The 144,179-nt window shown below is 38.6% G+C and overlaps 2 protein-coding genes and 1 long non-coding RNA gene across 7 annotated transcripts; 2 read left to right on the forward strand and 1 right to left on the reverse strand.

Annotated features, from left to right (window-relative positions):
* The first annotated feature begins 23,663 nt into the window (after nucleotides 1–23,663).
* Nucleotides 23,664–96,282, forward strand: SRFBP1 (serum response factor binding protein 1). Of its 3 annotated transcripts, XM_045081404.1 has the most exons (8): nucleotides 23,664–23,856; nucleotides 35,537–35,625; nucleotides 36,638–36,710; nucleotides 67,421–67,492; nucleotides 82,744–82,825; nucleotides 83,829–84,534; nucleotides 86,059–86,096; nucleotides 89,680–96,282. In XM_045081404.1, the coding sequence occupies exons 1-8, from the start codon at nucleotides 23,821–23,823 to the stop codon at nucleotides 89,862–89,864; spliced, it is 1,281 nt and encodes a 426-aa protein (XP_044937339.1). In that variant the 5' UTR covers nucleotides 23,664–23,820; the 3' UTR covers nucleotides 89,865–96,282. The 3 variants fall into 3 exon arrangements, with proteins under 3 accessions (XP_044937339.1, XP_044937340.1, XP_044937341.1); XM_045081405.1 differs by lacking the exon at nucleotides 67,421–67,492 and having other exon boundaries at nucleotides 89,680–90,226; XM_045081406.1 differs by lacking the exons at nucleotides 35,537–35,625; nucleotides 36,638–36,710 and having other exon boundaries at nucleotides 89,680–90,226.
* Nucleotides 96,283–98,810: 2,528 nt separating this feature from the next.
* Nucleotides 98,811–101,954, forward strand: LOC106006682. Its single transcript, XR_001180954.2, has 3 exons — nucleotides 98,811–100,280; nucleotides 100,359–100,493; nucleotides 101,893–101,954. It is a non-coding gene; the product is annotated as an uncharacterized LOC106006682 (long non-coding RNA).
* Nucleotides 101,955–120,830: 18,876 nt separating this feature from the next.
* LOX (lysyl oxidase) lies at nucleotides 120,831–137,769 on the reverse strand. 3 transcript variants are annotated; one of them, XM_045081407.1, is made up of 8 exons: nucleotides 137,751–137,769; nucleotides 136,626–137,525; nucleotides 136,175–136,283; nucleotides 134,671–134,808; nucleotides 133,128–133,284; nucleotides 129,156–129,251; nucleotides 128,683–128,798; nucleotides 120,831–124,460 (listed from the first exon to the last, which is right to left on the reverse strand). In XM_045081407.1, exons 2-8 carry the CDS (start codon nucleotides 137,248–137,250, stop codon nucleotides 124,454–124,456), a joined length of 1,248 nt encoding a protein of 415 aa, XP_044937342.1. In that variant the 5' UTR covers nucleotides 137,251–137,525; nucleotides 137,751–137,769; the 3' UTR covers nucleotides 120,831–124,453. The 3 variants fall into 3 exon arrangements, with proteins under 3 accessions (XP_044937342.1, XP_004761419.1, XP_004761420.1); XM_004761362.3 differs by lacking the exon at nucleotides 137,751–137,769 and having other exon boundaries at nucleotides 136,626–137,630; XM_004761363.3 differs by lacking the exons at nucleotides 120,831–124,460; nucleotides 137,751–137,769 and having other exon boundaries at nucleotides 128,679–128,798; nucleotides 136,626–137,631.
* Between the last annotated feature and the right edge of the window lie 6,410 nt (nucleotides 137,770–144,179).

Genomic DNA, 144,179 nt, shown 5'->3' on the forward strand with positions numbered 1-144,179 from the left:
AATCTTTATAAGGTGAAATTCATATCTAAAACTATAGCTTTAGAATGCAGAGTCAAGATGGCGGAGAAGTAGCAGGCTGAGACTACTTCAGCTAGCAGGAGATCAGCTAGATAGCTTATCGAAAGATTGCAAACACCAACAAATGCAAGGGCAGAATGAAGAGAAGAAGAACAGCAATTCTAGAAACAGAAAATCAACCACTTTCTTACAGGTGGGACTGGCAGAGAAGTGAATCCAAGGCAACCAGAAGATAGACACCAGGGGTAGGGGCCAGGTCCCAGCAAGCGGCAGAGCACAGAACACAAAATTGGGACTTTTAAAAGTCTGTTCCACTGAGGGACATCGCTCCAGAGGCTAAACCTGGGTGAAGCTCACGCAGAGTCAGCGTAGCCTCAGATCCCGCAGGGTCACAGAAGGATCAGGGGTGTCTGAGTGTCACAGAGCTTACAGGTGTTAGAATGGGGAAGCCGGCGACAGAGACAGAGCCGAGGAGTGAGCTCCCAGCTCGGATTTACCTTGAACCAGTCGCAGGCTTGGTGAGTTCAGAGCTCAGCTGGAGGCCACGGAGAGGGGAGTAATTGGACACTGTTCTCTGAGGGCGCACTAAGTAGTGGGGCCCCGAGCTCTTGGCTCCTCCAGGCCAGAGACCAGGAGGCCGCCATTTTTATTCCGATCCTCCGGAACTCTACGGAAAGTGCTCAGGAAACAAAAGCTCCCGAAAACAAACCCAAGCAGATTACTGTGCCCGGGCCCCTTTGCAAATCCGCCTGTGGCAAAGACACTTGAGAATCAATACAACAGGCCCCTCCCCTAGAAGAGCAACAAGAAATCTAGCCGGGACCAAGTTCACCTACCAAGGAGTACAGTTTCAATACCAAGGTGACCAACGGAATTCCAGAGGAGGAGAAAGCAAAGCACAGAACTCATGGCTTTCTCCCCATGATTATTTAGTCTTGTAGTTAATTTATTTTTTTCCTTTTTCAATTTTTTTTTCTCCTCTTCTGCCAAATTTTTTTTAACTTTTACCCTTTTCTTTTTTAACATCTTTTAACTAGTTTATCTAATTTTTTTCTTTTTTATAGATTTCCTTTATTCGTTTTCTTTTTTTAATTGCTTCTTTTCTTTCTTTCTTTTGTTTTTTTTTCTCTCTTTTTGAACCTCTTTTTACCCCCTTTCTCCCCCCTCATGATTTAGGATCTCTTCTGATTTGCTTAAAGAATATTTTCCTAGGGTTGTTGCCACCCTTTTAGTACTTTAGTTGCTCCTTAATACACTCTTCTCTGGGCAAAATGACATTCATTGCGGAAAAATTCACCACAAAAAAAAAGAACAAGAAGCAGTACCGAAGGCTAGGGACCTAAACAATACAGACATTGGTAATATGTCAGATCTAGAGTTCAGAATGACGATTCTCAAGGTTCTAGCCAGCCTCGAAAAAGGCCAAGAAGATATTAGAGAAACCCTCTCAGGAGAAATAAAAGCCCTTTCTGGAGAAATAAAAGAACTAAAATCTAATCAAGTTGAAATCAAAAAAGCTATTAATGAGGTGCAATCAAAAATGGATTCTCTCGCTCCTAGGATAAATGAGGCAGAAAAATTAGTGATATAGAAGACCAAATGACAGAGAATAAAGAAGCTGACCAAAAGAGGGACAAACAGCTACTGGACCACGAAGGGAGAATTCGAGAAATAAGTGACACCGTAAGACGAAACAACATTAGAATAATTGGGATTGCAGAAGAAGAAGAAAGAGAGAGGGGAGCAGAAGGTATACTGGAGAGAATTATTGCAGAGAATTTCCCCAATATGGCAAAGGGAAGAAGCATCAAAATCCAGGAGTTGCAGACAACGCCCCTCCAAATCAGTAAGAATAGGTTCACACTCCATCACCTAATAGTAAAATTTACAAGTCTTAGTGACAAAGAGAAAATACTGAAAGCAGCCCGGGAAAAGAAGTCTGTAACATACAATGATAAAAATATTAGATTGGCATCAGACTTATCCACAGAGACCTGGCATGATATATTCAGAGCACTAAACGAGAAAAACATGCAGCCAAGAATACTATATCCAGCTAGGCTATCACTGAAAATAGAAGGAGAGATAAAAAGCTTCCAGGACAAACAAAAACTGAAAGAATTTGCAAACACCAAACCAGCTGTACATGAAATATTGAAAGGGGTCCTCTAAGCAAATAGAGAGCCTAAAAGTAGTTGATCAGAAAGGAAAAGAGACAATATACATTAACAGTCACCTTACAGGCAATACAATGGCACTAAATTCATATCTCTCAATAGTTACCTTGAATGTTAATGGGCTAAATGCCCCAATCAAAAGACACAGGGTATCAGAATGGATAAAAAAACAAAACCCATCTATATGTTGCCTACAAGAAACTCATTTTAGACCCGAAGACACCTCCATATTTAAAGTAAGGGGGTGTAAAAGAATTGACCATGCTAATGGACATCAGAAGAAAGCAGGAGTGGCAATCCTCATATCAGATCAATTAGATTTTAAGCAAAAGACTATAATAAGAGATGAGGAAGGACACTATATCATACTCAAAGAATATGTCCAACAAGAAGATCTAACAATTTTAAATATCTATGCCCCCAACGTGGGAGCAGCCAACTATATAAACCGAAAGTAACAAAATCAAAGAAACACATTAATAATAATACAATAATACTAGGGGACTTTAACACTCCCCTCACTGAAATAGATCATCCAAGCAAAAGATCAGCAAGGAAATAAAGGCCTTAAATGACACACTGGACCAGATGGACATCACAGATATATTCACAACATTTCATCCCAAAGCAACAGAATACACATTCTTCTCTAGTGCACATGGAACATTCTCCAGAATAGATCACATCCTCGGTCCTAAATCAGGTTTGAGCCGGTATCAATAGATTGGGATCATTCCTTGCATATTTTCAGAGAACAATGCTCTGAAGCTGGAACTCAATCAAAGAGGAAATTTGGAAAGAACCCAAATACATGGAGACTAAACAGCACCCGTCTAAAGAATGAAAGGGTCAACCAGGAAATTAAAGAAGAATTGAGAAAATTCATGGAAACAAAAGATAATGAAAACACAACAGTTCAAAGTCTGTGGGACACAACAAAGGCAGTCCTGAGAGGAAAATATATAGCGGTTCAAGCCTTTCTCAAGAAACAAGAAATGTCTCAAGTACACAATCTAACCCTACAACTAAAGGAGCTGGAGAAAGAACAAGAAAGAAACCCTAAATCCAGCAGGAGAAATCAAAAAGATCAGAGCAGAAATCAATGAAACAGAAACCAAAAATACAATAGAACAAATCAACGAAACTAGGAGCTGGTTCTTTAAAAGAATTAATAAAATTGATAAACCCCTGGCCAGACTTATCAAAAAGAAAAGAGAAAGGACCCAAATAAATAAAATCATGAATGAAAGAGGAGAGATCACAACTAACACCAAAGAAATACAAACAATTATAAGAACATACTATGAGCAACTCTACGCCAACAAATTTGACAATCTGGAAGAAATGGATGCATTCTAAGAGACATATAAACTACCACAACTGAACTAGGAAGAAATAGAAAGCCTGAACAGACCCATAACCAGTAAGGAGATTGAAACAGTCATTAAAAATCTCCAAACAAACAAAAGCCCAGGGCCAGACGGCTTCCCGGAGGGAATTCTACCAAACATTTAAAGAAGAATTAATTCCTATTCTCCTGAAACTGTTCCAAAAAATAGAAATGGAAGGAAAACTTCCAAACTCATTTTATGAGGCCAGCATCACCTTGATCCCCAAACCAGACAAGGATCCCATCAAAAAAGAGAACTACAGACCAATATCCTTGATGAACACAGATGGGAAAATTCTCACCAAAATACTAGCCGATAGGATTCAACAGTACATTAAAAGGATCATTCACCACGACCAAGTGGGATTTATTCCAGGGCTGCAAGGTTGGTTCACCATCCACAAATCAATCAATGTGATACAACACATTAATAAAAGAAAGAACAAGAACCATATGATGCTCTCAATGGATGCTGAAAAAGCATTTGACAAAGTACAGCATCCCTTCCGGATCAAAACTCTTCAAAGTGTAGGGATAGAGGGCACATACATTAATATTATCAAAGCCATCTATGAAAAACCCACCGCAAATTTCATTCTCAATGGAGAAAAACTGAAAGCTTTTCCGCTAAGGTCAGGAACATGGGAGGGATGTCCATTATCATCACTTCTATTCAACATAGTACTAGAAGTCCTAGCCTCAGCAATCAGACAACAAAAGGAAATTAAAAGAATCCAAATCAGCAAAGAAGAAGTCGAACTATCACTCTTCGCAGATGACAGGATACTATATGTGGAAAACCCAAAAGACTCCACTCCAAAACTGCTAGAACTTGTACAGGAATTCAGTAAAATGTCAGGATATAAAATCAATGCACAGAAATCAGTTGCATTTCTCTACACCAACAACAACACAGAAGAAAGAGAAATTAAGGAGTCAATCCCATTTACAATTGCACCCAAAACCATAAGATACCTAGGAATAAACCTAGCCAAAGAGGCAAAGTATCTATACTCAGAAAACTATAAAGTACTCATGAAAGAAATTGAGGAAGACACAAAGAAATGGAAAAATGTTCCATGCTCCTGGATTGGAAGAATAAATATTGTGAAAATGTCTATACTACATAAAGCAATCTACACATTTAAAGCAATTCCTATGAAAGTACCATCCATCTTTTTCAAAGAAATGGAACAAATAATCCTAAAATTTATATGGAACCAGAAAAGACCTCGAATAGCCAAAGGAATATTGAAAAAGAAAGCTAAAGTTGGTAGCATCACAATTCCGGACGTCAAGCTCTATTACAAAGCTGTCATCATCAAGACAGCATGGTTCTGGCACAAAAACAGACACTAGATCAATGGAACAGAATAGAGAGCCCAGAAATAGACCCTCAACTCTAGGTTAACTAATCTTCAACAAAGCAGGAAAGAATGTCCAATGGAAAAAAGACAGCCTCTTCAATAAATGGTGTTGGGAAAATTGGACAGCCACATGCAGAAAAATGAAATTGGACCATTTCCTGACACCACACACGAAAATAGACTCAAAATGGATGAAGGACCTCAATGTGAGAAAGAAATCCATCAAAATCCCTGAGGAGAATACAGGCAGCAACCTCTTCGACCTCAGCCACAGCAACATCTTCCGAGGAACATCGCCAAAGGCAAGGGAAGCAAGGGCAAAAATGAACTATTGGGATTTTATCAAGATCAAAAGCTTTTGCACAGCAAAGGAAACAGTTAACAAAACCAAAAGACAACTGACAGAATGGGAGAAGATATTTGCAAACGACATATCAGATAAAGGGCTAGTGTCCAAAATCTATAAAGAAGTTAACAAACTCAACACCCAAAGAACAAATAATCCAATCAAGAAATGACCAGAAGACATAAACAGACATTTCTGCAAAGAAGACATCCAGATGGCCATAGACACATGAAAAAGTGCTCCATATCACTCAGCATTGGAAATACAAATCAAAACCACAATGAGATATCACCTCACACCAGTCAGAAAGGCTAAAATCAACAAGTCAGGAAATGACAGATGCTGGCGAGGATGCGGAGAAAGGGGAACCCTCCTACACTGTTGGTGGGAATGCAAGCTGGTGCAACTACTTACGAAAACAACATGGAGGTTCCTCAAAATGTTGAAAATAGATCTACCCTATGACCCAGCAATTGCACTACTGGGTATTTAACCCAAAGATACAAATGTGAACAGAAGGGGCACGTGCACCTGAATGTTTATAGCAGCAATGTCTACAATAGCCAAACTATGGAAAGAACCTAGATGTCCATCAACTGATGAATGGATCAAGAAGATTTGGTACATATACACAATGGAATACTATGCAGCCATCAAAAGAAATGAAATCTTGCCATTTACAACGACGTGGGTGTAACTAGAGGGTATCATGCTTAGCAAAATATGTCAAGCGGAGAAAGACAACTATCATATAATCTCCCTGATATGAGGAAATGGAGATGCAACATGGGGTGTTAAGGGGGTAGGAGAAGAATAAATGAAACAAGATGGGATCAGGAGGGAGACAAACCATAAGTGACTCTTAATCTCACAAAACAAACTGAGGGCTGTTGGAAGGATGGGGGTTGAGAGAAGGGGCGTGGGGTTATGGACATTGGGGAGGGTATGTGCTATGGTGAGTGCTTTGAAGTGTGTAAACCTGGTGATTCACAGACCTGCACACCTGGGGATAAAAATATATGTTTTTTTTAAAAATTAAAAATTAAAAAAAATAAAACTAGGGGCACCTGGGTGGCTCAGTGGGTTAAGCCGCTGCCTTTGACTGAGGTCATGATCTCAGGGTCCTGGGTTCGAGCCGCACATCAGACTCTGCTCAGCGGGGAGTCTGCTTCCTCCTCTCTCTCTGCCTGCCTCTCCGCCTGCTTGTGATCTCTGTCAAATAAATAAATAAAATCTTTAAACAAAATAAAATAAAACTATACCTTTAGACTTTTTTTTCTGACAAAAAAAATATTATACATGGCTGATTCATCATTCTTCTAAATTGGTAAGTTCATTTTTCCCATTTCTATTTAAATAACAGTATTTTACAGTAGTACAGTATTTTACAATAGTAGACAATGCTAGTATACTGTCAAAATTCTAGCCAACACTGAAATTTCTTAAATTATTTCTGTCACTACTAGGATTTGACATACTTTACGGAGAAAGACACATCTAGATTCTCACATGAAATATAATTTCTTTTCAGCCCTGTTCATGATTTCTAATTATGTAGTTTTCTTCTACCCATTCAACCTTGTTGCTCTATTTCCATTGATAGAACACTATTTATACTCTTTCTCCTTTGGGTTCTATATGATTTGAAACTTATGGAGGCGGTTTTTCTTTTAAGTATTTGATTATTTGATATCTTCTATTAATGACTGGACATATGCTAAGTAAGACACAATCCTCTTTTAGCTACAACCAATATAACAAAACTGAGGCAACCATAAAAATTTTAACATTTATAGTCTAGTTGTAGCCCTGCATTAGTGCTGCTGAATCTACGAGTTGAAAATAAAAAGGTAGTTTTTAACACAGCAGGCTGATGATGCTGACAAGCCATTGTTATCCATCTATCTAGGACTCCTGACAAGAGGTTGTTATTCATGATTGCTTAATTTAAGCACTATTAGAATTAACAGTCTTTTTATCATCCAAATAGCAAACATTGGAGCAACTCCATTTAAAACTGAGTTCTATTCTGAGAAAGATATACACAGCATTCAAATCAACATATAATCCAACATAAATAATCAACTACCTCCCTAACATCTGAAAAAATTAGGTCACCACAGAATAAATTATGGACCAAGCACCTCGGCAATTTTAAGAATTTCTCCCTTCCACATCTTTTTACTCAAGTCTGGTATAAATGGTTCAATGAAGATGAACTTTGGATTCTCCAACTCTTTTAAAGCAATTATCTTAGACCCTTTGACTTTACCATAGATCTTGATCTCTTTTTATCCTACAGCCTAGAGTCCCTAACATTCTGTCCTTTGCACCCAGTTTTCAGCCCAATAATCACTTCTGGAATTCCTGTTTATCACTTTTGTACTAACCTAAACACAAATGCTTCTCCCTCTCTTGACTCTTTTTATTCCAGTTTACTCTGGGAACACAGTGTGTCTGGCCACAATGCAGCGTAATCACGCCCTCCCCCAGCAACCTGACTGGCTTGTGAATCTCCACCTTAAAATAATTCATACCCCTTTTTCTACCCTATTTTTTCCTTATGATTCTCATTCTTATTGCTTTTTCTTCTAGCAAAAAAGAAAACTATTAAGGAGCAGTAACATTTCAATTTGTCTGAAATACACCTAGGAAAAGAGAGAAAGAAAGTAGCCGAGTAGCTTATATATGTACCTTCTATTATAACATGAATTACCCTTACTCATTCTCTGACCAACTGATCAACAAGGTAAGATTAAGAATCCAGTGAGGTAGACCCTTTTTTCTAAAGTTGGTGCTTATTTTCTTAAAAAAAGTATTAATACAAACAAAAAAACCCAGAAAACTCCTTAGTCAATTTTTTGATTATGCTAGTAAACCAATTCATTTTAAAAACTGATAAAGGCTATCAAGTATTTATCCTGTCTTTCTACATAACCATACCTTAACATAATCAAATAGTTCAAAAGGAAAAGTTGCTTTTTATAGAAGCAGGATACCTTCTAAATAAGTATCAAATAATGCAATTAAAATATCATCATTTTGGAATCATTAAGAAATAAAGCTAAATAATGATCAAAATAGGTACCAACATCACAGAGGAGTCAAATATTCATGTCTTCTCATGGGAGTACACAATATTACTAAAGAAGTATTTTTATTTATGAAAGAATCAGAGTTCTTTTAGCCTCCAGATCTATGCACCATGTCTTAAGAACCCATTGGGGTTGGAGGACAGATTAAATGACGCCATGGTATTTAGGAATGATTTCAGTTCTTAATAAATAAAATAATTTTGAAACTCAAATACTCATACCATAAAATACATCTTGTTGTTTGTTAAAAATATAACTAATACTGATACTGAGAACATTAAAAAAAATAATAGCAGTAAGGATGTTCATCTCCCAGGCTAGAGAGAATAAGAGGGTCTAGGATTACTTTCTACCATAAACAATTGCAAAACTGAGTAGAGTTCGTATATAATTGTCATACATTAGGTAACAGAGAACACTGGGTTGTAATCCCTGAAAGAAAGCAAACAAATTAATAGAGACCTATTTATGATATTTTTCTAACCTGGTATTTTATATTTAGAAACAATATTTTGAGGAATCAAAACCTAGGATACCCTGCAGCTGTAGAACACAAAAATACAACCATTTTTAAAGTACAGGAACAACAAGAAAAATGACTGGGAAGGAAAGTAATACATCAGTAGATAAGTCAACAGAATTTTTAAAAATATAATTACCATTATCATTATATTAGAGAAAATTAGGTTCACCCTAATGTTGCAGAACACCCAAATTTACAGTGGCTCAAATACACAAATTTTGTTTTTTATTTCTTTCACTCTGGAAAAGCCCAGATTTAGTAGAACAGTTCAATGAAGCAATCAGGAACCCAACCTTCCATATTTTGACCTCACCATTACTTTACATGGTCTTTATCTGTATATTTTTTATTATTGCTGGATCTCCTGCCATTGTGCCAAGATTCCAGCCAGTGGAAGAAGGAAGAATGGAAGGTATATTCCCTTGAACATAAGCTATTCCTACAATTACATTTATATCCCTTTGGTCAGATACTGGCAAAGCAGCCCACCTATTATAAAGGAGGCTAAAATAGAGTCTATATTCTGTGTAACTGAATATATTTTTAGCTGTCCAAGCTTAAAAAAAAAATCAATGATTCTTTTATACTACCAAATAGAAGAAACTCTCAATCTTTGTCACAATTATGGAATTATTAATCTGCTATACCTTAATCTAAAAGAGAAAGACTGAAACTAGGTAACAGTAATCCATATTTCAAAGAACGACAACAATGAAAAAGTGAGACCAACTGAAGAAAAGGTTTGGGGGAAGGCATTAGTGAATAAAAGGAAGTTAGTGGCCCAAGAGCTAACTCTCCACCTGCTGAACCCCTCAAGGACCTATTTTAATGTTTCACTGGACTAGATTTGTTCTTACAAACAAAAGAAGCAGAAATGAAAAGTAGAGAACACCTTAAATTACCCTTGACAGGTATTTCTTTTACATTAATTAGAACAGAATAAGGGTAAGTGGAAACCCACCACTTCATGCTAGAAATCTAAGATGGATAAAGAAGATGTGGCATTTATGTACAAGGAATACTATGCAACTATCAAAAGAAATGAAATCTTGCCATTTGCAACAACATGGATGGAACCTAGAGGGTACTATGCTGAGCAAAATAAGTCAATTAGAGAAAGGCAATTTTATGATCTCTCTGATATGAGGAATATGAAAGGCAGGGTAGGGGGTTTTGGGAGATAGGGAAGGAAAAAATGAAACAAGATGGGATCAGAGGGAGATAAACCATAGGAGACTCTTAATCTCACAAAACAAACTGAGGGTTGCTGGGGGTTGTGGGATTAGGGATAGAGTGGTTGGATTATGGACACTGGGGAGGGCATGTGCTATGCTGAGTGCTATGAAATATGTAAGTCTGACGATTCACAGACCTGTACCCCTGGGGCAAATAATACATTATATGTTAATAAAAATAGTTTAAAAAACAAATGTCAGATGGACTTCCACAGCATTTGATTTGCAAGGGTACCTGCTGTACATCTTTTCTTATGGAATTAAGACAGTCTATGTAGAGCATCCATCTACTACCTTAGTTTTACAGGTGGCAATCTTGAGAAAATGAAGTGACTTACCCCGGCCCACAGAGCTAAAACATTTTAATACTAGGACAACTGACCTTGAAAAGCATGGGTTTGAACTGTGAGGGTCTATTTACACACTGATTTTTTTTAATAACTATAGTACCCGTACTGTAAAAGTACTTCCTCTTCCCTACAATTTTCTGAACATTTTCTTTTCTCTAGTTTACTTTATTTTAGGGATACAGTATAAAATACACATAACATAAAAATATGTGTTGACTGTTTATGATATTAGTAAGGCTTCCAGTCAACAAGATACTAGTAGGTAAGTTTCTGGGGAGTGAGTTTTAGACATGGGGTTTGAATGTGTGGGGTTAACCCCCACCCCATGTTATTCAAGGACCAACTTTACTAGATATAGAAGCATTCTTATTTATTTATATGGATCTTAAACCTAGTTAAATAGTGTTTTGGCAGCAGCTAGTTATTCATTAAATTTTAGCTTGCCCAATCTTGGAAAGGTCTCAGTACATCAAATTATAATTCCCATTTTCAGATCTATGTAACACTGAGTCAAAAAGCCAGTTTAACTTAGATTCATTCTGTATTTCCTTAATTCTGCATTTTTATGAGAATTCATTTAATCCACTACTCAATCTACCTTTATGCTCACACAAATCCAACTTTTTGTTCTTCTTCTATTATTAATAATAGTCTTGGCTATTAAGAAAGCCTGCCTTTTTTTTCTACACAGAATGTTCTGAATGTAGCCTCATATTCAATCCCACCCTGCACTACTACATAACCCTGGGGCACAAAAATCTCAGACTAGTCTATATTAATAGCCTGGATATTCTGCTAGATGCTGGAGAATAAATAAGGAGCCAAACTACCCCTGGAAAGTGTCAGCCCTGACACTGAGGAGACAGATACTAGACCAGCACAGTAATGGTCATATGATTTTAAAACTTATTTAAAGGAAATAACAAGTCTAGTGAAAGCACACAATAAAGACTTTCAACAAATGCTTATTGAATAAATTTGGAGGCAAAGATCATATATGGTGACTGTGAGGACTGGTAGAAAGAGATGGTCAACTTAAGCTGTACCGCATTGTCCAGGATCTTAAATAGCAGGCTAGGTGCTTACACTTTGCACAAAAAAATGTGTAAGTAAAGTGAGCCATTAAAGATGGTAAGTAGAGGAACTACATAATCCTATTTACATTTTGGGAAGAAGACTATGATAACAGTGAGATGGTGACATGCTTAGCTAAAACTAGAATCAGGAAGATAGGTTTGCTAGTGATTGCAAGAGTTCAGGTAAGAGGTATTGAGGGCCTCAATTTAATAGTGAGACAAGAGGGGCAGGAATGAATTTGAAAGACATTTCATGGATACTTATAACATACTAGTAACTAATACTCTACTAAAATGTCAGGGATAAGAGAGATAAGAGATTATAGTTAACCAAATGTTTCTTGGTTGGATGACTAAGGCTATGGCATTAAATAAGGGAGAACAAAGAGAGATACTATAAAAAGATCAAAGAAAGAAAAAAGTAGCTCCTGGTATAGAAGACCTGATCTGAAACACACAGGTTGGCCTGAGTGTTACTAAAAGTCCATCTGATGCCCACAGCTAAACTATAATCTGCTCATGGACACTAAGGATCTCACCAAATATCAACATCGAACAAGGCAACCCTGAGACTATGACTAAGATAAAAAAATAACCACTGTGAAACCCACAAAATACCAAAGAGTTCCCTCCCTCAGCTACTACTTATTTACAAATTCCAGTTTATCCTCACTCTAATTGGCCTTCCTCTACATAATTCAAATTTACTGAGCTACCCAATCACAGATATTTCCCTGCTTTCTGAAAGTACCCAATCTATAGCTCTGTCCTTGCTTCCTTAGATCCTCTCCAAAATTACTAAAACTAAACCCAAGTGCAGTAAGTTACTTCTAACATTCTCTTAGTGAGACATACTGCATTTCACTATGTTGTGCATTGTCCCTTACTGAAACCAGTAATAGGCCCCAATTTTTTTTTTCAAAGATTTATTTATTTATTTATTTGACAGAGAGATATCACAAGCAGATGAAGAGGCAGGCAGAGAGAGAGAGAGAGAGAGGGAAGCAGGCTCCCTGCTGAGCAGAGATAGGCCCAAATTTTTAAACAACTAAGAGTACTTCAGTGGCCTTTGACTTGAGTGTACTTGGGCCTAATACTGAACAATAGAGAGGAAATTCTAGGGATATAAGAGAGAGTTGGAAATTCAGTTTTGGAGTTCACATGAAAGGAAGGAGCCAATATACATAAATGTATACTGGGGAGTTACCAACTTTTTTGCCAATATTTCCCAACTAGTATATACAGTTTCAGTAGATTTAATAAATGTAACATGATATGACTTGTGCTCCAAAGAGGTTGGAGAAAACTAGTTTAATCATGATTGCAAGGGTCTTTTAATTTAGAATTATCATAGGATTTACTTTATATTATAAATGTTACTTTACATTGTGAATCATACAAAATTTCTATTGTATTTCATTATAGAACCATTTTTCTAGCCAGACCGATTACTGTAGTTTTACACAGAATATAATTTGGAAAATGTTTCAAAAGAAAGTTGAAAAAGCAAAACTGAATTATTGGGACTTCATCAAGATAAAAAGCTTATGCACAGCAAAGGAAACATTCAACAAAACTAAAAGACTACCTATGAAGTGGGAGACAATATCTGCAAATGATATATCAGACAAAGGGCTAGTATCCAAGATCTATAAAGAACTTATTAAACTCAACCCTTACAAAACAAATAATCCAGTCAAGGAATGGGAAGAAGACATGAACAGACATTTCTCCAAAGAAGACATACAAATGGCTAACCAACACATTAAAAATGCTCCATATCACTTGTCGCCAGGGAAATACAAATCAAAACCACACTGAGATACCACCTTATACCAGGAAAAATGACTAAAATTAACAAGACAGGAAATAAGAGATGTTGGTAAGGATGAAGAGAAAGGGGAACCCTCTTACACTGTTGGTAGGAATGCAAGCTAGTACAACCACAATGGCAAAGAGTATGGTGGATCCTCAAGAAGTTAAAAATAGAGCTATCCTACAACCCAGCAATTATATTACTAGGTATTTACCCCAAAGATACAGATGTAGCAAAACAAAGGGGCATCTGCACCCCAATGTTCATAGCAGCAATGTCCACAATAGCCAAACTGCAGAAAAAGCTGAAATGTCCTTCGACAGATGAACGGATAAAGAAGATGTGGTGTATATATACAATGGAATATTACTCAGCCATCAGAAAGGATGAATACTTACCATTTACATGCAGGTAGATGGAACTGGAGGGTATTATGTTAATGGAAATAAGTCAGTTGTTGAAAGACAATTATCATATGGTTTCATTCACAGGTGGAACATAAGAAACAGTGCAGAAGACCATAAGGGAAGGGGCAGAAAACTGGATGAGAAGAAATCAGAGAGGGAGACAAACCATGAGAGACTGTTAACTATTGGAAACAAACTGAGGGTTGACAGGAAGGTGAGTAGGGGATGGGTGATAGCCATTAAGGAGGGCATAGGATGTGATGACCACTGGGTGTTATACACACCTGATGGATTGTTGAACACTGTATCTGAAACTAATGATGTGCTATGTATTGGCTAATTGAATTTAAAAAAAAAAAAAGAAAGCTGAAACATTAAGGGTAGATGAGCTCCCTCAATAAGTAAAAATACACCAAAAGGAGAAAAAAAACTAAGAATATCTTAGTTTAATATCTTAATATCTTAATCTTCTGTAAAACATAGCCATTATTAACAGTTAATTAAAATAAAGTTATCATTAAGCAAACTATATTAGAAACAAAGGTAAAAGATACTCAAAAAATACATACCCTTCCTAATTTTTTTTTTTTTACCACACCACACTATCATCTATGCTTCTGAGATCATGGTTGTCTGATCTTTATGGCAGATTCCATAAAACAGTGTGGTACTGTATGTCTTTTTTTGACTCCCCCCCCAACTCAGTGATATCTCCTTAGTGGCTTGAAGTAGGTAACAGTGGAGTAACACAATGAGTAACAGCAAATATCACAAATCAGGGCTTGACTGTTCTATTGACTGACTCTAACTTTATGACAATGAAGCAGAAAAAAATGCAGATTAGAAGTTTGCTGTGTCTACAAACACTCATTGTGGATAGCACAATGTTCTTTGGTATTCAAAAACCATATCCAATTCCGCAAAGAAGTGCTCGTCATTTCTGAGCAAATGAAGTTCCAGCATTTGTCTTTGGGTTTTCACTTTCATCTACTCATTAATGTAAATTAATATACCAATCAATATTCATGTCAAAATTACACACATTCATCAACTGAAACCATAATACTTTTTAATTATGTTAATGTATTACAAATGGAAAACTTATTACTAGAATATTGGTCTGTCAGGGCATCCAATGGTAACATTACTATTTGCATTTTCAAGCCTGGACCTCTGCATATTTGTCAAAAACGTCATAAAAAATTTACCTTCATCTATTCATGTTCACTAGGTAACATAGCCAGATTTGTCAACTTCTCTTTACTTCTAGCTCAAGAATGCCTCTAAATAATTTTATCATCTTTCTTACATATGAAGCAACATACATGCTACCACTGGGAAAAAACCTTAAACCTTAGAAAATATATGGTGGTGATTCCCATTCAAAAGAAATTTTAGAAACTGTAATACTATCCATGCCCTTTTTTCTCCAGGATGTATGCCAGTGGTTTCAGACAAAAATATTTTCACTAGAATATATTCACGTTTCAATTAATCATTTCTCTAATACTGGTTATGACTACACATTTTTTTTTCTTCTGCAAAAATCAGAGAAAATGGGGGAACGTGAGTGGCAGAGTCAGTTAAGTATCAGACTCGGTTTCAGCTCAGGTCGTGATCTCAGTGTCCTGAGATCAAGACCCTCTTCAGGCTCTGTGCTCAGTTTAGAGTCTGCTTGGGATTCTTCTACTCTCTCCCACTGCCCCTCCCACCTTTCTCTTTCTCTCTCTCAAATAAATAAATATTTTTAAAGCTCAGAGAAAATGGCTGAATGATAACCAAATGGGCATTATTTAAATCACTGGTTTAGAACAAGCATCGATTCTTATTGAAAACCACAAAGGCAATCATCTATAGTTACTACAGATTTTTTGGGGGGGTGGGCGTGTAGTGGCTACTAATACTGGCATCTTGCTGTTGTTTCTTTTGGCATTCTTCTTTGAAACTTTTTTTTCTATGTGAATGTCCATTTTCTTATTTTTTTCATTGTTGATGTTACATAGTATCTTTTCCACATTTCCTACGTGCCTCCCTTCAAGAAATGATTTTAAAGCTTAGTGTTTCACTGTACAATGTTCAAGGATGATTCTAGCTGTCTGCAAACTTTTTATCTGATAAACTTCATCAAAAACTTCACATCAGAAAAAAAAGAGAACTACATAAATCACATACAGCCATCATTATTTATTTTGAATAGCTGTAAATGCAGGAATATGAACTTTCACAGAGTAGCAAATCAACTCAGTTGAAAAGTGAGCTCCAAGGATTCCAAACAATCACAAACTTCACTGAGGAGGGGTCTCTGAGTCTATGTGTATCACAGGCCAATTATGTAATGAGCAGCCCTCCAATTTACCTCCATATAAAATACAATGTTGGGGCGCCTGGGTGGCTCAGTGGGTTAAAGCCTCTGCCTTCAGCTCAGGTCATGATCCCAGGGTCCTGGGATCGAGCCCCGCATTGTGCTCTCTGCTCGGCGGGGAGCCTGCTTCCTCCTCTCTCTCTCTGCCTGCCTCTCAGCCTACTTGTAATCTCTGCCTATCAAATAAATAAATAAAATCTTTAATAATAAATAAATAAAATAAAATACAATGTTTTTTAATGTTAATAATGCTAATTTTGGAGCTTACGCCTATATTTTTATGACTCAGTAGTAAAACTGAGGTAATTATTTGGAACTTAAGCTGACAAAATATTCATCTGGTGAGGAGAATTTTATCACCAATTTTTTTTTTTTAGAATTTCTAATGCAAGGTGATAACGGAAGCAGGTTAACTTTTAGTCAGGATTGCAACTGATTTCAAAATTCTCTCCAGAAAAATCCCTGCCCCCTCCTTCATTTCTTGCATCCAGAGGTGGCCTCTCCCATAACCTGGCCTTTGCTTGGTACTTCCTGTGCTCTCAGGCAGTTGTTACAGACATGAGTCTGGAGCAGTTCTCAACCCCAGCACTATCAGCATTTGGGCTGGATAATTTTCTGTTGAGTCAACCGTGTCCATACAGCTAAGGTCAGGTATGAAAAAGTCTGGTAGGAAGCAATACTACAGAGTAAACCTATCTGGTAAGGCTTCTAGATCAGACAAACAGAAATGTGAGGAGACAAAGTTGGAAGGGGGTCACTGGCTCAGCCAACATATTCAGACGAGTCAATCCTGGCAACAGAAAGGGGTGATACCTCATACCCTGAACACTCTAAGGTATATCTGAGTACCTGGGAGGTCACTGATGACCTTGACAAAGATAGTTTCAGTAGAGGGGTAACAGGAATTCAAAGAGCAGAGCCTTGAGGAATAGGTAAAAAGTGAAGAAGCAGAGATAGCACTTTCCAAATCTCAACTACGAGTTGGGGAAAATAACAGAGATTAAGGAAGCTCTAACCCTAATCCTTACCAGTAAAACAGCACTGATTTCCTTGAAAGAGAAGCTAAACGAGCAGCCAAATCTAACTCCCCACTCTATATACCTCATCTCTCTCGGGCCCCAATGGACACGTGACCCAAAACATTTGCTACAAATCCCTTGCTCCTTAATGGTCATGATCATATTAAATATATTTTCTCTGAACAGGCTTTTACATCATTCGCTTGATCCTGTCCCAAATTTCCACCTTATTGTTTAAATAGAACTGCTGCAAATTTTCCTTTAAAGGCATAAATCCTCAGATGTTTTGAGACCCACTTCTTCTAGTCTATTAAGTTCCAGAATGTTAGATTTTTGCCTTAAAAGATTTTGCTTCACTTTTTAAAACCTTTAGTAACTTAAGGGAACTATCATTTTTGGGGTGTGTCAGTGGGCAATATATTTATGAAACTTAAAAGCTTTGGGATGCCTGGCTGGCTCCATCAGTTAAGTCTCTGCCTTCGGCTCAGGTCATGATCCCAGGGTCCTAGGATGGAGTCCTACATCAGGCTCCCTGCTCAGTAGGGAGCCTGCTTCTCCTTCTGCCTGTGGTTCCCCCTGCTTGTATACACATTCTCTTTCTCTCCCTGTCTGACGAATAAATAAAGCCTTAAAAAGAAAAAAAAGACATTTAAAGGCTTTTAACTTCCACATCTAACAATGTTTTTAAAAACTTCAAGAATATGTGAAAAATCCTTTATATTACTTTATGAAATAAAATGTCTTTTATTACCTTGTTTTTATATGACAAATTTCCTTAGCTGAGAATTTTCTCCCGATCCTCTATTACTTTTTTAAGCATCAGCCTTCTTTCAAAAAAAGAACACAAAACTTATCTCCTCTAGGAAGTCTTCTCATTGATTTGTTCTCTTTCTTCCCTATGATACTCTTTCCACAGCACTTAATACAGTTGGCCTTGGTGTTAGAATTATTAAAGTCATTACTCTGTAAATCCCTGGTGAACATGGACAGGACAACATCTTAATCATTTATCTCCTACTGAAACCACTATAATGCTTTGCAAGGTAATGTTCAAAAATGTTGATTAAAATGAATCAAAGCCATATACTGAAAATTAATATACTGGGCTTTAATAACATTTTCTGGACTTAAATTAGTATAGGCTTTGTTGCATAATCTTGAGCTTATCTTGGGTTAACTGAAGAATAACTAAAAGAAACAAATCATATATAAGAAGGGATATATATTTTATAAAGTGCATTCATTCCTTAGTTACTGATCCATAAATAATTAGGTGAATGGGAAAGAATAGCACAGTAATCATAAATTATCAATGTAATTTATACTTTCATATCATGAAATTGTTATAAAATTGCCACCAGTGATTTTATGTCAAGAGACTTGGATTGCCCTCTTATTACCTCTATGACCTCAGGCATATTTGTTATTCCTAAGATATGACTCCCTCTTATGTACTATACCTATCTCACAAAGTTACTGTTAAGATCAAATGAGGTAATGGAAAATAATAGCAGTTTAAATTATTGAGAGGTAAATATTCACTAAGAACCTACACTGTGTTTTTGTTTAATCATCACAACAATCCTATGAGGTTGATTATCATTCCCATTTTTATAAAAAAAACTTGTCACAGAGCTTACATAATTTGCCCAAGGGTACATAGTTATTAAGAGGTAAATTAAAATTTATCAGATAGTCTGACTCCAGAGCCAAGCCTCTTAGCCAAAATACTACATTGCTAACTGTCAGCTCCATTCCTTCAGATTTTGTAAAACTTGGCTATATAACATTAACTATCTTTTTCAAATCTTTAATATCCAAAATTCCTAGAAGGGAAATTTTTCTTTAGCTTTCCTAAAGATATAATAACAAATCTAACCAAAACTCTCCACAAAAATTCAAATGAAATTTAGGCAAAAAAAAAAATCTGTCAGAGGATTAATTTAGTAAACATCTTAGCCTAATGACTTGCCAATTACTGTCTTCTACACAGTAACTAGTTACATTCTTCAGTATGTTATATATACCTCTCTCTATATATATATAGTTATTTTTTATTTATATATAAATTTATTTAAGATATAGACTCAATTCTTAAATAAATCCACTGGTAGTTCACCCAGAGGGTTGATTACTGCATAGTAATTCACTCCAAATCAAAAATTAAAAACTGAGGGGTTAGTCTTAGGCATTAAATAAATACAAAAATCTGATAGATCCAACAATTTTCATGCTATCATAAGCCAATTACTTAGACTGCTTTCTTGAGCCTTCCAAATTTCAACTGTAATGTGAAATTTGGAGAACAACACTGCCATCCAGGGATAGAAAACTGAAGGTGCAGAGCCGGAAAACGAAACACTTAACACGGTGGTTCTCTGTACTAAAACACTCAGCTGTATAGCTATCTGTTGTGAGGGAATTACTAACTGTTCAAGTACAAGAGATTACGAATGACACCACGGGCTTAAAAAAATGACAAGACTCCCCAAAGCTTCTCTTTCACCGACTCATTCAGTTAATAGAAAGGTGTAGAACTATAATCACTTTATTAATACCAGCCCATAACTTGCCTTTTAAAAGCACTTTACTGAGGTAAGAATTATATACAAAAAGCTATATACAATTAATATACTCAACCTAATAACTTTGGAGGGAACTATATATCAGGAAACCATAACCACAATCTAGGCCATTAGTATATCCATCACCTCCCAATTTTTTCCTGCTCTTTCCTACTGCATACTGCTTTTCTCTCTCTCTCTCTCTCTCTCTCTCTCTCTCTCTCCCGAGGATAAAAACACTCAACATAAGGGGCTCCAAGGTGGCTCAGTCCTTAAGCGTCTGCCTTTGGCTCAGGTCATGAACCCAGGGTCCTGGGATCTAGCCTCATGTCGGGCTCCCTGCTCCACGGGAAGTCAGCTTCTCTCTCTCTCACTCCCCCTGCTTGTGTTCCCTCTCTCTCTGTTAAATAAATAAATAAAATCTTAGAAAAAAAAACACACTCAACATAAGAGCTATCCTCTTGGCAAATTTTTAAGTACACAATATTGTTAACTATAAGCACTATGCTGTGCAGTGGATCTCTAGGATTTACTCAACCAAATAGCTGAAACTCCTTACCCTTTGACTAATACCTCCCCATTTTTCCCTCAATGGCAACCACCATTCTACTCCTTCCTTCTCTGAATTTGACTGCCTTAGATTCATGTAAGTGTTTAAGGTAGTATTTGTCTTTCTGTGTCTCATTATTTCACTTAGTGTAAGGTCCTAATATCAATTGATATCTTCATATCTAACAATAGAAATGGCAGTCATCAGGAATGTTAGATAAAGAAAAGATTATTTTTGAGATAATTTTCTTTTCTCAAAGAAAGTATCCTGAATTGTGGGTCCTCCCCTCAATCCTTATACTGAAGCTAAAATCCCCAATGTGATGGTATTTGGAGATAAAGTCTTAGAAAGGTAATTAAGATGAAGTCATAAAGGTAGAGCCTAAATCCAAAAGAATAATTATTTTTAAATGAAAATCAACGGACATCAGAGAGAGAGAGAGAAACCAGAGAATTCTCTCTTTAGGTGTATACACTGTAAAGGCCATCTGAGGACACAAGAAGAAGGCTATGTCTGCAAAGCAGGACGAGAACCTTCACCAGAAGCAAACATGATGGTACCTTGAACTTGGACTTCCACACTTCAGAACTATAAGAAAAAAATTTCTGTTGTTTGAGCCACCCAGTATGTGGTATTTTGTTTTGGCAGCCTGAGTAGCCAAATAGAGTGGGATCTGACAGACTCTTGAGAAACCTGAAACTAGAAAACTAAATTCCCATTCAACATGATGGATCCTTATTTTCACTAAAAGAACACTGTAATAAGGAGGAAAGAGGTGTTACTCTTAATGATAATAAACTTGTTGTTTCTTATATCTGACACCATTTAACTGATCCAGGTTAACCCTTAAGAAGGAAAAGGTAAAGGTGGTTTGATGCGTGGCTTTCGAGAGAAACCTATAGTTCCTTTCTTTTTTTTAAGATTTTATTTATTTATTTATTTATTTATTTGACAGAAAGAGATCACAAGTAGGTAGAGAGGCAGGCAGAGAGAGGGGGAAGCAGGCTCTATCCCAGGAACCTGAGTTCATGACCTGAGCTGAAGGCAGAGGCTTTAACCCACTGAGCCACCCAGGTGCCCCCCTATAGTTTCTTTAATACAAAAACATTGTTATTACTAGAGGAAATGTGAATAGCTTAATAAGAGCAGGTTAATAGAATCATCTTTGCAAAGAATCAAGATAACAAGATATCAGGGACAACGGAAAATTACTCTTCACTTTTAAAATAAGCATCTAAGTTTGCCAAGAGTTTATATTATAAAAGAACAGTCTTAACAGAAAAAAAAAAAAAAACCTAAAGTTAAGCTATTTTAAATAATATAAAAATGATCTGCTGATGAGAAATTAACTTCTGTTGGGAGCTACAGAAAGGATTCTTTAAAAGGATGGCTGGAACTTAACCTAATCTTAAAAAGTAGCCATTGAGAAAGCAGAGCTGGCAGTGGGAAAGGCCAAGAAGAGAGCCTGGGCTAAGAAAAGATAGAAAACAAACCCTGACCTGAGAAGATTGTGCAGGCTGGAGAAGTGAGGTATTGGATAAGAGGGGTGGTCCACAGAAAACACTACAGAGACTTTAAGAGCCACAGACAAATATCACATTAAGAACACAATTACTGAAGTATCATGGAATCATAACAACTTTCTCCCCAGTGAGAGGACACATTTTCCATAAAGCTCTCCGCTTATCTTTAAGGTGCCCTTTCCCACGTATCTATGAATGGAGTGTCTGCCACCTACCTGAGTTGAAGAAGCCATTACAATCCAGAAGCTCAGCTTTAAGAAGGAGAGGTAAATGAATAAGAAGACAATTACAATGCAGTGTATGGCTTGTTAGTGGCAAAACTACTTTTGTGCAACATTCTTCAAATAGGAAGTCAACTATCAAGGCATTTGTGCCCAAATCACACATTAAACTAAAAGAATACCAACCCAAATGCAAGTATGATTTAAAGTAATTTGACTACAGAATCATGACTTACGAAAATGGGCTTGAAATTATTCATTTTATCTGTGAATCTGAGTTTTGTATGTGAAGTCCAGAGAGACAATGAAACTTATTTCAAGGGTTCAGTCTCGGGTCATCTTTGGCCTTGCCTCCTACATCCTCCACTTGAGTACTCTGCCTTCTTATTTTCTTGTCTTTGCCCAGCAATTGCTGACATCTTGTTCCAAAACACGCATTCACACTGAGTCCTGGGGTGCAGGTCCCCGGTACCTGTAAGGGTCTGCAATAGACCCACCCATATCCCTGTGCTTGAGAGAACACATTAAACACCAAATAAAAACACATGGCATGTCAAGGGACACCACAGAAGAAACAAAACAAAACAAAACAAAACAAAAAATTCTTTCCTACTTTTCGAGTGAGGGGTCTTGCAGTTTCACTTTGCACTGGGCTCTGCAGATTTGAGTCACCAATCCCGCAGTCCTGTGGCAGTGGTTGGCCTCAGGTGGACAATTACTGGTGAGACACCTGGCTCCTGGCAAGTCAGTTTCCCCATCTGTAAAATAAGAATAGTTCCTATGTCCTTACATTTCTGTGAATATTTTGGAGAGAATTCATGCAGAGTTTCTGCCCCAGACTTTGATCCATTTTAACGATCAACACTACTGGTGTTCACTATTAATTAAAAGATTACCTAATGCAGATTTACTCCGGAATGTCTCCTCTCTCTACAGGCTAATACTTCAAAGCAGCTATTCCCAAAGGCAGTTGCAAATGTGCCTTAAACGTTTTTGCTTTAAAGGTTCTACTTTTTGATCTTGGTTTTCCCTTATTTTTTAAGATTTTATTTATTTATTTGACAGGGATCACAAGTAGATAGAGAGGGAAGCAGGCTCCCTGACCAGCAGAGAGCCTGTGGAGGGGCCAGATTCCAGGACTCTGAGATCATGACCTGAGCCAAAGGCAGAGGCTTACCCCCACTGAGCCACCCAGGAGGCCCCTTGGTTTTCCTTTAAATTTAAACATTGATTACCTAAATTTAAACCTTACTACATTGTGCAGAAAAAAATATGTTCGTGCTTCAGCTACAACGGAAGCCTAGAGAGAAAAAGCTGTATCCAACAAGGACTGCTTGTTAAAAGCACAGGAATCTTCACAAACGCTAGATTAAAAATTCAGAGCAAAATTTGGTCACTCAACTCTACTTTCCTAAAAGGGCTTTCACCTCCCCACTGGCACACAAAAACATGGTCCTTACAGAGCCGGGCCACGCCTACAAACGAGTATAATAAAATCAGCATCTTAAAGAACTTCTAACGTTGGCGACAGCTACGGGGCGCCCTCCGGGCCACCTGCCCGCGCCTGGTTTCCACAGGAACGCGCAGTTCCAGCCCGTAACACTCTCCTCCGGAAGTTGTTCTCATTCACTTCCGTTCCCGATCTCCTTATTGCTCAAGCATCGGCCCGAACGCGCCGCGATTGAGTTTTGGGCCGCAAATGCTGCCGTAGAGGGGCGTGGTGACGGAGCCGCGATTTCCAGTTCACGTGCCTGCTGCCGCGGGGTCTTCTCAGACGCACCATGGCTCAGCCGGGGACTCTCAACCTCAATAACGAGGTAGGCGCCGAGGCCCGGGGGAACCTGTGGGGCTGCCCTTCAGGACCGCCACAGTGGCTTCTGCGGGTCTTTCTGACAAGCCCGTGGTGTCCTGAGGGCGAGGGTGGGGAGTGCGGCTTGGGCAGCTTCTGGGTGGGCCCGGGCGGCTTTCCCGGAACTCGGAGCCTGGCCACAGTGACTTCGCCTCAGGGCTCCCAGGTGGCTGCAGCAAAACACCTGTGTCTGGTCCTCGGGCCGCGTGAATTTTTATGTGTGGGGTGTTGGGAAGATCATGTAATCTTAATATTCAGTGCCCTCGTCTGTAGAACGAAGCTCCTCAGAGTAGCTTCTTTGCAAGGTTGTTGTGAGATTTAAGTTGATTGGACTGTGGGAAGCGTTTGCACAGTGCCAGACCGCTAATAAGCTCTCTACGCGTTTCCTGCCTGTTGTTGGTTGCCGCAGGTGAAGCGGAGGGCTTGAGAGCTCTTGACGAAGGGACTGCTCCTCTTCAGTGCGGTCGTGTCGCTTCTAAGATGGACGCCCGCGTTTCTTACTCCAGCTACTCTCCCATTTCTTTCTTCCGTGGACGCAAAGTTTTTAGAAAGAGTTGTTCATACTTATCCCTCCCTAATGCCGCTTCTCTCCTTCTTTCTTAAATTCGGTCTGAAATCAGGTGTTTCCCCTTATCACTGCTAGCAAAATGTCGGTGTCACTAGGGTACCATTTCTGCCTCTGTCCCCTTTCCACTTTGTGGTCTGTTTACGGAAGTCGTTAGACACCTGAAGACTTAAAGTAAGCGGAAAAAGCAAGAATCAGATGAGGCCCTCGCAGCTACTGCAAAGGAAGTTCTTTATCTTCTTTATTCAGTGGCTTTTCAAGTGTTTGCCATGACCAGGACATACCGTTCATGTCGTACAGGTGTGTGGAGACCTACTTTCTGTTTCCAAGCAACTGTGCTCACTTACTTGCAGTCCGTGATTTAGTGGAGGAATAGAAAGCATTCCAGACAGGGGCTGGTATAAGGCAGGAAGAGGTGGTAGGAGGAAACCCGTTGGGTGGTATAGGGTTCGATAACTCTCCATTGATGAGAACTTCTGGGATTCAGTAGAAAATGAACTAAATGGTGTTCCTGCCTTGGTGCCAAGTTAAGTAGTCTGAATTTCACTTGAAAGTGGAGTACAGAATATAGAGAACGGGGGAATTGTGAAGTTTTTTAACATACATGCGTCAACACAGACTAAGTGTGTGCTACTTCCAGAAAACATTTGGTGGGCTTTTTCTCCTTAGTTTGCCTAGAACGTAAAATACAGCTTCTTTGGAGTGAATCCTTGGGCATTCTATGAAATACGAGGGAGCGTCCTATTCAGTTTTGAAATTGCCGTGAGAGTACTAATGAGAATCCTTTAGCCCTCTTCACTTAAGGTGTTTCCTTTTTCCACTTAGCTAATTCTCAGTCCTCTTTTTAAAGCAGTTAAAATTTGATCTTTAGGAATTCCTCACAAATTCACCTCAGTCTGGGTTGCATGTCTGTTCTTTGTGCGACCACTTTCTACTTTTTTTTTTTTTAAGATTTTATTAATTTTTTTTATTTGACAGAAATCACAAGTAGGCAGAAAGGCAGTGGGGGGAGGGGCAGGCTCCCTGCTGAGCAGAGAGCCCAATGCAGGCCTTGATCCAGGGACCCTGAGATCATGACTAGAGCTGAAGGCAGAGGCTTAACCCGCTGAGCCACCCAGGCGCCCCACTTTCTACTCGTGAAACCTTTGTCAACCTCTTTCTCTCTACCAATGTATGTATCTCTCTACCAGTGTATGTGCTTCATGATCATGTTTTCTGGCGACTAGATGAGCTTATCAAATTAGGAAGCGTATATATCCCATGTTAAAGTAAATCTTACACGTTCTCATATGAAGGTGGGGGGAAAGGACAGCAAAAGTGGAAATGATGGAAGGTGTTATAATGGGAGAAAAATGTCTACAAGGGGAAAAACAAATATAGATTTGTCTACATAAAAACTGTGAAACATCCCCAAATTTTAAAAAGACAGCCAATTAGAAAGAAATATATAGCAAATATGACAGATAAGTGGCAATGCCATTACTATAAAATAGTAATTGAGAGAAACTGCCTCTTAGAACATTGGTAAAAGAAATGAATTAACAACTTCTCCCTGGGAGAAATGTATCTGCAAAAAAGTTCACATTCACTGTTTTAATGGATCCATTACTTTCTCATTATTGTTCCATCCTAGTCCAAGCTACGCCGCTCATCAGCGCTACGCTGCTGGCCTTCCAACTACTGTCCTGACTCCTCTCTCTCTCTCTCCAGTCTGATGTCCACCCTGCAGCTGGAGTTCTGTCTTCAAAAGAGAAATCTAATCTTACGACTCCCTTGCTTACAGCCTTTTTGATGGTTTCCTGTTGCTTTTGGTAAAGACCAGTCTAAACAAGGCCAGTCTCATCTCCCCCTTAAGGTATACTCCTGCTTCCCGCCCTCCCTCCCCCTTTTGATGCTCACTGGCCTTCTCCACTAGGTAGCATAGCACTGTTACACCTCCTTTGCACAAGTTCTTCCTTATACCCAGAACCCCTTTTTCTTTCAGTCCATTTCATATTTATCCTTTACTTGTTATTTTCTCAGGGAAACTGGGTTTGGCTTTCATTTTACCCCTTCTACAAGCTTCTGTAACACCTTTTACTTATTTTTAGCACTTCAAAGAGTTGCTGAGAGTATGTGTGTGGTGTGTGGATGTGAGAGATTCCGTCTTTACTCCACCTGTCTTTAAACTTTTGCTCAGTATCATATCCTCAATACTGATGTGTTCAGTGAGAAACTTGAGAAACTTTAGCCATCATTTTATGATCCTTAATAACTTAAATTAGCTCTCCTTAACTGGGATTTAGGAATTCTGGGATCCTGTAACTACCTGATACTATCTGTAAATTGGTGTTTGTGTGTGTGCCTCTTGGGGGAAAAGAATCCATAGGTTTCATCAGATCCTCAGACATTTATAAACCTCTGATATTACCTTTGGAATATTGGTACTCATTATCTGTGCTGATTTTTAATTATGACTTTTTCTTTTAAATAGTTCTGTGGCCATCTACTTTATAGCACATTTAATTTCCCAAAATGTCTGTTTTGAACATAAAAAGCCTGCCTGCACAGGCACCTATTATATTGTGCTAAATTTCAGTATCTTTTACCTTTAATATTTTTATTCTTCTCGAAAAATTTCCAAGGAGAAAACCTGACATTTATAGATGACTTCCTGATTCTAAGTTCTTAAAGTAACATTTATTCTTGAGTATATAAAATCTTACCTTTCTAATTTTGCCTTTATTTTTCTTAAAAAAAAAAAAAAAGATCATGTTTACTTCAACCTTATGATTATTTATTGCATTTTCTTATTTTGACCAGTACTTTACATGGACTTTGAAGTGAGAATATTTAACTGACTTATAGCATGTTCCCTAGTCTCAAGCATGGGATCTTGTTTATAGGTAATAATGAGTAAATAGTGTTGGGTAAATGAAACTATGGACAGCTCATCTTGAGTTACTTTATGTTCACATGGTGGAGGGAAATCTCCTAACTGTACGGTCTCTTTTTCTCCCTTGCCGTTAGAATTAGGGAAAGGATGCAGAATTGGAAACAACAGCACCATAGCATCTAGTAAATAAAGAATTTGTTAAACCAGAGCTGAATTTGCTCCAGTCATGTTTCGTTAGGCAGCAGTGAAATGCAAAATCAGCACTGGGGAGTGAACCCGTCTAAACATGTACTTTAATTCTATAGGAGGGCCCAGGACCTTTATATGAAACAGACATTGCTAATAGCAAATTACGAAGAAGCCCACTCGCTTTCCACTTTCTATAAGATAGTAAAGGTAGAATCTAAAGTGCTGGAGAGGGTCACCTGGGTGGCTCAGTGGTTAAGCCTCTGCCTTCCGCTCAGGTCATGATCTCAGGGTCCTGGAATCGAGCCCCACATCGTGCTCTCTGCTCAGCAGGGAACCTGCTTCCCCCTCACTCTCTGCCTGCCTCTCTGACTACTTGTGATCTCTGTAAAATAAATAAACAAAATCTTAAAAAATAAATAAAGTGCCAGAGAACAAAATGATTTGCCTCCACATATTGTAAAAGATAAGAATGTCAAGAACTATATTTGTGTGTGCTTTTGAAGTTACATAGCTCCTATTTCATAGTTGAGTATGTAATACTTTTTAATATTTTTTTTCCCCAAAGTAATAAATCAGGGCCTATCCATAAGAAGAGAACCATTTTCTCTTTGATTGTGAAATTATTCTGGGAAGTTTTGCTAGGTGGCAGCATATGCTCAATAATGATTAAGTTGTAGTTAATCACCAAGCATTCTAGCATTTTTTTAAAAAGATTTTATTTATTTAGTTGACAAACAGAGATCACAAGTAGGCAGAGGCAGGCAGAGAGAGAGAGGGAGAGGCAGGCTTTTCGCCAAGCAGGGAGCCCAATGTGGGGCTTGATCCCAGGACCCTGAGATCATGACCTGAGCCCAAGGCAAAGGCTTAATTCCCTGAGCCACCCAGGTGCCCCACATTCTAGCATTTTTAAATTGCTGCTCATCAAAAGTAAAAAAATATAAGTCAGCAGTAAGTTATCGTCCAAATGGCCAAATTAGAATCCTTCTCTATAATTAATACCACAATAATTAATAATAAGTAATTATACAATAATTAATTTTGTCAACTGTGATGTAGTTCAATCATATAAAAAATAATACAACAAATGTCTTTATGATCTACTTCTTGTATTTATCAAGTGTCAATATTTTGCTATATTGTAATGCTTAATTCCACCCACCTTCTCTGTCTCGGAAGTAATTCTTACTCATTCAGTGTAATTTTCTCATCCACAATTTTTTGTAATTTAGAAACATATATCAGCATTTATTATGTTATGTATGCCCATAGTATTATGCTGTATATTTTTAAATGTGCATATGTTACTGTATTAATGACAGTGTTATACCACAAGTATCATTATAAAAGTTACTTTTCAGGGCACCAGGGTAGCTCAGTCCATTAAGCTTCAGACATTGGCTTAGGTCATGATCTTAGGGTGCTGCAGTTGAGCCCCACATTGGGCTCCATCTTCAGTGGGGAGTCTGCTTGTCCCTCACATCCCTTCTCCTGCATGTGTGCATGCTCTCTCTCTCAAGTAAGTCAATAAATGAAAGCTTTAAAAAAATCCTTAAAAGTTACTTTTCACCACACAATTTTAGGGTTTACTCATGATAATACATGCATATCTCCTGCATTGATTCTAGAATACCACATTGCTTGTGCTTTATTTATATGCATTATTGTATCTCTTGTGCAGTGTTTTATAAAACTCCGCAGTGAACAGTTTTATTCATAGTCCTTCCCTGTTGCTGGAGGTATAGCTTCTGGGTGGATTCCTAGAAGTAGGAATTTTGTTAGATGTTGCCAGAGTTTCCCAGAAGGAGTATACCAATTTGTATTTCTATCAGCAGTATGTGAAGAATGCCTGTTTTGTAACAGCCTCATGGACAGAATGTTGTCTTTTTTTTTTTTTTTTTAATCGGATTGATGAGTAATAAGCAACTAGAAATTTTAATGTACTCCAAGAAACTTAGGTACACTCAGGTTTTTTTTAAAAGCACTCTGAGCTAAAGGTCTTGGAAGAATTGTTTTCTAACAACTATGGAATTTTATTTAGAGATTAATTTAAATGCATGGCAGAGTCAATGAATTACCAAAAGTGGCTATCTCGTTGACTGGCTCTTAGATAGTTAACTGTCAGTTCAAAGTAGTATTTACTTTTGCCATTGGACCATAGTTTGCTCTCAGCTTCATAGATCAGAAACTTGCCATCCTTGTCACCCCCAAAACATAGCTCATTCTTTCAAAGTCAAATTCACATTAACCATAGCTTATAAGAGACTATAAAAATGAGGAAGCTAGTTTATTAAATATATCTAATGTAACACAGTAATGCTCACATTGTAAAATATTCTTTTACTGAATACTGATCTACCTTGACTACTTGAAATGTAGAACCATAGAAAGGGGTTTTAGTTATATAGTTTGTTGTTGGGCTGTGATACATTTGTCCTCATAATTGAGTTACTCCAGTACAAACTGGATTTCTCATCTCTGAACTGGGGAACAGTTCTTACTCAAAAGGCTTGAATCAGACACTGCCAGCTTTTGCTCTTGTGACTCCCTTTCCTGTGTTTATATTGACCCTTCCCTAGATACCCACATGGTCTTTTCCCAAGCAGGTATATTAGCTTTCCACTTAATTTAGATATGATCATATTTTTGTACTGTCTACCCAAGAGGTGATCCAGGTTACATTACTGGGTTGAGATTTTACCCTTACAGAGGGCATCTGCTTATGTAGGTTCTCAATGACCCCTCACTTTCAGCACATGTGTTGTGTGTCTGCGTGTCTTTTTTTTTCTGCTCTTATAGATTAAATGCATTATTTTGCTACTTGGAAGCCCTCAGCTTGGGTTTGGCAGTCTTACTAATGACTTGAGATTTGTCCTTCATTTTCTTCTTCAAACTCTTCCCTTTCACTTTTTTTTTTTTTCATTTTGTTTGTCAGAACATTTCATTCCGTTATTATACCTCTATTTTCTCCTTGCTGTCTTTTCTCTTTCCCTCCTGCCTTCCTTCCCAGACAGTATCCTACCCTTTTCACATTTCTAACAATGGTAGTTCTCTTTGCTTTTGGTTGGGAAACCAAAGCACATTGCCCTTAAGTAGTACATTGGCTTTCTGACAGTATTGAATGTTTTAGGCCTGTTTGTTGACTTGTGGGTTTTCTGTCAACCTACTTCCTAATTCCTAAGTGCAAATGAATTTTGAATCCTAACTGAGAGGCTCTTGATAGTTTGTCAGTTTTGCAAAAATAAAGTTAAAAGCTTGAAGAAAGGTAAGTGCTTGGGATGAGCAGTTGTGAGAAAAATAAAATATTTCCATTGTTACATAAAATGAATGTACTTATTTTTCTAATATATTAAACTTAATCAAATTTTCCTACTGCCTGCACACAAATACTGGAAAAGTCAAAAAGTTGAAAAGGATTTTTTTGGTTTTGGCATGGAACTACATACATAAAGCATTCCCTTTTCTTTTAGAATTCCCTTATGCAGTAATGACAAACATAGTACTTCTTAAATTGGAATTTTAAAATTGGAGTTTAGCTTTCCCATGATTGGAATGTAACTGAGGAACAGCTCTGCTAACTGCAGTTTATTAGTTCAGTTCAGTTGACAGCACTTAACAAATATCATATCATCATCTTATGTACCTGTGGACTACAGCAATTAGAAACAGTTGCTAATATATTTTAGTGCATACTTTATAACTCACTATTAATTTATCTCATAAGTGACCCTTAGGAAAAATATGTTATAAATCCCCATTTTGCTGCATATGAAGTGTAGCAATTTTGGTACGTGGGTGGCTCAGTCAGTTAAGGTCTGTCTTCGGCTCAGGTCATGATCTTGATGTCCTAGGATTGAACCCTATGTCTGGCTCCCTGCTCAGCAGAGATCCTGCTTCTCTCCCTGCTTGTGTGTGCGGGCTCTCTCTCTCTCTCTCTCTCTCAAATAAACAAATTTTTTAAAATGTTACAGTTTGTTTGTTTTTTTCCAGTTAAAATCTAGTCTGAATGGCTTTTTATTATGCAAGTATGAATTTTTTTTCTAAACCGAACTTCAAAATAAATTCCAAACAGGTTAGTATATCTGGTAGGAAAGAAACCTGATCACTCTGCACTTTGTTAATATATTAGGCATTTGAAAAAGTGAATGAACAAGTGAGTATTACAATCTTTCTGGTCATTTATTTAACAAATACTTATTGAAAACTCATACTGTACCATCACTATGTTAGGTGTTACGATGTAATGTTGAGTAAAACCAGACACTTGACCTTCATGGGAAGAAGACACATCAGATTGTATTCAGATTACAAATAAAATGTTTAACTTAAAATAACTGTCATGACAAGTTCTAGAAGCACTCCTAAGTACTTATAAAGGGGAATTTTAACACTGTCTGAAGACAAAAGATTTCACTGAGAAATGGCATTTGATCCAAAATCAGAAGGATGAGATGAAAGAGTGGTAAAGCGCATTCCTACCAGAGAGAATAGCAAGTGTAAAGACTTGGTGGTAGGTGGAAGCATGGTGGAGATAAAGGATTAAAAGTAGGCCCATGTGGCCATCCTAAGACAAACTGCAAACAAAGAGAATTAAGTAAAGGTCTATCATCAGATCTGTGTATTAAAAAATGTATTCTAGGGCGCCTTGTGGTTCAGTTACCAAAAGTGTCTGCTTTTGGCACAGATCATAATCCTGGAGTACTGGGATTGAGTCCTGAATTGGACTCCCTGCCTACTGGGGAATCTACTTCTCTCTCTCCCTCTGGTGCGTGTATGCACACTAACTCCCTTTCTCTCCCTTTCTGTCAAATAAATAAAATCATAGGAAAAAAGTATTCTGAGTTGTGAATAACTGGTTGGAGAGGGGCAAGAATGGATGTAGACAAACCAGTTACCAGTAACTCACCCACGAGAACGAGGAGGTCAAGATAGGGGGAAAAGTGGTACAATTTGGGATATAATTGGAGGTAAAATTGACACAACTTGGTAACAGATTGATTGTGAGGGATTTAGAAAAGAAAGCTACTTAAAATGAGCCCTAGGTTTATAATTGAACAAAAGGATTGTTCTTTTCCCTGAAATATAAAACAACAAAAAAGGAATCCACTTGGGAGTGAAGAACATGGGTTCACGTGTGTGTGGTAGATGATTTTAAGCCTGCTGAAAAGGAAATACCAAGTAGACAGTTGCACATTTAGGTCTGGAGCTAAAAGAGAGTCTTAGCTGAAAGCAAGAAATTATTGAGTCATCTTGTTTAGGTGGGAAATTACAATATACACAGGTAAGATCACTTAGGTCTAAAAAGTATGTTGTGAAAAGAAGAGTTGGCTCAGGACTGCCTTTGAACTTAAAACTAGCTAGGGGTGAAGGAGTCTTCAAAGAAGAGCAAGGTAGAGTGACTAGAGAGGATGGAGGAAATCCTGGAGAGTATTCTAAGTGTTCTTTAGAAGGAGAAAGTGGTCAACAGTGTCAGATGCTGCCGAGATTGCAAGTAAAGTGAAGCCTGAAAAATTCCTGTTGGATTTGAGGTACTTTTGGAAATCATTGATGTCTTGTGTAATAGCTTTTAGTGGACTGATGAGAATGGAAATCCAACGGGATTATGTGGTAAGTAGAAATGGAGTTAGGGACTTTGAGCCTCTCTGTAAGCTTGGCTCTGAGGCAGTTGTAGAGAGAGGGTACTCCTAGTGATCTTCATAGTGAGAATGTTTGTCTTGTCTCTAGTGAAAATGAATTAAGCACGATTAAAAATCAATAGAAACAACCATGTAAAAGATCGACAGTGCAAGAGTAAAGGGGTAGTGTGTAGTAAGGGTTCTAAGAAAGCAGAAAAAGTGAGATCCAGAATACAACTAGAAGATGAATGTCACACATTGGGTAGGAGAATAGGTTAATAGAGGAGAGGAGGTGATACAAGTAAATTTGCATTCATTGTAGTGGAAAGATGATGGTTCCCCTTTGATGTTCATTTTCTCCATAAAATTGGAAAGAGAAAAGAGGAAGGTCAGGTGTTTTAGAAGGCAGGCAGAGGTTTAAAATAGTCATTGTAGAAGGAATTGGAAAAAAAAAAAAAATAGAATAGTTTTCCTAAGAGTGTATAGAAGCCCATTTCGTGTTAGTTATAATGAATTTAGTGTAGATAGAATGTCTCAAGTATTTCCCAGCTCTTGTGGGCTGCAATAAAGAACTCAGCATGAGGGGTTCCTGGGTGGCTCAGTTCGTTGGGTGGCTGATACTTGGTTTCAGCTCAGGTCATGATGTCAGGATCCTGGGATTGAGCCCCTCATCTGGCTCTGTGCTTAGCACAGAGTGTGCTTGAGGATCCTCTCTCTCCTCCTGCCCCTCCCCCTGCTGGCTTTCTCTCTAAAATAAATAAACGAATCTTTGGGGAGGGGGCAAAAAAAAAACCCCTCAGGATGATTATTTCATCCAGGATTAGCTAGAGTAATTGCTAACGGGAAGGATAGGACGGTTTAAGGTATTAGCAAGTATTGATCATGTACATAAACTGAATAAAAGGAAAATGGAAAAGAACATGACCAATCATTTGAGAGAGAGTATGGGGTCAGTGAACTATTGGCCCCAGTGAAGTAAAAAATGGTGGTGGTATATTAAGTTGAACAAGGAAATAGGCATTTTGATCTCAATGTAGACTATTTAAATTAATGGTTATAAAAATGGATCCCTTATAAGTGATAACAAGGACCACAGTGTTACCTTGGACGTGGGTGCTGAGACTGAATAGATAAGGTGATGAACACAGGACATCAACAAGTGAGGATATGATAATGGATAGGTTATATTACATGAATATTACATGGACATCTACGTCACTCACAATGGTGGGAAAAGTTAGGACGGAGGTAAATTGTAAGCCGATTGACACTATCTTCACTGAATAAGGGGGTGAAATAGACTGAGGGTAAGAGACAGGGTTATAGCCAAATGCAAGAGCCTTGAAGAAACAGGATGATGTTGATGTTGCTATTTTGGCAAGGAGAATTTGAGGGATCGTATGTGCCAGACACTCTAGCAATGCTCAGAAAAAATGATTTCGGTACCACAAGGTCCCGTCCTCAAGGAGTGCCCAGACTATAAAAAAAGATGGCTACATGAGCAGTCAGAGACTACAGTAAGATAGATACTGCCTGTAAAGTATAGTGGGAGTGTGAAGGTTGGAGGAGTTATCTCCATCTGAAGAAGTCACTGAAGACTTCTCAGGAATATCTTAATCTGAATTTTATATGGTCCTTAAAGTGGAGAAGGGGAAGAAGAACATTCCAGGAGGAAGGATGAGATATTTGATTAGTAATAGCAACAGACAAAATATAAACTCAAAATGATAGCATCCTGATGTACTAAGTACTGTTATAATATGTAGTTCTTCATCATTCGATTATTTCCATTTTTTGGACAGTCTTTCTGGGGTTTTTTGGTCTCAGAGTTCAGCACTGTTGTCTAACAGGATGATTTAAAGCATCTGTCAGTGTGCGTGCGTGTACGCATGCACCCTGGTGTTTCTCACATCTCTTTTAAAGTTAGGCTTGAAATTTATTACTAGAAACAAATGGAAGGGTTGCTGTATAAATAAGTAAAATATTATCCCTTTCACACATTTGCTTTTGGTAACGTAAACGTTCAGTAAATTCCTGCCATTATGGGTAAAGCTCTGTTTTAAATTGCAAGGGTACAAAGATGAATGTGATGCTCTCTCATCGCAGGGAATGCAATCGTTTATTATGTTCAGGCACAAAATATAAGTGCACTATTAAAATACTAATCACTGAGAATGCTGTGACCTTTTAAAAAAAATCATAGCTTGTTTCTCTTAAGTCTTCAGGCACATTTTTAGAATGTTGATTTATTCTCTTACAGAAGAAGTTTGGTTTCATCAAACTGAATATGGTTGAAAATTTGGTTAAAGTGATTAGACTTAACCTGTTAATATTAAGACTCAAAATAAAGTGATTTTCATCTCAAATTAAGAGAGAACCTTTCTAATTTTGGTTTTATTCCTCAAAGGTTGTGAAGATGAGAAAAGAAGTGAAGAGAATCCGGGTGTTGGTTATCCGAAAACTTGTCAGAAGTGTTGGCAGACTGAAGTCAAAAAAGTTAGTCACTTGAAGTCATGGTCCTATGACTAATAGAATGTCAGAAGTTGTTTTTATTCAGTATTTACAAAATCTGAGGGTGGGACCAGGAGGAATAATTATCTTACTCATATAACACTTTCTTTTTTATATGGAGAGAGGATCTGAGTGGGTTACAGTGTGCTGTGTCAGCATGTCCTTGCATAGTTTGGGCCATATTTGCTTAAAAATCACAATGATTCTGCTGTTTTTTCAGAACTCTCCTTCTGGCCTTTTCAGAATGAAAGTCCTTCAGAGTTATTTGTGTATTTTATGTTATTGGAAGTTATTTTAAGATGTTGAAAATACTGTAATAAATCTAGTAATACCTTGAATAAGTTAGAAAGATTTTATATCAGTTTATTCCTTAAATTGCTAATTCATTGGAAATCTTCATTACCTTGTGGAAGTGTTTATGAAAACATTATGTTCCATCTATTTTTAATAATATTTTGTAATTTCCTTATCACTAGGATTAGAGTAAGCATGTTGTAGCAACACTTTCAGCATACTTAGTTTTCACATATATTTTGTTCCTGATTAATTTCTTGTTCTATCATAAATAACCTTTCTCTCTTATATAATCGGATATTTCTTTTTAGGTATTCCTTTAGTTCCAGAGAACAAAATTTTATTTAATAAAATTACATCTGACCTTTAACTATAGCTTATGAAGTTACATTAAATGCAGTGTGCCATTAAGCAGTTGATTAAAATCTATTATTTGGCTATCCATTAAGGGATTTGAAGGCCTGCTGTGTCTCAGTAGTAATCATCATTAATATAATGCCAGGTAATGCTTCTGTGTGCCAAAAACTTGGGTTTGTTGATGGAATTGGTGTTGGACAGTGGGGTTGTTCAAGGCAGTGCAGGATGACAGTGTTTGTTATTTACACATTATGCTTTTCTAAAAGAAAGGAAGAGACTTTTAATTATGATTGGACTCTAAAATACATGCTTTTCCTGGCTGTATATTTTCATGTATTTTTTACAGGGGTACCGAAGATGCACTGTTAAAAAACCAGAGGCGGGCACAACGACTGCTTGAAGAAATTCATGCTATGAAGGTAGGCCTTGTGTGGGTGTGTATACATAGGTGTGTTTCCGTGTCTCCTCTCAGCTGTGTGTGTGTGTGGTGTTAGTTATTTGAATATTATTGCCTGTGTGTGTGTGTGTGTGTGGTGTTAGTTATTTGAATATTATTGCCAGTTGACTAAGATTTAATTTTATGGATCTGTTTGGTGAAGAATGTAGCACATTTAGAAAATTGTAATGTGTTTAAGCTTGCATTTTTTTCTATGTCTTTTACTGAATTTGTTGAAGCTCTAGAATAATTTACATGGAAACTATGCCAAACTAAACTCATCTGTGTTTAATAATGCCTCATGCCTGAGATTTTTATTTTTACTCTAACTTCATACATAAAAAGTCTACGTTAAGTTCGAGAATGAAAGTGTTCTTACTATTTGGTAATGCGGACGGTGATATTGGTGGCTGACATCATGCTTTTCCTACTGCCAACTCAATAAATTTTTGTGTGGTGGTGTCAGAGTTTTATTCAGCTCTGTAGTAACTTGAAATAAAATTAGTGCTGGACCAAAAAGATCCATATTTTTGTTTCTTTCAGCCAGACTCTTCACTAGCATAATTTTTAGGTCTTCTCACTGCTCTTACTTTGTGGAAACTTTCATTTACCAAATGACATACTATTAAATGTCTGGGAGACTGTTTTATTGCAGAACTTAAAAACAACATTTGGTACCAGCAATTACCTTAATTGCAGGGTCATTTTGCATGTATGTTTAACTATTACATTTTGGTATAACTTCCAAGTTTTGAGATAGATAAAAGGGCAAGAGAATTCCCTAACAATATTTTAATTGAGTTAGATCATCAAAGCTTTTCACCATTTTTTTCCTTTGGAAGGGATGATAGTGTTTTATAGGACAAAGTTATCACAGTTAATCTGAGTAGAAATAGAGGTGGACATGATTCTTTGTGTGAGTTTTTTGTTGCGTCTTTTTGTTTTATGTTCCCAGGTCTGCAAAATTCACAGAATCCATTCAATGTATCTTTTCTTTCTCAAAGATTTAATCCCCCTTTTATCTAGTCATTCGGTCAAAATATTTGTGAGTCTTTATTATTGTTTGTGTCAGTATGGATCACACATAATGTGGGCTTTTTCATGTACCTTTTTTTTCTGTGAAATTCCTCTGAGAAATACAGTCTTTATAGAGATTTCTGTTTTGAGTGCAGCACAGAGGTAGAAAATTACGATTTATCCCATTTTTTCTTTCACTTTCTCTTAACCAAGGTCTGTCCTTAATTACATTCCTTACCTAAATTTTTCCCTGTAATTTCTTCTGAATAGTCATTTTTGCAGCCCTAAATTATTCATATGCTTTGAACTACTGTGTAACTGCTGATTTTCTCTTACCCTAGAAAGGATATATTATATACAATAAGCCTATATACAAAGAGTTTGAAGTTAAAATATATTTATTACCTTTCTATAGCTCTTTATAGTGAATTTAATTTAATTCGAAAGAAAGTCCTGTTTGATCTGTATGTGAAAGTTGTTTTCTCTTATTCTTAAACCTCATCAGCAACAGGAAAGCAGGCTGAATGATAATTAAAGTTTATAGGTTCACAAGATTGCAGTGTTGTGACCTTGTTTGTTTGTTTTCCTAGTTTACTATGATTATTTAAGACCATTATGGGATTATTGCCTCATAGAAAGCTAAAATTTGTAACCTGTATATTCCTTGCATTTAAAATTAATAGTATATATATACATATATATACTTTGAATTCTTTTTAGTAGTGATGTAGATTGGATACTTTTATATCAACTTCTTTCATAGTGCTATTTAAAAACTGGATTACATTTAAATGTAAAAGCCAGAATAAAAAGTATACTAAAAAGACTGTACACTTTTCTTACATTTGAAATTTTATTTCTCATTCATGATTCTTTTACAAAATTAAGCTACTTTTCTAGAAGAATCAAATGCATAGAGGATTTTTGAAAATTGAAAGGTCATTTGTAATTTCTTAATGAAGTGTTCATCATCTGCATGGGAGTATCAAAGAAATAGTCACAAACAGAGCAGTCTCAAATAAATTTGGAGAAGAACCTCTACTTATTTGTTTTTCCAGATGATTTTTTTCTTTGGCCCATATACCACTAGATTTTTACAGAGTTGTTCATGACATATTGTCCTATACTTGTTTTCTGTGATAATAGGGTATTTTGTTGCAAGCTGACTTCCTCAAGAAAAACCTGAGATATTTTTAGAAATGGGAGTTGGTGTTTTCTGACCAAGAAAAAAAATGCCCTGATCTTTACGATACTATAAAATCATAGGTTCTAATTTTATAGACTGTAATGTATGAATACCAAGTCTTTGCTGCCTTTTCTAATAGTATTCATGCTTTTTACTTTGATGTTAGTATAAATACTGTCTTCCTAAACAGTTCTTTTTTCTTTGGAAATTAATGTAGCTTATCAACTTTTACTGATTCCTTTTAGCTACAGAAGGAGATGGTAAAATTGAGACATACACAGAAGTCAATCTAAATGTTTAAGAAATTCCTTCTTAAATAGTAAATAAAATGACTGACTTTTAGTAAGCATTTACTATGTGCCAGGTAGTATATTGTGTGTTTTATATTCACGATCTTGGGAAGTTGGTATCATTCTTGTCCCAATCTTAGAAAATACGAAAATACAAAAACAGAAATACAAAATACAAATACGAATTAGAAACTTCTTAGAGAAGTCAAACAGCTTTCCCAAGGTCAGATAGTTACTGGGTGGTGGGCTTCCAAATAGATTATGAAGTGAATGTAACTAACTACTTAATTGTGCTGCTTCAGTAAGGAAGAATTTCCTAAAATGTACCTAGATTCTAGTGTCCTAGAGATTGGATGAGAGAATATAATAATAAACAGGATACTTGTCCTACAGGGGACAAAGGCCTAGAGAGTTACAACACGTTTTCAAATTCTTGAATTCCTCGCAACTAAGTATATTCAGTTACCTCTCTCTGCTTGCTTTTCCTTACTTATTCCTCACCGAGGCTATTACTCTTCCATATGTTGGTTTTCCTGTGCACTGAGAGTGTATGGGTTCTGTGAGACCTTGCTCTGCTTGCTACCCTTACATCTCTATTTTAAATCTTCCTAATTTTGTTTCCATTTTCCTTTCTTTTGATGTGCTCAGATCTCCTACTCAAAGCGAACTTTGAGCTTGCGTCAGCTGTTAGGATTGTCTGCTCTCAGCCCCTCCATAACCTATTTCTAAGTAGTTCGCATTAGTGGAGTACAAATAGGAAAAACGGTTTAGTTTATGATAATATTTATATCCCGACATTTGAATTTCACCCCAACTCTGTAAATTACACAGATTCTTATTTCACATGACATGTTTAGAAGAGTTCTGGGCTGCATATAACCACTGGGTTATATGTTTATCATCATATATTTTCATATATTAATTAACATTTTATGCATTTCTGGTTGTATTTGCTTTTTAAAAATTTGCTGAGAAATTTCTCTGTAATTTCATATACTTTTGGTTGTTTTCTCCTACGAATTCCATAGGGTAAAAGGTGCCTTATTTTTCCTGGAAGGATACTGTGCTAGTTAGTTGTATCAAATTTACGTTAGTTCACTTATCCTGCTAAACTAACAGTATGAAGTTCGTCCTAGATCATAATTGTTTTTGACAGTTTCATCTTTTGCCTGTATGCCAATACAAAAAAACAAATTAGACACATATTAGAGATCTTACCTACAGTCCAGCTTTGCTGATAGTTTCAGGGCTCTGCTATGAAATGCACGTGAAGCAAGGAGAGAGATCCAGGAATCTGGGTGATTCCACATGTCCTTTTTACATCAGACTGGCACTTTCTGGGCAAGAGTAAATGATTAGGTCTCTAAATGAGGAAGTGTAGTTATTTTCATAGCAAATTGCATTTAGGTTTTGAAACTTCTCGGTTCTGTTCCCCAGGGTTAGATGGCTTAAATGATTTTCTCCGGTGGGTCATGCCTCATAAGTCTGCAGATTTTTAAGTTTGTTTATTGTAGGCATCCTTACAAGGGACAGCTTCCTAAGAGCATTTTTCAGATAAGGACTTTCCTCCTAATAAAAATCATTAGTCGGTTCACCAGGAGGACCAGTTAACAACATATATATATATATATATATATTTTTTTTTAAAGATTTCATTTATTTATTTGACACAGAGAGAGTTCGCAAGTAGGCAGAGAGGCAGGCAGAGAGAGGGGGGAAGCAGGCTCCCTGCTGAGCAGAGAGCCCAATGCAGGGCTTGACCCCAGGATCCTGAGATCATGACCTGTGCCGAAGGCAGAGGTTTTAACCCACTAAGCCACCCAGGTGCCCCAAGATTTGTATTTTTAATATAGCATATACTTTCCAAGTTTTATGGTTGTTGCTGGGGCAAGTGAGGGACAATGGGGTTAATTGTATGATCTGTTAGTATCTTAGTCTCTCATACCCAGAAAACAAAGTGTGCAAAGTTGGAATCAACTGCATGTAGCCAAGAAAAGAGGCCTGACCACCCCAAGACACTGTAGATTTAGATCTTAGCAAGATGAAGAAGAATAAGTCAAAGAGATTGAAAAAGTGTAGCCAGAAGAAGAAAAAGAGCCAAGTGTAATGTCTAGGAAACCAAGAGACTGTTTCAAGAAGGGAGTGACGAACTAGGTGGCTTTGGTGGTGGTAGTGTTTTCAAAGGTAGCAGTATTATTTTCAATGGGCAAACCCCTTTCTTTGATCATAATGATTGATGGCTTTTTAAAGTTGTAGTTCCTCTGTGCCCTCGCCTTATGTGCTGAAAGGACCAAAATGGTTTTTGTTCTTATGCATTTGATCCTAAGCATGTCTTCCCTCTTCCCCATCCCCATCCTGTTTCTTATCACTAAGAAGGTGTCTGACAAACGCTGAAGGCTCAATTTGTTTCAAAGTCCCGTTTTCTTTCTTCGTCTCTAAAACCTAGAAGCTGCAGACAGTGGTCCAAGTACAGAAGAGGTGTAATATTTCTCTTACTCGTCTAGTACGCAGATTCCATAAGCATATGTGCATTGTGATCTTTTATGGCTGTAGGATCATCAAGAATCCATACTATGACTTACAAGTCCCTTTCATAAATCTCTACTCTTTATTTAGATTATTTTTCTCTAGTGCATTCAAGAAATCAAGTAGTAAATAATTAATTGAAACCTTTAAGTTATCTTTAAAGATGCCCAGTAGAAACTCAGCATGGTATTTTTACCAAGAGGGTAAAAAACAAGTAATGCCCTTCTCTGGAAGAGTGGAGTCATCGAGGTACCCAGGAGGGTGGTACCACCTGCATGACTATTGAATTTTTTTCCTTTATTTCTACTTGTCCTATCACATTTTCTCTTCTCTTTTCTCTCCCTTTTCACTTTTCTCTACTGTAGTTACTGGTAATACCTATTTTGGTGGATACTTTATTAAATTAAATTAAATTATTTATTTATTAAATAATTATTAAATTAATAGCTCATACAACAGGTGAAGGGATAGACTGAGCAATGTAAAAATCACTGGCCCTTAGACTAAGATGAATCTAAAAAATCTATCTTGTTGGAGAGAACGTCCTGACATGGCAGGCAGTCTTACTCACTGTTGGTGGGCATAAAAGGTCAAATGCCCTTTGACGCAGACATTTGACAAAATGTCTAATGTGTTTACTCTGTCTTTTAATTGCAAAGCTACAGTTGACAAGTTTTTATATATTATTATAATATTACTTACACTTCCTAAATTCTTACTTTACTAAATTGCCAGCTACTTATTTATTTTGTATTTTTGGTAGAGTAAGGCCCTTCTAGACATTTACCCTTTTAGCATCTAACCTTTAGTAATGTTAATAATTGTTTTCAATACGATCTTCCTTGTATTTTGGTATTTTAAGAGTGAGATGTGGTGAAACTCTCTAAGGTTTAAGTCTTCGTTTCTTTGGAAACTAAACCTAGACTGATATTTTTATTCTTACTGGTCGCTGGGGGAGGGGGGGGTGTAGGGGACAGGGCTGGTTTTTCCTTTCCCCTTCTATTCAAGGCCAATCCCTCTTGATTTGCCATGTTCCTTTCTTTTGTCTCTTTTATTACTTATGCCTTATCTCACTGATAGCTTCAGACTTTTTCTTAATGTGGGTGTTCCTCAGCTGATAAACTTGTTTAGTTTGTGCCTGAACACCCATTATCCTCCTTTAACTGACTCTCACTGTCTCCTTTTCCTTACTGGAATAGCTTCTTTGTTCCTAATAGTATAGCCACTGCGATCTTGACTTCCTCATTTGCCATTCCGTTCCCAAGGCCGAGTTTAGCTCCTCCCTATCTGTTCATCAATATCCTTGAATAGGATTAACTCTGACCTGTACCTGTACGCTGGTGTTCCCCTTCAGTTAGTTCTTTAGCTTCTCACACTGTACTCTCCATTCTGGCCACTCAAAGTTTAACTACTATCACTATTCTGGACACTGTAATCTCTCTCTGAGGCAGATCTTTCCCATAAGATGTGCTCTCTTAGATTTAGCTCCACTTATGTGTTTGCACGTGCACCTGAAACTGAACATTTTTACCTGACTCACTCAGCTAAGCTGCAGAGGACTGTAGGGTTTCTTAGGTCTAAGTGCAGGACCTCAGTTTAACCTTGCCTGCAGATGGTCAGGATGTAGAGAGCTCTCAGAAACTTAGCTGGTTCGCTTAGGTTCCTTCTTGTTCCTTTTCTCTTCATTTTGTGCTCCTCTCTGCTTTTCTTCAGTTTCCACCCCAGCCCCTCTTCTCCCTCTCTTTCTCTCCAGCTCCCCAGACAGCTTTCACTCCCTAGATGTGTCCAGGGCCACTTTACAGTGGCAGCCTTGACTCTGTAATTCTTGCATCTTCTGTTCAAGGGAAGAACCTGTGCTGGTTGAAGTCCTCAGCCCGTCCTGGATTAATGTCCATCACTGGTCTACCACCTGGGGCGCTGGCTGTATGGTACAATAGAGAAGAGATAGTGAACGAGCAGTTATTCTGAAAGATACCAGTATCTGAGTATTGGCCCTAACATTTTATAACTCACCACGACCCTCTTTTTCGCATGGTCTTTTCTTCTCTTCCTGGTTTTGGTTTTGACACTATTTATCTAGTTTCCTAACCCAGAAAACTAGGAATCACTTTGCATTCCCTTCTTCCTTAGCTACCTGCTACTCCAAAATTTTGTTTGCCAAGTCTATTAATTCTTTCTTCTAAATATGTAATCACGTATAGTATAGGTGCTGTTTCTTTTTAACATGCATCTGATCAGGAATCCCTCTGGCATGGCATACAAAGCCCTGTGTGATCTGTACTCTGGCTCCTCCCCTCTACTTCTCTCTTCCATCAACCACATACTTTCTGTGCCAGCTATACTGAACCCCAGACATATCAACCTATTTCCTGCCTCCTTGCTGTTGATCAGGCTTTTTATATATGTCTGTCACCTGAACAAAGACTTACTCTTTACTTCAAAAACCCTTATAAGTTACTTGCTTTTGGAAACTTTCCCTCATACCATCACTCTGACCCCAGACTTGTTCTCCGCCTCCTCTGAGCAGTCCCTTACCTTGCATCAATTTCTTCTGTCATATAGCAGTCTCCTTTCATGCCATTCCTTCCTACTATTTAGACCTTCTTTAGAAAATTGGTGGTTTTACTCAAGTCTCTGTCCCCGGCACTTAGTAATGTGTCAGGTACATAGTGGATGTTGTCTAGCTAGCTGACTGAGTGAATTTTAAGCAATTTTTATTTTGTTTTATTTTTTACTTTTATTGGCCTTATTTAGAAGAACAAGGTTGTGGGGCACCTGGGTGGCTCAGTCGGTTAAACTTCTGTCTTCAGCTCAGGTCATGATCCCAGGGACCTGGGATTGAGTCCCACATGGGCAAAGCCTGCTTTTCCCTCTCTCTCTGCCTACTGCTCCCCCTGCTTGTGTGCTCCCTCTCTTTCTCTCAAATAAATAAATAAAATATTAAAAAAAAAAAAAAAAAAAAGAATGTCGAGGTTGCTCTGCATCTCCACAGATAAGTAGACTACTGACCCGTGACTGACTGAGGAGAGTCTAAAACCAGTCATCGTTTTTTAATGTTAAATGTCAGCAACTGAAGATGAATAGGCTCTTCATTTCACACTCACCTTAGCCATTGCTCTTAGACCATTTGCCTTCTAATTTACTTTTTTTAAAGGCAGAACTCTTACTGCTTCTAAAGCAGAGTAGGATGCCCGATTTAATATAGCCTTCTGTACTCAACTTTTGACATTTGAAATGATAAACAGGAAGTCCTAGCAGTATTTTAGAAGATCAGTATATACTGCTCTCCTCACACTCATGAAACAGCATTTAGAAACAGATCATCACATAGGAATTTCAGTTTGCTTCCCAGCATGTGGTTTCTGTGGCTTTAAGCCAGCATTCTGAATAAGTTATATTCCTGAAGCCCTTAACGGTATTGCATTATTAAGCTGTGTTGATATGAAGATATTTTATCAAGTCTCTGGTAGCCTTAAAATACTTGCATCTATTCAGTAAGAGCATTTGTGGCAGATGAAAGTAGTACCCATCCTCGCTTTGAACCTGTGTGCTTCTGTGTGAAAACAAAGGATGAGTTAGAGGTCCTGGTTGGCCCAAGTGATGAAAATAGGACTAGCATTTACTGATTCATTACATACACAATAAAAAAACTGACTTTGGAATTGCTTCAGTTGAGATCAGCCTAGTTCAAAGAGAAGTGAATGTGTAAACAAGATTGAGGGGTAGGAAGTAAAAAAAGAGTATCACATGGCCTTTTAAAAAATATTTTGTATTTCTTTTTGTATTGTTTTTATTTAATTTTTTAAGTTTTGTAATTCTGGAAATTTGAACTTAAACCTTGGCAGAACATTCCTACTAACTGTGAAAGTACCCAAAGCCCTTTTCAACTATTAATTTTAAAAATTTGGACAGCCAATACCACTATCATAATTCCAGTACAAAATAATGTGGTGTTTGAGAAAAGAGGCAAATATTACAACATACTTTGTTGGAGATCCACAATGGGAGAGAACAGGCCCTAGGGAAAACAGCAATAACAACAGTAAATAACTGGTCTTGCAAAATAGGATTTTCTTTTTTATTTAACTGAATGTCCTGAATTTTGGTTAAATGGAGACAAATTACATTGAAACGTTTGCAGTTATTAACTTGAACACATAGCCTACATTATTAGATTCCTGTTGTAATGGAATCCATGTATGCTTTCTGTTCTTTCCTGTATGTTGGAATAGCTAGTATTAGTGTTTAGGCTACTCAAAGAATTATTTCTTGATAACAAAGCTTAACAATTTCTGTTAAGGCTCAGTATATTAAAATAGAACTCGTGGGTTTGGGTTTAGTAACCAGTAAAAATTATTCTACCATTCATCAAAATCTACAACAGCATCCTAGTTTATCCGTGGTCTTCTTAAAATCCATAAGCTTTTCAACCAGAAAAGAAAAACAAGAAGTTAGAAGTGAAAAAAAAAAAAATTAGGAATTTCCAGAACAGCTATTATAAATTATTACATGCTCAGGTTAGTTAAATACATTTTAATTTAGAACTTTACTGCTATGTATATAGATAAATCAGTTTCTCCTGTCAGGGAACATACTGTTCTGTGGGAAACAAACAAGCATATGAATCTATTTAGGATACATCCTATACCAGTATTATAACCACATAGTGGTAGAAACCCAGGACGGGATCAGTTAGTATAATTACTTATAGGACTTAAGGAAGACCTTAGTGAATGGGGGATACTGAATTGCGGCTCTAGAAATAGATATGATTCTGCTTTGGAAAAGGCAGTCTCTGTAAAGAGAGCACACCAAGAACAAAGCATACAGGTCTGAAAGTACGTAGTGTGATTGGGAAGGAGAGCTCAATTCTCTTTTCTTTTATGGTATATAGCACATTGAACTGTGATTATTTCTTTATATGTCACCTTTTTTGAGAATATGTTATTACCCAGTGCTAGTGCATTAATTGGCAAAAAGCAGACATTCAGCTAATATTTCCTTGGTGAATTAATAGCCTGGGTGGAGTATGAATGGAATCACAAACAGTTGACGATAGTGATCAAATGGTAAATGAAATTAGACTTGAAAGCCTTTTAGGAAGTGTAAATGTTCAAAGGTTTTTCAGTCATCATATTTGTTTTCTGGCAAGGTAAATCTGAAGGACTGTGGAAGATTGATTTAGAGGGGAAAAGGCAAGATAACTAGATAGGAAGCAGTGACTGACTTAATTTTTTCCTGCACGTTTATTAAACTTGTCTCTATGGCAGGTCGTATACCATATGTCTCGTTGTTCCTGCTCTGCAAAAATCTGACAGTATCAGAGAAAGAAGCTGGTACACACAGTTTTAAAAAGAAACTGGTTTTAAGCTAGTAATCAGGGAAGGTTTCCTGGGAAGAGTGACCAGTTTAATTAAAAATATTAATGTTATTTACCAAATTGAGTATTTCCTCTTTATTTTCTAGTTGTATTCCAGTTAGATAGCAGGATACAAGGCAACAACTTCACATCCCAGACTTACATATTATTTCTAGCCCAAGGAAATTCAACCTCATATCTTAGAACACTGCTGCTCATAAACAACTTAATTAATAATCTTAGTGGTTGTTGAGCGCCTCCTCTGTGCCAGACACTCTGTTGCAGCCTACTCATATTCTTCCTAATCTGCATAGGAGCTCTCCAAGGTTCCTCTTTAGCTGCGTTTTACTGATGTGTAAACTGGGAGTTTAAGGGATAATGGCTTTGCTTAAAGTCACATACCCTTGATCGATAAAACCAGAATTTAGTGCAAATCTATCTGAATCAGTGGTCCATATTCTTTACTAACCTTAACCCCTTTAAGTATTAAATGTATAATTTTATCAAGAATAACTGGGTATTATGAAGAACGGTGCTTTTGCATTATAATTTTAATTATCACTATTAATAGAAAAGCCAAAACAGTGATCAAATAACCTATCACCATTGCTTCTTGGGGAAAAAAGTAGAATCTGTTCATAATTTGACATAATTAGAGTAGTTGGGTCTTTCTAAAAGATAAGAGTGCCTTATTATCTATAGAAGATTTTGTGTGTGATTTTAGTATTTAGAAGTATTAAACTAAACACCAAAATAATTGCCTTGGAACCTGAATTACGAGCAGTGATTAGGTTTCAAAAAATTTCCATTTCTTGGAAAATTTGGTATTATATTTTAAACACATTCGAATGTAATGTGATTCTAATATTAATTGATAAAGACTTTTTAACACACGGAGATATGATCAAGAAACAAATATGGATTTTATTATATGCCCTTAAAAAAGATTATAGAAACTTGAAGATTATAGAGAAAATACTTTGAAGGAATAACAGTTTGACTTCCTTGGGACTTTGGAATATTTTCTTTTACATTTTTTAGCTAAAGACCACTCTCAGCACATTCCTATATTCCTCTTAGCACATCTCTATATCTTAGTCATATTTCCAGAATTACAGGAAAAAACTGGCTCGGTCACGTAGTGTAATTTCCCTGAGGCTTTATGATGTATTCCCAAGTTGATTCACTGTGAGGGGAAAAAAATGTGCTATGGGCTTAGGTAATTGTCCATTAATTTTGAGGGTTTGTTTCTGGTTGTGGTTGGGCAGAGAAAACTAGTAAATATATGTAGTTGAAATAATTTAGGAATAAAAATGCAAATATAGTATTTCAGACCGAGCTGTAATTTTGTCCTCTTTTTATTTGATGTACTCAGTAATTAACTAATACCTCTATACCTGCCACCTCCACTAATTTTTTTTGTTCTTAACATGTTATCCTGAAAAAACATAAAAATTAAGTGGTTTCAAGCCTTTCATTTGCTCCTTATAAATTCGCCACAGTATGTTTTTTTAAACAAATGCTTAGGTTCTACATCAGATACAGTAAACTTTTCTCCCCAAGGCCAGCCATTTCTTTAAAAGAGATTCTCTAGAATGAAGAAACCTGTCCCCACTGACTTCTCAGAATCTTCAGGTTGAAGTAAATGCTGGACCTTACCTCTTTAGAGTTAATAGAAGTGCCAGGAACAGTGTAGATTTCTTTTTTTTAAGTGATGAAAAAATGTAATTCAGTTTAATCAGTTGGGCTAAACAAGCAATTTTATCTTGTTTTCTGAAGGGTATTTTTACTGTGAAAGGTGGGGCTATATAATGACACGATGGTTTTGGAGCTTCATTTGGCTGAATTATTTGAAATCTCCCGTGAGGTGAAATCCAGACTTCGAAATACTGAATTATGTAAGTTGTTTTCAGTGTTTGCCCATTGAGATTATAATCATTTTCATATCAGTAATTGTCTTCACCAAGATTTGATGTGAAAATAATTTATAGTAGAAAAATGTTCACAGTTTAGTTGTTAGAATATGAAGATGTAATTTTAAACATGAAAGTCAACTTGGAACTGAAGTGAGACAGTGCTATTTTTAGACATTTAGTAATTGCCTAACTGGCTGCCAGCAAAAACCTGACACTAGTAAAATTTCCTAGTAGTAAAACTACTTTGCTTTATTATATCACTCTCCTGCTCAAGAGCCTAAATTCGCTTCCTATTGTCTCCTACACCCAGTCTAATTCCTCATGAGTATTAAAAGCTTTTTTGTCACTTGGCATCTCTCATACTGAGCAGCTTTCTCTTTGATCCCTATTTTCGTCTGAATACTACAGGCAACATTGTATTTCTTGCATGTAAATATGGGTTCCTGTTTTTATGATCCTCTAGCTCTATCTGATTAAGGCAGCAGTCACCACCACTTCATGTATACTCTTAGAAAACTAGAGTGAATCATTGTTCTAGCCTTCATGAACCTTTAAAACAGTGGTTTTGTTGGGGGAGGCAGGGGGGTAAGTGCATGAAGATTCATGCCTGGGGGCATAGATCATAATGGATGGGAGGTATATGTGCAATTTGAGAAAAGTACTGTGGTAATTTGTATCTTTTTATTGTACCCACCATTGAGAAGTACAGCACTAAATAGAAGTTGCCTTGCTTATTACTTCATCTTCAAATATATATTCTTAGCTAATGAATTTTTAATAGTCTGTTGCATTATATCTTCCTTTGTGTTATTAGGAGGATTATTTTGAAAATTAAACTCTACTCTTTTGGGTTTTTTTGTTTGTTTTTTGATGGAAGTATAGTTGATGTACCTTATATTAGTTTCAGGTATACAACAGAGAGATTCAACATTTGTACATATTATGACACAATCACCATGGTAAATCTAGTTACCATCTCTTGGCATACAAAATTATGACAAGTTTATTGGCTATATTTCCTATGTTAAACTTTTCTTCCCTGTGACTTCTTTATTGTATGACTGGAAATTTATACCTCTTTATGTCCCTCCACTTTTCCTTTATCCATTCATCTCTCAGTGGACACCTACACTATTGGTCTTCGTTATTTTAAATAATGCTCTGATGAACATAGGGTACATGTGGCTTTTCAAATTAGGTTTTCATTTTCTGAGTGTAAATACCTAGAAGTGGAATTGCTGGATCATATGGTATTTCTATTTTTAATTTTTTGAGAAGCATCCATCTGTTCACAGTTGCTGTACCAGTTATATTTTCACCAAGAGTGCACAAGGGTTCCCTTTTCTCCAGATCCTCCTTAACACACTCCGTATTTTTTATCTTGATAATAGCCAATTTGACAGGTATGAGATGGTATCTCATGGTGGTTTGATTGTCATTTTCCTGATGGTTAATGATTTTGAGCATTTTTTTATGTACCTGTTGGTACCCTAGGGGAAAATCTCTCAGTTTTTTCCCATTGACGATGATTTTTTTTTTTTTTAAGATTTATTTATTTATTTGTCAGAGAGAGAGAGAGAGCTCATGAGCACAGGCAGACAGAATGGCAGGCAGAGGCAGAGGGAGAAGCAGGCTCCCTGCTAGTATTGTTTAAAATCTGGGAGTGTGATACCTCCTGTCTTTTCATTTTACTCAATATTGCTTTGGCTAATTGGGGTCTTTTGTAGTTCCATTCAGATTTTAGAATTATTTGTTCTAATTCTGTGAAATGTGCTATCTGTATTTGGATAAGGATTACCTTGAATCTTGGATTGCATTGGGTAGCATAGACATTTTAACAGATTCTTCCAATCCATGATGATGCTCTAACTTTCCTTTTATTTGTTCTATCTTCCATTTTTTTCATCAATGTCATAGTTTTTCAGAGAAGATCTTTCACTTCCTTGATTGAATTTATTCTTAAGTTATTTTCTTCTTTTTGGTACAATTGCAAATGGCATTGTTTTCTTAATTTTTCTTTCTGATCATTGTTATTAGCATGAAGAAATGCAACAGATTTATTATATAGGCATACCTTGTTTTATTGTGCTTCTCTTTATTGCATTTCACACATACTACATGTTTTACAAATTGAAGGTTTGTGGTAAACCTGTGTTAAGCAAGCCTATTGGCACCATTTTCCAGTAGCATTTTCTCACTTCATGTCTCTATGCCACATGTTGATAATACTTTTGAGATTTCAGACTTTTTCATTATTATATTTGTGATGATGATCTGCATTCAGTGAATACAACTTGCTGAAAGCTTAGATAATGGTTAGCAGTTTTTAGCAGTAGCTTTTCTAAATTAAGCTATGTACGTTGTATTTTAGATACAATCTTCTTACACACTTAGTAGATCACAGCTTAGTATAAAGATAACTTTTATATGTTCTGGAAAACTAAACTATTTATTTGACTCCCTTTATTGAGATACTCATTTTATTTCAGTAGTCTGAAACCAAATCTACAATATTTCTGAGGTAAGCCTATATTGATTTTGTATCCTGCAACTTAAAGGTTTCATTCAGTATCAATATATCAGACTTTAAAACAATAGCTGTAAGAAGAAAAAAAGGGGCATTACAACTAACAGTGAAAATACAGAAAGCGAAATTAGAGAATCAGTTCCATTTACTATAGAACCAAGAACCTTAAGATACCTGGTAATAAACCTAACTAAAGAGGTAAAGGATCTGTACTCGAGGAACTACAGAACATTCCTGAAAGAAACTGAAGAAGACACAAAAAGATGGAAGACCATTCCATGCTTTTGGATCAGAAGAATAATATTGTTAAAATGTCTATACTGTCTAGAGCAATCTATACTCTTAATGCCATTCCGATCAAAACTCCACCAGTATTCTTCAAAGAGCTGGAGCAAATAATCCTAAAATTTGTATGGAATCAGAAGAGACCCCGAATTGCTAAGGAAATGTTTAAAAACAAAAATAAAACTGGGGGCATCACGTTACCGGATTTCAAGCTTTACTACAAAGCTGGGATCACCAAGACAGCATGGTACTGGCTTAAAAACAGACACATAGACCAGTGGAACAGAGTAGAGAGCCCAGATATGGATCCTCAACTCTGTGGTCAAATAATCTTCGACAAAACAGGAAAAAATGTACAGTGGAAAAAAGACAGTCTCTTCAATAAATGGTGCTGGGAAAACTGGACAGCTATATGTAGAAGAATGAAACTCGACCATTCTCTTACACCGTACACAAAGATAAACTCGAAATGGATAAAAGACCTCAATGTGAGGCAGGAATTTATCAGAATCCTAGAGGAGAACATAGTCAGTAACCTCTTTGATATCGACCACAACAACTTCTTTCAAGATATGTCTCCAAAGGCAAAGGAAACAAAAGCAAAAATGAATTTTGGGGACTTCATCAAGATCAAAAGCTTCTCCACTTGAATGGAAACAGTCAACAAAACAAAGAGGGAAACCACAGAATGGGGGAAGATATTTGCAAATGACAGTACAGACAAAAGGCTGATATCCAGGATCTATAAAGAATTCCTCAAACTCAACACACTCAAACAGATACTCATGTCAAACAATGGGCAGAAGACATGAACAGACACTTCTCTAAAGAAGACATACAAATGGCTAACAGACACATGAAAAAATGTTCATCATCACTGGCCATCAGGAAGGTTCAAATCAAAACCACATTGAGATACCACCTTACACCAGTTAGGATGGCCAAAATTAACAAGACAGTAAATAACGTCTGTTGGAGAGGATGTGGAGAAAGGGGAACCCTCTTAACACTGTTGGTGAGAATGCAAGATGGTGCAGCCACTGTGGAGAACAGTGTGGAGATTCCTTAAGAAATTAAAAATAGAGCTTCCCTATGACCCTGTAATTGTACTACTGGGTATTTACCCCGAAGATACAGATAGAGTGAAAAGAAGGGCCTTTTGTACCCCAGTGTTCATAATAGCAATGGCCACAGTCACCAAACTGTGGAAAGAACCAAGATGCCCTTCAACAGATGAATGGATAAAGAAGATGTGATCCATATACGCTGGAGTATTATGCCTCCATCAGAAAGGAGGAATACCCAACTTTTGTATCAACATGAATGGAACTGGAAGAGATTATGCTGAGTGAAATAAGCAGAGAGAGTCAATTATCATATGGTTTCACTTACTTGTGGAGCATGAGAAATAACACGGGGGACATGGGGAGATAGAGAGGAGAAGTGAGTTGGGGGAAATTGGAGGGGGAGACAAACCATGAGAGCCTGTGGACTCTGAGAAATAACCCGAGGATTTTGAAGGGGTGGGGAGTGAGAGGTTAGGTGAGCCTGGTGGTGGGTATTATGTAGGGCAGGTATTGCATGGAACATGGGTGTGGTACATAAACAATGAATTCTGGTACATTGAAAAGAAGTTAAAGAAAAGTAAAAAGAAAAGGGTATTACATAGTGGTAAAGAAGTCAACCCAACAAGAAGATAGAACACTTGTAAATATGTATGCACCTGACATAGGAGCACCTAAATATATAAAGCAAATATTAACTCACACAAATGGAAAAATTGACAGTAATATGATAAAAGTAGGGGACTTTAATATACCACTTACACCAATGGATAGATCAGACAGAAAATTAATAAGGAAACATTGGCCTAGAGTGACACATCAGAGCAGATGGACTTAATAGATTAATCAGAACATTCTATCCAAAACAAAAGAGTTCACATTCTTCTCAAGTTCACATGGAACATTCTCCGGGACAGATTGTATGTTAGGCCACATAACAAGTCCCAATTAATTCAAGAGAATGAAATCACATCAGTCATATTTTTCAACTATAGTTGTTTGAAATTATAAATAACTATGAGAAGAAAACCGGAAAAAAAAAACAACACACAAATATATGGAGACTAGATAACATGCTATTGAGCAACCAATGGGTAAAGCAAGAAATCAAAGAATAAATAAAAAAAAATACCTTTAGACAAATGAAAATTGAAACACAGTGCTCCAAAATCTATAGGATACAAGGGAACGCAGTTTTAAGAGGCAAGTTGATAACAATACATTCCTACCTCAGGAAACAAGGAAAATCTCAGAAAAGCTAACCTTCGGGAGAGCAAGGAAGAGGAGGAGGAGGCGGCGGCGCCTAAAGTACCTAGGAAAAAAACAAAGCCTAGAGTTTGTAGAAAGGAGGAAATAATAGGGATCATAGTGGAAATAAACAAAACAGAGACACAGTAGAAAAGATTAATGAAACTAAGAGGTGGTTCTTTCAAAAGATAAATAAAATAGATAAATCATTACCAAGACTTATCACCCAAAAAAAAGGGACAACCCCAAATAAATAAAATCAGAAGTGGAAGAGAAGTATAAAATGCAAAGATCATAAGACTGCTGTGAACATTTCTATGCCAACAAATTTGACAGCCTATAGGAAATGGATAAATTCCTAGAAACATATAATCTTTCAAGACTGAGGAAGAGATAGAATATCTGGACAGACTAATTGCTAATAGTGAAATTGAATCAGTAATCAAAAAACTCCCATCACGCAAAGTCCAGGATCAGATGGCTTCACAGTTGAGTTCTAAACATTTAAAGAAGAGTTACTTCCTGTCCTCCTCAAACTACTCTAAAAAATTGAAGAGAAAGGAACTCTTCCAAAGTCATTCTATAGGACCAACCTTACTCTTTTGCCTAAACAAAGACACTGTATAAAAACATACAGGCCAATATCCCTGATGAAGAAATAGTTGATTCAAAATATTAGGGAACCAGGGGCACCTGTGTGGCTCAGTGGGTTAAACCTCTGCCTTTGGCTCAGGTCATGATCCCACAGTCCTGTGATCAAGCCCACATTGGGCTCTCTGCTCAGCGGGGAGCCTGCTTCCCCCCATCACTGCCTGTCTCTCTGCCTAGTTGTGATCTGTCAAATAAATGTCTGTCAAATAAATCTTAAAATATGTTAGGGAACCGAATTCAACAGTACAGTGAAAGAACTATACATCATGGTCAAGTGGGACTTACTCAAGGGATGAAAGGGTGGTTCAATATCTGCAAATCATTCAGCATGATATACCACATAAGTAAAATGAAGAATAAAAAGCATAGTCATCTCAAGAGATGCACAAAAAGCATTTGACAAAATTCAGCATCCACCTGTGACAAAAGCTATCAGGTGGGTAAAGAGGGAAATGTACCTCAACATAATGAAAGCCATATATGATAAATCCACAACTAACATCATACTCATTGGTGAAAATTTGAAACTTTTCCCTCTAAGATCAGAATAAGACAAGGATGCCCACTCTCACCACTTTTATTCAACATGGTTCTAGACAAGAAAAAGGAAAGGCATCCAGATTGCAAAGGAAGAAGTACAAATTGTCACTGATTATTGTTGTTATGGTACTATATGTAGAAAACCCTGAAGCCTCTAGCTTGTGTTTTAAAGTCTATTTTACCAAGTTTTGCTACCCCAGATTTCCTTTCGTTTCTCTTTGCATGGATTATCCTTTTCTATCCCTTCACTCCATCTATAGGCCTGAAGTAAGTCTCTCCTATGCAGCTTATAGGGGGGGTCTTATTTTTTGTTTTTATCCATTCATTCATCCTCTATCTGTTCATTGGCGTATTTAGTCTGTTTACATTTAAAACAATTATTCGTAGGTATGTACCATCAATAACTTTTTATTGGGATATTTGTCTTTTTACACAGTGCCTGGTGTTCTGCACAGTGGAAAGCTCTCAGTAACATGTTTCAAATATTAATATGTACATCTAAATAAATAAGTTTTTAAGAGATTATATAGTAAAGAGCCATTAGATTTTTCTAATCAGATTGAAGATAAATCTTTATCATAGTTACTGGTGAATTTTTTAGTTTACTTTTTTTAATCCTTCGTCTAACAGTAATGCTTGAGACTTTGTTGTTCATTTTTCATTTCAGGTTTAAGAATTTGAATTTCAAAATAAGTTCAGTGTGTTGATATATTTTAAGATATAGAAGAGTGCAATTAAAAAAGCAAAGAAGAATAAAGCTACTTGTGTCACATCCTAAGGTTTACAAGTCGGGTTGATAACCTTTTTTGTACTCTGCAATTGTGTGTTAGTCTGTTCCTTTATCTTAAAACTGGAAATATTTCCTATTTGACCTCCTTGCTGTGGGGATTATATCCATAATGGAATCCTGAACCTACAGGTAGGGTAATGGCTGTCCACAGGAGGGAACCAAGTTCAATAGACAGTACAGGAGAAAAAGCAAAATGGGGATAGAAACATAACAGAAGCATGACGAAGAGGCCCACAGTGTCGGATGACTCTGAGCTGTCTCCTCTGAGCAGCAGAGACTGGAGATGCCATTAGTTGCAATAGGGAACACAGAAATAGGTAAAGGAGGAAGACAGAGATACTTTATTTGGAAAAAAAAAATCCCTTGGCAGTATGATGACAGAGTATACCTTATTGAAGTTCCATCTGGTAGAACTGTATTTAGGAAACAGTAGAACAATATTTAAGAACAGTTTTGTTGTCACTGTAGGGTAACCATAATGAAATTTCCATCTGTGGAAAAAGCATGAAGATTTGGATGTCAGTAGCTCTCTCACGAGCTATTTCAGATTCTGTATTTCAGAGAAATACATTTCTTGCCTCATTTCCAAGTAGACCACCCCCCCCAAAAAAATCTCTAAGAATTCAGACTTCTGTCACCCTTTAATTCTTTGTATCTGGTTTTACCCCTCATAACCTAAACATACTCCAATTTTAGTCACATTTTGTCTTCTATTTTATGAAGTTAAAAGCTCTACCTTAATGAGAGCCTCTTGGAATTAAAAAAGTCAGGGACGCCTGGGTGGCTCAGTTGGTTGGACGACTTCCTTCGGCTCAGGTCATGATCCTGGAGTCCCGGGATCGAGTCCCGCTTCGGGCTCCCAGCTCCATGGGAAGTCTGCTTCTCCCTCTGACCTTCTCCTTGCTCATGCTCTCTCTCACTATCTCTCTCTCAAATAAATAAATAAAATCTTTGGGGAAAAAAAAAAAAGTCAGCATGGTTACTGCCTCCAAGTTACTTTTTGTCTTGACTCAGTCTCCCTGCCCACAGTGTGATTTGGAACAGTTTGATTGCAAACATACTTTGCCCACTGACTCCGAGACAACACTACAGTGGTTATCTAGTCACGAGTCAGAAGATACGGGTCTCAAAAGCCTCTGGAAAAAAGAAGGAAAGAGAGATAGCCCAATAATCAAAATTGGGATTACCTCATTCCAATTAAATTCACCATTTGAATATAAGCAAAGCAGTAGTATCCAGCATAATGTGGAATAAAGGAACTGGAATATTCCGATGAGTCTTGCTATTAGTGAATGACTACTTTTCATGTAGGAAACTTGAACAACTTTACTTGAATGTGATAAGGAAGGAATGAAAACCATTTCTGATTTATCACGACTGACAACAGAATATGGCAAAAAGCAGAATGTGGGGTTTCTAGGCCCAGCCTTGTCATAATACCTTGAATGGATCTCTTAAATTTTCTTGGGTTAACATTTCCTTTTAGGCTCATTGGTTCACTGGAAGGATTCACAATACTTAAAAAAAGCTTTTATTCTCACAGTAATATTTTATTACTGTTCAAGGATACACAAAACAAACTGAGGGTTGCTGGGGGGAGGGGGGTTGGGAGAAGGGGGGTGGGGTTATGGACATTGGGGAGGGTATGTGCTTTGGTGAGTACTGTGAAGTGTGTAAACCTGGCGATTCACAGACCTGTACCCCGGGGATAAAAATATATGTTTATAAAAAATAAAAAATTAAAAAAAAAATAAAATGACAATAGTGACTGTTAAAAAAAAAAATCAGCAAAAGGAGGGGCACCTGGGTGGCTCAGTGGATTAAGCCTCTGCCTTTGGCTCGGGTCATGGTCTCAGGGTCCTGCGATTGAGCCCTGAGTTGGGCTCTCTGCTCAGCAGGGAACCTGCCTCCCCCTCTCCCTCTGCCTGCTTGTGATTTCTTTCTCTCTCTGCCAAATAAGTAAATAAAATCTTAAAAAAAAAAATCAACATGGCTGTCCTCATCAGTGACTCAGACTTAACCCTTCCAGAGCATAGACATAGCCACCCTAAGTCACGTTGTTAGCTCAACTATCTGATCAAATTGGTATCCTGTGTTCGAAGGCTCAGAACTCATCTCCAGAAGCTGGCCAATGGCCAGTCCTAAAGATACACCTTTTTCAGTTATGTGCAGAGTTTGAGCAACCCAGGCCTGCTGAGTTAACCCTTTTCTGCATGGGGGTAGAATTACATAATAGCTTAAGTGTCTTGCAATTCTAATGTTTTAGCGAATGGAGTGCAATTCCTCTCATATAAATTATAAAGAATTTAATGCTTTATTTCATCTTTGAGATGGATTGGATAATTCTAATTATTTGAAAGCTTAAATAAAAAAATAAATTATACTGATGCTAGAAAGTAAAGCTGGATTGAATCTCTAACAATGAAAGAAGTTGTGTTTTACACAAGTCAACACAGAGCCCTGCTCACTGATGAGTAAACTCCCAAATGAAAAAAATCCCAAGATTAAGATTTTCAGACTTGAGTCATAAGGAAGTCAAGGAAAAGAAACTACTTAAGCCCAGTTTCAGAAGCTCAGTCAGCATTTAATTAGTAAATTACTGTTATTTTTCTATTTCCCTTGCATTGGTGAAAACTTTTTTTTTTTTTAAGTGAAAAACACTTTATAGGATTTCTCTACAATTGAATAAAATTGCTCAGGTTTTACTTGTCTAATCTAGCATGAATCTTTTTTAGAGTTGTTTAGTGCAGTATTCCATATTTTGCATCTGTAATTTAACTCTGGTATTTTCATTTTCCTATTGTTTATCCTTGATTCATGGTTTTCTAGTTGCGAATGGCTTTGTGTTTTTGCTACTTATCTTTTTTTTGTTGTCACTTAATGTGTTTGCTCATATTTATTGGATTTTAAAATGTTAAAAAATTTCTTTTCCTAAATTGAAATGTATATAGGTAGTTTTCTCCCTACGTCGATAATGTACAACTTTGGTATAAAATTTGCAAATTACCACATGGAAAAATGCTAATTGTTCTACATTTGAAATTGTTGAATATTTGACATAGTTATATTCAATTTATTTTTTTTAAGATTTTATTTATTTATTTGACAGGCAGAGATCACAAGTAGGCAGAGAGGCAGGCAGATAGAGAGAGAGGTGGAAGCAGGCTCCCTGCTGAGCAGAGAGCCCAATGCAGGACTTGATCCCAGGATCCTGAGATCATGACCTGAGCCTAAGGCAGAGGCTTTAACCCACTGAGCCACCCAGGCGCCCTAAGTTATATTCAATTTAAAATAGTGAAAAACCTTTCTAAGATTTAAGAGAACTACTTTTATCTGGAAAAAGGCTTTAGAATTAATTTTATATAAAAGAAAACTGAGTGTTCCTGTCTGGTTAGTCATTTTATTTAGAATTAACTCCATACACTAGAAATTGCGAAATGCATGGTTATTCCACAAGCCCTGAACTAGTGTCTTTTCTCTCACATTGGTAATGGATATTTTCTTAAGCAGTGCATGAGGGGACCAGATAACCTTTCAAAAGTAAATACTTGTAAAATGACCTTGGAATGAATAAATAGCTGCTATGTAAAATGTCTGCTGCAGGGTCTAGAAATGGACCTTAGTTTTCCATTTGGCTTAAAATCTTTTCTGAGAGGGAATAAAGTCTTACCTTTTAGCTGCCACCTGCCTAACTTATTAGCTAATGTGGTTCCTACCCATTCACAACATAAAATGTATGTTTCAGTGACTCCTTAAGTAGTAGTAATTTACCTTCTCTGGTTCCTTTTTTTTAAAAAAATTTTTTTTTTAAGGAAGCATATTAACGTACAATACTTTAGAGCAGTAAATGCTCCACCTTGCAACCCCCTAGTCGTCCTCCTTGCCATCCTTTCCAGAATTTGTTCTCTTCAGCTTTGCTTCATAAAGAAAAAGCCCACATTTGCAACTAAATAGTTGTTGGCAAATCCTGAATTTGACTTTTCTATTGATGAGAGACTTTACTGATCTCTTTTAGGTTTTCTCTTTTCTCACTTAGAAATAGGCATTTTAAATTTCTTTAGTCTGATCCAGTTCTGTTCAGTAAATGTTTTGTATGGGGTCTAATAGGCAGAGGTAGATAAAACACCTTTCTTACCCTTGAAGAACCTACACTCGAGGCTTTTCATCCCATTTCTATATCAAGAAAATGGAAGGCAAAGGTTAACATAATCATAAATTATTCTGAGACTGTTTTATATTGTATCTTAGGCCATTTCAGTTTGACTAGATAGCTTACTGCCTGACCATGTTCAGGTTTGTTTCCTTCCCATGCACTTGAAACAAAACTGTCCTCAACAAGCTGGTTGGTTATAGTGCACCTCCACTTCTGAATTGTTAGGCAGAAAACTGAAATTGTTGGAACTCTTTATGGTTCAAGCCTCTCAGTCCCATTTGTCTTTCAGAGTTCTTCCCTTTTTACCTAAATTAAGGCTTTTTGGAGTTTTATCCGCAAACCTTGCAATTTTACTTGCTTTTAGAACTCTTGCAGGGAACCATTCATTTATAACAAAGATAATAGATGCATTCAGGTAAGATAGCACAGCTGGAAATCATATGAGCTATCAATCATCCCAAGTATTCTTTGAAAATTGTGAATTACTTCATGTTTAAAAAAAAAAAAAAAAAAGTCCATTCCCAGTATCCCTAGTGAACCTTAATGAATCTTGGTATAGCAGCTAACTTTCATAACCCATTTGCAGGGTAATTTATTCTTAAAATATGACTAAAATTGTACAGCCAAATTATAACCCATTATTTAGTTTTTCACTCAATCCAAGAAAAATGAAAATGTTTTTTAAAACTTCTTCCTTTGAAATTATATTAGATATCCTGAGTCAGAATGTACATAAATCTAGAATATAGAGAAATAAGAGACAGTTTGTGAATTCTGAAAGTTAGCATGAACTTCCCAAGTGGACTCCACAGTGGACTCTTAGAAGGATTCAGAAAGGCTGTGGGTTAAATTTCCTCTTGCCTCCTAAGGGAATACTAACATTTGAGATGCTTTCGATTCACTTATGACAGTATATCAGGAGTCTTATTCTGAAAGCAGTACCTGATCCCTTATGAGTAAACATACAGGGAAGGAGGAATAACTTCATAATATACTGTATTTATTTCTGTTTTTGCATTGTCTAAAAAGACATTTGATTTATTAGCTTCTCACTGTCTACTTATGTTAGCACTAAATAAAAATTCTAGGTTTGGTATAGCATTCCTAGCTGTACAGTTTTGCTACTTAAATACTATTTAAAAGTATTGTATGAACTAAACTTAGGAGATAGCATCCCCTGTGCTGTCATGTGCTTATATTTAAAACAAAGGCAATAAACAAGCTGGCTCCAAAATACCCAAGAATGAGTGTTGTCATAAGGAATGCTTAAGTCATTCATCTGCATCTAAATCTTATTTCGATAATATAAGGTAAGTATTTTACTCTGGGCATTATTTATGGTACAGAGTGCTTGTCCAAATAATACAGCATAATGAATAATATGAAGGTTGGTAGGATATAGAAAGTATTTTAGCTTCTTAGTGCTGCTCTAAAAAATTATCATAAATTTAATGGCTTAAAACAGCAAGGATATAGTATCTTAGAGTTCTAGCAGTCAGAAGCCTTAAAATCAGAGTGTCATCAAGGTTGTATACCTTCTGGAGAGTAGAGGAGAATCAATCTCCTGCCATTTTCAGCTTTTAGAGGCCACTGGGATTCCTTTGCTCATGGCCCCTCCTTTCATCTTCAAGGCCACCAGGGTAGCATCTTCAGGTTTCAGTCTCCTGCTCTTGCTCATTTCCTTTCTCCCTCCCCCACTGCCACCCTGTTCTCTTTATCTAACTCCTATTCTCTGCTCCTCTCCCATGAAGACTCTTGGTTACTTTAGGACCATCTGGATAATTCAGGATAATACACACATCTTAAAATCCTTAATTTAGTTAAATCTGCAAGATCCCTTTGGCCCTGTAAGGTAGCACACTCGCAGGCTCTGGGAATTGGGACATGGACATATTTGGAAAGCCATTCAACCTAGTAACCTAGTACATAATGTGCAAATAATAGTTACTTATGTTGTAAAAGTAGAGGTTATTAAAATCCTAATTTGTGTTGCTGGTTATACTGCCAAAGTAAGAATGTAAACAGATGCTTTTCCCTTCTTCAGGGAATATGTTCTCTGCTTAGTAGCCATTTTTCAGAGGTATTACATTCCTTAAAGGCTTCTTTAGTTTTGATTGTGTGGATAATTTAAGTTTATTGTCTACTGTGTGTCTAGGGTTTTTGAGTTTTTTCAGAAAGAACAGATGAGATAGAGAGCAGGTACTCTGGCACTTGAGTAGTAAACCACTCTTTATCTCAGGCCCAAGAGTTTATGTCTTCTGCTTGCATCCTTACTTACTTACAGTAAGTAAGCCACATGTCAGGCTTACTTACTAACTTTCAGACCCTTCACAGATCTTGACAGTGCCTCCTGCTTGTAGTTTACCCAAGAAATGCCCAGCCTTTTTTATTGGCACTCATGTTTCTTTAAATATTCTCAACCTCATTAAAGTCAGATCAATTTCAGTTTCCCTGTTAAGCGTATTCTGTATTTTGAACCTTTATAACATTTTCCCAATGGTATTTCGGAAAGACCACGTAAGTTGCCAGAATTAGGTGCTGGGGTTGTTTAGTGCCTCACACTTGTTAAAAAACACCTATTTTTTTGTTTGTTTTGAAAGGTATAATAAATAAGCTTCTATAAATCATTTCTACCTACTTTAAAACTAGAAGGTTCTGGTGGCTCAGTGGGTTAAAGCCTCTGCCTTCGGCTCAGGTCATGATCCCAGGGTCCTGGGATCGAGCCCCGCATCAGGCTCTCTGCTCCGTGGGGAGCCTGCTTTCTCCCCTCTCTCTGCCTGCCTCTCTGCCTACTTGTGATTTCTGTCTGTCAAATAAGTAAAATCTTTAAAAAACAACAACAACAAACTAGAAGGTTCTTATACCTAGAAGATTCTGAACATGTTTAGTGCACATGACATTGTGAACCATGAGATAGAGTTTAACTTTTGTGTCAGTTTTTATATCAATGCTTTAAATATGGTGGAAATCTTTTGGATTATATCAAAGTGGCAATAAAATAGATTATGATCCAATAGATCGCTAATTAGGTCAGTTATTAATTAATCTTTAATTAATTAGGTCAGTCTTACCACCTACTAACAATAGGACCTTGGAAAAATCACATGATGTGAGTCTTCCTTTCCATTTGAGAAATGAAGAAAAAAGATAATTTAGGTTCCTTTTAGTTGACTATTCATTCACTTTTGTTTCCTTATTTATATACTTGTCTCAAAAATAAAAACCACTTTCAATGTGTCCCATAGATTATGAAATGCAGTGTTGCCTTATTAATTTTCAGAAACCCTGAAATTTCTGTTTATATTTTTCCTTTCCCAAGAGTTGTTTGAAGTTTTTGTTGTTTTGTTTTGTTTTAAAAATTCTGGGTAGATAAGCCTTTTTGTCTGTTGGTTTTCTTTAATTCCTGCTTTTTCACTGGGATCAGGGAATGTTGTTTTTAGCATTTTACTTGATGAACTTACTAATACCTACTTTGACTTACTATACAATAAATTTTTTAATGTTCAAAATAAATATAAGACAGATAAAATGTTCAAAATAAATCTGTAAGATAGATTCAAAATTATGTTAAGATTTTCTAATGCTTTCCCCCCTATTTTCACTGAACTGCTGTATAAAAGTCTTCTGTTAATAGTATGTTTCCGTTTTTCCATATCGTGGAAATCTCCTGTGTCTTATTTCATTTTTTTCTTTAATTATTCTTCCTCTGATACATGATCTCAACTCCTGTTTTCTTTTCTTTTTTTTTTTTTTAAGATTTTTATTTATTTACTTGACAGAGAAAGATCACAAGTAGACAGAGAGGCAGGCAGAGAGAGAAAGAGGAGGAAGCAGGCTCCCTGCTGAGCAGAGAGGGACTCCATCCCAGGACCCTAAGATCATGACCTGACCCGAAGGCAGAGGCTTTAACCCACTGAGCCACCCAGGTGCCCCTCAATTCCTGCTTTCTTACTGTTACTATTTGCCTCATATATCTTGGCGAATTTATTTTTAGCCTTTTTGAATTGCTGTGTTTTTTGGGTATCTCATATCTACATAGTGTAGACTTAAGTTTTGCTTTTAGATCCAATTTGGAGGGTTTTTTCTAGTTATCAACTTCCCCAGTATCTTAATCTTCTGCTCCCTGTTTCTCTGTGCAAGTTTGTAATGCAGTGAGTGCTAGGTTGAGTTTGGTGTTAGTTTCTCATCTTGGAGATACTTTGAAGTTTATTGTATCCTCTATCCCCTCATAATGATGAAGGCATGGTTCACATAGTCCTTGTTGAGTTTATTCTTTTGGAGGGAGTATGAGGATTGGTTGAAATTTAAGCAGCATTATCTTCTGTACATATTAATTTCATATTTGCAATAACACTAAACTGATTTACTCTTAGAATGATTTTTTTTTACTTACAGAGTAGAAAAAAGATACTTATAGCCAGCCAACAAAAAAAATTAGACTTTAAAGATTTTTTCATTTATTTATTTGACAGACAGAGATCACAAGTAGGCAGAGAGGTGGCGGTGGGGCGGGGGGTTGGGGGGTAGGCTCCCCGCTGAGCAGAGAGCCCAATGCGGGACTTGATCCAGGACCCTGGAATCATGACCCGAGCTGAAGGCAGAGGCTTTAACCCCCTGAGCCACCCAGGTGCCCCAAATTTGGATGTTTTTAATTATAAATAGTTTTAGTGACTTTAAACTGACAGGGAGGCCATCTTTCAAATTAGCTCATTAATTTCTAAAGCGATATTACACACACACATTTAAAAGAGTCTATTATTTTCATGCTCTTTATATACATTTGTTTTACATACACATTTTTTCCCAGTTGTATTCCTGTATACAAAATATTCTGTATTCTCAGAAACTGTGCTTTCTGATCTTTCTGACATTGGACCGTTAATATCAGTATTGCTTTTTTTTTTTTTTTTTCATTCAGTTCATCTTCCAAAAGCATAGTATAGCTCTTTACTACAGAACATGTGGTAATTTTTCAGGAGTTATACAAATCAGCATATACAAGGATAGTTACTCCATTCTTATTAAAAAGATTTTAAAAATCAGAAAACATACTAATGTCCAATAATAGGTTGGTTAAATAAATAAAGACAGCTATGTAAGAGAATAAAAAGAAAATGGATAGATATTTGCTCTGTCATTAAATGATAAAACTAGTTTACAAAATGCTATGGTCCTGGTGTTTTTTTGTTTTGTTGTTGTTTTTTTTTAAGATGCATTTGTTTATTTGAGAAGGAGAGAGAGAGAGAGTATGGCTGCAAGTATGTGAGTGGGGAGAGGGACGAGGTAGAAAGAAAGAGAGCAGACTCCCCGCTGAGAGGGAGCCCGAGGCAGGGCTTGATCTCATGACCCCTTAACAGGGACTGAGCCAAAACCAAGAGTTGGAGGCTCAACCAACTCAGCTCAGCCACACAGGTGCCCTGATCCTATTTTTGTTTAAAATATAATTTGGGGTCACCTTGGTGACACAGTCAGTTAAGCCTCCAGCCCTTGGTTTTGGCTCAGGTTGTGATCCCAGTGTTGTGAGTCTGAGCACTGTGGTGAGCTTCATGCTCAGTGTGGAGTGTGCTTCATACTCTCTCTCCTTTTTTCTCTGTCTCTGTGTCTCTCTCTCTGTCTCTAAATAAATCTTAAAACTATATATAATTTAAATAATTTTCACGGAATAGTTTTTATTTTTTTTTTTACCATATCACACATTTATCTAACTTACTGTCACTCAGTGTTATTTTAAAACGAACTATCTGATTTTATTTACCTTTCTTCCAAATAGTATTTTGAAAAAAATACACAAATGTCTATTGTAGTTTTTCATGCATGGTAGCATAACTTGATAACTGTTAAGAGAAATTTCATTTTTGTGGGATCTAAAGCTCTCATTCTTTAGTGAACTATATTATCAAACTTAATTCTCTTAAAGAAGCATATAAAAGGGTGTATATTGAAATTACAACCATGTCACTGTTAGTAATTTTACTTATTTTTCTCTGCTTTTCTGGTTTTAATTTTCTAAAATAAATTTGGATTAATTCCTTGCAATGTAAAAGTCTTTTGTAGGTTAGATTATTATTATTTTTTTTAAGATTTTATTTATTTATTTGACAGAGAGAAATCACAAGTAGACGGAGAGGCAGGCAGAGAGAGAGAGGGAAGCAGCCTCCCTGCTGAGCAGAGAGCCCGATGCGGGACTCTATCCCAGGACCCTGAGATCATGACCTGAGCCGAAGGCAGCGGCTTAACCCACTGAGCCACCCAGGCACCCCATAGGTTATATTATTTAATCATTAATTAAAAGTATGCATTTCTCAGGGTGCCTGGGTGGCTCAGTGGGTTAAAGCCTCTGCCTTCAGCTCAGGTCATGATCCCAGGGTCCTGGGATCAAGCCCAGCATCAGGATCTCTTGCTCAGCGGGGTGCCTGCTTCCTCTCTCTCTCTGCCTGCCTCTCTGCCTACTTGTGATCTCTGTCTGTCAAAAAAAAAAAATAATAATAATAAAAGTATGCATTTCTTTATAAATCTTGACATTTCTCTATAAAATGATATAATTGCTAATGTCCTGAAATGTCATTAAAATAAGGTAATACTTTCTTTGAAATGTAGAAGTTTTAAATTAATATTTTGAGTAATATTAATCTTATTTCCATTAAAGAACTGTTACTAAGCTGGAAATTTCATGGCACATGAAATTTGCTGGCTTCCATGGAATCTGATTGTATTTGTCCTAGGAGGATTAGCTCTTAAATTCATTTTGCTGTGGTTTTTCATAGTATGATAATTTCATACTATGTGATTGAAGTTGTTCTCATCTAAAATTAAGAACTTATTTAATATCAGATTTCATAAAAGCAAAACATGGGAAGTATTAAAATAATGAATGATGCATTAAATACTGAATGGTGCATTAAAATTAGACTCATAACTGCGTGCCTGGGTGGCTCAGTCGGTTAAGCATCCTACTCTTGATTCCAGTTGAGGTCATGATCCTCAGGGTCGTGAGATAGAGCCCCACCTAGGGCTCCATGCTGGGCATGAAACCTGCTTAAGATTCTCTCTTACCTCTCCCTATGCTCCTCTCCCACAAAAATAAATAGGTAAGTAAGATTAAACTCATAACTAAAATCTCCCCCCCCTTTTTTTTTAACAGGAATTGAAACCTGATGTAGTAACTAAATCTGCGCTCGGTGATGATATCAGCTTTGAAAAAATCTGCAAAAAGGTGTGTCTGCAATGGATTGACTTTCTTTTAAAAAAAGTTACCTCTTTATATGGTTGACCAACTTTTTCTTACCACCTTTTTCCTTGAAGAAAAAAACTTAACCCAGTTACTATTAGAATATGATGATTTTCCCCACTTCAGCTCTGTTATTGCCGTCAAAAAAAATTTTTATGGTAATTTACGAATTTTGCTTTGCTTATGATAGCACACCTTCAAGGTCCGTAAATGTATGTTGAACTTAATGTGGCATTCGTGTGTTAGTAACAATTCATTTGTTAATTTTAATAATCATAACAAAGAATATTTTTATTTTTTCCAAATAATTTTTATGACTATTTCATTTAATCTCTGTACTTAGTACTTGTGAAAGATTATTTTTACCCTCTTTTTACAAATGAGGGAACTGTAGGTCAGAAAGAATGAAGTGAGCTGAGTAAAAGTATACCAAATGGCAGTTGGGACTTTTACCCAGTTCTCCTGCTCCTACTATTTTCCCCTTTTTCATTTCTGCCTGCTTTGCTAATGTCTACATAGGACAGTTCCAGCCTAAGAGCGGATTTTGGATTAATGGATGTTTCTGTGTTGCTTCTCTGTTTTCACATTCATTGGCATTTGCTCTAATGTATATTATTTCATGTTTCTTGCATTTATGTCCACTTTGCTTTTTTTTTCTAGTTTCTTAATGTGGAAACTTCAGTTACTGATTTTAGAGATTGTTTCTTTTCTAACAAGCATTTAGTGTTGCAAAGTTGCTTTATGTAAGCACTCCTTTAGCTGCACCCTTAAATTTGATAGGTTGTATTTTCATTTTCTTTTCTTTTCTTTTTTTTCTTTTTTTTTTTTTTTTGTATTTCCATTTTCTTTGAGTTCACAGTATTTTAAATTTCCCTTGAAACTTTCTATTTCACCATGGTGTAGTTAGAAGTATGTTGTTTAATTTCTGAACAGTTAAGGGGTCTTCTAGGTGTGTTTTCATGACTGTTTCCTTTGTGATCCATGAGCAGACTTTTTATGATTTTTATTTGTGTTGTAGTCCAGAATGGCTTATATTGGTGACTATTTCATATGCACTTAAAAACAGTATGTTTTCTCTTGGCATCAGTGTCCTAAAAATGTCAAGTAGATCTCTTAGTTTTTGGTGTTGTTTAGGTGATTTATATCTTTACTGATTTTCTGCCTATTTATTTTATTGATTATCCAGAGCCTTATGTTAGAATATCCAACTATAGATGTTAGTTTGCCTATTCCCGCCCTGAGGAAAGGATGCTCTGATTCTTTGTTTTTATAGACTAGCACTGACTTTTCTGCAAGTGATATGAGACATGTTAGATTTTAAAACATTTTAAGAAAGCCAGAATATGAAAGGTTTTTATTTGTTTGATACAAGGGAGAACTTGTTGGTGCCATTGTCCTGATGAGAAAAGCCACACTAAATCCCAAACGTGATTTTACAACAGTTTCTTTATTTTGTACTAGAATAATTCTACAGTAAATATTCTTATTTCAAGGGATTTTTTCATAAAGAGAGGAAAAACTAAACTAAAACTAAACTGGTTTGGTCTGTATCTCAGACAAAATAATGATATGTTAAATATAATAGTAATGGAATAAAAATGTTATAGAATTTTTTTATCTTGAGAGTTAAAAAAATAATAATAATAATCAGGGGCACCTGGGTGGCTCAGTGGGTTAAAGCCTCTGCTTTCAGCTCAGGTCGTGATCTCAGGGTCCTGGGATCGAGCCCCCATTAGGCTCTCTGCTCTCTCTCCCCGCCCCCGCCTGTCTCTCTGCCTACTTGTGATCTCTGTCTGTCAAAATAAATAAATAAAATATTTTTTAAAAAATCAGTTTTCCATAATAAATTTTTGAGCTTTCTAAAGGTTGCTGAATTTTAAAGGTATTCATTAATGTTTAATTTATGGTTCAAGTGAAAAGCATCTTCTCTGCCAGATTGTTTTCACTTTGGAAGATTAACATTAGTGTATGTGTAATATTTATAAAATCAGTTTTTTAGGGTATCTTCTTCCATTTACAACCCTTCCTTCAACTTTCCAGAGTGTGGAATGTCATTTATCCAGAAAAAAAAATGGGCAACAAACATCTGTATTAGCTTATCATCATTATTTTATATTAGTAAATTCATTTGCATATGACAGGATTTGTAGTCATGAAAATTTTTTTAATGAATTTATTTTAGGGAAACAGTGCTCGGGTGCCTGAGCAGGGCCTGAGAGGCAGTTGGGGGGCGGAGAAGAGGGACAATCAGACTCCCTGCTAAGTACAGAGCCTAGAGGGCTAGATCTCAGAACCCTGCGATCTGAGCTGAAATCCAGTTGGACACTTAACTGACTGAGCCACTGAAGTCCCCCTATAGGGGTGAGATTTTTAATACTAATTCAGATAAAAAGTTTAGGATCTTGGAGCGCTTTGCTAGCTCATCCAGTTACTCAGCTGCCTTGGGCTCAGATCATGAACCCAGGGTTCTGGGATCCAGCCCCATGTTGGGCTCCCTGCTGAGCAGGGAGCCTGCTTCTCCCTCTGGCTCTCCCCCTGCCTCTTCCTGTGCTCATGCTCACTCGCATGCTGGTGTGCTCTTGCTCTCGGAAAATAAATAAATAAAAATCTTTTTTTAAAAAAGGAAGTTTAGGATCTCACTGTCAAGGGTCAAGTGAAACCTGGTTACATTTCTGCTGTTTATACCTTCCTCTAAACAAAAGCAAGGAAGGAAGGGAAGCTGGAGAGGGAGGAAGGAGAAACAGTTCTGTTTCATCCAAGTTCTTGAGGGAACCCTGGAGGAATTTAAAGCCAAAGGAAACTGCCCTGCTTAAAAAATCATTTCAGATTCCTCCAAAGCTATTTGATTTCACCTATTTTGTTGGTGTTTTATTTCATTTGGGATATTCTCCCATTGGATTCAGGTTCTTCTGTTTGAAAACCTGCTAATAAATTAAACCTCTAAAAAATGGTGCAGGCAACAGTGTTGTTGTGAAGAAAGGATTGATTGCTCTTCAGTGTGTCACAGGAAGTGAGCTCAGTGAAAGATAACCTCACAGAAATGAAGCCTGTTACATAGAGCTCTGTACATTTGAGGCTATCTGTTGATCAGATCAGAGCAGAGCAAAATAATTTATGTAATATCTTACAGCTTGCACAGTTCTTCCATACACATTCTTATCTCAGTTGATCTTACAACAGTGATCTCATGTAGAAAGCATTGATTTGCACATATGTGCACACAATGTGTGTGTGTGTAGTATTTTCAAATGTAGAAAAGGGGTAGAAAGGTTAAGTAGGCAGCTAATGTGTGTATGATGGAAGTTGAAAGCTAGAGAGTGGAAGAATGAGAATTTTGACATTTCCAGAAAGCTGGGGCCAGGATTTCAGAAACTTCTCAATTCAAAACGTGTTGCACACGAAGCAATCAGCTAGGCCCTGGTGGACGATAACAAAGGGAATAGGAAACTCAATATTTTCCAGAGGAATATATAATCTAGTAGGGAGTATAAGACAGGTATATTAAACAACTGCTGGATAAGGGGAAGCAAATTAATATTTGTGAACATCTGTTAACAGTTGCTGACTCAATTAGGTGCTTTATATATGTTAGCTTTCTCAGGGAAGATGATAACTCCATTTAATGAAGCACATATTGGCCCAGGAAGGTCAAAAATATACCTATAGGCAGACGTTAGCAGATAACAGATCTAAGGTCTAAACCCTGGTCTCAGCCTACAAAACAAAGGTTTAGGAGAAAAGGCTCGAGTGGGTCCCTATTTTGTAAGACTCCATTTTAGAATCCTGTTGTCTCAGGGATTACAAGAACCCAACCAATGCAAAAAGGTCTCCTGTTGCCTTCAGTGTGGGTTCTAAGCCAGAGGTTGCCAGAGTTCTTCTAATCCAGCTGAATGGACTGTTTCTTATTACCTGCCTACTTATTTTTAGTAAATGGACACATATATCTTTAGGTGAAACTAGAATTGAAATTAAGTATAAAAATTAAGAATACTCCTCCCAGCATTCTGCCTCTACCAGTTCACTCTGAGTCAGGTTGTTGTAGGCGGCTTTTCACAGGAAGGAACACTGCATGTAAGAGAGCTTTTTCATTTTTAGACTGTTGTTTGTATTCACATGTACATTCTCAAGATTCTTTTCAGAATTGAACACCCAATGCTTGTGTTCATAAAAAATACCCATATGCCAAAATAAAATTTTTCCATAAAAAGATGAGGTGTTTTCCTCTTTTTTACTTAATTTATTTGAAATGGAAGAAACTGGAGGTGTGTGAAAACCACAATTTCCTGAGAATTTTCCATGGCAAATGTTGTGTCAATGTTAAATAAGGAAAGCTGTGGTTCCCTCATACCCTCAAATATTATGAAGACTTTTTTCATGCAGGTGTAAAAAGTGTTCATAGAGAATGCTTAGCCTTTAGTCAATTTTTGTTAATTTCAGGTATATGACTGTATTCAGATTTCTGTAAACCTCTGTAACATTTTTCATCTTTTTTTTTAAGATTTTATATATTTATTTGACACACAGAGAGAGATCACAAGTAGGCAGAGAGGCAGGCAGAGAGAGAGGGAGAAGCAGGCTCCCTGCTTAGCAGAGAGCCTGATCTGGGGCTCGATCCCAGGACCCTAAGATCATGACCTGAAGCAGAGGCTTAACTCACTGAGCCACCCAGGTGCCCCCATTTTTCATCTTTCCAGTGAAGTTTATCACATTCTGTCTTGGATGAATTCATTGTTCATTTGTCAACCTTTTAAATTAGAGCAAGATTGTGAGCCTCAAAAGATGATGTTCATGTCCTTATGTGAAGACCGTGTGTGTCTTTATGTGTAAGACCATTTATTTAGGCATGTTTATATACGTATGAACATCAGTGAATACAAAGTGGGAAAAAGTGAGTGAGGCAGGAAGGTGAGCAGTAGTGAAATAAGGAGGAGTAAAGAATTTGAAAGGTCTCTTGACCGGTTCTGCTCTGCTTACTCTTGTGTGTTCTTACCCTCTGCCCAAAGACTTAAGCAAACTGTAGACACAGCAGACAGCTGCCGAAACCCAAAGCACAGCCAAAGCTTCAGACCTCCTCCCACTTACTTTACAAGGCTCTCTTTTATGCTTATATTTCATTTCTCTCCAAAGAGATTTGAAAGGGGGGGCTTGGAGATGAGTCACAGAATGAGAGAAAGTTATCTCAAATAATTTTAGAAGAAAACTGCTTGAGAAAGACTGAATTCAGAAACCCGTCTGTCATTTGTCACTTCTGTTCCCAGATGGCTAGGTAATCTGGAAATAAGACTGTTAGTCTAATTATTAGATAAAATCAATGGTCTTTGTTCCCTTTTACCTCTTGTTAAAATTTGAAGTAAAAAAATGCATTGAATGATTTCAAATTGCTTTGTTAAGAAAAAAATCAAGCAAGTTGAAAATATTTTATTTGACATTGTTTACTTAGGAGAAATAAGGGTTATTTAAATGATTGTTTTCATTTATAAAACATGATATTTTAAACTAAAAATTCCATTAAATCAAACATTTTAAGAAATACATGTGTACTTTTTTTTGGTCCTTGAAGAATGAAAACTGAAATCCTTAGTATTTGTAAAGCATGCCATTAACAGTTTTTCCATTTGCAGCTTTTCCCCATTAGAATATTTTTTCTAGTCCACAAATCGTAAGTTACTCAGATTTGCAAATTAGTAACTGACCATCAAGAACAGATAAAATTTAACTTAAAAAACTAGCAATTAAGCATCAAACAAAGTTTGAAGAACTAGATGTATCTTAAGAAGATCTGTACAATGCATTCTATTTGCAAAGATTGCTGGTTAGCAAAGGAAAGAGGCTTAAATTTCTAGGAGTTTCTGCATTCAGATTAGTGTTGCTTTGCCATTAGCTGCCTGACTTCAAGCAGTTCACCTACTGTCTCTGGCTCTTGCCTTTTTTTTTTTTTTTTTCCCCATTTCTCTAATAGACTCTTGAAGTTCAAACATTCTGGTAATGTATTTTTGACCCCCTTCAAAGGCCTTATTGTAGCAGATGTAAAAATAACAGGGCTTATCCTTTCCGTGTTCAGTTTCATTTTGCCAAAAAAATGGTTTTGTGCGCCCTCGCATACTCAAGTTTTATGGCATTTATTTGCTGTATTATCTGTTGATGTTTTAGTTTTCTTAAAAGACTATGACATTGTTCATGTTTCAGTATAACAAGAATAGTTGTTCTCTAAGACTTTGGTGATGGTGTTGAGTAAGCCAACTTTAACAAAATTTCCAGTTTATAAAAGCTAGAAGCAATAAGGACATGCAGTAGTATGTATTCGCAAATATCATAATGCTACAAAGTAGGTTTGTCACATATCTGTAAGACCACATTATTGTTAAATAGATTGCCAGCTGAATGCTGAATGAATGATAATTTGAGAAGGTATTTCTTTGCTTTTTGGCCCTAACGATGCTGATATATTAAGTATTTTGGTAAAAATTTTTGTGTTTTTTGTTTCTAGTTTTATTGAAATATAATTGACATATAACAAACATTGTGTGAGTTTAAGTTATTATATAGCTTTATGGTTTGATACACGTATATGTTATGAAATATTACCATAATCTTAATTATCATATCTATCACCATATGTATAATTACAATTTTTTGTGGCGAGTGCCTATGAGATGTACTGTCTTAGGTGCTTTCAAGTATTTAATGAAGTATTGGTGTCTATAATCACCAGACTGAATGTTCGATCTCTAGAACTTACTCATCTTTTAACTGAAAATTTGTACCCTTTGACCAAAGTCTTTGTATTTCCTCCACTACCACCTCAAGTCTCTGGCAACCACCATTCTGCTCTTGCCTCTCTGAGTTTGGTTTTTTTAGATTCCATGTATAAATCATACTATGCAGTATTTGTCTTTCTCTCTCTGTTTCTTTCACTCATAGTAATGCCTACCAGATTCATCCATGTTGAGTATGGAAGGATTTTTTTCTTTCTCGTGGCTAAATAATACTCTTTTACACAAGAGTATTTGTGTATACACCTTGTTTTCTTTTTTCATTTCATCTGTCAGTGGGCTCTTGGTTGTTTCTGGGTCTTGGATATCATGAATAATACTGCAGTGAGTGTGGTATCTCTTTGAGATAGTGATTTCATTTCCTTCAGGTGTATACCTGGAAGTGAGATTGCTAGCTCATATGTAGCTCTAGTTATAATTTGTTGAGGAACCTCATCTTTTTTCCCTCTTGTCTGTACTTGTCTGCATTCTCACCAGCAGTACTGCAGGGCTCCCTTTTCTCCACATACTCGCCAACACTTGTTAGTTCTTGTTTGAGAGTAACCATTTTAACAAGTGTAAATAGTGTCTCACTGTGGTTTTGATTTACATTTCCCTAGTGATTAGTAATGTTGCACTTCTTTTCGTGTATCTTCTGGCCATTTCTTCTTTTGAAAAATATCTGCTCAAGACCGCCATCCATTTTTAATCAGATTTTATATTTTTGTAGTAGATAATAAATGGTAACTTTATTAATGATAAGAAAGAGAATAAGTCTCTTTTCTACATAGTCACCATTGAGATTTTATATTTACTTGCTGTTGACTTGTATACGTTCCTTCCATATTGTGGATATTAGCCCCTTATCTGAGATACGGTTTCCAACTATTTTCTCTGATTCTATAGATTGCCTTTTCACTTTGTTGTTGTTTCTTTTGTTTTGCAATAAAGTTGTAGTTTGATGTAGCCTCACTTCTTTATTTTTGCTTTTGTTGCTTGTGCTGTCGGTGTCACATCCAAAAAAACATTCCCAAGACCAGTGTGTCAGGGAATTTTTTCCCCTAAGTGTTCTAGGAGTTTTCTCTCACATTTAAGTTTTTTAGTCCAGTTCAAGCTGATTTCACTGAGTCATGTAAGATATGGATCTAGTTTCATTCTTTGACATACCAGTGTCTAGTTTTTCCAATACCATTTATTGAAAAGACTCTCTTTTCCCCTTCGAGTGTATATGCATTTGTTTATTCCTGGACTCTCACTTCTATTCCATTGCTGTGTATGTCTGTTTTAATGTCAGTGCCATACTATTTTTATTAGTATAGCTTTGTACTATCATTTGAAATTAGGAAGTGTAATGCCTCCAGCTTTGTTCCTTCTCAGGATTGGTGTTGTGGCTATTTGGAGTCTTTTGTAGTTCCATACAAATTTGAGGAATTTTTTTTAATATGTGTGAAAAATGCCATTGTGATTTTGATAGCGATAATTTTGAATTTATAGATAACTTTGGGTATTGTGGATATTTTAACTATATCAGTTTTTCCAATCCATAATCATGAGATCCCTTTTTGATTTTTTGTGCCCTCTTCAATTTCTGTCATTAAAGTATTACAGTTTTCAGTGTACAGATCTCTCTTTGTTGTATTTATCCCTAAGCATTTTATTGGTTTTGATGATATTGCTTCTCCATCTCCCTCTGCCTCTCCCCACCATTCTGTTCTCTCTCTCTCTCTCTCTCTCTCTCTCAAATAAATAAATAAATAATCTTTTTTTTTTTTTAAAAAAAAAGGCTTTGTTGGGGGAGGGGAAGTACTCTTAGCAATAAAACACTTTGAACAGAATAATATAATTTTTATTTACTGATGACATTTACTGCTTTTTTAAACACACACACAAATTGCATTTAATTACAAAAGTAAAGCTGGGGTTTATATAATTCTTGATATTAAATTATTAAGTAATTATACCTGATTAGTAACTGCTTAATTGTATATATCTGTATAGCTTGTAAATTCAGGCCTTTTATGTTCTTTGAACTCAGTACTGTTACATATGGATGCATAAGCTCTATGCTGCACACTCCCATTGTGATGGCACCCCTGGTGTTATGCAATGACCTTTTTTTTTTTTAAGATTTTATTTATTTATTTGACAGACAGAAATCACAAGTAGGCAGAGAGGCAGGCAGAGAGAAAGGAGGAAGCAGGCTTCCTGCTGAGCAGAGAGCCCGATGTGGGGCTCAATCCCAGGACCCTGGGATCATGACCTGAGCCAAAGGCAGAGGCTTTAACCCACTGAGCCACCCAAGCGCCCTGCAATGACCTTTTTTTAAAAATCAATCTTAACTTCTTGTTAACCTGATATTCTCTTCAAGTTAAGTCCTCCATGAAGGTTGCAGTATGAAAGCACAGTTAAAAGGGAAGGCAGACAACATCCAAGCATAATGATGTCTTCATTTATTAGAGTAATAACATAATTTTAGAATTATAAATCCTATTCTAGGGCCTTTTTTTAAAAAATAGAATTTATTGAAGTCAGAGCCCTGAGTCACAGTTACTCTGGGATATCTTCCAGGACATTGCTAAGTAAACTTGATGATAAAATGATTCTTAACAAAATAGTTTTTACTTAGAGTCAGCACTAAACATGCAAGTATTACCAGTGGTCTTCTAAACCTTCTTACATCTAGGATGATGGGATGTAATTAGCTCTGGGAAAAAGAATACACAGTTCAACAGAGCTTTTAATATCTTGTCAAAGAAGGGGCGCCTGGATGGCTCAGTTGGTTCAGTGACAGCCTTCAGCTCAAGTAATGATCTTGGAGTCCCGGGATCAAGTCCTGCACCAGGCTTCTAGCTCCATGGGGAGTCTGCTCCTCTCTGACCTCCCCTCTCATGCTGTCTCTCTCTCTCTATAAAATAAATAAAGAAAATCCTTTAAAAAATAAAAAATATAATAATAAGTTGTCAAAGCAGAGATTTGGAACAATAGTAGTTATGTTTTCGAACAATTTTTTATGAGCACAGTCAAATTATTTAGGATTCCCATAACTTCTTATCCAAAAGATGTGAAATCAGCTTATGATTAGAACAGTTATTTTCTAGTTTATCTGTTTTACAAATACAGTTGTTCATATTTTAGGGATTATCTCTGAGGTGAGTTATTAGTAGCTACAAAGTGGAAATACAGTCAGTGAAAGAAGCAGTTAAGGAGTAACAGCTGCTGTTGGAGGGTCTTCTTTTTCTTTGTAAGGTGGGGGGTGGGCAAGCTCTTGGGACTTGTATATTTCTCAGAACTAATTGGTATTGTTGTCATTATTTTTACATTTAAGTCTACTGAGATAAGTAAGTCCTGGCAATTAAAACATTCTGCTTTTTCACTGAATACCAAATTTTATCTCAAGTTGTGTCACCATTTAGGAAAAACAGTTAATGCTTTAAGACTATAACTTGTTGCTTTGATATGGCAACAAAAGTCTGTTGTGATAGTGTTTTGTTTTATTTCTTTTTTCTTCTTAATATTTTATTTTATTTATTTAGAGAGCACATCTGAGGAAGGGTAGGGGCAGAGGGAGTGGGGGAGAGAATCTCAAGCAGACTTCATGTGAAGCACAGAGCCTGACAAGGGACCCAGTCTCATAACCCCATACCATGACCTGAGCCAAAACCAAGAGTTGGAGGCTCAACTGACTGAGCCACCCAGGTGCCCCTGTTGTTTGTTTGTTTGTTTGTTTTTTGGTTTGGGGGTTTTTTGAGGGTTTTTTAAAATTTCTTTCACTGTTCAGAATTCATTGTTTGTGCACCACACCCAGTGCTCCATGCAATATGTGCCCTCCTTAATTAATACCCACCACCAGGCTCACCCAACCTTCCACTCCCCTCCCCTCCAAAACCCTGATTGTTTCTCAGAGCCCAAAGTCTCTCATGGTTCGTCTCCCCCTCCAATTTCCCCCAACTCCCTTTTCCTCTCCAGCACCCCATGTGTTTGTTTTAAATTTAACTTTAGAACATCATGAACCTGCCAGAAATTTACTTTGTATTTTTTCCTAATTTTTTAGTTTACGCCCACCAGGGATTCTATTTGTATATTATTAGAGCAGGTGTCACACTTTTTCTGTAAAGTAATTCTGTATATAATAAGTATTTTAGGCTTTGCAGGCCATATATTCTCTGTCACCTCTACTCAACTCTGCTGTGTGACATAGTAGAGCTGTAGACAGTATGTAAATGAATGAATTTTGCTGTGTTTCGTTGAAACCTTATTTTAAAAAACAGGCAGCAGGTGAGAACTGGCCCATGAGCCAGTTTGCGAACCACCAGTTTTGAGAGTCAAGTATTTCTACAAGACTTTTTTGTGAAAATGACAGTTCTCCATTAATACTTCCTGACTTTGAACTTCAGTTGGTTTTCAGGGGATTTTACTCCACACATTAATATGTCACTATTAGTATATTTTAAGTATTAGCTATTGACTTCCTATGATGGTTTATAAGCATTTAGATCTCTTTCCTCTTCCGGACCTTTTGTCATGTATGTACCTTCCTTACCCCTTCCATCCTCCTAAGGCACTTGGGTCAAATTCAGATTAGATGAGCATTTAGTGATTTTGTCATTTTGACTAGGAGTCATGTTGTGAGTGATGATTATTTTTCCTTTTCTGCACAATATTTGTTTCCTATAGTTTATTTTTCCTTGGTAGTTTCCTGTCTTCTCTCTCGTGTAAAACCAAACTGCTCTTCAGTTACTGAAATCTCTGAAGATGTTTAATACACCATGGATGCTTGGGTGGCTCAGTTGGTTAAGGGTCTGACTTCAGCTCAGGTCATGATCTCCGGATCCTGGGATCAAGCCCCACATGGGGCTCTCTGCTCAGGGAAGAGCCCACTTTTCCCTCTCTCTTTGCCCCTCACCCCACTCGTGCATGTTTGTGCTCTCTCTCTCAAATAAATAAAATCTTGGGGCACCTGGGTGGCTCAGTGGCTTAAAGCCTCTGCCTTCAGCTCAGGTTATGTTCCCAAGGTCCTGGATGGAGCCCCGTATCAGGCTCTCTGCTCAGCAGGGAGCCTGCTTCCCTTCCTCTCTCTCTGCCTGCCTCTCTGCTTGTGATCTCTGTCAAATAAATAAAATCTTTTAAAAAAATAATAAAATAAAATAAAATCTTAAAAAAAAAAAGAAAAGTTGTTTGATACACCAGGTATTCTAAATCTCCTTATCATCGTGCATCTCCCATTTCTTATATCCCATACATTCCTCGTCCTTTATATCCTTCTTTACTTTATGGAGCTAGTACCTTCTAAGGAGAAAGGCTCAACAGATGTAAGCTTTTTTAAACCTTGCATGTCGGGAAGTATTTTTTATTCTTCCCTAATTTAGGGATCATTTTCCTACAGAATTTTTATTCAATTATCTTTGACCTCCAATTTTGATTCCTGATTTTTTTTATTTATTTATTTTTTAGTAAATTTTTTCTCTCTCTGGAAGCATGTAGACTCTAGCATTCTGATGTGATTCTCAATTTTCTCTCTTTTTTTTAAGTAAAATTTTACTTATTTATTTGACAGAGAGAAAGGTCACAAGTAGGCAGAGAGACAGGGCCGGGGGGCAGGCTCCCCGCTGAGCAGAGAGCCCGATGCAAGCTCGATCCCAGGACCCTGGGATCATGACCTGAGCCAAAGGCAGAGGTTTAACCCACTGAGCCACCCAGGCGCTCCTAATCCTTGATTTTCATTATCATGTTGGCCTTTCCAGCATGAAAAGTAATGTCCCTCATCAGGGGTTCTGTGTTACAGCTTTTAATATACACCCTATAAAACTAAATCATACATATTTGACTTATATGTTCAGCAGCCCATCTTGTTACTGAGTGACTTAGGGTACCCGCACTAGGTTTTCTTCCCAGATTTTCTCATGTATCTCCAAGGGAGATGAAATAGGTAAGAAGTCCCGTATTGGACTTCAGGAAACCCCACAAGGTATTGAAGAAGCAAAGGCTTATCTTAATCCTGTGTATGCTGAATAGTCTCCAGATGGCCTACGTTTCTTGGACAAGATTAAACAGAGGCAATATCGAAGAGCCTAATTGGGGTTCCTGGGTGGCTCAATGGGTTGAATATATTCCTTGGGCTCAGGTCATGATCTCAGGATCCTGGGATTGAGCCCTGCATCGGGCTTTCTTCTCAGTGGGGAGCGTGCTTCCCCCTCTCTCTCTGCCTGCCTCTCTGCTTACTTGTGATCTCTCTCTCTCTCTCTCTCGCTCGCTCTCGCTCTGTTAAATAAATAAATAAAATCTTTAAAAAATATATATCTAAGAGCCTAAGAAAATCAAAGTTTATAGTTACCCTAAGGCTGCTAAAGTACCACAAACTTAGGTGCTTTAAAACAACAAAATGTATTCTGTCATGTTTCAAGAGGCTAGAAATCTGAAATCAAGATGACAGTAGGGCTAAGATCCTCGAAAGTTTCTAGGGAAAAACCTTTCCTTGCTTCTTCCAACTTGTGGTGAACCATGGCTTTTGGCAAGATAACTGCAGTCTCTGCCTCAGCCTTCTTCCCTCCCTGTGCCTATATCCAAGTGTCCCCCTGATGAGGACATCAGTTATATTAGATTGATGGCCACACTAATCCAGCATATCTGCCTTTTAATTATCTCTGCAAAGACCCTCTTTCCATGTAAGGTACATTCTGAGTTTGTAGTTGGATATAAATTTTAGAGGGATATTCTTTAATATACAAGGTAATTAGACCACAGATATAATTTAAAGAAGTTATTCTCTGGGTAACATTGCCTAGATAAGCCCTCCAAACACAGTAAACTTCAGACAACTGTCATCTTGTATTTACTAATGTCCTCACGTTTGTATTACTAGGAGGGAAAAAAGTTTTATAGTGGGCTATTAACAGTGAAGAGAAATTTAAAATAAAGACACTTGAAGCTGACAGCTCTATTTTCACACACACTGACATGTATTCATTTGTTTTATGGGATATTTATTGAATGCAGATTGTTACCATTTATTGTTCCAAGCCCTAGGTCTATAGGAATGAGGAAAACAGAGCCCCTGCCTCATAGATGGGAAAGTATCTGTGCTGGCATGCGATGTTAAGTGATAAGTAGATAAAGAGTTATGGGAAGTGTTGGTCAGATACCATGTGAGGAGATATGTGAATAATAAGAGATGATCGATCATGTATATATTGGGGAGTACAGTGTGGAAAGAAGAGCTTACAGTGACATAGCCTAAACATCAGAAGGCAGTAAAGCTTAAAGAAGAACAGAGAATGGCATATCTTAATCTGGCTACCTTTTTAAAAACTCATTGTGATGCTCTATGGAAAATCAGGAGTGGGGGAGCAAGTGACCAAGTTTGAATGTAACACATAGGTGCTGCGGGTGAGACATGTTAGTGAATTGGTCAAAAGTTCTAAGAGTAGAAGTCGTAAGAAATGACTGGTCCTGAACATAGTTTTGCATTTAGATCCACAAGATTTGCTAAAGGACTGATAGTGAGCCATGAAGGAGGAGAAATGTGATAGAAGAATTCTTAAAAGTTTTAGTCCTCAGCAACCAACAAATGTGAAATTACACATAGTAATATAGGAAAGACTAAAGAAGTAAGTTTGAGAGGATATCAGAGAATTCTCGGGGTGAGTGGCTCAGTGGGTTAAGCATCCAACTCTTGATCTCAGCTCAGGTCTCCATCTCTGGGTCATGAGTTAAAGTCCCTTGTTGGACTCTACACTGGGCATGAAGCCTACTAAAAAAAAAAAAAATTCGTTTTTAGTATGTCAAGTAGGAGGTTCATATACAAGCCTTGAGCTCAAGTTAGAGTAGCGATTAGAAATTTAGAAGTTGTCAGCCCACAGAAGATACTTAAAGAAATTATCCCAAATCAAGAATTTTCTATATTCATAAATATAATAAATACATAATCAGTCCCAATTCAGTCATCATCAGATATTTATGAAGTGTTCGCTCTTAGCCAAGCGTTGGTAGAAGGTTCTGAAAATACAGTAGAGATACTAGACTTTCAAAATACAAATATTTAACACCAGATAATTTACATCTCTATTAACTGGAATTTTGAAACATTACAGTAGTTACCAATTGTATCACCCAGCTGAGCACTCTCATGTTTTTTGATTCATATTTAGTCTTTTTAACTAGATAATTTAACCTCTTTGAAAACACAAGCCATATTGCATTTTTTATATATCTCACAGGGCGCCTTCCAGAATTCTGGAAAGATACTAAGACCCTGAAGAATATTTGTCGGTTGATTACATGACAAATTAATTTATTTCAGGGGCAGTTGTATTTTGCATTATGAGTTTTCTTTTTCTTTATCATAGATTATACAAGTGACTTATCTAATGAGAATAGTATCAAACTCCTGTTTCCTAACTCTCATTTTTAAAAATTATGATACATTTTCTTTTATTCACTTAATAGCACTCTTTTGTTTTTATTCCCGTTTGTTGTTTCAATTTGCAGCCTGATTCCACTGCAGCTGAAAGAGCAGTTGCCAGACTAGCAATGCATCCTCTTCTGAAGAAAAAAATAGATGTGCTAAAAGGTTTGTATTAAATGACTTTTAAGGCATGTACTTAAATGCACTTGTGTATATGACTTTGAATACATGGCTACTTTATTTCTTTGGGAGTTTTTTTGTTTGTTTTGAGAACCTTTTATAAATACCTCCTTCAAATATTTTTAAATGTGGCAAGGTGCCTAAAAATATGGAAGTTATATGAAGTCTAATTAAATCTGTGTTCTTAGAACCTAAGTTTTAATATCTGAAAACATTTATATTATATATAACACATTCATGGTAATATTGAATATAATTGATTTGCTAAATATTGATGTAATGCATGTATTGCTTTTGATATTGCCACTTAGTCACATAATTTTCATGTGTGAAAATAATCTGTGTTGAAAGAATTAAATGTTACTGTCACAGATTAGAATATGTTTTTATGTCTGAAAACATAGTTTATAATGTACCATAATCATATCAATATGTTATTGCTAAAGAAATTAAAGTTGCCATTTAATTTTATTTATTTATATTCAAGTGAAGGTTTTTTTTTAAGATGTGTCCATTTTTCTTTCCTTTTTTCTTCTTAAGACTTTTATTTATTTATTTGATAGGCAGAGAGGCAGGCAGGGCGGGGGGGAGGGGGCTGAGCCGGCTTCCTGCCTAGCAGAGAACCCGATGTGGGACTCGATCCCAGGACCGTGGGATCATGACCTGAGCTGAAGGCAAAGGCTTTAACCCACTGACCCATCCAGGCGCCCCTCAAGTGAAGTTTTTACTATTTTTCGTAGCTTCAAGGCCTGAAAGGATGGTTAATTTTAAGAGTTTTAAGTTGAATACTTCTGAGCATTTCTTCCAAGTTCGGTTTTTGAAGTCAGTAAAATTCTTTTGTGAGTTCAGACCTGTGATATATATTTAATCTAATTGTAGTTATCCTCTTAAGTGTTTGCAAATAATTTAATAAATACTGTACTGAAGTGGTGATGTTTTGTATTATTTGTTTTAATGATGAAACAAATCATGTGCTTTTCTGTTGTAGCTGCTGTCAAAGCCTTTAAAGATGCAAGACAAAATGTTGTTGAAGTTAAATCATCAGAGACTGCTTTAGAAGAAAATCATTCCAAGGACACTTTGTGTTCAAATGATGATGCCAGTAAGTTACAGCATGAAGGAACTATTATCAGTGAGCAAAAAGAGAAAGAAGCCAAAATATTGGCAAAGAAACCAATAAATTCAAAAGAAAAAAGAACCAAGATGGAACATGGACCCAATGCTGTAGACCTTCCCAATTCTCCATCAAAGCCTTCTGAAAGGGCTGGTATAGTTTCTTCTGAGCCCCAGAAGATACCTGCTGACCCAAAAATGAAAACCTTAAGTAAAATCAAAAAAGGGAAAGAGTCCAGTAGCTCCCTTGATGATAACAGTGATGGAGAAGAATTACAAGAAGAAAAGGAGTATTTTGATGATAGCACAGAGGAAAGGTTTTACAAACAGTCCTCCATGTCTGAGGAGAGTGACAGTGGTGATGACTTCTTCATTGGGAAAGTCAGGAGGACACGAAAGAAGGAAAGTAGTTGCCATTCTTCAGTTAAGGAACAAAAGCCTCCACAAAAAGTGTTACCTGAGGAAGATAGACTCGAAACCCATCAGAGTATGAGAAATGACATAAACAAGCCAAGTACAGAATCAAGGAAGTTTGAGTCTGTGTTTTTCCATTCTTTATCAGGATCTAAAAATTCTAGAAGGTAAGAGTTGTTTTTTTCTATCCTGAAATAATTGTTCGTTTTTAACTTTTTTTTGAAGATAAGAAATATCTGCACATCCTAGTAATGGCAGAAGAGAATCTCTCCCATATGTACATGTAGTTTATACAACACATCCTGTGTTTAGACTTGGTCCTTTCAAACTTTATACTTGGATAGTATATGCAAATACACATATAGCAGTGCCACATCAGTCCTGTAGTTAAATAATTTGTCTAGCAAATTTCATTTTATTCTTCTGATTGTCAAAGTTTTCAAACTTTGAGTTTGCTTTTGCTGAAAACCTTTTGAAAACATCTCATATCTTACTCTTTAAACAGAACTTTCTGAAAAGAATGGTGGTTCTTTTTTTTTCCTTTTCTTGATAACTGCTGGCCATTATTGTAAACATCAGTCATTTCCTTGTGATTGCTGTTTCAGTATATACTGAATATATATATTCAGTATATACAGTATGTATACAATATGTACAGTATATTCAGTGTATACTGTATATAAACAGTATATACAGTTTGCTCTAACCGCAAGTTTCTCCAGACTCCTTTATATCTGGTAATGTTGCCGTCTCTGTCCCTGTTGTTAACCACCACCTTTTTTTTTTTTTTAAGATTTTATTTATTTATTTGTCAGAGAGAGAGAGTATGCACACAAGCAGGCAGAGGCAGACAGAGAAGCAGGCTCCCCACCTGGCAAGGAGCCCGATACAGGACTCCATCCTAGGACCCTGGGATCATGACCTGAGCTGAAGGCAGCAGCTCAACCAGCTGAGCCACCCAGGCGTCCCTAACTACCACCTTCCTCAGCTCTTCTGTTAAAAACCAATAGGTTTCATTTCATTTGTAGCTCTAATCTGGGAGGGAATATTTTCACATTTTAGGATAAATATGGTTAGCTAATTTCTTCAGTAATAGCCACCTTCTTCAGAAAACTTTTTTCTATTTATGTGTAAGTCAGGGATAATTTTTAATAGAATAGAAACACATGATGTATACATTTTCCAAAGAGTATGGAAAAGATGCAAACCATATCTGAAACCTTAAAATTAATTTAAAAAATTTTTATGTCTCCCAAACATGCTTCAGAAGGCTCCATTTTTTTTTCCTCACTTGAGAATAACACACCATTTTGCTCTCCCATCTCCCACAAAATGAATTTGTGTAATATGTGACTCTTCCTCCTTTAAGAAGACTTGAAATTCTTTGTCTGTATAGTCCTCAAGAGTAGACTCAAGTAACCAAGATAGGATATTTTATGACCAGAAGTCCCTGTAAGGATGGTGAGAAGGAAAGTCCCATGTTTCTGCAGTATTGATGGGGTCTCACAGACTTTGATACAACTAAAACCTCGGGTTTTATCATTTTTTATTGATTGCTGGTGGGATGAGGGAGTTCATTAGTCCTTTGAGTGAGTTTTATCCCTGTTTTGTTTTTTGTTTTTTGTTTTTAACGTTATCTTCTTAAGGTCAATTATCTTTTTCAAGTTCTAATGATCTTTTTCTTTTTTTAGAAATTACAGAGAACAGGCTCCAAAAAACAAAACCCCAGGTATGTATTAATAGCTGCCTGACCTTGATAAGAAATTGACTAATGCTTTGCCAGACTAGAAGGATGAAAAGTTTTGGTTGCTAAATAGCCTGAATGAAATATGTACCCATAGGAAGGGGACAAGAAGATCTTTCAATTATCAGTATAATTTTTAAATTTTAATTGCTTGCGTATTTGTTTTTACCTGTCTACTACTAGTATGAAAGACCTAAGCAAAACTTACCCGGAAATATTGGGTCTATTTGATTTATCTTTAACTAAACTAGTACATTTCTTACATTTTAAATACAACTTTAAGTTATATCTTAGCATCATGCCATTAAATACTCAGTAACAAGTATGTTACTTTCTAAGTTCAGTATAAAATCAAAGGATTTTCACATTAATTCATAACAAATCACATTACATATATTTGGGTAGGCTGACTTATATACAGAATTCCAAACTCTCACTGGCTTAAAATAATAAAAATATATTTTTCATGTGCATCACAGTCCACTGTGAGTTGACAAAGGGGATGTGTTTCATGTAGTAATTCAGGAATCAAGCTCCTTTTCATCTTTTAGCTCCTTCCTCCTACAGTTTCCAGATAGTCCTCCAGAAGGGAATAGTACATGGACAATTTTGCAGGAGGTTTTCATGGGCCAGGTCTGAATGTGGCAGGAATCAGTTCTGCCCACTCACGTTTTATTAGCCAGAATTCAATTATATGACATCATCTAGCCACAAAGGAGCTAAGAAATGCAATCTAAGTGTGTGGTTAGAAGGAAAAAGGAATTTGAATTACTTAAACACATAACTCTCTGCCAGTGACTATCCTTTCTCTCACCAGGTGCTCATTTCACTGTCCCTCCCACACAGAGCACATTTTTATCTCCTTCCCAAGGAAGCCGGCTCATAGTCCCACCCAGTCCCTGCATCCAAGCTCAAAGCCCAGCATCATCCACCAATGATGTAATACTTAAACCATCCAGTCTCCCAGATGTGACTGCTCAAAATTTGATGACCTGGTCACTAAGACAGACTGCCTGTCCCCAGCTCATATCAAATATTTATTTAGTGGCAGATCAGAGACAAGGTAACCATAATACAAACTCCCATTCAGTTAAGGGAAAATTGGGAGGTACATAACATGTCTGCTACCTGAACGAAAGTGTGAACAATCTGCAGGAACTTCGTTATCCCTTGTTCTTTATGTTTTCAGACTGTGATCTGGGGAGGTCTGTGTTCCATGGGCACATCTTAAGTGGACATTTGGTATAATTTCCTTTGGAGTTTCCCCAAGTGACTGGTAAAAACGCATGGTCCTAAAGATAGTTCGAAGTCTTTAATAGTCAAGAGAGTTTTTCAGCCCAGATGTAGGATTTCTTCCACAACACAGGTCTCTCAGAAATGTAATGGATTTCTGATTTCTTGGTTTCCATTTAGTCCATCCATGAGCTAGTGACCACACCAACAATTTTCCTATAGAGCTGTTCTCAAACTTGCCTTCTTTGTGTTTGAGGGTATTTCTTTCCTATCCCCACCATCATTCAATATCTGCTGTATTAAGATTCTCAGGTTTGGTTGAGAAGACTATACTTGACTTGTAACTCTGCTCAGAGGCTGGATCTCCATAGACCTTTCCTGCTTAAAATCTTTCTCAGTCTTATCTCTTACTGTTTGAAGTCCAGAGGCTTTTTTGAACCTTACTTCCCAAATATCTGGACACCCTGTTCCCTTCAGTTTCTGCCTGTGCGCTGGCCAGTTCTTTCTCTGATTTTAGTCCATTGCCAAAGAGCCATCAGTACACTAATTTTTTATTTTTTCCATCCGCTTATTCTCGTGCTGCAAACTCCATAGGCTCATAGCCTGCTCCCCTAATTCTTACTGGCCACCCAGTTTTTTAGCATAAGAGGCATGTACACTTTGCAACCTAAAGTGTGCATTTCCTTGCCACCTACCACTGAACTATGAAGCCACTGCCAAATTTGTATGCTGTTTTTATGGCTGTATCCTTCTTCCAAGTACCACTTTGGTATTCTCTATAGTAGACAGCATGCTTTAACAAGTAACTACCACATCCTACTGATGCATTTCTCATTCCTCACTGTTTGTCAGCTCCTTGTACTTCTTCCATCTTTTGCCTCCAGGAGTTTGCTGTCATCCCTACCAGCAGAGAGAGAGGATTAAAGGATCAAGCCTGAGGTGTTTATAGGCAGGTCTTTTGTTCTTATGCCATTAGCTGGAACTCAGTTATGTGGCCTCATCTAACTGTAGTCAGGATGGGCAATGCATCCAGGTTGTGCACCAAGTAGGAAAAGAAAACTAGGTCTGGCAGGCACATGGCAGTCTGCCTCACTGACCTATATTCATCAGCTGGAAAACTGTAAACTTCAGGCATTCCCATGTTTTTCCTGTAAGGAGACCCAAGTGATAAAAGGGTTTTTATTTTTTGCTTAGCTTATATATTTATAGTATTTATCAGTTTGTTTGCACATATCAGTTTACTTTCCATAATTATATAAAATATATTAATTTAGAATCCTGCCTTATTTGAATCCTATTTTTTATGCGACAGATTGATTTAACATTTAAATTCTTGGTTCTTCATTACTAGAACCGTCCTGAGTATTATATGAGGTTTGTAGATCACATGTGATTTGTACAAGATTCAGGACATTTTTAATTCCTTGTACAATAATATTTTGGAAATGTTATCCCAAACCGTGTGCATTTGTTTGCATAACATTATGACATTGGCTTTTTAAGAAGATTGTCAAAAGACTTTTGACAGTGAGTGTCACTCTTACCTGCAGTGGAGAACGTATGCATACCTAGGACTACTTCAAAAAAAAATCTATATTTTTGTCTCCCCTTTTTCCCCCTGATTCTATAAATGTGTATTGTTTCATGTGTTTTCTGGCTGATGTGTCTCTCCCAAACACTATTTCATTGTTCAAAATAATGTAGTGTAAAGTATCTTATAACATCCAATTCTGATCTGGTAGATAATTTTGTGATTGGAAAAGAATCTTGTCTTCTATTTGAGTAAATTTGGTAATTTATGATAATTTTATGTTTAGTAATAGAAGGCAATGGACTTAATTAGTAGCCCTTTAAAAATACATCTCTCCCATCAGTGTCGTCAAATCCAATATCTTAGTAAATACATGTTAATTTTCTGGCTACATCTGCTCCATATACAGTTATCTTAAGCTAATGATGATATTCCTTTGAAAATATAAGATGCCCTTTTGGGACTTTTTTGGCCTCCCATGTCGTCTGCATTCTTTCTTTCTTACTGCAAATGTAAATAAGATAGCACAAAATATATTAGGAGACAGACAACAAACATCTGTTTAAAAGATTGGGAAGAAAGATGATAGAATAGAAAGCATGTGTCCCAGAATTGTCTATTGATACGTATATTTCAATTTCACAGTGTTCCCTGTTGGACTTAGATTTTTAAACTGTGATGTATTCAGTTTAAGTAAAACTAAATTCCTTCCTTAAATACTGATGTGAGAAAATGAAGTCTGTTTCTCTTACATGCTCTGTAGGTATATGGTTCTTTCTCACTGCTGTTGCTTTCTCCTCCCAGGTTTTCAGCAGAATGAACCTCAGCTCAAGAATCTGTTTAATAAGAGTACACAAAAAGGATTTCCAGATACAAAACAGCAATCACAGCTGCCTCTTCATCCTTCGTGGGAAGCAAGCAGGAGGCGAAAAGAACAGCAATCTAAAATTGCTGTGTTTCAGGGGAAAAAAATTACATTTGATGATTGATCAGTATAGTACCTCATTTTGTGAACCAGCCCATTATTAAAGTTATGTTTCCATAAGCCTACTTCAAATCAAGTATTAATATACCCATGCTGTTACCTGTGTGAAAGAATTTTTAGATTATAGCTATCTCAGATTTCCTCATTCTTGTTTAACATGAAGGGTATTTCACAGGTTTAACTCTGTCTTGCCTTGAAAATAAATTTTGAGAAGACACATTAAAATAATAATGGAAAATATGAGGAAATTGTAGTAATTTAAAAGAGATCACCTTTGCTGAAAGTTATTTTTAGCAAAACTAAGATAGTAACTTTTATATGGGTATAGAGATAATAAATTAACAAATATTTTTATTTTATTTGTAATTATTTATGGTCTACTTTTTGTCTATCTTAAAATAGATGCCAGGCAGTTTTTGATTTCAGAATTATGTCTCTGTCTTTTAGGAAACATGCGGCAACATGTAACAACACAACCAGTAATTTGTTATAAATGTCACTGCATGGAAATATTTATTTAAATCAAGAATGTATAACATACAGTTACTTGACCATGTACTTATAGAAACATTTTTGTGTGGAATCATGGATTAGAATTCAAAAGGGTGAACTCTGAAGGAGATATGATTGAAGAAGCATTTCCAGATAACTGAATGCTGTGATGAGATGACTCACTGAGGAAGGAAATACCCTCTATGGAGTACTGTTATTTCAAAGGAAAATGGGATTTTAAAAATCCTTGCAGATGTTTCGCTTTCACTTCTCTGGAAGAAATTAAGTGTTCTTGGTTAACTAAACAAAGATAACTAAATTCCATCTTACTGTTAATGGCAGGGAAACCCCCCTTGTTTGCAGGAATTCATAAGCTGTGGAGAATCATTTCTGTCATTTTCAAGAGCTTCAGAATATAGATAACCAGAGCAATGGAATTCAAGAGATTATACAGAAGAAATTATTTTTACTGTGTTGAAAGCAGAATTTTTTTTCTACTTTTGTCTTTTAAATTATGCAAAATTAATTTCAATTAAATTTTAATTATGAAAAATAATTACAGGAAAAGTGAAAGAAAAATGGCTCCATGGCTATCCAGATTTAGCCAGACTGCGAGGTTGAGAGCAGTGTCCTCCAGACCACCAAGTCTGGCCAAGGCTTCTTACCCTACTGCATGGAGATAGGGTCCAGCTACAGAGTTAGAAGAGCCCCCACAAGACCACTGTCACTTCTGACAGCAGCTGCAGGTTTGGAGATGGAGTTGGTCAGGGGTGGGTTCTCAAGTTTGCTAGAAAACCCCTGGAACTTACTGAAACCTACTTGGAAGTCATTGTTTATTACAGGGAAAAGGTACAAATTAAAACCTGTCGAAGAGATGCATAGACCATGGAGGGTTCTAACACAAAGCCTCTGTTGTCCTCAGGACGCCTTAACCATCCTGGCATTGATGTGCATTGGGTATTGCCAGTCTCAGAAGCTCACTGAAGTTTTGGTGTGCAGATTTTTTGTTGTGGCTGCAGTATGTAAGCATCAGCATACATTTGATTGCTCAAATGATTGTTCCAGATGACTGCTAACACGTGACCTCAAATCCCCCATCCTCGGTTACATGGTTTGTCTTTTTTAGTGTAGCTAGCTGCTGTCCTAAACAAACGTACTTCTATCAGGTATTACACAGATGCCTCCAAGAAACCAAAGGCAAAGGCAGTTCTCTCTTTGGGCAAAGCCAAATTCTTTATCACACAAAATCCTTCACCCAGGTTCCCCAGTTGATAACATTTTATGGCATTTGCTTTATCCTCAGCTCTCATCCTCCTACCTCTACCTTCCTCCTCCTCATCCTCATTCTCCTACTCTTCTCTTTTCCCCCTCTCTCTTTGCTCTTGTTTCTGTTGTAATATTGCGTATGTCTTCTTACCATGTTGAGGTTTTTCTTTACTTCCTTGAACATAGGGAATATTAATAGCTATTTTAATGACCTTGTCTACAACCGTTTTCTATTTGGGGCAGTTTTACCCTTAGGGTACATTTGGCAATGTCTGCAGACATTGTGTGTCCGATCTAGTGGATATAGGCCAGGGGTGCTATTAAACATTCTACATTATATACAACAAAGAATTAAGTACAAAGGGTCTGCAATGCCGAGATTGGGAAAACTTAGCCCAGGGCTCGTTTGAATCCAGAGGCATTACTGTTTTAAGCACTCGGCCTAATGCTTTTTCTACTGTCAGGTCTTTCTGTTACATCCAGTGAGATGAGAATACAAACTATACCTGGCCCAGTGTCAGTTGTTTCACAAACTCCTTTCTAGTGAATTTTTTCCCCTGGCCTTGGTAGATGCCTCACACACATTGCACAGATCAGTCTTACGCCATAGACTTAAAGGGAATCCTTCCAAAGATCACCAGATCTCCAGCTTTTCTTTCTGTTTCTCTCATCCTCTCTTATATTTTGCCTCACAAATTCTAGTCAGAGTAGCCTATGCAAACCCTAAACTCTGTTGCTTCAGGAAAGCCACGGAGTTACCTGGGATTCCTTCCTTCTGTAGCATAGTTTGGAAACTTCATGCAGTGAGCTAAAACACTCACCTGGTTTTCACTCTCTCAGGTATTACTGTGCTCTACTGCTTTTTGTCCATTGTCTGAAAACCTAAGTCATATTTTTAATCCTTTGTTCTAGTTATTTAATCTAAAATGGGAAATCTAATTCCTATCACTATAGAAGTAGAAATCTATTATTTATTTTGATGCTCAAATTGTCCTTAATTTGGCCAGTGGGGGCCAACTCAAGCTGTGTCTTGTGTCCTTTTGCCATCTAACAGTGAGAAAGATGGTTCCCATTATCCACAGTATGTTTACTTGTTTTCTCAACCCTAGAATACCACAGAAGTTAGTTTCAGAGTTTCTGACTGATGCAGAATACAAGTCTACTAGCCGAAGTTCAGTATATGTTTAAGAATTCTTTTTTCTTTAGCTTGAGAACATACCATCTCAAAACTAAGTTTGAAAGTTACCTGGGGTGATGTCAGCAAAAATGGTGTAGTGAAGATGTACAGAAATTATTTTCCCCATAAAAAGCAGTGAGGAAACTGTCTATATTATCACAATCAACTTTTTTGGAACTCTGGAGTTAAGCACAGGTTTACTGCAATCCAGGGAGTATTTTTCAAGAAAAAGGGATGAATCTTGATAAGAACAGTGATCTTTGTCACATTTTAACTTTCCCTACTTGCATCTTTCACTCTTCAGATCCATGGTAGTTTTGAAAACCAGCAGCCCATAATTACTGTGAAAACCAGCAGCCTGGCAGTCACTAGGAGAAGCAGAACAGGGTTGGATCTTCTTCAACAATATATTCACTGAGAATTATCATTATGTGACCAAAGTGGTAGTTCACTGAAAGACCCCACTGGACTGAGAACTGGCTCAGTGTGAAAGCCTTTTCCTGATACCACTTTTCAAAAACAATCAGAGGTAATTTTTTGGCATCACAGTTGCTTGGGACAGTGAATAACAGTTGAGGCAAACATTTGTCAAAAAGCTTAAAAGGGAAAATAATAAATAAATAAATGAATGAAATAAAATTTTTAAAAAAGCTTAAAAGGAAATCTGGGGAATTCGGTATCTTTAGGGATTTTAGTAAGTTCTGATATATATTGGAATTAAGCAAGTCATGTATGCTTGCATAGTGCTGTGTGTATGTTCAAGGAAGAGCTGAGAAGGCCCTAAAATGTCACTTCAGCTGACCTTGAGGTTCTGCTCCAGCAGGAAATGAAGGCTCAGGTGGAATCGTCAACTTCCTGGCTATGTTGAAGTTGTGCCATAGCGCGCGCACGTGCATGTACGCGCATACAGTCTCTCAGAAAAATCACAGAAGTGCTCTAGGCATTTAAGGAAATCCTGTCTTGTTATTAGTGGACCACTAAACTAATGGAGCAGAAACTTTAATGGCCACACACAACAAAGAATAAAGACTTCAAAGTTCAAAACAGTGCACTAAACAAAAAAAAAAAACAACAACAAGCCCTAGGAAGGGGCAGTATCTGATTTTTAGATACGTACTAGATATATAATTACATTACTTGATACACACTAGATATATAATTACATTACTTAAAATGACCAGTTTTCGGGGTGCCTGCATGGCTCAGTGGGTTAAGCCTCTGCCTTCGGCTCAGGTCATGATCCCAGGGTCCTGGGATCGAGCCCCACATCAGGCTCTCTAGTCAGTGGGGAGCCTGCTTCCTCCTCTCTCGCTGCCTGTCTCTCTGCCTACTTGTGATCTGTCTGTTAAATAAATAAATAAAATTTTTTTTTAAAGACCAGTTTTCAAGAATATGCTGTAAGACATATCCAGAAACAAAGTATGCCTTATACACAGAGGGGAAGAAAAGTAAACTGTCCCCAAAGAATTCCAGACTTTGGGTTTACTCAATGAAGACATTAAATAAGCCATTTTGAGAATATGTGCAAAGAACTAATGGAAACAATATTTAAAGAACTAAAAGTCTGAGAATAATGCCTCACCATATAGAGAATATCAGTAATGAAATAGAAATTATAAAGAAGAGACAAAAAGAAATTAAGGAATTGAAAAAAATGATAGAGTAAATTCAACGTAAGTGATCAACAGTAGATTGAAGCAGGCAGAAGAAAGATTTGGTGAAACTAAAGATAGGTCAATTGAGATTAGCCAATTTTGGGGGCGGGGGTGGGAAATGAACAACCAATAGATCCTCAAAGACTCATGGGATACCATCAAGTGTACCGGCGTGAACACAGAGTCTCATATGACCTGCCTTTTCACTAGTAGCTGTAGACCCCTTAAAGAAAACATGTTCCAACAGAAACTTGATTGTGAATGTTCATAGTAGCATTACTCATAATATCCAAAAAGAAGCGAAATATCCATGCATTGGTGACTGAATAAGCAATAATGGTATATACATACGATGGAATATTATCTAGCCATAAAAATGGAGTATTGGTATGTATTATAACATGAATAAACTTAGAAAGCATTAGGTTAAGAAAGAAGCCAAACACAAAATATGGTTCATCTTATATGAAATACCCAAAATAGGTGAATCCATAGAAATCAATTAGTAAATTAGTGATTGCTAAGGTCTAAGGGAGGGAGGAATAATGAGTGCCTGCTAATAGGTACAGATGGCATTTTTTGGGGGGGAGGGGGGTTGATGAATGTTGTGAAATTGGATGGTGGTGTTCGTGGCAGAACTTTGTAAATATACAAAAATCCACTGAATTTTGTACTTTGTAAGAGTGAATATTATGGTATGTGAATTATGTCTCAATTTTTAGAGTAATAATAACAAAAAGTGACCTCGGTTAGTGCATTTTCCCTGCCTCCCTTCCATGTAGTACTTCATTTAAAATGCACTTTAATTCACATTTCTGATGTGTTTTACTTAAAGAATTTTCCTTCCATCCCTGGTAATTTTATTTATATTTTTTCTTTACACATGTGAAACATGTACATTATTCCATGAATCAGAACTGCACAAAATGGTATAGTTTAAGAGGTGGCAACTCCTGCTTCAAATTGTTTCTTTTCATTTTACCCCTTTACCCCCCATACCCCATAGATAATCCATCTCATTAGTCTGTTTGCATAGGTGAATACATGTCTATATATTATTTCCTGCTCTTAATGCAAAAATTAATATTCCTGGCCATTTTATAAACTTTTTGTGGGGGGGCGGCACCTGTGTGGCTCAGTTGGTTGAGTGTCTGACTCTTGATTTCAGATCAGGTCATGATCTCAGGGTGATGGGATCGGAGCCCTGCATCAGGCTCCACACTGAGCATGGAGCCTGCTTAATATTCTGTTTCCCTTTCCGTCAGCACTCCACTCCTACTGTGCCTCCCTCTGTCTCTCAAAACCAAACCAAACCAAACTTTTTTTTTCCGTTTAAAAATATATCCTGGAATCACTGCACATATGTCCATAAGGATTTTCCTTATTTAAAACAAAAAAACAATCACACAAAAAAAACTTTCTAGTACCTCATTAGGTAGACCTGTCAATTTATTCAGCAGCTCATCTGTGTCTGGGCATACAAGTTATTTTCCATATCTTGTAGTTACAAAAAATATAGCAAAGAAAATGTTTTCATATTATTGGAGTTAGGTCTTTGGGGTAAGTTGCTAGAGTAGAAATGTTAAGTCAGAATTTAACTGCATATGTAGTTTTGTTTAATGCTAAATTTTCCACCATGAAGGTTCAGCTTAACACCAGCCATACAAGAGAGAATCCTGTGATCCCACAGCCTCTGCAATAGAATAAGGTGTTCTACATTTTAAATTCTGTCCATTGGTTAGTTGAGAAATGTTACCTTGGGGTAGTTTTACAATGCATTTTTCTAATTACAGGTATAGTAGAATACTCATTAAAAATATTTGTGTCTTTTATATGTATTTTTGTGAATTTTTTCATGGCTTGCCCATTTTTCTATCAGTGAGTTGTTTTGTTTTTTACTTTTTCTTATAATTTTAAGATTTATTTATATATTATACATATTAGACCTATATCGGTTATGTGTATTACAAATATTTATCAATTTGTCAGCTATCTTTTGATTTTATTTGTTATTCACTTTTTTATCATGTTTTTCTGTCACTTATTGTATATCGTTAGATGGCTTCCCTTTTTTAGTTTCCTTTTATTTCATTCTTGCATGTGAATTTGAAATCATAGTTAGAAAAATCTTTCCCTACTATATTGTTTGCTTTCTACTTGATCTAACATCAGTGTTGCTCTCCTGGCTTTTTTAGTGCTCCCATTTGCCTTGTATACATTTGACTCGCCTGCCTTTCTGAATCAGTCTCTTTTAGGTGTTTCTTGAATAGAGTATCAGTTATGTCTTTATGAACCAACCTGAAAATCTTTCATTTAATAGGCAAATTCAACCCTTGCACATTTGTTGATAAGTGAATATGTTTGCTTTCAATTCTGTCAGAATATGTTATAATTACTGTATTTATTATATTTACTATTTCTCTTCAAACTGTATTTGCCATGCTGTCTCAACAAATTATATTCGTTATGTGGGAAGATTAATATTTCTGTTCTAATGGTTATACCATTTTTAATGCCTATTGTCCCTAATTCTTTTAATCACCATCAATATTGTCCATTTTTAATGACATTCTCTTTCACCTAACTTAATTTTTTAACAAATTTATTCATCTATTAGAGCATATGTGCAAAAGTGGGGTGAGGGGTGGAGGGAAAGAAACCTCAAGCAGAGCCTCCCCAACTGATCATGGAGCCCAACATGGGACTCAATCCCACAACCTATGAGTTCACAACCTAAGCTGAAATCAAGAGCCAGCTCAACCAACTGAGCCACCCAGGTGCCCCTCACCTAAATTATATTTAATGAGTTTATTCTACACTTATTTCATTGAGTTTATTCTCCTCCCATATTTGGTTGCATTACTTTTACTTCATTGGAATTTCTGTCAAGGTGATAGAGAAAAAAGATGGGATGTGACAAGAATTTCTTACCTTGCAATACCCCCCCCAAAAAGAAAAGAAAAGAAAAGAAAAAAAGTAAAAAGAATGGGAAAATCATTGCTTCTATTTCCAAATGATAAGAGATCATGCACAAAGATCCATTAAGACTGCTGGCTCCAGCACAGATCTGAATAAAATTGTATTTCTGCCTAAAAATGATAGTGAAAGATGGAAAAAGTCAACCTTGAGAATATAGAATACAGAGCATGTCCCCCTTACTGCACTTTCGTTTTCATCTCAGATTTTTTGAAGAAGTGTGTATTAGAGTTGAATTGCTGAAGCTTTCCCAGTCATTTTTTTGTTTGGATGAGGTTTATTCTCTGGTAGAGTCCTCAAAGAAAGGACTCATGGGAAGAATTCTTTGAGTTCTTGATGTTCAAAATCTTTGGTGGTTTTCATACTTAAAGGACTGCAGATGGATCCCATAATTCTGCTGCTCTTCTTTGTGACAACTAAACTCTTCTTTGCATCTTTGGTGAATCTTGTTTGGAAGACTTTCTTGCCCCGCCCCAAGTTAGGAAATCTGGCTCATAGTCTGGGCACAGGATAGCTTCCTTACCCTCCCCAGGTATCCAATTTTTGTTTTGTTTTTTTTCTATTTACCCTTCCCCAAGCCACAGTGAGTTTTCACCTGTGCTCTCTTGACAGTGTTTGGTGACCTACAGTGACAGGCTTTTTTATTTTTCAGTAGGGAACAAGAGTCCTCATGGATATTTGTGTCTCCTGAAGTAGTAACATCTCTTGAGGTGTGTACCATCAGTGAAAACTTTCTCTGCTGTCCCCCATCTGTCTCCTGAGTGCCCAGCGTAGTCCCATGAAACCCCCATACCCTGCAAAGTTCTTGACATAAACAGTTGTACTCTTTTTTTTTCCTTTAGAACTCTTTATAGGTTTATGTTATGTTTAACCTTTAATCTATTTGGAAATTAACCCTATCTATTCTGACAGATTGGCATGCCTAATCAAATCAATTACTACACAACCAATCTCTATAATTCTCAACATCTCTTGAAGTTAGGTTGAGGTCCTCTGACTTAAGAATTGCTTAGTGGAATATGGGCCAAAATTGTGTTAACCACTTCCAGGTCTAGCCCATAAAATCCTCTTGTATCCTCCACTCTTCTTGAATCTCTCTGCTGGATGTCAATTCACAGCAAGATATTAGAAGACACCCGCCCCCCTTTTAAGATGTAACAACAATGATCAGCCTGGAAACCTAAGTAACAGAATCATAGTCCTCTACTTATTCCTTCACTTAAGCCAACTGGATCTAAGTTATCAAAACAAACACAAATCATTGTTAAACCAATGAAATTAGGGATTTTTTTTTTTTAAGATTTTATTTATTTGACAGAGATCACAAGTAGGCAGAGAGGCAGGCAGAGAGAGAGGGGAGGAAGCAGGTTCCCTGCGGAGCAGAGAGCCCTGATGTGGGGCTCGATCCCAGGACCCGAGCCGAAGGCAGAGGCTTTAACCCACTGAGCCACCCAGGCGCCCCTAGGGATTTTTTGATACACATGTACTGTTACTCTGGTTCAGAAATTGGTGGTGGAAGGAGGATGCTACTGTAAAAATAAATCCAAAGTACATGACATTCATTGGCCCAGCAGTCAATCAAGATGAGAACAAATATCTGCTATTAGAAAATGAGATTTGTGTAATACAACAATGAAACAGTTTTTAAAAGTTCATTTGTAATTACTTAGAATGTGAACCCATGCCCTGTGGTTCCAAGGAAAGGCTAGAAAATGTAATGTTGATAGTGAGTGTTGACTTTTACTACCTGTGTTTATCAAGTTGATAGAAGAAAAGAGATGGTATGTGACAAGAATTTGTTACCTTGCAAGTTTAAAAAAAAAAAAAGGAAAAAGGTGAGAAAATCATTGCTTCTAGTTCCAAATGATAAGAGATAGTGCACAGAGGTCCGTTAAGTCTTTTGGCTTCAGTACAGATCTGAATAGAATTGTGGTATTTCCTCCTAAACATGATAGCTTTAAGACAGGAAACAACGTTTGGAAAAAGGCAACCTTGAGAATTATATTTAGGAAAGAACTTTGGGAATTGCTACTAGCATATGTAGCTGAATAGATACCTCTCTCTCTCTCTCTCAAAAACAGAGTTTACTTATTTATAATGCCAAAAAAAAAAAAAAAAAAGGCAGGCCTCTTCTTTAACAGCTTTTGGATGTTCTGTCATTAGAAGTATTTGTGGGTTCCCAAACTTGCTCAGGGAGGAAATGGGTTGCAAAACTTTAGAGGTTTCTGAGGAGGGTCATTCCCCATCATTTATTTCAAATGTGCTTATAGACAAAAAACCTGCTAAAGAGTAGATTAGAGCTATGAAGAACGTTGAATAAGTAGTCCGTTCCAGATAGCAAAATTGAAATCAAGGATATATTCTTACTGCCAGGTTGAAAGGACCTCAAAATTCCTGCCAGAAGTTTTATCATAACTGCAATAGACCAGTGCCTTCTGCATTCCTCTGATGTACCCTTTCCCAGATGCAGTTTTTAAAACAAATTTATCCTTACTTGACTGTCAGATGTTGGGCCAGGTGGCAGGAGGAAGATTTCTGTAACCGGTGTTGTTTGTGCAAATATCACTGAATATCAAGGAGCTGTATCCATATATGAACCATGTCATCATTCAGAGATCTTGAACTTGAAGCTGGTTGCAATAACTGGATGGAATTTGGGGTTGTCTCACTTGGGGAATGAGGAAGCATGCTCTACTTGCGGTAGGATACTCGTAACCAGAAAGATATAACTCTGTTAGAGACACTAACCAAGTGCTCACTTCATCTATTCCTTCTTTCCCTCAGGTACCTGGCTAACTTACATTTCCCAGCTTCTTGCAATTAGGCAAATGCTGATTAATGCTACCTACATTAGGTAAAATGACTACATGATGTTCACCTCCCCACAATGTTCCAGGCAATTCTCCACATTTCTTCCCTTGTTTTCCATCAGGATGTTGGCAACCTGGACTCCCTTGCAAAATAGCTTTTGAAGACAGTTTCTGCTAGCCAGGGCCCTTGCATGATTGCATGGAGCAGATCCCCTCAACCCGATCCTGCCACCTGTTGGGCTTTCCATGAGCAACAAGTAAGTAATTGGTTAAGTCATTGAGTTTTAGGGTGGTTATCCATTACTGAGCTGGGATTATTTTAATACATATATGATAAGTGGTGATGATCTAACCATTCTGTTTTTTCTGGTACGTATATGGTGCTAATGCTGCTTTTGAGTCATTGGGTCATCCCTTCTCTACTGTCACCGTACAATCACAGGAATGTTCCTAGGCTCTCTTCTCTATTTCTCTGACCTACTATTACATGCTAAATTATTATAGCTGATGATAAATATGCTAAATATTATAGCTGAATGGATAAAAAAAGACGTGGTATATACGCAGTAGAATGTTGCTGAGCCACAAAAAAAAAGAATGAAACCCTGCCAGTGGTTACAAGAGGGGAGGCAGGTGGGGGGATTAGAGAAATAGGTGAGGGGTGTTAAGGAGGGCTTTTGCCATGATGAGCACTAGGTGTCGTATGTAAATGATGGATCACTATTAAGTGTAAATTAATATTACATTGCATGTTAACCAACTGGAATTTAAATAAACCCTAAGAAATAAAACAAACAAACAAAAAATTTATTATAGCTTTACATTTTCCTTAGATACCCACTAGCCTGGTTTACTCATAAGTTGTTTTTTTTTTTCCCCTCAACATTTTCTTGGCTATCCTTAGGTCTTTTCCTTATATACATTTTAAAATTAGCTAGTAAATTTTATTTTCAAAAATTATGTTGCAGTATCCATTTTGATTACTCTGAGAAATTATCTGTGACCTGGGAAGTCCTTGTTTCTCCCACAGAGTTGCATAGAACGATAGGTCTGCCTCCATGAATGGGCCTAAGTTTTAGAATAATTGTAGAAGAAATGATATGTACACGAACATGTTCAGTCGCCTAAGTATGACATCATCATGGAGAAACTAAGGAGCCTTAAGTCAGACTCTGGAATGTTGTTTGTACTTTGAACATGTGTTTCTCTTCAAGGGAAAACTTGTTTTGAAAGAAAGTCATTCTCCATGTTGTTTTCAGGATTAAATTAAAAGGATGTTTTTTAATAAAGACAGCCAAAACTTAGAGGGTGAGTGAAGGAAAGAGGGTTATTTGTGTTTATTTTTAAACTAAGCATGGTATAAAAAAAATTCAGTGTTTGCCTCTCTTTCCCTATTATGGACAAAAGTTCGTAGTCCTCACATATACCAACAACTACCAATTTGTTTTATGTCTGAAATAGGTGTGGGCTTGTTCTGAATTTTCTTTTTTTTTAGTCATTGGCACTGCTTGTGGTCAAGGAGAAGTTTTTAGGCCCTATCAAATTTTTAGAGATTTTGTAAGCACTACAATTGCACTATCAATGCATAGAATTTACTTTATTTAGTGCTTGAATTAATGTTCTTCACATTGATATCTGCATTGTTCCTTCCCTCAGTTTCCCGGGTCTCTCTGCTCAGATGTCATCCTGTCAGGGAGAGCTTCTTTGACCTTCCTTCAGAAACATCAACTGGTTATTCCTCCCTCCTTGCTTGATTTTTCTTCTTTGACATTCACCACCTGACATACATGTATTTATTTATATAGCTGTCAGCCTTCCCATCTAGAATATAAGCTTTGTGAGTGCAAAGACTCTGTTTCCTTCTCTGCCATGTCCCAAACTTGTATATAGTAGGTGCTCAGGCAAATATTTGCCTTTTGAATACATATGCTGTAAATATTTGGATAAATGTTAGTTTGAATAAATAGTCATGGATATATACAGGTTTCCTTGGTTTATTAATGACTCCTGTAATTGAGTAGCTGCAGCTCCCAGTTAGGAATCTATCAGAGTAATCCGAGTAAGAGAGAGGACAACTTGGACTTGGGCAGTAACAGGGGAGAATACGAATGGGAGAGAAGATAATGTCTGATTATAGAGGAGAAGCTATGAATTAATTTTCTACAAAAAGCATGAGAATAATTGAAGGAAGAAACTGACATGAGTCCTGAGCAGCATTAGGAGCCCATCCAAAGTTCACTGCCACTAATTTAAAGTGAGAGCAGTTAGCAACAGTTTTAATTTTCTTTTCTGGGACCTGTTTTTTGGTCATATTTATTTGGGACTCTTAGTATTTTTGTTACTAATTTGTAGGGGCTCTTCATATGTTAGAGCAAAAATCCCTTTGCCTATCATGATTTGCAAAAATTTTCGTTTTATCATTTGTCTTTTGACTTTGTTTAATTTTTTCTGAACATAATATTTGATTTTGTTCATGTTAAAAATGATATACTTTGCACCTTCTAACTAGTTATGGTGCATATATGTAAAGACTGTCACTTCTGTATACCATCAGTTTCTTCAGCCACAGGTTATCAAACTCTCATTGTTTTTATTTTTTTAAAGATTTTATTTATTTATTTGACAGAGAAAGTGCGCACATGGTAGCACAAGAGGGGGAGGGGCAGAGGGAAGAGGGAGAAGCAGGCTCTAGGCTAAGCAGAGGTCCCAGGACCCTGAGATCATGACCGAACCAAAGGCAGGTGCTTAACCAACTGAGCCATCCAGATGCCCCTTATAACTCCATTTCTCTTACCTAATTAGAATGGCTACTACCTCCAGTATAACATAAAATAACAGCACTGAAAGTAGATCTCCTGTCAATTCCCGACATTAATAGTAATACTTCTGGTGCTTCATCTTAAGTATGAAGTTGACTTGTAGATATAGATAGATATATTTTATTATATTAAGGTCTATTCTATTATTCTATTATTTGGTGTATTTTTATAAATCAAGAATGCATGTGAATTTTATCAAATACCTTTTAAACATTTATGAAAATGGTCTGTGTGATTTCTCTCTTTTGTTCTTTGAAGACTTAGTGGAGAATAACTCTGAAAAAAATATTTCAAGCTGGTGCATTTTGACAACTTTGTCTATTTTTTCTATGTTAACTTGAACTCAATTTATATGTATATAAACTAATTTAAAGTGAACTCAATTTATATGTATATAAACTAAGAATATAATTAAATATATTTATAAATTAATAATAAATATAGAAATATGAAATATATATATTGAAAGTATTTCATTCATGATATATTTGCAGAACAAAACAATATAATCTCTTGGTTTTTAAAATTACCTCTTCAAGTTTGGGGTACTTCACCATCAACCTTCAAAAGTAGAACAGCCAATTATTTTACCCGTGAAATGGGTTTATTTGAGAGTGACAGAAGATTTGCACATCCAGACACGCAAGCTATCGCAAGCCATAGGCAAGTCCAGAGATCAAAGGAGAGGGACATTACTTTATAGAGAAAAGGAGAAAATTGAGAGGGGCTGTTTTGTACTCAAGTCCTTTGGAAAGAAGTGAGAATTCAGTGTAGTGAAGGCTTTTCACTTACTGAGTTGCTGTCTGAAATTGTTGCTGGTGGAGGAGAGATCCTTCTTTCCTCCTGGGGAGCATAAAGTAGGCTTCTTCCTGTGGGGGAAGGTAAGGTAGGTCTCTACTGTTGAAGGCTGGAGTTTATGATTAAGGAGGCATGGTAGGGCATGAGAGCTCCCCCTTCTGTCCTCCAACTGGATCTTAAATGAGGACTCCTATTCAGTTTCGCAAGTCTTCTGTCTTATTTTGCATGTCTGTGTTTTACACTTTTTTTCTAGATTAGATAGTTAATGGTGTGCCTAAGTAAGACACACAATTTTTTCTTTGTATTCTCTTTTAGCCATATCCCATGGATTCTGATACATTGTGATTTCTCTGCTACTGATTTTTGCTCTTTCTTTCTTCAGGTGCATTTCACTTTTTTTTTCCCCCTCTCATTTTCCTTCTCAGCTATTTTAGAATTTGCTGTGGCAGTTATCCTTTAAATTTTAAACTGATTGTTTCCTTAAAATCTAAATTAATTTGAGTAAGCCTATCTGCCAACTCATAGGTTTCATGGCTCTTCGTTCACTTTTCTTTCTTGCATGCCTTTGTATCAAATATTTTAGTTCTTTTAATTTTATCTCCAAATTAGATAATATCATTATTGGTTTTTATAGTATTTATGTTGATCTCCTCACATGATTACCAATTTCTTTGTTCATCAAATTTTCTTTTTCTCTGACCTCATTTCTCCTATTATTTGCCTATTTTCTTAAGTACATATTTTTAAATATTGAAGACCTTTTAGGTGGTGTGCTTTCTTAGTTTTTATCTGTCAGAATAATGTCTTTATTTTAATCTCATTCTACAAGGATAGTCTAGTAGGGTAACTAATCTTGCTAATTATTATTTTTTCATTACTGTGAAAATATATCATTGTTCTCTGACTTAGTTTCTGTTGAAAAGACAATTGTCAGTTACACTGTCATTCTTTTTAGGCAATTTTTGTGTGTTGGTGATTTTTTATAACATCAAATGTTTCTATTTTTTAATAGAAGCTATATTTATCCTTATAATTGTGTATACTATACTTGATACTCTGTTACTTTAGAGCAAGTGTCTGCAAACATTTTCTGCAGCAGAAGAGACAGCAGATATTCTAGGTATTCCAGCTTAGCTCTGGGAGCTGCCAGACTTCAGTGTTGTAGCATAAAATCAGCCATAGATAATATGTAAACAAATGGCTGTATTTCATTAACCTTTATCTGCCAAAAGGCCTGATTTAGCCAGTGATTCTTATATGTCAGCCCCTGCTTTAGGTAGTCTGTTTGGAAAAATGATTAAATTAATCTATTTCATCTTCCTTTCAATATCCTTTCCTTAACTGCTAAATATGAGTTTAGGGTTTATCTTTATATTAATAAATCTAAGAACAGGGATATGGATGTATTTATCAACTTTAAATTATGTATTTTGACCCAAGCTATAAAAATACAAAGTAGCAAACTTGCCTTTTCTTTTCCATCCCTTCTCAATGTTACTTAATTGTGCCATTTTAACCTAAGAAGGTTTAGAACAATTACATTCTGTTCTGTCATCCTAATCTTTGTCGGTCAGGTAACATGTTGAAAGTCACACAGCAAGTAAGTGGTTGAAGCCGGGATACTCCATGAACTCATTGACAGTGAACTTATATGGCCATGTTGTCGACAACTATGTCATGCTGCTATGTTTTTTCTGAAGCTTAGCTCATCTTCATAATAAATCTAAGTTTATGCTAGCAACCATCTTTAAAAAGAACAATCGAGAGAAAAGGTTTCCTCCCTGGTCCTAAACAGACACATCTTGGTGGGACTGGGAGTGGCCCTGCAGCCCCCGTGGAGCCAGAATGGGCCCTGGCTGGGTCTTGCCTCCCAGTCCCATGGGGCTTCAGGGTCAAGGGTGTGCCGAGCCACCTGTCAGACCCCCAGTCCCCTAACTGCCAGAGGCCTTGGCTATGGCTGCTAGCTCAGCCTCCAGGAGAATGGAATCCTCTGGGTTATATGTGGTTTTAAATGGCTATTTCTGTGCTGGTGTCTAGATGCAGCTCCTATTGGGATTCCTCAGTGCCCAACGGTGGGTTTGCACTTATGCCCCCATCTGCCTGCACTGTGTCTTAGAGGTCATTCACTGAGTGCCTGATGTGAGCTCAGTCACCAAAAAGAGGCAGAGCATGAGAGCAGGAACTAAGATACAGGAGTCCCGCTCCAGGGCTCTCCTGGAACTCACGATGACCCTGACCTCCTGACTCACTTCTTTCCTATTGTGGTGTAGCAGACACTAACTGACACTGTTAAGCATGTTTTAGGGTCAATTCAGTGGCAATAAGTACATTCATCCTTCTGGACCTACCACCTCCATCCATTTCCACAACTTAGTCATCACCCTAAACTGAACTCTACTCACCCTAACCCTAACCCTCCATTTCCTCTCCCCAGCCCTGGCACCCACTAGGTCCTTCCACCTCTATGAATCAGTGCTCTCTGTCCCTCATAAGTGAGGTCCTTCAATATCAGTACTTTGGGGACTGGCTTATTTCATGTAGCATAATGGTCTCAAGGTCTGTACCCATGAGCCTGGAGTTGACCTACTTTTTCCCCAAAGGAATGGCTCAGCCCTTTCCTGTCTAAGCTGAGCCTCCTCAGTCCCCTCCACCCCCCTTATCTTCCTTCTCAGCCTGAAGATGATCCCAACCAATCTGCAGCTTTGAAGAGCTGCAGAAAGCGAGGGTACCACTGAGGGCATGTTTCAGAAAGCTTTCCATTTTCAGTTTTTGAATCAAAGCCCTGAGATCTTCAAAATGCCAGCACTGTTACAGTATGGGCTAGAAAATCACATGTCTCTGTGCACCCAACACCACTAAACTATTGGCCTTTTCTTGTCACTTGAGCTGAATACAAAGGATTGGGAGTAGGAGCTTGAGGGGAGGTCCTGAGTCAGGCTTTGTGTTTGGGGAACAAAGGCCATTCAGACAAGCTTGTGCCGAACCTGAGGAGGGGGTCTGTGTGGAGACCCCAGCTGCAGACACTGCTATCTCCTGATGCCCCCCCAGTCCACCCCAGTGCACCTGCTGCTGGGAGAGCCTCTGCCCCCTCCTCTCTGCAGAGAGCTCTCTCCTGCTCCAGTGGTGCCTCCTCCCCTGCCAGTCACTGCCAGCCTGCAGCATGGGAGGGTAGATACCCCGATGACCTCCAGCCCTGGGGACAGAGCCAGTGCAGGTAGGGTGTGGTCTTCCAGTTGTCATGAGTGCCAGGCCCCCATGGTGCTTACTCTCCTATGGGCTCACTGTGCTACGTCCCCCCTCAGGCTCCCTAGGCCCTAGTTGCCCTCTGCTTGGGGACCATTTCTTTGCCCAGGCTCCACACACTGGGATTGGGAGTGGGTCATCTGGACCTTCTGGACTTGTGCTTCCATGCCCATGGCATGGGCATAGGCTGGCCTCACAGACTCATCAGAGGAGACCCAGTGCAGGAAGATGCAGGCCACTACATGGGAGATGCCAAGTGACTCCAGAGGGAGCACACATGCCTTTCACAAAGCACTGGGCTCAAGGGACCCAGCACAGGATCTCAACACCAGGCCACAGGGTATGGGGCGTCCTGGTGGGGGAGGCCCTGATGTGGGGTAGGAGTCCATGGAAGTATCCCAGAAGAGGCAGAAGACAAGGAAGGCAACAGGACTGAGCTTCCCCAGGAAGTTGATGGAAGAGTCAGAGGACCACAGAGACCTTTAGGTAAACTCAGAGGTCATGGAGATGTTGGCCAAAATGCTGTCATTTGGTCAGAAATGTTGTGTCACAAACCCCCAGTCAACACTGAATGATTTACTCTTTGTTGCTTCTAGGAATCAGTGTGTATGGGCCATTAGAACTCACATTGCATGAAGTCTAGGGCAGATTTACTTTTCATCATTTTTCAGGACTAGATTTTTCTTGAGGAAATGCTAAGCATGTGTCTTTCCATTCTTTTCTTGGTGAAATGGGCCTCTGTTTTCAGGAGCAGATTCCTGGTTCCCATCACCCGTGCAAGCTCTGAGGATTACCTCCTGTCACCTCCCACAGTTGATGTGACCACATGGGTTGAGGGGGTGCTCACTGATGAAGCCCCAGTGCTCAGTACAGAGCAGGGACCCCAGATCCTCCGCTGAATGAGGGAGGATGGGAGTGAGAGAGGTGGGGGGGGAGGAGGGGAGAGGAGGAGGAGGAGGAAAGGGAGGATGGGGGGGCGGGCAGGATGAGAGAGAGGGAAGTAGGATGAGAGGGGAGGAAGAGAGGAAGAGAGGGAGGCAGAGAGGGCAGAGGATGGAGTCAGGGAGGGGAGGGAGGGGTAGAAGGGAAGGAGAGAGGGGGAAATGAATGATATGGAGTGAATAAATGAGGTAGGGAGGGAGGGAGGGAGACCGCAGAAGCCAGTCTATACATCAGGAGCCATTTTGGGGGATGAGGTCTGAGGAATTCACAGCTCAGGCCCTGGATGGTGGCTCGGAGCACGTCCGTCTGTCCTCCCAGTGCTGACCTTCCTTCTCCTTGGCCCTCTGTCATCCTGGATCCTCTCCATCTCCTCCTCCTCAAACAATTCTGAATGTTCCCAGGAGCAGGATGGCAGGAGTGGGGTCTCAGGAGGGGCTCCCTGATCCTGTGCCCCAGACAACACTGAGATAGTAGCTACAGGACATTCTGTCACGAGGACTGGGACCAAGGATCCCATCCATCTCCTTGGTCATTAACATTGTTCCATTTCTTGCTGTCTCCACCACTGCTGTGCCAAATACTACTGAAAATACATCTGTGAAAAACCAAGCCAGAGTTTCTGGGGGTAAGTCCCAGGCTGAGCACTGCTAGGTGATGGGTACACCTGTGGCCTGGGATGGGTGCTGCTTATTGTTTTCCCAGACGGAGGTGCCTGTCACCCTTCTCTCCAGGGGACCAATGCAGGTCCCTGCTTCCTCATGTTCTCCCCAGGGCTGCTGGTCCCCAGACCAGATACCTGCTGATCTGAGGGTGACCAGCACTGCCTCCCCAGGGATTCCTTTGCCTGAGTCCTTCCCTAGGAGCTCCTGCATCTCCTGACACATACTCCTTGTGTGCCTATCCCCCCACCTTGAACTTGCACGTGTTTGGTCTCTGTCCTTGTGGGACCCAGTGACTTGGAACATGGATTGGAGCAGAACCATGGGAAACCTTTCTCTGGTCTTGGTTGTGAGCGATGCTTTTGCCCTCTGTGGTGTGTGTTCCAACTTTCTGCATTTCCCTGCTTTCTGTGTGGGCCACAGGAGGAAACAGCCATGTCCTGTCTGGGTTCAGACTGTGGTGTCCCAGCAGGAACAGGGGTCTTGACCCTGAATTATGCCCATAATTCCTAAAGGGGCCCCTATGACTACATCTCATCTGTAATCCATTGGGCATTTCAACATCAAATAAGGGAAATTCTAGGTCAAACAGAGAAAAAAAAATGAGTGCCCTTTGAAAATAGGTGGGCAGACACAAAGGCACCTATTGAGTGATTCCACTTACAGAAACTTCCAGAACATGTGAAGGAACAGAAAGAGAAAGCAGCTTAGGGGTTTTGAGGGGCCAGGCTGGGGGAGCAATGGCCAGGGAAGACTTGGGCTCAGGGTCTCCTTTGGGGAAGGAGATATCCTGCAGCGATATTCTGTGGTGTGGTGGCACAGCATTGGGAATGTACTTCATGCTCATGATGTGTTCAAGTGAAAACAAGTAATTTTATTTAAAATAAATAATAGACAGCATACAGGACATGGAAAGCTACTTTAACAGTGACTATGTACCAAAGAGAAAGAACATAGGGAGAAGGGATGAAACATTCTGGCAGGATGTTGGGGTCAGGGGATGGAACTGTGGGTAATTGTACAAGAAGCTCTCCCCACAGAGTTCCAGCTCTGGATGTGGCTCTGGGAGCCCTGCAGGAGCAGATGTAGGGGCAGGGGTTGGGATAGGGGTGGGGACAGGGTCAGCAGTAATGGCCAGTGCAGGATCCAGAGCAGGTACTGGGTCAGAGACAGAAACAGGAGCACAGGCAAGGGCAGGGAAAGGAGCAGGAGCAAGGGATAGGGGCTGGGGCTGGAGCAGGAACAGGGGCATAGGCAAGGGCAAGGGAAGGGGCAGTGATCCTGGCAGGGGAAGGGACGGGGGCAGTTGAAGAGGAAGAAGCAGGCGCAGGGTCTGGGTATGGGGCAGGAACAGGGGCACAGACAGGGGATGGGGAGGCTGTCCTGGCAGGGGCAGAGGAAGGGGCAAGGGAAGGGGCAGGAACAGGGGTAGGACCTGGGGCAGGGGCAGGTGCAGGGGCAGTGGCCCTGGCAGGGAAAGGAGAAGGGACAGGGGAAGGGGCAGGAGTAGGAGTTGGGGCAAGTGCAGTGGTGATGGCCGGTGCAGGGTCAGGGGCAGGAGCTGAGTCTGGGGCAGGAACAGGGGCACAGTGAGGGGCCGGGGAAAGGGTGAGACCAAGGGAGGATCTGGGTGAGGGGCAAGAACAGGAGCACGGCAGGGGCAGGGGAAGCGGGAGTAGCTCTGGCAAGGGCAGGGGAAGGGGAAGCGGCAGGAGCAGGGGTGGGGGCAGGAGCAGGAGCCAGCTCTTCCTGGACAGCATCAGCATCTCCGTGGGCAGGTGCCTGGTCACCTGTCGGCTCCTGGTTTCCTGCTGACGTTTGTCCAGTCACCATCTCCCCCTCCAGAGTTGCTGAAGTTGAGACTGGGTCTAGCTCCTCAGCTGGAGTAGCTGTGAGAGGAGAAAAGCTCACCCACGTGCCTGCCACCCCCTGTAGCTTTGCAGAGACAGAGCACAGCGCAGGGCCTGCCAGAGAAGCCGCAGCCAGGAAGGAACCCTCACTGGGAAGTCTCCCCAACTGCAGTCCACCCTTTGGGTGCTCTGAGCCAAGTCAATGCTCCTGGCCCCATACCAGCCTGTGGGGGCCAGGACCGCAGTCCAGTGTGGTACCAGGGGCAGTGGTCTGGGAGGTACTGGAGGCCTTCCCAGGACTGGGGACTCCTGTGTCAGGGAGGAGTGTGTGTCTTCCAGCCTCCTTCCTATTTCATCTGTGTCCTGCAAAGACAGAGAGGGGTCGTGTGCAAGAGGCATCAGAGCCCTGCCTGGCCATACCACCGTCCTCCTGCCCAGGCCCCCCGCTTCTTCCCAGATCACACGCAGAGCTGTGCATGCAACAGCCCTGCACCTGGGTCAGTGACCCGTCCCTGCAGGGTCTCAGGATAAACCCTGGGCAGAAGGGTGTAGCCCCCACACCCCATCCCACCTAGGCAGCCTTAACCTGGGGTGTGAACATTACCTGCCCACCAGGCATTTGACCCCTCATCAGCCTGCTCCTGCTCAGGGCATCTCCACCCTACATGAACTCTGTTCACACACACACACACACACGGGGAGGAGACCTGGGGCTACACAGGTCGATCAGAAGGTGTGGGGCTGACTCTGAGCCTCCTGGTGTCACCTTTTGATTCTTCTTGCCAAATGGCCAGAGGCCTCGGGGAGCCCTGACATGACCTCCCAAGTGAGGGGAAGTGTTTGCTGGGCATGCTCTCCTCTGCTTGCATCCTCTGGACTTTGGTATGCAACACAAGAACATCTTGCTTGTTTGAGGATCTCCAAAGAAATGAGCTGGGCAGGGGTTTGTCTCTGGAATGTGGGTGCCTGGATACGTGGGTTCCGGTTTCTGTTGGGCTCTGTTGTCAGGGAAGTGAGGTCACCACTGCCTGGGGGCTCCATACCTGACTTCCTCCTCACACCAGAGCTCCCTGAGAGCCCCCCACCCCCAGCTGCACAATGCTCACCCTCCACCCCATGCCCTGTCTATACAGTGACACCCACACAGCCTACCCACAGCCCCTGGGAGGCCTGGGTGCAGCTGCTGTCCCCACTGTGAGAGCACAGAGCTGGGTTCAGACCGGGCTCCTGCTCCTGTCCAAGACTGTGACCCCAGACACACCCTGTAGCTCTCAGGGCCTCCCCAGTCTCCCCATCGGCATATTGGGGGTGTTCTGGCTTCTACTTCTAGGGATGCCATCAGGGGTAGGACCTCTACATACGTTCCATACCCGCTATCACAGGATACACACTTGGCAATGCAAGGGTAAGCCAGGGGCTGGGCAGGGCATGGAACACAGCCCAGAGAAGTAAAAGGAGCCAAATAATTTATAAATGTGCATCTGAAAATGTCAATCCTGCAAACCAAATTCTCTGTATTTCTTTAAAGTTGTTCAGCATGACCATGGTTAATTAAATTTTAGGAGCTGTACTTGATTAAAAACATCACTGTAGTGAGACCAATAAAAAAATCTTTTTTCATCCCAGTAAAAAACCCAAAGACTCAATATATCCATTTCTAAGCAAAGCACTTAAAAATATAGGAATAGCAGGATAATTCCTCATCATGCAAACTGGCATCTTAGACTAATAGCCAACATTGTATTTAGTGAAGAAATATTAAAAGTTAGAAACATAACAAGGGTGGCTGTTATTACATCATTAGTACATTTTTGCTTAAAAGTAGAAGTTGAAGTTGAAGCCATTACAGTTTGAAATTAAAAAAAACTAATAGGTGTAGCTAACTGGAAAGAAAGGAATAAAATTAACATTGGTTTTAGCATTGCCTCATCTGTAGGGAAATTTCCCATGGATTTTACTCAGTTTGATTGTGGTCACACCCAGAGTTTTGTTCAGTTTGCTCTTTTAACGCCACCATATTCATAGAAAGGATCCAAGTTCCCTTATCCCTTTCTTCAGGAGAACCCACAAGTGTCCAGGAGTAGGGAGTGATAGGTTCTTCATAGGAGGAAAATCAGAAAAACTTCCACTCTGGTCCCAAAACCTCTGAAAGTTTACGTCCTTCTTCCTTCTGACCATTTCCTTCTCCATCTTGGCTTCCCACTCCACGCTGTCTCTCCTCTTTCCAGTTCCAGTTTTAGTTGTTCTTTTGAGGTCAGAGAAAACAGCCCTTCAAGTATGCCTGCAGGAACTCACCTGATACTCCAGGGCTACGGTTTGCTTGAGTCTTGGTTCCCGAGTGAATATGAACTAGGAGTAGAGAAATAACCTCATGAGTGTAAGTGAGAAAGACGAGTGGGTGAGAAATACGCTGAACACCACAAACTAAACAGAGACATGGTTCTGCCACATTTACAAATAGAATTCTGTACACAACCCATAGGGTTCTTTGACAAGCACTCTGCGAATATTAGCTATTAATTCTTGAAAAACTCACCTGGCTGCCAAGTAATCATTTCTAAACATAAGTAGCCTTTTAACGACTTTGCTTATAATTTAAATTTTATGGTGGAAGTATATAGAGAGGTAAAACTCCTGTGTGTCCAAAGGGCAAGTAATTTACACCTTGAGGGGCAAGAGGTCTAAGGGGAATAGTGAATTGTGTAGTTTGACTAGAAGGGAAATGCACAAAAATGGTAGGGTACAGAACTGATGAAGTGGGGGAAAAGGCAGGCCTTGAATATAGTTAGGGTTCTTGAGATTTAGTTTACACTCAGGATACAGGAAATTGAGAAACCGATTTTAAAATTGAAAAGTCTGAGGAAGAAGAAAGCTATGTACTTGTGTAGAGACTTAAAGTATGTAATATATCCACCTTGCCAAGTGTCCTTAGCTTTCTTGTGTTTCCAGTAACCTCTTTGAAAATGTTCTAGGTCAAAGTTTTCCCATGATATTTCAAATCAACAGATGATTTGTGTGAGGTTAAAATTCCACTTGACAATAATGGAGGAAAAACACACACACACACACGATGAAAACAGCTCCAAAAACAACGTCTTGGCTTTTCTTGTGAAAGAGCGTAGCACCTTAAATGTCTTTCATAAGGTTCCAGAATTATCTCAGATTACTCAAAGGAGGGGGCAAGAAAGGTTAGTTATCAAGTTTCATGAAGTACATTAATGAAAGAAACAAGTAGTTCACTTCAAATGAAAAACCATATAGCCATTATGGAATACTCTCAGTTCTTAAAAACAAAAACAAAACCAAAACAAAACAGTGATTCTGAGAATTTGAAAGTAGATCTGGCAGTGATCATTAATGGCTGCTGAAATGAATAGCTAAAAATGTGCTGGGGTATTTTACAGTGGGTGGATCAGATTGACAGCACCGAACCCATGATCGAAGTTAACTTCACAAAAAGACAGCAGGAGGCACCCTGGGCTTCCTCATATAATGCAGATATGAAGGAGGTACCACCACCTAACAAGTCTTCGTGGTCTCCCAAATTGAACCTAACTTGCATCTGGAGGTCAAGCCTCCAGATCTGAGTTTCTATAGAAAATACAAGAAACAGAGAAGTTGGTTAAGTAACACCACTAGGATACAGACTCCAAAATCTAGAATGTGGAAAATTCTGAGACAATAAGTATTCTATAAAAATCCCTATTTTTTCTATACACATTCATAACAAGACAAAGGAAAAATGATGAAAGGGAAATAAATATTTTCTAAAGAGATGGACAACAGGGACGCCTGGGTGGCTCAGTGAGTTAAGCCTCTGCCTTCGGCTCAGGTCATGATCTCAGAGTCGTGGGATTGAGTCCCACATCGGGCTCTCTGCTCAGCAGGGAGCCTGCTTCCACCTCTCTCTCTGCCTGCCTCTCTGCCTACTTGTGATCTCTCTCTCTGTCAAATAAATAAATAAAATCTTTTTAAAAAGAGAGATGGAAAGCACATAATAACCAATGTGACATCCTTGTTTGATCCTGTTTAAATGCGCTAACTAAAAAAAAAAAAAGTTATGAGACAGTTTCCGAAGTTTGAATACTAACTAGATTTTTGCTGATATTAAAAAACTATTACCTTAGTGATTACCTCCGTGGGTTTTATTGATTGATGACCACCAACTTAAACAGGATGGAAACAGGATGGAAATACTGATTTTGAGTAAAGATCTAAAGTGTTCTGATAGGGTAAAGTCCAAGTCTTGGATTCTTGGTTTTTTGGGGGGCTTTAGTTTTTGTTTTTTGTTTTTCCTAGTAGATTCAATGAGACCAGTGTCTGAGGTTAAAGTGTTCAGGCTGACCTCTTGTTGATTACTGAGAAAGAATCCCGGAGGACCCCCTGTAGCTAAATTGTGAAATCCTGTGCATGGGGAGAGAGAAAAGGACAATGTATCATTTTTTTCCCACAACGCTAATACTCAGAGTATTCTCCTGAGGAAACTGGGGTCGTAGGGGTTGAGAATAAAGCTACGTGTGCCTTGCTCCTGTTGACCCTTCTCAAATTCCAGAACAATAACAGGACAGCTCCCCAGAGACTAAAAAGCATCCCTGGTCAGCCTGAACCTCAGATACAATCTTGACTTGGCAGGGCATTTTCCAGAGAGCAGTTGCCTAAATTAGGGAAGAAGCCTTACCACGTGTATGTTTTTGTTCTCATCCCTCTGACCTCATCTGCTTAGATCACTGATCTGCAAAGCACATTCAGCCCAAGCACCGACACTCTCAGACTCAGGTTCAGACACCTCTGAGATGAGTTGTCCTACCTGTGCACCACCCCTGCCTCACCCAGCATCAACCACATGTCCATTTTTCTGTACCCTAGATTTAGAAGATCGGTGTGAACACTAGAATATTAAGAGCAAGATGAGCATAACTGACGGCTAGTTACTCTCACCCAAACCTCTCATTACCACTGCAGTTGTTTCTGGAATTTTGTCCTACTTTTCTCTGAGTATTCCTTCTGTCTTTTTGCTACCATTGAACTGTACCTATGCTATAGGGACTGTAACTGTCTTAAAAGCACAATGTAACTCATGGAAATAAAGAATGCAATGCCCTCTCCCCAAAGTATACCTGCCAGAGAAAGCCTCTAACTGATGCTCAAGAGTTATCAACAGATGGGATGATGGGAGAGGGGTCAGCAGGAATGGGTAGAAACTGGAGGAGCAAAACCTAAAAACAATGGCTTTTCCTCTTGTTCTTTTCCCTTTTTCTCTCTGGGTTGACCCTCCTTTTTGCAATTCCAGTGTGGTTGTCTTCTCAGTCGTAGAGTCTTCTCACTAGTAAGGATAAAGCCAACTGCAGTCACGTGTCTGGGTGGGAGCAGCCATTCTCTTACTTGACCCTGTATCCTTGACTTTGGTGATTGAACAAGAATGAGCACTTGACTCAGTCTAGATTCATTGTAATAGCCACATGGGTCTGGATTTGGCACACCTGAGTCTGAGCCGATGAAATGCTGTCCCCTGGATCTTCACACTTCCGTGATAGAGAATGCTGTTCTCTTTCTGATCAACAAGCCAGGTGGACGAGCACTCAGATGTGTTATCTCTAGACAAGATTTTTTTTTTCCCATCCTCATGGAGAAACTAAACCATGAGAAGGAAACTGACACACAAACAGAAAAAAGGCAGTAAAAATGGGGTTTTGGTGTTTGATTTTTCCTGATAACATCTTCTCCTTAGGCAAACCCTAACTTTGCCATTCCTATCTTTGGTTAGATGAGCTTATGAATTCTTTTTTAGACTAAGCAAGTTTAGGATGTATTTCTGTTACCAAAGAGCCTTAAAGCAAAAATGAAGTGAAAAATTACCAGGTTGTTGGTATATCCATGAATGTTAGTTCCAGCAGCAACCCAAATATAGATTGTTATAAAAGTTTTTTTTTTTTCCTTTTTTCCATTGGACATTCTTTCCTGCTTTGTCGAAGATTAGTTGGTGCTGGGAAAATTGGACAGCCACATGCAGAAAAATGAAATTGGACCATTTCCTTACACCACACACGAAAATAGACTCAAAATGGATGAAGGACCTCAATGTGCGAAAGGAATCCATCAAAATCCTTGAGGAGAACACAGGCAGCAACCTCTTCGACCTCAGCCGCAGCAACATCTTCCTAGGAACAACGCAAAAGGCAAGGGAAGCAAGGGCAAAAATGAACTATTGGGATTTCATCAAGATCAAAAGCTTTTGCACAGCAAAGGAAACAGTTCACAGAATCAAAAGACAACTGACAGAATGGGAGAAGATATTTCCAAACGAGATATCAGATAAAGGACTAGTGTCCAGAATCTATAAAGAACTTAGCAAACTCAACACCCAAAGAACAAATAATCCAATCAAGAAATGGGCAGAGGACATGAACAGACATTTCTGCAAAGAAGACATCCAGATGGCCAACAGACACATGAAAAAGTGCTCCATATCACTCGGCATCAGGGAAATACAAATCAAAACCACAATGTGATATCACCTCACACCAGTCAGAATGGCTAAAATCAACAAGTCAGGAAATGACAGATGCTGGCGAGGATGCGGAGAAAGGGGAACCCTCCTACACTGTTGGTGGGAATGCAAGCTGGTGCAACCTCTCTGGAAAACAGCATGGAGGTTCCTCAAAATGTTGAAAATAGAACTGCCCTATGACCCAGCAATTGCACTATTGGGTATTTACCCTAAAGATACAAACGTAGTGATCCAAAGGGGCACGTGTACTCGAATGTTTATAGCAGCAATGTCCACAATAGCCAAACTATGGAAAGAACCTAGATGTCCATCAACAGATGAATGGATCAAGAAGATGTGGTATATATACACAATGGAATACTATGCAGCCATCAAAAGAAATGAAATCTTGCCATTTGCGACAACATGGATGGAACTAGAGCGTATCATGCTTAGCGAAATAAGTCAAGCAGAGAAAGACAACTATCATATGATCTCCCTGATATGAGGAAGTGGTGTTGCAACATGGGGGCTTAAGTGGGTACGAGAAGAATCAATGAAACAAGATGGGATTGGGAGGGAGACAAACCATAAGTGACTCTTAATCTCACAAAACAAACTGAGGGTTGCTGGGGGGAGGGGGTTTGGGAGAAGGGGGTGGTATTATGGACATTGGGGAGGGTATGTGCTTTGGTGAGTGCTGTGAAGTGTATAAACCTGGTGATTCACAGACCTGTACCCCTGGGGATAAAAATATATGTTTATAAAAAATAAAAAATTATATTAAAAAAAAATTAAAAAAAAGAAAAAAAAGTTTTTTTTTCCTAATACTATTCCTCTAAAAAAAAAAATTAATGTCATTATAGTAACCAAAAGTAGTTGACTCTGATGTTTGCTAATAGTAGTATAATTCACCTGTTTGCAAACGACGGGTTGCGGGATTGGTAATATTGGCACCACATTTGTCAGGCTCCAAATTTCTGCCTCAGTTCCATAAAGAGAAGTGCGATGAAGATCCAATATTATTTAAATAATTGTAAAAAAAAAAAAAGGAGTTGTTTCTTATCAGTCTCTATCATTACTCTTGTCCTTAGTTCTTGTTATATACACTTATCATAAACTCCGGCTTGATTTGGTATTTTAAAGAAATCGGGAACTAGCAATATTCTCTTTCTTTTTTTTTTTTTTTTAAGATTTTATTTCTTTATTTGAGAGAGAGAGAAACAGACAGAGATCATGAGAAAGAGCACAAGTGGGGAGGTGAGGGAGAAGCAGGCTCACCACTCGTGAGCAAGGAGCCCAGTGCAGGGCTTGATCCTAGGACCCTGGGATCATGAGCCGAGCTGAAGGCAGGTGCCCAACCGACTGAGCCACTCAGGTGCCCTGCAATGTTCTCTTTCTAACAGTGGCATAGGCACATCCTTTGTCCTTGAATTGATGGTTCACCTTTTGGTTTGTGACTTTATTTTTCCTCTCCCTCCTGATTTGGTGCCTATTCCCTTAGTTAAGCAGCAAATTATTGGCAGCTAATTACAAATATATGCATATATCCTTCCAAGTCATTCATTTCCAACCTTGTTTCTTCCTGCCCACTGTGGGGAGTATTAACATTTACTTGAAATTTACTTAAATTACACTATTACATATTACAAAATTATTTCAGTTACACAAGATGAATGAAGAAAATGAATGACTTACCCTGAGTGTTATAAACAACTAATATCTGGGAGAGGAGAGATTTTAGTAAGGCGTACATAAAGCATTCAAGTTATTTGACAAATAGGAAAGATCTATTTTTCCTTCTAAACTAGCACATGGTTTAGAGACTAAAATGATTGTTTCTCTGAAAGGATCTCATTTAACCATTAGGTTTTTAGAATGCAAGGCAAGCAGTAAGTTAGTGGGTTTTAGGCGTTTCTGTGTCCCACAGCCCCAATACTACCACTATCATATATTTGTTTTAATTAATTTATAAATGATTTCATTTTTATGAACTGATACTTAGTATGTCATATCCCAAAGTCTTCCAAGATAAATGGTTTAACAGAATAACGAGTGTCATTAAAAAAAAAAGAGAGAGAGATTTTTGTAGTAAAACAAGTTTGAAAACACTGGATAACACAGACAAGGTGGTTCGGGGGTTCTGAGATTCTTTAACATGGGAATATGTATTGGGAATCTCCACCATAGAGGTAAGGTCTCCCATACCAATTTTTCTATGGGATTCTTTCTAGTAGCATATCTTGCAAAATGGGAATTCCTGTACACATGCTTTAAGTGAGTATTCAGACTCTGTGTTAATCCTCTACTAATATCTTTGGCAAGGATTAGAAATATTAAAAAATGATAGGGCCCCTGGGTGGCTCAGTTGGTAGTTGGTGTCTGCCTTTGGCTCAGGTCATGATCTCAAGTCCTGGGATGGAGCCCCGCACTGGGCTCCTTGCTCAGTGGGGAGCCTTTTTCTCCCTCTCCTGCTGCTCCCCCTGCTTGTGCTCTCTCTCTTGATATTCTCCCTCTGTGTTTCAAATAAATAAGTAAATAAAATCTTTACATAAATAAGTAACCTAAGACAGTCAAATTTTCTAGCAGAAGGAAAGATCCTCCCTACCCTATCTTTGGTTCATGAGCTTTTGGTTGAATGAACAGTGCTTGAAACACTGACCACTGATGAGACAAAAGAAATCATCTTTTCATTAGTAACGGAAGTATGTTTAGGCACTTGGCCTTGAGCAGGTGAAGGAAGCATGGAATCGGTACTGTCACAGATACTGTACAACTCAGATTGGCAGAATTCCATTGACAACCCTCACATCCATTTTACCTGCAAGAGCTTGTTAAAAGTAAATTGCTTTTGTGAAGCAATTTAGCAAATTGTCCCCCCAAAGCACTTGCCCACAGTTTGGGGCCTCTTTGCCCTTCCAGGTTACCAATTTCCAACCTAATCTGGTACACATTTAATTAAGGATTACTGTGATAGCAGATTACTGTGATAGCAGTAATCCTTAATTATTTTAAAAGGTTTTATTTATTTATTTGACAGAGATCCCAAGTAGGCAGAGGGGCAGGCAGAGAGAGAGAGAGAGAGGAGGAAGCAGGCTCCCTTCTGAGCAGAGAGCCCGATGTGGGGCTTGATCCCAGGGCCCTGGGATCATGACCTGAGCCGAAGGCAGAGTCTCAACCCACTGAGCCACCCAGGCACCCCAGTATTGGTTCCCTTTTTATAAATAACTGCTTGTAATGAACTGCTTATAATAACTATAAGTCTGCTTATAATAACTGCTTATATAATAAGTCTGCTGAGTATTTAGGCTCAGGTATATTTCTTATAAACTTTGTGCAGTGTGGTTCTTTTCTTAATACCTGCTCTCCATCCCTAGATGTTGTTGGTAATGGTGACTGAGGTTAGGATCCGTTCATATATGAGTTTCTTTTTAAAACATCAACTAGAGGGGCGTCTGGGTGGCTCAGTTGGTTATGCATCCAACTCCTGATGTCAGCCCAGGTCATGGTCTTAGGCTTGTGAGATTGAGCCCCACATCTGGCTCAACATCTTAGGGTTCTCTCTTTCCTTCTCTACCTTCCACTCCCTCTCTTAAAAAGAAAAAAAAGAAGAAAGAAACATCAGCTAGATTCTTACCCATCAAAAACAAGTTTCAAGTTATGTGAGCTCATTAAACAATTTATTGATACAAAAAGCAGTTAAGCAAAACCACCAACCATAGACGTGGTTTTAAGAGTTTTACCTAAAATGAAAGTCCTATCATTTATTTATACTTAACAACAAATGACCACTACAGACACTTGAAATCATTTATTCAAGGCATTTTTACATATCTTGCAATCCATAATATAAGCATATAATAAAAGAATGTGAGCGTGTAAAGAAGAATATAAAGCCAGTGTCTGGGCATTTAAAATAAGAGCTCTTCAAAGAAGTTACATATGTTTTACAAATAGGTTACCTGAAAATTTTGGAAGAAAGTAAAACTTCATTAAAAACACTACAATACCAGATCACATGTCACTTAGTTTGTAGCAAGCAGTTATATATTGCTTAAAAGTTTATAACCTGTGAGCTAAGACTTAATACATTTTACATTCAAGTTGAAATATCTCAGCACCATTTTGGTTTGAAGGATAAACGAAATGCTTTAAGTGTTCAAAAGTGGCCCAGGACATTTGGTAGTTGGGAATGAAATTGAGCTATTGATTGAATATGTTGATTGTGAATATGAATTCTAAACATAAAAAGTATAGAAAAGGGGTAATTTTTACTTATCAGTGACAGTACGGTTAATATCAAAACAAGTTATGTTTAAACAAAATATTGTCTACATTTTCAGAAAGTTTGCTGGAAATGAATTCTCATCTGCCACAGTCATTTTAGTGCACTGCATTTGTTCCACAATCTGAATATTGGGGATGTTTGTAAGTGTGAATTTCCTAAAAGATTTCAGAGAGAGAAAAAAATGTTCATTGTTACAAATAATACTTAGTGAATAATTAGATGATAGAGATTGTGAAAAAAATTACTATGTAAAAAAATAAAGATTTCCTGGAAATGGGCAATGAATTCTTGTGGATAGTTGTGGATTCGCATGTTATAGTACTATTGGGAGACTGAATCCTAGCCTCAGAGACATCTTTAATCCAGACTACAGTCTGAATAGTTATGAAACTGCTAAAATGGCATATGGAAGGAATCAATAAATTACTTTCCTATTTATCCCATTTTTTTCAGAGTCTTTGTTAGTCTAAAAGCCAATCCCTTTTCAGTACTCAACATTCTTAGGTTTACTTCTACTTCCTATTATAAAAATATCTTATGTGGAATTTGGTAAGACTGGATTAGGGTTTTTATTTAAATTTTATTAATGGATGACTTTTACCAGTTAATCATTATATGTGAGTTTTTATGGTTATTCAGAGGAGAGATCCCTTGAGGTTCAAAAATATCAAGTGTTAAATCAATACCTGTGAGTTGTTTGGGATTGTTTAGGGGTAATGAAAGGAAGGAATATTTACATAAGGAATAAGAAAGAATCTTTAGCATCCTAATTGAATTTTTTTTTCAAAATCAACCCAATAGTAGGTGTTATATTTAAGAGGCAGACATTTCAAGGATTGAAAACATAGTTTTAATTATTAGTAACACATACATGCATATAACTATTTATTTTAACTTATTTTTTAAAATAAAATATGGTCATGAAAAACAATAGTGCTAAAAATAGAAAATTTTTAGACATGTACTTATAACTGTTAAAAATGACATAAGGTGAATCTAAAGGGTAAGAATGACATTATTTTATACTTACTGAGGTTAGGAGATGGGGTGTTTTTTTGTGTGTTTTGTTGTTGTTGTTTTTGCTTTTTTTAAATATCCCAAGGCCTACCATATAAGTGCCTGACATGTATCAGACCCTCAAATATTGATGGGTGGACAGACAGATGGAAGGCTCAGTGAATGATAGCAAATGTCTTCTCATATGTGTCCCAAGGCCGTAATAGCGTTTTTACAAGGGTAAGAATCTCAATGAAATGATAGGCCTTAATATGTAGATACCAGTCTGGCTCAGTATTAATACTGACAGTAGTTTTGTTTTTGTTTTTTTTTTTTTTTGTTCTTTTTAAGGAAGTATATTAAAATATCTCTATGAGGAAAGAATATGACTTGAAAGGATCATTCTACAGTCTTAAAACTAAGTAAGCAACTTAAGGCAAAGAGGTACATCAAAGAAGTTACTCCATAGCTCAGATACTAGCTCAGTGGAAGTTCTGGGTCTCTATCAAGTTGCATTCTCCATTGGTCAGTATGTGCCCCAGCAGATGAGGTTGACTTCCACCCCGGATGACTGTCCGTCTCTAGCCCGCTTTGCTGCACTAGGCACTAGTGCGAAACGACTCCTTGTAGTTGGTGTGGACTTCACAACTCTGTGATGTATGATACCAGCTTACCAACTCAATTTTAAATTCTACCAAACTAGAAATCTCTCACTTGAGATTTTTATACTGGGTAATGTAGGAAGACTTCTGCCTAAGCACCACTAACTTAAAAGTGTCATTTGATTTCTCTCTGCACCTTTTGGAACTAGGGGGAAAAAAAAGGGCAATTTTCCAAATTTTGTTGTGGCACATGGTTTCACAGTTTTAAAATAAAATCACAGCTGTCTCATTATGCAGCATAGTTGTTTGTTTTACAGAAAGTTATTTTTTCCCCCTTATTCACCAACACCTCAACTATGTAATGTTACATGCTTTTTGGTTTATACTTCAGACAACACAGAAAAAAATACATATATATTACTGAGTCCTGGATGACCTGATAATGTTCTGATATCCAGATATTATGTTATATATTCTGGATTATTCAAATATTTTTTAGCATTCTTCATTTAAAAAGAGGAACATTAAAAAAAATGTAGACAAGTTGAAAATCCCAAGGTATTTTTCATTAATGTTTTAAAGTATTTGAGAGACAGCTGTGGTTTGGGGGACTTGTTTGTATGATTTTTATGTCAACCAGGAAAATCTTGCAATTAACTGTTATACTTACTTAAGCGCATACATAGTTTCTCTAAATATATTGCATCTATCATCAGAATGACTTCCCGTAGACAAAACTGTCCTCCGTACACCAGTCCCCAGAATGGTGATTTTAAGAATGCCACTTACAAGGTTTCTGCCCACAGGAAAATTAAAGAATTGAGAGAGCATCAACGAATGTCAGACGGGAGTTGGGCAGCTCAGTTTCTTAATTTGTTCCGAAACAAAAGCTGACTTAAGTCAGAGTGAAATTGTACATTAAACAGAAAGACAGGAGTTTACTAACTTTAAAATGTAAACATAAAAATTTATATAGGGATGTAACTATCTGAGTACATATATTGCGATTTCTCTGCTATATAGTATTATTTCTTGACACCAATGGTAATGTTTGTTCCTTCCTCAGCACCAGATGTGTCTGTATCTACTTGAACAGTAGGAGCCTCCTTTCTAAATTAATCTATGCGAAGACAAATACAAGCAGTTATTGTTATGGTTCACTGAAGTTAAGAAAAATTTCAGTTAATGGTAATTTTGGCTCATTCGCTAAAATGTTATTTTCCCCTTTACACCATAATTTCCAAAGGAGCATGAGAAATTTGGATATCCGTCAAAGAGCCAAAGTCTGCATCTACAGAATGGAAACACTGTTCATTCACAAAGTAATATGAATAATATTAAAAATTTCCCAAGTAAGGCCAATTTAAATGTTCAAAATCCAGTTATGTGCTTTGTTATAAAACAGTCCAAACAAAAATTCCTTTGTTGTTTTCTGTTCTTTCAAAATATATAAATCCTACTGAAGTTAATCTATTTTTTCCCACTTCAGAACACGAGGCACTGATTGATCCATTGGGAGTTTTGGCTTGCTTTCTAATACCTAGATTAAGAAAACAAAATAAGACAAATTAATAACTTGATAATATTATGAATGAGTACAGTAGAGAAGTTTAACGTGGACCCTTTAAAAAAAAATCTGTAGCAGTTTTCCTCCACCTATGCAGTAGTCACCCTATGAAATTACCCACTAATACATTATTTTAACGATGATTTGAAGGAAGTGACTCTGTTAGCTGCAGAAAGTGTATGCCTGATACCTACAGACTTAATGTTTAGAGTTAAAAGAAATAGCCTCTGAAGTAATCAAGAGTAAATCAGGACTTAAAGGAACAGAAGCCCCGTCCAGAGGAGTTTACTCCATGGAGCATGTTTACTCCATGGTTTGGGGCGTATCCATCTAGAAGCAGGTCCCTGGCCTCTGTGCCATCTCAAGTTACTCCTTTCCCAGGGCGATTTTGGACCTAGATGGATGCCTTAATAGGCAGAGACTGAGTCAAAGCCAGCCAATCCAATACGGTTTTTATACTGTGATCATAGATCCCCATGTAAAAAAACTAAGCACTCCAAATCATAAACCAGTGATTTCCAAATATTAAGTTTTGTGAGAGGAGAATTTAAATCATAGGGTCATAAAACTGAACTGGGTCACAGTCCCTCAGTTCATATGTTTTGTTGACAATGAGGAAAAAGAGGGAGAGAGCTGAGGCTCCTGGGTGGTTAAACATCCAGCTCTTGCTTTCCGCTAAGGTCGTGATCTCAGGGTCCTGAAATCCCTTCCCTGCACTGGGTTTTGTGTGTGTTTTTTTTGTTTTGTTTTTGTTTGTTTGTTTTTTAAGGAGAGACAGCGAGAGAGGGAACACAGGTAGGGGGAGTGCGAGAGGGAGAATCGGGTTTCCTGTTAAGCAGGGGGCCTGATGAGGGCTCTATCCCAGGATCCTGGGATCATGACCTGAGCCAGAGGTAGAGGCTTAATGACTGAGCACTGGGTTCTATACTTAGTGTGGAGTCAGCTTGACATTCTCTGGATCCCTCTGCTCCTCCCCCAGCGCACATGCACGCGCACCAGGCACTCACTCGTGCTCACTCTCTCTTTCTCTCTCTAATAAATAAATCTTTAAAAAAAGAAAAAAAAAAAAGAGGCAGAGTAGATCTATCAAAGGTATACGCTGTCCTCTTGGGTAGTTTTTACACACCAGTGGAATGTTCTCCAGTATGTGATTAGCATGAAAACTTTAAGCGAACTGAGGTATGATAGATCTTGAAGGCTTAAAAAGATACAATAACATCACCAAGGGAATCATATGCTGGCTGCTGTCAGAGCCACCAGACTGACCACACAGCTTTAGGCAAGCTACCCTCCTTGCTGAAGGAGCTTCAAAGACTCCCCATGGCCTTCAGACTGAAGTTCAGACTTCTTAGCCTGCTCGTCAATGCTCCCTTTTGATCAGGTCCCAGCTTACTCTTCCATCCTTTTCACCCAAATCTTAACTCCTTAGCCACACTAGAAGTTTGGGTTTTCCAAGTATGCCTTGCAGTTTCTCGCTGCCGGTGGTACTGACTCCTCCCGGCATTCCCTTCCTGAGCTGCTCCCCCTGCCACCCTCCGTGCGGTCCTCCTCAGCCTTCAAGGCCCAGCTCACATGCTGTCCTAGAGCCACTCCCGAATGTCAGCCAGAGGAGACGTCTCCTTCCTCGGAATGCTGATCCTTAGCAAGGGAGACCCGAAGTGAAGGTCAGAATAAAGGAGGCAGGCATCATTCTCCTGAAGGCGAGGGTTCCCCTCTCAAGGTCTGCACATCTCTCATTATTTTTTCCCACCTCATAGAGTGGTTCTTGTTATTTGATTACAAATCACTATGGGTCCTTTCATTTCCATATTTCCATCTGATCCATATGGCTTATTAAAATGTTACCTCAACCCCTCTTACAATATAGTCACAGTCAGTAACAACTGGTTTCAAAACAAAAAGAACAACTTTGTGCTGGAGTAATGTAACCATTTTTATTTATTCTAAATACCTGGCGATATCCAATTCAGTAGATTCCATTCAAAAACATTCTATGCCACAAGAGTCACATCTCCAGACTTGGACCGGGGGGTCACCTAGAGGTCCTTCTGTTTCTGCTGCATTTTATCTTACCAATCATGGAATTTTCATAGTGTCTCTCTATTACAGTTTTATGTGTATTTCTCTCAGCCCCTCAGTTTTCCTCATCCCAAGTTCCCCGAAGGAGAGGGTCATTTGTCTCCTGTTGGAGTGTTGAATAAGAGACTACACTTAGTGGCCAGCCTAAACCCAGGGTTGCAGTGATAGACAAGAGTCTGGGTGTAATACAGCTACAAGGGACAGGGAGGGGTCAGAAATCATATTTATCTTCGCCTCACTCTCGAATACCTCGTGTAGGACCTCAATAAATACATAGCTCAAAAGTGAGAAAGCCAATGAATAAAGAGAATGAGTGAATAAGGAATCCTAAAAATTAAGACAAATTAATTAATCCATGTATTTGACATTATTTTCATTTATTTTAGCTTCAATGACACTTATATGCTGAGGATTTGCATTTCTACTTTGATCAGCTCCACACAATAGGGGCCATAAACCCAGCCAGGTTTTCTGCATGGTGTGCACGTTCAGAAGGATATATGTGGTCATATTTTTTTGATGCTGTCCCTTTGCCATCATAGGCTGCGTCTATCCCTAAAGCTGTGATAACACTTGCCGAGCACAGGCTCAGCTCCTTTATGGAAGAAGGAAAGGGCTCCCTCCGAGGTGAATGCAGCCCAAGCCACAGTGCATGGCCATGTCTCTGGAAAAGGGACTGCTCTATGGAAGCCTCACCTACCCCCAGCCAGGAGCCCAGGGGTGGGGAAGAACCTGCACAACCAGGCTGAGGTGAGTTTGGGCAGTCCCACAAACTACAGATTGACGTGTGGCCAACCAGTGTCCTGGGTTGTGTATCCAGGAGAAATGTGTATTAAGTTGCTGGTGTAGCTTTGTGCCAAGTCCCCACGTGACCCCAGAGGCACTGGTGCTCCTCCCATGTTGATGTATATTCAGTGTCATTCTAAAGGTGTTTTCATGGTTGGTCTCAGTCACAGGGGACACAGGTGGTTAGGCTCGCTAATCCCGCAACACTAGAGCAGACAGGGCTTCAAGGATGGAGGAGCACAGAGACAAGCCAATTAAACTACCTAACTTTGCTCCATTACTTTCATCCCAGCATCACCCCTGTTAATATTCACATGCTGGGATTCCCTCCAAGATTTTATTCCCAGAAGGGTCTCAGGGCTAAGCAAACGGTGGAGGGACCTCCACACACCCCTCCTTTGTATAGGGTATTTTTCTAGTACTTGTGGTTTTGGAACTTGAATTTGTAAAATCTTGGTTCCTACGGAATGGGCGGACTTTAAGGCAGTGATTTTCAAAAGACACTTTAAAGAACTCTAGGAATGTCTTCAGAGCTGCTTCATGGACGCTGGCAGAGAAACAGGAAATCCAACTGTTTGGGATCCCACAAGGTCATCCACACTGCGTATCGCATGCTTTACATATTCAGCCACCACACAGGCTTTTTGGGGTAAACAGTGTGTTCTGTGTGTATGTCTTATCTTAGAAGCTAAGCTTTAGATTGATAAAAACCTGAGTACATCTCCCCACCCCCTTTTCTAGCATCAGCAAAGAAAGATCGGCTCTAATTATTTGATAGCACAGACCATTTTACAAGAAACTGCAGTAATAATGGAAACAGACACAGGTAGGGGTTCCTGGGCAGCTCAGGCAGTTTAGCATCTGCCCCCATCAGGTCATGATCTCAGGGTCCTGGGATCAAATCCTGAGTCAGGTTCCCTGCTCAGTCAGGAGTCTGCTTCTCCCTCTCCTTCTGCCCCCTCCTGCTTCTGCTCTCTCTCTTGCTTTCAAATAAATAAAAATAAAAATATTAACTTAAAAAAAGAAAAAAGAGGGGCTCCTGAGTGGCTCAGTTGGTTTAACAGCTGCCTTCGGCTCAGGTCATGATCCCGGAGTCCCGGGATTGAGTCCCGCATCTGGCTCCCAGCTCCACGGGGAGTCTGCTTCTCCCTCTGACCCTCTCATCTCTCACGCTCTCTCTCACTGTCTCTCTCTCAGATAAATGAATAAATAAAATCTTTAAAAAAAAAAAAGAAAGAAAAAAGAAAAGAAACAGACATATGTATAATGCCTGTCAGTGAACTAAAACCCTTTGAGAAGAGAATGACTAAGCTAGGAGAATAGGACTCACGGTGAAATTGTGCAGCCCGAGGCATACGCATGGTGTCCCGTGTAGCGGATTTCACAGCGCACGACATTGTTAGAATAGTCCGATTCAGGCACCAGGTAGCTGGGGTTCACACTGACCTAGGCAATGTAAACATCATCCACATTTCAGATTTCATCAGCAGTGTTTGCTGGTTAATTTCTTCCCATTTCCACAGGGCTAGAACAAGGAAATGCTTCAACTAGATGAAGCAGGGAGGGGATTTTAAAGGTAAGGGAAGTGGTGAAATTCTGGAGAAGTTATAGAAGGAGGGTCTACATTCTCCCCCAAGTTCCTTAAAATATCTTTTTCCTATAGGTAGGTTGGTTTAGAAATATTTCTAGGGAGACATAGAATTGCTTGCAGGATCGTGATTATTGAAAAGTGAATTCAGAAGGGGTAGCCCATTGAGTTGCAGTCAAAATAAATGAAAGGTTTCTATTTTCAAAGGTCTCTACCTTTAAAATGTAGTTTCCAGGTTTTACATCCGTAATATCAATCCACTGGCAGTCTATGTCTGCATTATAGGTATCATAGCAGCCAGGACTCAACCCCTAAAACAAATAAAATTTGAAAATGTAAAAAGGTGGCATATGGTTAGAATATATTAAAGAATATGATTATCATTTGCAAATTAAACTTTAAGTTAGTACTTACAAGAGTCTGACATAAAACTATACTTATATTGCATCTCCTTTGAGAAGTATATATTACTCAGCCTTATAGCACCTCCAGCTAAAAAAATACAGGACTAATATAAGTAGTAGTACATCTAGCTTCTTAAAAGTGTCATCAATCACCAGTGAGAAATATAATCTTAAGGGACAGAATAGGCCTCCATCAAAATTCTAGAATATCACCAGTTCGGGAATAAAGGCCCTGTAATAATCCACCTGTCTCTCATGACCTCAGTACGATCCTCCCCACTTTCTCTTGGAAATCACCTTCCTTTTACTCTGAATGCCCCGATTTTTTAGTGTTTGTTCTCTAATGCTCTGTATTATAATGTTACCGTCTAAGAATCTATCTTGCTAGAGATTAGAAACTCCCTGAGGGTGGTGTCTTTGTTGCATTTTTGAGTCGCTAATGTTGATAAAGTAGGCAGCATGTGCCAGGAGCAGTTTTAAACATGTTACATCTAAAAATTCAGTTTTCACAAGTACATGAAATCGGTGCTATTCTTATCCCCATTTTGCAGGTGAGGAAAACGAGTCACTTTGAGGTCAATCAGGTCACTCAAGGATATTATAGCTAGTAAGTGGTTGAGCTGGCTTTCCATTTAGATGTTCAGGGCCCAGGGTCCCTGGGTCCCAGCCACACTATTCTCTCTCTCTCACATTGCCACTGAAAGACATTATTGAATTAAAGGGATAAATGTATGCCTCAGAAAATGAATACCACCACATCACTCCATTTGCTAAGATATTCACTTCAGTAAGGAAATTAGTGCCTTCTACAGGCAGATAAGAGAAAAATTCCAGTAAGATAGGGTCCTTGTTCTCCAGAAAGTTACAATCTGGGGAAATGTGCTCAAATTGGAGTCTGTAGGTATCTTCTTGATTCCATTAGTTCTTCTGGAGAAGTTTGAATTGTTGTATTTCCATTTGAATACTAATCTAAGGTAAATTTAAAAGCATATGCTAGAATCATTTTAAGTCTTACTGCTATTTCATTTTGGCTCCCAAAATTTCTTTGGCATTTAAGATCACTTTGGTCACCAAAGAAAAGGCAAAATCCGCTGAGCATATTCTAGTGATGCTTGTGTGGATCTTGCTGGATTGGGGAAGAATGGCACAGCCCTGTGCTCTCACACAACACACAATAACACAGACAGGCCAACCTCAAAAGTACCTGTGCTTCAGTGGGGAGAACCATATAAAGATTTTTCAATTTCTGGGCCCAGCACATTAATTCTGATTCTGGCACATATTAGATACTCAGTAAGCATTAGCTATCTTAAATGTTGCTACTTGAGGCTAACAAGAAGTCCTACGGCCTCCCATGGCTTTGTAATACCTCCATTGGATGAGCTACTATGTGTTTAAGACTTTAAACAACACCACAATGCTGATCTTACCTTCAAGTGAACAAAAGAGCTTTAAAGAGTGCTGAAATTGGTACTCCAGCTGGCAGGATTTAAGTTAAGTTTTAACTTTGATTATTTGAACTAGCGAACAAGTAATGGGAATTTTTAAGGCTGTTAAAAAATCAGGCATGTCCTATATTCAAGTTCAAACTTTATTTTTATTTTTTCTTTAAAGATTTTATTTATTTATTTGACAGACAGAGATCAGAAGTAGGCAGAGAGGCTGGCAGGGGTGGGGGAGCGGGTGGGAGAAGGAGTGGGGAAGGGGGAAGCAGGCTCCTTGCTGAGCAAAGAGCCCCAATGCAGGACTCGATCCCAGGACCTTGAGATCATGACCTGAGCTGAAGGCAGAGGCCTTAACCCACTGAGCCACCCAGGCGCCCCAAGGTCAAACTTTAAAAACAGATGAAATGTAGAACCTTGGGGCACCTGGTTGGCTCAGCCAGTTAAGCTCTGCCTTTGGCTCAGGTCATGATCTCAGGGTCGTCGGATCGAGCCCCATGTCAGGCTCCCTGCTCAGTGGGGAACCTGTTTCTCCCTCTGCCCACCTGCCACTCATGTCTCTCAAATAAATAAAATCTTAAAAAAAAAAAGAAAGAAAGAAAGAAGAGAAAAGAAATGTAGAGCCTTAGCCAATGCCATCTAAATTAGCTGTTTTAGCAAAAGAGAACTGATGTTTACATTAAATTAGTGAGGTCACTGTAACTGTTTCCAGTTTCACATATGTTGAAAATGTAAATTTGTTAGCTCAGAACTTAGGAGTTTTATGGAAGTAAAGATATTAAGGAAGTTATATCTACTTTTCTGTTTGGATACATTCTAACAACCTTGTAATACAACTATTCTAAGTCAACACTGGGGCTTTGTGAGAGTGGTTTTGCCCCTTTAAATGAAGTCCATGTTCAAGAAACACCAGTCTAGTGAAAAACATAAATACGCCAATCACTTGTTAAGCAAGACCTGGTGAACAGTGGTTAAACGGGACATACATAGAAGATGATTAATAAGGAAGGAAATGAGATGGGGTCTCCCTGGAATACCAGAAGTGCCATAAATACCTATAGACAGAAAGTCAAATATTTCAACAAAAAGCTGCCTAGAGTGCCTTTTTTTCTAAATGGAAAGAATAAACTCCAGGGCCCCTGCCCAGGCGGGTGGCCACTATGGAGATCGCTGAGCGGAAAGGGAATCTCTCTGCCCACATATGTGTAATGTGTGGGTAGTTTGCATCAACTTTTAGTTAGAGAGTAAGTGCTGCCCCCAGAGCATGTGGAATTGAACCTTGCCCCCTCCAATAGCTCTGATGTTTTTAAGTTCAGAGAAAGAAGCAGTGGTAACATTTAGGTCACTAAAAAGCTTCCTGCCACAGCCCTGGAATGTGCTGCCCGAGCTGGCAGCTGCTGCTCCCCTTATGTCCTGCCTTATGTACGTTCACTGCTCCTTGCCAAGATTTCGGCTGGACAAAATTATAATGTCCTCTTACAAATGAAGGTTTCTTATGGAAATACTGGCATAGCTTTTAACTGACACACATTTTCCCATTATAAGACATACACACTGCTTAGGTCAGCACTATTTTTAAAAAAATCCATCCAAAGGACATCTGACATCAATTATACTGTAGGTTTAACTACATATGCGTGGAGAAAGAAATTGTGTCCTTCTGCTCCCATTTGCATGCTTAAAAGAAACCGGTTTTAAAGTGCTTTTTAAGAAACTTAGTTTCTCTCTTTGGCTAACCCCAATCACCATTCTCTCTCTAGCTTAAGATTGGAGGCAAGAATGGTTTTGAAGGTGAGAAAAGAGAAGTGTCTTCACCATTATTTACCAAGCCAGTTAAAGAGTACAGAATGAGTGCAGATACTGGAAACCAGTCCAATTGACTCAGGCACTAAACCTCCGCTTTTCACTGTAGAACACAATGATTATGCACATTGACCTTCTATGATGATGAAATTCTTTAAAAATAATTTGAGTTTGGGGTGCCTGGGTAGCTCAGTCACTTAAATGTCCAACTCTTGATTTCAGTTCAGGTCATGATCTCAGGGTTGTGAGATCACGCCCCAAGTCGGGCTCCACTCTGGGCTTGGAGCCTGGTTGAGGTTCCCGTTCTCCTTCTTCTGCCCCTCCCTGTCCTTTCTCACCCTTTCTAAAAATAAATACTTTAATGATAATAATTTGAGTCATCAAGCAACCAACTTCCTTTTCCCAATTATTTTCCATCTTGATGAGATGACCCCCTACATCAAACAGTTTATAAAGGACTGGCAGGAGGAAAGAAAAAGAGACCACACTGTTTTCTCTCTGAAGCCTGTGGGTTCCTGAGGTCAGGGAGCCAACCCACCTGTGTATGAGCAGTACATGCAAATCGCCTGTGGTAGCCATAGTCACAGGATGTGTCCTCAAGACAGAAACTTGCTTTGTGGCCTTCAGCCACTCTCCTCTGGGTACTGGCATCAAGGAGGTCATAGTGGCTGAATTCATCCATGCTGTGATAATGTCTGATGTCCCACACAACACAGAGACACAGGTCAAGAACACACAGAGAAAGTCATGAGGACTTTAGATGACTTCCCCACGGCCTCCCACACTTGTTTCCACATTACAAGTGAGATCCCACTTATCTTCTTAAAGCCAGATTCATGCTGGCTTTTTTCCCCCAGGACCATCTATCAAACTTGTAAGCCTTTAACTTTGCTTATAAGAAAAAAGGACTTATTTTGAGTATTTTGTTTTCCTATTCCACCCTGTTTTATCTTTGAATATTAAGTAGAAATAGACACTAAATGATCTGTGTTTAAGTAAAACCTGCCATATGCTCTCTAGTCTGTTTCTTTTGGCTGGCGGTCCTGATGTTTTATTCCAAATAAAAGAAGAGCACATGACTCTTGGGACGTTTCTGTGAGATTTTTAAAAAATGTAAAACCATTACTAAAATGCAAAGGAAAAGTACTGCTATGTTTTCCCCACATCGTTTATACTAGTATAAACTTTTTAGTATAAACTTCTATTTAGATACAAAATAATTCTATTTTATCAGAAAATAAGGTGTTCATATCTGCCTTTCTCATTTCATTTAAGGTCCTGAGATGTGTGTCTTCTCACATGAGGGAAGAACAAGAAAAAATTGGCTCCAGTTGCAGAAGGTTTCTGGACATCCATCAGTATTTCCCGACATTACCGGGATTCCTAGGCAAGTTACCAAGGCAAATTATAGAATCACTTTATATAGAGATCATTAAATTTAGGACAGAACAGACAATTACCCTGGGTTTGACATAGGCATTTTAAAATATAGAGGTAGGTCCTTCTCAGCTCATGGAGTATATCATCTCTATCTTTCTTGGAGACTGGTGTATGAATCCTTCTGATAAGTACTTGTGGTTTTTATTACATGCTAAGTAAGGCAGCTGCGTAGCTCAGTCGGTTAAGCATCTGCTTTCAGCTAGGATCATGATCTCGGGGTTTTGGGATTGAGCCTCATGTTGGGCTCCCTTCTCTGTGGAGTCTGCTTCTCCCTCTGCCCTTCCTCCCACTGGTTCCCTCAACTCTCTCTCTCTTTCAAATCAATAATTAAAAAAAAAATGCTAGCTAACTATAGATGATTTTTGTCTACAACAAGCTATTTTAGAAATCCTACCTGTAGTACATTGGAATAAAATTCTAGTGAAGCCAATTGCTGTATCCTATCAGCGGTTTTAATAAGCTGAACTTAGAACATTTTAAAAACAGGATCTGGTAGTTGATGTATGTTCTTAAAAATAGACTCCCTTGATATTGTCACATTACACAGAGAAAATTCTAGAAATAAGACTTTGCATTTATGCATCAAGAACTCTCTGAAAAAGGAAAACACTCAGAAGTACCCGGAATGCCCATCCACTTACTGGTGACAACTGTGCCATTCCCAGGAATATCTCGGTCGGCTTGGTAAGAAATCTGATGTCCCTTGGTTTTTCACTCTTTGGGGGAATCTTAGCAGCACCCTGTGATCATAATCTCTAACATCTGCTCTGTATGCTGAGCTGTGATTTTGAAAAAGAAGACATTATTACTTTCACAGGATATTAACTGAAGACAAAAGCAAAACCTTTTCCATTTTTTAATGGCAACTACCTCCCACCTTCAACTAGACTATCAGTTGCAAGAGGCATTCTGCATATTTTGTTTATTGCTGAATTTCCAGGTACTAGAACAGCACCTGGCAAGTGGCCAGAGTACAGTGAATATTTGCTGAATGAGTGAATGAACGACAACTATGGAAATCTGCAATTAAAATGTGAAAAGGTGTAATAAAATTGGCATTAGAAATGTACATGTGATAAGTAAATTCTGTATTTATAATAATTTCTTGTTTAACCACATGAATGAGTAGAAAGTATCCCAAATAATAAAAAAATCCTATGTGCTTAATAAGAACTTTGAATTCAGCAATAGGTTTCTTTTTAAACACTTTCCTAAATATAAAGTGGGGAAATAATTCTAGAAGTGTACACCCAGATTAGATAAATAATGTTGTAACTTCGCTATCTTGAAAACAATGGCATGACTGTAAAAATATCCTAGGGAGCGAGTGATGCAAGGAATAAAAATGGTAAGTTCAGCTTTCTTCTCTTCCTTCGGCCTGACAGTTATAAAGGGTCAGAGTGGGAGAACTATACAGCTGAACAGATAAACATTACTCTGTCCCTTCTAAAATATTTTGTGTGAATATATATTCACATGCTGTTGAGTATTTTCACTTTCCACTTGAAAAATTTTTATGAGACCTATCAAAACATCTTTTGCTCCCTCTGCTGGTTTCCCAGGAGCAAAGTCAGAGAATTCCATCCCCCAAACTGCTATGATTTTATTTTAGGACTGATTGAAAAACAAAGCTCTTGCTTATGTTCGAATTCCAGCTGAAGTAATATCAAAACAACGAAGTTAAATTGTGGCCTCAAACCAAAGAAGAAAACCTAACCTTTGCTGAAGAGGGGTGCCCCACTGGCAAGTTAGCCCTCTTTTTTTTAAGGGGTCATTAACAAGCTCTTCTATTACAATATTTTTTTCCACCTTATTGTACAGTTCTTTAATAGAAAGTTATGGGAAACCATTGGTTCCAAGGTTTGAGGATCTTGGAAAAAGAGCATGAGATCCCAGTTCTCCAGGATAAGGGTTTGCCCCCATCTCCCTGATTTGTGTCACAGTTTGAAAGAAAGAACCCACAGAAATCTTCAGAATGTTAACTCTCCATCCAGGTCCGCAAGCCCAGGAGACCACATTCCACTTCACAGCTCTTGCCCCACTTCCCAACTCCTGTCTCCGGGAACAAGAGCGATCAGAACCAGGCACAGGAACGGCGCCTGAAGCGAGATGGGGCAGCCAGGCCGCGGAGATCCCCGCCGGTACCTGGCCAAGCAGTTTTCCTCTGCAGCGCATCTCAGGTTGTACATGGACATCTTCTGCACGTACGTGGACGCCTGGATGTAGTACGGGTCTGGCACCAGGTCCGGGAGACCTAAACGTCAGAAGGCGATGGGGAGAGGTGGCTGTGAGACAACCCAGTGCCCCCTCCCCCAGCTCCGGGTCCCTTCATGTCCCTTACTTTTCACCCTTCACGCAACCCGGCTACAGAAAGCAGGAGACCGGGGGAGGCCCAGGGCTACAGAGCAAAGTAGAAAGAGAGCAGGAGGGGCCAGGCGCGCGGTTTGCACCAGATTCCAGGGCTGCCTCGGCAGGCGCAGGGGGAGGGATCGGATCCGCGGGGACTAAGGCCTGCCGCGCCCAGGCAGCCACGTTGGGGAGCCACAGAGTTGGGGAAGGGGTGCGCGGCTGCCTCCTGCAACTTGGGGGTGCTTACCGTACTGGAAGTAGCCGGTGCCGTATCCGGGCCGGTACCTGCTCCCAGGCCGGGGCCTTTCGTACGTGTCATAGTAGTTGTAATAGGGGTTGTCGTCGGAGTACTTGTAGGGGTTGTACGGGTCGTCGCCCACCATGCCGTCTACGCGGCTGGGTGGCTGCAGGTTACTGAGCGCCGGGCGCTCTCCCAGCGCCGTCCGGTTGCCGTCTCTCGAGTCCCCAGCATCGCGGGCCCCGGACGGCGAGTAGCCAGCTTGGAACCAATGGCGGGCGGCGGGTCTGGGTCGGCCGGCGACCCCCGACGAGCCTGCAGCGCGCTCGCGTGCTGCCGCCGTGCGGTTGCGGAGCAGCAGGATGGGCATGCGCGGCTGCGGGGCTGCGGCGTTGGCCGCGCCCGGGGCGGTGGTGCCCGGGTCCCGTCGGCGCTGCGGCTGGTACAGCGAGCCCAGGCTCAGCAGGCTGAACACCTGCCCGTTGTTCTCCCATTGGATCCTCTGGCGCCAGGCGGCCGGAGCCGCCGGCTGCTGGCGAGGGGGCTGCTGCTGGCCAGCGGCCGGCGGGGCGCAGCGCAGGAGCGCGCAGAGCTGCAGGGGCCCGAGCAGGAGCGCGGTCCAAGCGAAGCGCATCGCTGCCTTTTGCCTGATTGTCCCCACTCCGGGAGGTCGTTGGTCGGAGAAAAGGAAATCGGGGCCCAAATCACGTGAGGGAGGGAGAAATCTTCAACCGGGGAGGCGGGCGGAGCGCGGGTATCTCAGTCCCTACAAGCAACACCGAGGGTGGGCTGCAGACCCTCGTCCAGTCAAGGCAGCTGCTGGGACGTGGCACCCGCCTGTCTCCTCTTTCCCAGTCCTTCTGGAAGGCGACGGGGAGCGGCGCGGTGGCCCCGGCGAGCGGGCAGCGTCTGGAGTGAAGGAAGGAGGAGAGATTTTAAACTTTCTGGCACGTTTGCAAAGTTACACAAGCAGTTCTGGCCCGGCAGCCCCTCCGCTATTTGTTCACGTAATGCGATTGGAAACGTGCAAGGCGGACAGCTCCTCGCCTCTGCCCCTCCCTCCCCGTCCTGTCCTCCTCCCCCCAGACACGTTGCACAGGGAGCGTTAAGGGGAAAGAACAAAACGGAACACACATCCTGAGACACACTCGGCTTAATCTGGGGCGAACATGCAGGAATTTCAAAAGACTCAGACAGGCGAAGGCAGCCAGGCCATGGGGCGACGCCAAAATATGCATGAAGAAAAATGCTATTAGGTCACCAGCCCTGGAGAGGCGGGAAGTCGGGAGGTGGGGAGGGTGCTGGGGGCGAGAGTCGGGGAGGGGGGCGGGGAGGGATGCTTGTGACTAACGTTTATCCATAAGGAGTTAACCAGACAAATTTCCCAATGCATACTCACTCGCTTTTATGGGAAGCGCCCTCAGCAAATAAACCCCAGGATATCAAATTTTGTTTTTGTGTGTGTAGGTAATATGAGAAATGGGTTACAAATTTGTTTCCTACAGTGAATATTTTAATAACCAAAAGTGAAATTTTACAGGGAACAAAGCCATCTAACACTGAAGGGATGGATAAACCTGTCTCTTTTTCAAAATGCTGGCCTGATTTGTACTCTGAGTGGAAGAGGAGAACTCTCTTTCATCTGCACATTATCTACAGGGACATTTCAATAAAGGAGGCTATACCAAGTCTGCTAGGATCACACTCAGAGGACAGCTTCAAAGGAGCATTTAACATGACTTTTCTCATTGTACATCCAAGGAGGAGGTTTACCTTCGGATTAAAAAAAAAAACACACACACACACTTAAATCATTCTTTGTTAAATTTTTGAGAAGTCAGTAAAACATCCTGTGGTGTTTGAGTGATCTTCTGATGTAAGCAGCCTGGGGGTTCAGTTTCTGGTGAGGACAAGGGAGTGGGAGGGGCCAGACGAGAATCAGGGGGCCAAGATGGGTAGGAGGTAATGCTGACTGCAAAAAAATGCTTAATGGACCCATTTTTCACATACCAGTTAGGGCAGTGTTGGAAGCATTTCAAAGAAGAAAAAAAAATCTTTAGCCTGATTTAAAACCATGACTCAGAACCAGATTTTAATAACCTTTTTATTGGTCTCATCATTGGGCTGTTGTCTTTAAAGAGACTTCATTATTCACCTCTCTGTGTTGACCTCCGTCTCCCCGCATTTAATCACCCCCTTTTGATGATGTGGTGGACAGCTGCTGATTTGAATGCCTATCACCCATTTTCCCTTTTTTTCTAGCTAGAACAACGTATTTTGGGAAAATTCCCCTACCCAGCTGACTGAGCATTCATGAGACTTCTGTCACTTCAAGCAGTGGCAATGTGATCGCGGCTAGGCTCATCAAACCATCTCCCTACCATTGGAATCATGAGCAGATGGACACCGGGCTCAGAAATGTTGGAGCCTGTGCTTCCTGCCCCTGAAAAAAGTTTCTATGAGTTCTTGCTACACACATTCCCCCTACACTGTTTCAGATCCATACCTTTCAAGACCTGATGGCCCAGCTTTTCCTTCCTTTTCTCCACTGCATTCCTTTGCGGCTTGACATGGTCAAAGTCAATTGCATTCCTTTGCGACTGATACTGAGGGGGTTTGACATGGTCTTAATCAGATCTCATTCTGCATGTGTACCATGGTTGGCACTTTTTTAAGTTAATTTGCTCTCCCCAGACTGATACTGAAACAGGGGGTTTGTTGATTGGTTGACAAATCTCACTTAATGGCTCAGTGGGTTAAGCCGCTGCCTTCGTGATCATGATCTGGGTCCTGGGATGAGTACCATGCTCGGCAGGGAGCCTGTTTGGCCTCTCAGTGTACTTGTAATTTCTCTCTTTTTAAAAATCTAAAAAAAAAAAAAAAAAAAAAAGTTAGATTTGCTCTCCCCATGACCGCACAGCTTCCTAGAAACAGAAGAGTCGCAGACGGAAGCTTGCCAGTAGATTGACAAATCTGTTGCTTATATGGTGAAGGCAAAATCCAAGTGCACATCTCACTGATGGCCGGTGAATAGTGCCCCATCTCTGTCTGAAAGTCAGAGACATGGGGTGCCTGGGTGGTTCAGTGGGTTAAGCCTGTGCCTTTGGCTCAGGTCATGATCTCAGGGTCCTGGGATCAAGCCCTGCATCAGGCTCTCTGCCTGGCGGGGAGCCTGCTTCCCCCTCTCTCTCTGCCTGCTGCTCTGCCTACTTGTGAATTCTCTCTTTGTCAAATAAATAAATACAATCTTAAAAAAAAAAAAAAAGAAAGAGACATTTTATAGAGTTGCCATGTAATTTAAAATTCAAGTATTCAATGTCTCCAAACCCACTAAGAGAAGATAGAGCAAAAAAGAAGCAGGTGTATATAATTTGGATGGACAGGCCAAATGATAGGGGAAGCAGGAAGGGAGAAAATGTAATTATCTCTCATCTCTCCTCTGCCCATGAACAGCTCATTCCCCAGAAAGAGAATCCCGTAACTGCTAGTGCTTGACCACACATTACTAAGGGACGGTCTCTCTGTGGAGATGACACTGTCAGATTGGCAGACCAGAGCAGCCCCTAATGGGAGGGTAGAAAGTTTATGCTGGATGCTAGATAGAATACCATTGTTTCCCACCCTGGTGCTCAAATTTAAAAAAAAAAAAAATAGCTGTGCATCTTTGAACAGCTGATTTACCTTCCCTCGCTCTTTGTTATCTGTAAGATTCAAGGATTAATTCAAATTATTTCCAAACTGTTTTTCCTAGTTTTAAAGCTGCTGATTTTTGTGAATGGCTTAGTAATTCCAGCAACTTCCCATTTATTCACTATAATGTTGCATTATGATCATTAATATTTCATTAAATAATGTCTTTAGTTGGACTTTAAAAATCTGTTTTTATTTTATGTGTGAGTTAGAGTCTGCGGACTGCTATTTTCCCTTTTTACATACTTCTTTTCAGTGAAATTCAGTGTACATTTTGCTTTACACGTGTCTCTTGATTACACTTATGCTCTGAAATGTAGTACATCAATCATCCTGTTGATTTACATGCATGAACACTCAATGAATGTCAACCGATTCCCTCACTTGCAGAATTTATAGCTGAATGAGGTTTATCATTTGTTTTAGATTTGCTCTGACAGACTTAAAAATGTGTTATCAGAGTATAAATTACTAGAACAGTAGTGGTATGCAGTATGTATTTTCTTTCAAGCACATACACAGTACTTCAGGGGAGAAAACACTTTACCCTTTGTCACCCATCCTAATGAGATGTTTAGTTGGTTTTCTCTCTCCTCCACTTTCTCTAAACTCTCTCTGGCCTAAGACTTAGTCAGCTGAAACAAACATATGGCTACCACACGGGGGGATTGTAGGAGATGCTCACTGGAGCCACACATCATGCTGTCTGTGCAATGACAAAACGATTATTCACAAAACAGGAGAAATCGTACTTCCTTCTAATCGACACTAAGATAACAACAACAACAACAATGGCAGCTGTGTCAAAATACCTTTAGCTTTTTAACTTTGGTAAGAGTCAGAGCTGATTCCACTTTGACCTGGAGATTTTCTTTTCATGGACAGTTCTGCAGTATAGACCATATGAAGAAGAGTGTTGAAATGAGACTAATTCTCTTTTTTAGGTTGTGGACTATTGTTATCAAAAGTTTTTTTAATTAAAAAAATTTTTTTAAAGATTTTATTTATTTCTCTGAGAGAGAGAGAGAGAGAGAGAGAGCGCGCATGGGGGGTGCGGGGTGGTGGTAACGGACAGAAGGAGAGGGAGAAGCAGACCCCCAGCTGGGCAAGGAGCTGAACATGAGGCTGAAAGCAGATACTTCACCAATGAAGCCATCCAGGCACCCCTTAAATTTGATTTTTAAGTAGTCTCTACACCGAATGTGGGGTTTAAACTCACAACCCCAAGTTACTTGCTCTACCTGGTGAGCCAGCCAAGCAACTCATTCAATATCAAAAATTTAAACTGAAACAATGTTTGGCCCGTTGACCAAAAAGTGGAATTTGCCGTAAGGCTACGTTCATGACATTTGTGAATAGTATTTATAGTTGTGGGATAATTCATAGAAGTGGAAAAGTTGAATTATGCAGGAAACCCAAACCATAGAACAATGCCAATTGAATGGCCAGGGCCGGAACACCAAAGAACTCCAGGCTGAGCATAATTCTTTCTTTGGGGATCAGGAAGCTCATACAAACTCTCTTCATTAGTAAAGACCAGTGCTCCTGTGTGTTTTGGTGCCATGCAGTTTGGAAACATCACAGAAAATAAAACTAAGGACATAGGAAGTTTGAGGTGTGTAGGGGGAAATGATTGAGAAAAGAGGAAGGTATGACATCAACACACGGGGGATGACTTGAGACATGAATAAGGAGCACATTTTAAAAAGTTATTTCAGGAACGGTAACAGTGAAAGAAAGAACTAGAACTCATTTTACTGGGAATAAAATGGAAAAGAAGAGTGAGCTAGTCTTCAAGTTTACAGTGCTCTTGTGTTCCGTTTTCATTCTTGTCTCCTGCCACATACCACTTCCAGGTACTCATCCAAATATAAAAAGTAGACAGTTGGTACACACTGTGTCAAGAATGGGCTGGAAAAAATTCTGTAAACAGACTGAGTAGAAGAATTCCAGAAATAATGAATTTTAAATATATCTTCTTTGGTTACCCATCCCCTTGGGCCACCTAGGGAATGGAAATGTGGAACTGAACCATAGGGAATTGAAAAATATTCCATTCTAGTGTCTTTCTGCATATTCATATGTGATTAAGTAAATAATAGTAGCCATTATAATGAAATGGAAAAATGAGAAGAGATGAACTTAGCATAGGATAACTCTTTGCAATTCCCTGAATCAGAGTTCAAAGGAAGCTGGTGGTATTAACCACAAAAATAAGGGGTCAGCCGCTTGGCAAGACTCCCCCAAATAAAGTCCAAGTGATTAGATCGGGCTTGATGGAAGAAATTGTTCTTCATGCCGTGTGCTGGGGTCATTCCTGCTTCTGACGGATAGCCTGACATGCTCCCTGGTCCACGTCCTGGCCTACCTGCCCCTCTGCTCTTCCTGGATTCAGGTTCACTACCATAGAACCATGGAAGTCACTGAGTTTTTTGTGACCTGGATATGATCCTCTGAGACAGTAGGAGGACAATTATGCTAAGCATCTCCATCTGCCCATCACATGCAATGATTGCAGCCAACCATTAGTCATCTCTCTGTTTTAACTTCACCATAGGCGTACTGCTTTCTTTCTTTCTTTTTTTTTTTTTTTTTTAAGATTTTATTTATTTATTTGACAGAGAGATCACAAGTAGGCAGAGAGGCAAGCAGAGAGAGAAGAGGAAGCAGGCTCCTCATTGAGCAGAGAGCTCCATGTGGGGCTCGATCCCAGGACCCTGGGATCATGACCTGAGCCGAAGGCAGAGGCTTTAACCCACTGAGCCACCCAGGCGCCCCCCAAGTGAAACATCTTAAATGAATGTGTACAACCTTAAAATGATCTGCAGCTCAAGAATGGCCAATCCCAAAATAATCGAGTGGACTACTCAGGGCCTTTCCAAGCTTGCTAAACTGGTAGTAGAGGAAGGAAATAATAAGGAAATATGCAAATACTAAGAAAAATAAGCACCCTCTCTAACAGGACAATACCTGTCCCCTCATTAATAATATGCATTGCTATTTCTTGTCATTGACTATGTTCTTGGCACAATGCAAAATGCTTAGGTGCATTACCTCATCTTATCCTCACAATACCCCTGTGAAAGTAGTTATTAATACTTATATTTTATGGATAAAGGAATGAAACTTAGAGAGATAAAGCACCATGCTCAGTTAAAAATTGGCAGAGCTAGATCTTGAACCCAGATCTATCCTGTTAAACACACACCATATTAAGCTCTTGCCGTGTGAATAGAAGGAAAGTATTAGGGGTTTTTTGATTTTCATTGTTTTAATGATTGGAGAAATTTAGCTGAAGGACTCATTAAAGGTTACATGGCAAGGAGGTTGTGGCCAAGGCAAATAAATGAGTAGACTAGCAACGACTACTTACCTAGTGCCTCTAGGTAAATGGCTTTGGAATAAGTGTGATATACAAGTCAACTGGAGGGTGACGTGTAGTAGAAAGAACATGAGGTGATGGAGACAGTCCTTGGAGAAACTCTTACTCGGCTATTTACTCACAGGGTGTTCTTGGACAAATTAGAGTTCTTGGACAAAGAGACTTGAGTCTCTTCTGAGACTCAAGTTTCTCACCCAAAAATAAAGATGGTAAGACCTGCCTTACAGGGTTGTTCTTAAGTATATGACAGAGAATCCAGCTTATGTTAGGCACTAAGTAGGTGATGACTGTTGTTACTACTTGGCACTTGGACATTCACATTTAAAAGTCAACAAAGAAAATTTTGTATGTAGACAATCATGCAGAAAGGCTTTCTATAAACATTGAAATGGAGACATTCTTCTTTACTTTTTAAAGTGCCTGTTTTATTACTTTGGAGCAGGAACATTCTGTGAAAAATAGATTTTACTGAGATATAATTTACATAAAAT

Source organism: Mustela putorius, unplaced genomic scaffold (assembly GCF_011764305.1).
Source record: "Mustela putorius furo isolate JIRA1106 unplaced genomic scaffold, ASM1176430v1.1 tig00000561_pilon_pilon_pilon, whole genome shotgun sequence".
Lineage (NCBI taxonomy): Eukaryota > Metazoa > Chordata > Mammalia > Carnivora > Mustelidae > Mustela > Mustela putorius.

Bases quoted from the DNA above. Each gene is read 5' to 3' on its own strand.
- LOX (XM_045081407.1), bottom strand. From the start codon at position 137,250: ATGCGCTTCGCTTGGACCGCGCTCCTGCTCGGGCCCCTGCAGCTCTGC. The intron at 134,809-136,174 runs GTACCGGCGGGG...TCAAAATCACAG, and splicing joins GAGGAAAACTGCTTGGCCAG to CTCAGCATACAGAGCAGATG. The intron at 128,799-129,155 runs GTAGAGACCTTT...TACATTGCCTAG, and splicing joins CTGGAAACTACATTTTAAAG to GTCAGTGTGAACCCCAGCTA.
- SRFBP1 (XM_045081404.1), top strand. From the start codon at position 23,821: ATGGCTCAGCCGGGGACTCTCAACCTCAATAACGAG. The intron at 84,535-86,058 runs GTAAGAGTTGTT...TTCTTTTTTTAG, and splicing joins GGATCTAAAAATTCTAGAAG to AAATTACAGAGAACAGGCTC. The intron at 86,097-89,679 runs GTATGTATTAAT...TTCTCCTCCCAG, and splicing joins TCCAAAAAACAAAACCCCAG to GTTTTCAGCAGAATGAACCT.